This window comes from Artemia franciscana, chromosome 21 (assembly GCF_032884065.1).
Source record: "Artemia franciscana chromosome 21, ASM3288406v1, whole genome shotgun sequence".
NCBI classification, from domain to species: Eukaryota; Metazoa; Arthropoda; class Branchiopoda; order Anostraca; family Artemiidae; genus Artemia; species Artemia franciscana.
The window spans coordinates 32716860-32832831 of NC_088883.1; the positions used below are offsets into that span (position 1 = coordinate 32716860).

The 115972-nt window shown below is 34.5% G+C and overlaps 2 protein-coding genes across 5 annotated transcripts; both read left to right on the forward strand.

Moving 5' to 3' along the window:
* Positions 1–499: 499 nt before the first annotated feature.
* LOC136040937 (large ribosomal subunit protein uL15m-like) lies at positions 500–82979 on the forward strand. 4 transcript variants are annotated; one of them, XM_065725369.1, is made up of 7 exons: positions 768–999; positions 13634–13820; positions 25855–26012; positions 27513–27670; positions 34437–34602; positions 40747–40906; positions 48529–48881. In XM_065725369.1, exons 3-7 carry the CDS (start codon positions 25917–25919, stop codon positions 48645–48647), a joined length of 699 nt encoding a protein of 232 aa, XP_065581441.1. In that variant the 5' UTR covers positions 768–999; positions 13634–13820; positions 25855–25916; the 3' UTR covers positions 48648–48881. The 4 variants fall into 4 exon arrangements, with proteins under 4 accessions (XP_065581438.1, XP_065581441.1, XP_065581439.1 ...); XM_065725366.1 differs by lacking the exons at positions 25855–26012; positions 27513–27670; positions 34437–34602; positions 40747–40906; positions 48529–48881 and adding an exon at positions 82051–82979 and having other exon boundaries at positions 500–779; XM_065725367.1 differs by lacking the exons at positions 768–999; positions 13634–13820; positions 25855–26012; ... (2 more) ...; positions 40747–40906; positions 48529–48881 and adding exons at positions 62103–62194; positions 74278–74464; positions 82051–82979.
* Positions 82980–82994: 15 nt separating this feature from the next.
* Positions 82995–107906, forward strand: LOC136040936 (probable inactive protein kinase DDB_G0270444). Its single transcript, XM_065725365.1, has 3 exons — positions 82995–83207; positions 99210–99612; positions 107008–107906. Exons 1-3 carry the CDS (start codon positions 83142–83144, stop codon positions 107817–107819), a joined length of 1281 nt encoding a protein of 426 aa, XP_065581437.1. The 5' UTR covers positions 82995–83141; the 3' UTR covers positions 107820–107906.
* Positions 107907–115972: the final 8066 nt, after the last annotated feature.

A 115972-nucleotide genomic window follows, 5' to 3' on the forward strand; every position in this document is an offset into this window, starting at 1 on the left:
CATTCGTTTGTTCGCACATGGGATTGCAGTAGAAAAATGGTATCGGATGTGCCTCTAAAACTTTAAAAGTTCTCTCATTGCTAAAGAAATTAGAGTTTATCCTTTGCTCCTTTCTAAGTGATGACGTTAAGAAACTTGGCCTACAGCAAAAAGTCAACTTTTGAACTAAGACAGATAGCTTTTTTTCGACGGCAGTCGATAGCTCTTGATGTGCTGATCAAAGTATATGTCATCCATTTTTTGGTAGAAAAATTGCTTCATGAGATATACCAGTTTGAAAGTTTAAAGGAGTTGACAACTTCAGTAGTAAGGTACACACTGAAACCAAAAACAGGCTGATACCAATTGTAAGACATATTGGGAAGTTTTAAGCAACATTCAGCTGTTACCTCATAATCGTTTTCGGCAATGGTTTGCAACTTTTGCTACTACTGAAAATTCGTCACGTAATTCCCACAAACTGGCTTGATTCTGTAGCGGCTTGATCACACGGGTCTTTCATGGCACTTGCATTTATTAAATTAGATTATATTAAATTAGACTGACCTGCATGATGGTGCTAGTTGCCAGGTTGAAACCTCTCAATTCTTCAAGTACCACACCAGACCAGTGAGCGTCTGGCCATCCAAGAACATTCCCAATCCCTTAGCTGATTCCCAGGAGACTATGGACCCCCTACTGCAGAACCTTTGATATCAAAGCAAGGTGTCACAGACAAAGAGGTGGAGACCACTGATATGGCTCAGGCAGAGCGGATTAAACACAGAAGAAGCATGATGGTAACTTGTTCTGGTTGTCAGGTGAAACCCCTAGCAAAGTTGAATTTGAGCATATACAAAACCATTGTTGAATCACACAAAGAAAAGAAGGAAGATGAAATGAACTTAATGTTTGCTTTGTTTAAGAAGTTGTTGTTTATTTATATTTTTTGTTTTAGGTGCTTGAGTCAATATACATATTAACTGAATAGTCCATCAAAGAAATCATTACACTTAACAGGTAGCCAATTCGACCTAGGCCTATAAAAATTTTGACAAAACAATATTTTATGTTAATTTTTAGTTGCCAGTTTTTTCTCTGGTTCTAGCTATGAAATCCAATTCTGGTTATTTGAGTAAAATTTTAAGCCAGATCAATGGGTCTTATACAATATTTAGAAAATGTAGGCCTATTTGTAGATCTTTGAAACCTTAGAAATTGTGATTAGGCAAAGTTGTGAAGTTAAAAACAGCTTTGTTGTAATTTATTCAAGTAGAAGATATTCTATTTTGCAAGAATTCACTTTTATAACACAGATTTTTGAGGGTCATCAAAGGTCAGGGCCCCAAGAAGGGTGAACGATTATAGGTAGTTACTTTAAAAATACCTTCACATGACATAATTTAGTCTGTAGATCCATCCCTGAAAGTTCCCTTTTCATAACCTAGGCATAACCGCTTTCCAAGATAGCCAAAAATAGAATTTTACCCTCAAACCGAAATTAAGGCCAGGCTAAGCTTATTTAATTTTTATTGATTTGAAGAGAAAGTGGGTCTATTATTTAAAACTCACCTTTTATTGGATCTTTCATGTTTTCAAGTTTCAAATTATACTGCAGCCAGCTACGTGACCTCAGAGTTGACATTCCAAAACATATAATTACTGAACCCTTCAAAAATGCTGAAAAAAATTGACACCTCAACACTTTGTTTTATGTTTGTTTTGGGAAAAGATGGGAATTGGGGGGGGGGGGGAGTGAGTTGCTCTTAAATCACTTTGACTCTTAAAAAGGGCATTAACTTCCAGTTTCAAATCAAACAAGATGAATATAAATTATATATGGCTGCCCATTTCTTAAGAACCTTAAATGCCCCTAGGGCCTAACTGAAGGCCCTTGCCTCAGGGCTCTGGAGGGTTGAGTCAACCCAGGAGACATTGTTATGTGTTCTTTGGACTATTTTAAACAAAATGACCATTGTACAATTTCAATCAGATGTGTTTGGTGGAGATATTTTTTTTTGGGGGGGGGGCTTATTGACCTCCATCACTTTTGACTCTTAAAAAGGAACTAAAACTTCCAATTTCTACCAAATGAGCAACCTCTAAAGTTTGAACAACACTCCACTCCATAAGAACCTTAAATGCCCCAGGAGTATAACTTACAATAATTGCCCCCAAGCTCTGTTGGTTTGTATCAAACCCAAAATCAATGTTACATGATCTTTGGGCCATTTTGAATAAAAGGACTCGCTCAAAATTTATATTGGACACATCTTGGGGAAACAGTGTGTGTGTGTGTGTGGGGGGGGGGGGGGTAGCTGGACTCTGATCACTTTGACTTAAAAATGGCACTAGAACTTCTGATTACCAACGAATGAGTCCCCTTCAAAACATATACAACTACCCTTTCTATAAGAAACCTTATATACCTCCAGGACATAACCTGCAACCCTTACCCTGAGAGCTGTGGGGGGGGGGTCTTCCTCATAGACATAATTTCCCTTAGACTATGAATGAACAAAATTGCTATCTCTTATGTTTGATTGGAGATGTTTGGGAAATGATGGGAGGGGGGCTGGCTGCCCTCAAATCACTTTTGATGCTTAAAAAGGGCACTATAATTTCCAATTTCAAATCAAATGAGCCTCATCTGAAGTTTGTACAACAGCCCATTCCATGATAATCATATATACCCTCAGGGCATAACTTAAAACCCTGTCCCCAGGGTGCTGGGGGGTTGTGTCAACCATAGAGGCATTGTTATATGTTCTTTGAACTATTAAAAAAAGTTCTATCAGATGTATTCTCAATTTCAATCACATGTGTTTGGCAAAGAGAGGTTGTCGGGGGGGGGGGGCTAGATACCCTCCATCACTTTTGACTCTTAAAAGGGAACTAAAACTTCCAATTTTCATGAGCCTCCTCTAAAGTCAAACAACCATCCCTTCAATAAAAACCTTCATTGCCCCTGGGGCATAAGTTAAAACCCTTGTCTTCAGGCTCTTGTGTTTGCAGCAACCCCAAAAGCCTTTTTATATGATCTTTTGATTATTTTAAATAAAATGACTCTCAAAGTTTCTACTGGATGCATTTCAGGAAAACATGATGTGTAGGGGGGAGATAGCTCCCCTCTGATCACTTTTACTCTTAAAAAGGGTACTATAAATTATGATTACCACTCCAATGAATACCCTTCAAAGTATATACAACCAGCCTTTCTATAAAAAAAATCTTATATACCCCCAGGGCATAACTTGCAGCCCTTCCCCTGAGAGCTGTGTGGTTAGTGGTGTTTTTTCAAAGACATAATTTCCATACCTTCCAGCATCTAGCGGTGTCATTTCATTCTGAGCTGGGGGGGGGGGGCTGTGCAACCTCTGTGGGCCCCCCAAATTGGCCAGCTCACAGTTGTTGAAGAGCAATATTTCCTCACAGTGGTTAGCACAGGCCTTTCCCAAAATCAACTAATAATAGTAAGAAGCAATTAAAAAGTGTTTAATGAATACAGAAAGAACTTAAGTTGGAAAGTAATTTACAGTTTTATTGCAACACAGGTAACCAACAAGTCTCATTTTTTCCAAAAATATCAACCAAAGCATTGAAATACAGCAATTTCACAAGTGCCTTTTCACTAAACATCAACACCAGATCACAGAGCCTTTCACCACCCACTTTCAATCTGAAATAAGATTTTAATCAGGCTTAGTGTAGAAAAGAATCTCTCATTACTAGCCATTTTGAAAGACAAGAATAATGAAGAATTGAATAATTTTTAAAACTTCAGAGTACTGTATTGACATTGCCTTAAGACTATTACAAAGATCAAAAAAATCTTTTAGCTCCTTGGCTTTGAGTCTATATATCTTCTCACAAGATCCATTGGCAAAGCCAAGAGAGTTGTGTCAATGTAAGCTTCTTTGTAATGCACTGCTGCACTAGCTAGTCAGCTAGTATTGAAATAGTGCAGCAAATCAACGTCTTGTGCAGACATTGACTCTAACAGTGGAAGAACGTTCATGAAGTGGGTTTCAAACTGAAAGCATAGTCTTTCTGTCAGAAGAAACTGAACCACTCTGAAAGTATTTTCAGTTGACTCTTTCAATTCAGCAAGATAGTTTTCCCCAAAGTCAACATGGTTACAAAATCACTTAAGTAGGATGTTACTTGCTTTGCCTGCTCTTGTCTTTTACATGAAGTGTCTGAATTCTGAAAATTTTGCAAAAGATCTTTAGTGTGGCTCCACTCACAAGAAAAATCTTTTGACTATGTTGAACAAATTGACCATCTAAAAATTCTGATTGAATAAATTTGGGGAAAGGAATGGCGTGGGAAGGGTTTTGTTGCCCTCCAATCTCTTTTTACTATTATAAAGGGCAAGCTTATTGAAGTTCTATGACAACTTTGATACAAAGTGCCCTGGTATAAAAAAAAAATATATATAGTACATTGTTGTTGTTGATTCCAACGTTTTTGGAGCATGAATCAGCTCCGTCACGTACGTATCAATCTTGTCCAGACAATGTGTATGGAGAATTTTTAAGAAACGATGACTACTTTCAGATTAGTGAATCACTTAGAATCGTTATTTGCAGATTCTTTATTGGTGGCAAACCATTTTTTCCACTAGTATAGCCACCTACGTCAGACCACCCTAATTAATTCTATAGTATTTACAGCCGTAAATTACAATTTACATTAAATTTCGTGGGAAACACATTAAACTTATACAATATATTGAATACATTAATAAACATTTGACTTGATACAACATGACCCAAGACTGTTAAAGCACATCGAATAAACTTGAAGTTCTAATAAAACAACCCAGTGCAGAAACAGACACCCTACGAGCCCACGGAGGGGCGGATGAATGACCCACCACCGCACGGAAAGTAAAGGCACCAAAGAGCTTTAGAACTTTTCTTTTTAATATTTCACGCTGGATATAATACTTTTTACACGACATTATAACATGGCGGACATCTTCATATACATTACATACAATGCAATTTGGGGAGTCAACCAAATTCCATTTAAAGAGAACAGAATTCACTTTAGCATGGCCAGATCTGATTCGAAATATTGTTGTGGCAATTTTCCTCTCACTGTGAATTAGGTCCAATGGAGGAGGCTTAAAATCATATAGATCCAAGATTGTATTAGTGGACTTTCTTGTGAAATCAGCTTTCTCATCAATTGCGGATTTGGCCTCATAACCCTGAATATATTCACTCAGGGACAAGTTTACATCCAACAATTCACCATTTCTGCAAGCCCATTTTGCCATTTTGTCAGCTGACTCGTTCCCAGGAATACCTGCATGTGCTGGGACCCATGTAAGTTGTAGATCATAACCATGTATTAGAAGGTCATCAACTATTTTTTCAATTTGTGCAGCAGTTTCTTTGGCATCATTTCGTTTCATAGCTAAGTAATTTAATACAGATAGAGAATCAGAACAAATCAAAAAGCTACCAACTATACCGTTTGACTTAATATAAAGAAGTGCTTGATAAATAGCAATCATTTCTGCAGAAAAAACAGTAAGCTTGTCAGGTAGCTTAAATCCGCAAGAAGTACCAGTTGACGGGACTACAAAAGCGCAGCCTACACCCATTTCCGACTTAGATCCGTCAGTATATATGTGAGTAAAGTCAGTCCATTGCAGAGTCAGCCTATACCACTCTAATTTTAAAATTATTGTTCCTGAATCATTAATTCTATTATCTAGAGCTAAATTAATTACATTACCTATTCCGTTGAAGCGTGAGGAAAGGTCATCTATATTTGGGGTTGGAACTAGGCCTGGAAGGCCAGCATTACTCATCAGACAAGAATATTTATAGACTGTAGGGGAAAACCTTGGTCTAAACTGGAGATCTTGATTCCATGTAGCAATGCATTCTTTATAAACAATATGATTTGTTGATCCCATTTTTTTTAGAAAGTAACGGGCTTGAAGATTATTTCTTCTCCTCTGAAGTGATGTGACGCCAAGCTCACAGTAGAGGGCTGGGGTGGGGGTGGTTTTTAAGCAGCCTAGAGCTCGTCGGAGAACTTGATTAAAAGCTGAATCAAGTTTCTGGAGGTTGTGCTTAGTTGCTTCCCTATAGAACATGCTACCATAGTCCAGTTTGCTGGTGATTGTTGCTCCAATTAGTTTTGAAACACAAGAATATGGGGCTCCTCTTTTAGAGAGGCAGATTGCATTGACAAAGTTTGCCCTACTTCTCAGGTTACCAACAAGATAGTCGATGTGGTTAGTCCATAGCAACTTTGAATCCAGTAAGACTCCTAGATAGCAAAATTTCTCTGCATGTTGGATGTCCACTCCTGCTAAAGACACAATGGGGGGTTGAGCATTTGTTCGATTTTTCCTTGAGAAAAGAACACTTACTGACTTCTCTGTTGAAAATGACATGTAGTTTTCCATTGTCCAATTTTCTAAGTAATACAGGGCTTTTTGGACTGAAGCCTTAAGGCATCCCCTATCTCGAGAGGAGGCAGCTACTGCAATGTCATCAGCATATAAGTATAGTTTACAACCCAGTATCGTATCTAAGTTTATATCGTGACAATATACTAAAAACAATAAAGGACTTAGTACCCCTCCTTGGGGGAGACCCACATTATTTGGAGCACTAAAAAAGCCAGACGAATGATTTTCTAAAGTTATTTCTATTTTCCTCTCAGTCAAGAAATTACCAATCCATTCCACGATTTGAGGGCTAATATTTAGCTTCTTTAGTTTTGCCATTAGAGTAGGGATATTCACTCTGTCAAATGCTGAAGTCATATCAAGGAAAACAGCTAGAGTTTCTTTTCCTAGGCGGAATCCCTGTTTTATTTGATTTTCAAGCCTCACAAGACAGTCTATTGTACTGCGTTGGGGCAGAAAGCCTAGTTGTTCTGGCTGAACTACTTTCTCAATTTCTGGTAGAACTTTCTTTTTTATCAGTCTCTCCATTAGCTTGCAGAGGCATGAAGTCAAGGCAATTGGGCGATATGATTTTGGGGATGTAGGGTCCTTTTGGGGTTTCAGGATTGGTATTATTGCAGCTTTTTTCCAAAGCGATGGGACATAACCTTCCTTGATGGACCTATTAAACAAAGTTAAGACAGAAGCCTTAAGCAGGGGGGACATGTTGGACAGCATCTCATTGTGAATCCTGTCTGGGCCCATAGCCCCTGGTTTTAATTTTTTAATAATCGTATCAATATCCTGTTCTACAAGTTCAATATCATTCTTAGGGAAGACCTGTGTAGGTAGCATAGTGGGTCGGTTTTGAGTAGAAAGTTGTGGAGGAATGTTTGCAATTAGATACTCTTTCAGAAGTTTTATTTTCTCGGGTGTTGTGGCGGCAGTGGTTCCGTTGTGTATCATGATGCCAGATATTGGGGAAGACCTTTGTCCAGTGTAGACTTTCCAGCTCCTCCACAACTCTTTGATTGATGTAGTCTTCGTAAACTTTGTCTCAATTAGAGTCTTCCATCCATTCTTGATTTCTTGGGGAACAATTTTCCTAAAGATGGCTTGTTTTGCATTCATTTCAATTTTGTTTGTAACTGTAGGATTTCTTCTAAACTTGTTTCTTGCCGTTTTTCGTTCCTTATAAGCTTTTTGGCATGCAGCATTCCACCCTGGTGTGGAGTTTCTAGATTTTCTTTTAAGTTTTACATACCCAAATACCCTTTCACTAGCATTCACCATAACTTGAGTTAACTTCTCATTAAGCTCCTCAACAGAGGTAGGTAGTTCAACATCCGTCAGATCCGAGTCTACCTCTCTCTGCCATTCAGGCCAGGACTCCTTGCGGAACTTCCAACTCACCGACTTCATTAACTGAAGTCTATAAGCAGAAAAATTAAGCACTGACATTACTGGGAAATGATCAGAGTCAAAGGGTGACGGTATAATAACCTCAAAGTCAACTGAAAGGTCTAAAGAAGCAATTGTTAAATCTATAGTAGAAGTCTTCCCATTTAAGGGGTTTAGCCTAGTACCTAGATCTATTGGAGTGATAAGACAAACCATATTTTGAGGATCAGTAATAAAATCTGCCAGTAAATTAGAATTATTATTTGGAGAAGATGTTGAGTCCCACATTGGGTTATGAAGGTTGAAGTCACCAGCAATTATTTTCCTCTCTTTACATTTCTGAAAAGCATCTTTGAACTGTTTAAAATCAAAGTCAGTTGCAGTCCTGTTATAATAGTTGATAACGGATATCCAGTTATCCGTTCCATCCTCTTTGACAGATATAATCCCAATTTCATTTTTTCCTGGGGTAAAATCATCTACTATTTTAAACGGGATATTATCCTTAACTAAAGTCATAAGTCCTCCCCCTGGTCCTGTCTTCCTATCCCATCTAGCCATGCTATAGCCTTTAAAATTTGGGGAAGTTTTCTGTTCATTCAATAAAGTTTCCTGAATTAGTACAATATCTGGCTTACTCCTCACTAGAAGGTTTTTCAATTCTACTACCTTTGATTTTCCCATTCCCCTAATGTTTAGTTGGATTACCCTTGTAGTCATTCTTTGATTTTTTGTTTATGAACACGCTTATTTAATGTCTTTTTCTCTGGAGAGGACAAAATTTTCTTTGGAACAAAGTTATCTTCATCCATACCATCCTCTGAGTCTGTTTCATTTCCAGAAACAAAGGATTCAGATTTCTTCAGTGAAGACAGGATCTTCTGTACCTCTGACTTCGAGCTTTTGCTTAACTTTACACTGGAAGCAATCAGTGAGCACAATGATGACACTACTGTGGTTAGTTGGTCTATTTTTTCTCTCAGTAAGACAACTTCCTTGTTAATTGGTTCCTGTATTTTTGCTTCTGGTGGGATTGAAGGGTGAACAAGGACTGGAAAATGTTCAAAGTTTAAAGCTGGTGGTGGTGTGTGCAGAGTCTTCCCTTTGGTGTCAGTGAAAGCTTGAACTGCATCTTTGAATGATATACCTTTTGTGACTGACGTTTTCAGAATTGCAGCTCTAAACTTGTAATCCTGGCACTCTTTACTGAGGGCAGTGTGCTGTCCATTACAGTTTGCACATCTTACTTTTTGTTCATTTCTGTTTTTGTTTAACTCAGGGCAAGCTGTCATGGGGTGATTATCTCCACAAATACCACAAGTATCTTTACCCCAACAGTTTAGAGAGTTATGGCCAAATTTCTGGCACTTGAAACATCTCAACGGTTTTGGTATGAACTGTTTCACCACAGTGAGGGCACTCCATATAGGAATTATTGTAGGAAAATCCATTTCTTGAGAGAAGTCAACATGTATAGTGTAGCTAGTGTATGGTTTACCATCTCTAGATGTGGGATGAGGGTTTAGTACAGTTGCCTTTGTAACCTGTTCTACTTGCTGAATCTCCTTACAGAGTTCTTCAGGAGTAGCTAAGTCCCTGGGAACGTATAGTACTCCTTTTCTGCTTGAGTATAGCATATTTTCTGGCTTCATTTCAAATTTGATCACTATATTATTCAATGTGAGATCCCTTATGCCTAAGATCTTATTAGCAATGTCTAGATTTTTTGGAACAACTTCAAGAGAGCCTCTAGGACCTATTCGTGGGAGTATTTTCCCATAATCATTTCCTAGAGCTACAGCCAATCTACGCCCTAGATATCCAGCAGAAGTCTTTGATAGAGGGACTAGCATACCCTTGTCATTAGTGTCAGTAATTTTTGTCATATCATGACCTTTAGCCAACAAATTTGGTACAGTGGGTCCACCTCTAACTCCCCCACAACCTCCACCCTTCCCAGGACTACCAGGAACCATTACTTCTTTCACGTGACAAGCTTACTTTGCAGAAAAAAAAAAAAAAAAAAAAAAAAAAAAAAAAAAAAAAAAAAAAAAAAAAAAAAAAAAAAAAAAAAAAAAAGTGAATGCACAAATACGATTAAACAGACCTCAATAAAGTAAAAAGAGAGGCAAAAATACAAGCAAATAAGGGCACTATATACAACACATACATACAAGTAAGCAATATTTCATATGGCACAAGATCTCAAGGAGATAAAAGAGCCTAAAAGGTGGTCTGAATATCAACCATACAGTCCCTTCACTGTTTTGCATTTACCAAAATTCAATAAAAACTTTTTCACCTTCACATTAATTTGTTATTTTTTTTTTCAACCATCAAAATCTTCAGGTATTACTATTTTCTACAACTTGAATTGTTGCCAAGCAGCGTTTTAACAGCACTTAAATTGATTATTTTGAACTTGTATCACTAATCCCAAGTTGAATAATTGCAGTTTAACCACAAAATGTTTTATTCAACCATGTTCTTATAGGCTACCAATTCCAATAGACTAGAGAACTTTATTATGACTTTTATATTCCTGTGTAATTCTTAAATTACTTTCTTCTATACTTAGACTTTTGGGCAATTCATTTTGAGCGTGTTCCAGCTGAGACAAAAAGTAACTCATCTGTGAGAATTTTTTCAAATATGCTATTAAAGAAAACCTCTATTTTCAATTCTTTTGGGGATTCTCTATCATATAGTACATTTTACCAACATTTTTTTTTACTGAGGCAGCACAGTGCTACCTATGATTTAAATTTTAACGGAAGGGGTGGCTGTATAGACTTTAGAGGAGGCTCATTGATTTAAAATTCAATGTTCTTGCTCCCTTTTTAAAAGTTAAGTCATCAGATGGCAACCAGTCCTTTCCCTGCTCAATTTTCCCCTATTGCTTCTGATAAAAATTTTGAGATAGCTGTTTTGTTTAGAGTAGTCCAAATGTCAAATAGTTGTGGGCAAGGCTGTAAATTCTGCAAGCTATCCATTCTTAACATTTAAGGTTTTCATGGAAGATTGGTTATATAGAATTTGGAGGAGGCTCATTTGATATAGAATTCAAAGTTCTAGACCCCTTTTTAAAAGTTAAGAGCTATTACCTATTTCCTCCCCCACCCACTTTTCCAAAATTGCTTTTAATCAAAAATTTGACATAGCCATTTTGTTCAAAGTAGTTCAAATGTCAAATAGCTATGGCTCCAGATTTGATAACCCCCATAACCCTGGGGGCATAGGCTGTAAGTTATGGTAGCTACCCATCATTTATATATATAAATTTTTAATGGGATGGGTGCTTGTATAAACTCGTGTAAAAAATCCAGATTTAGACTTATACAATTAATGAAGAGATAGTAGCTAAACCCTTGTTTGTAGAGATTTTTGTTTGTTTTATGCTTGATTTGTAAATTCTTTGGGCAAGGTTGTAAGTTGTGCCAGCTCTCCACTCAACATTTAAGGTTTTTATGGAAGGGTTGGTTGTATAAAATTTGGAGGTGACTGGTTTGATTTGGAATACAAAGTTCTAGCTCTTTTTTAAAAGTAAATAGTGATTAGATGGCAACCAGTCCTCTCCCCCACCTAATTTTTCCCAATTGCATTAGATCAAAGCTTTGAGATGGCAATTTTGTTCAAAGTGGTACAAATACCAAATAGCTATGGCTCTAGATTTGATAAACTCCACAACCCTCAGGGCAAGGGCTATAAGTTATGATAGTTGCCCATCATCTGCATATAAAGTATGAACTTTTGAAGAAAGCCCTAATTTAGACTTATACAGTTAAAGAAGGGTTAGTAGCCAAACTCATGTTTGTAGTGATTTTTGTCTGTTTTAAACTTGATTTGCATTTTTGTTTTGAGATTTGCTTATTCATTTATTAAGTACCTTTGTATGTTTGTTTGTTTAAGTTCTGTTTGCTCTGGTTTTCATTTATTCTTTAGTAGTAACTTCTGGTCATTTCCAGTTTGAATTATTATAGGCTTCTATTTCAGCTGATCTTAAGTTTAATATGGCCTTTAATTTTCTTTGAAAAACTTCTTTTCCAGAAAGTTTTTTAATTGACTAGTAAAAGAAAGGTGATTGATTTTTCATCATAATATTGCTAAAAACCTACTTTCAGTTTCAGTAGGAATTATAGTTTCGTGTCTGTTTTCAGCTCAAACAGAACCTTTGAGAGAATATCTGTGATGACCTTGAATTGGTAATTTGAAATTTATTAATAGATGGAGTTAGCAGTAGGTGGTTTATGGAATTGCAATGAAATTACGTGTGTAATCTTGAATATCAGTGTAATGTTATTCAGTATAGTGCAAACAAATATATTTACTGGGAATTCTATTCAAAAGAATTCTTCAGCAAAAACAAAAATTTTCATGAGACTTGTAGTGACAACGTTTTGTTGAATATGATATGCAGAGACTGATTTTGATGCTTTTGGAATAATAATCCTTAGATTGAAGAGTATTCTGGTGCACTAAAAAAGTTTGAAGACTAAATATTGCTTTAACCCATGTCTGATGCTACCAGATTTTAAAATATCACAAACAAATGAGCATAGTTTTAAAATATTGTAAGTATTAGTAATGATCCAGAAGGTTACTCTATGAGTTGAAATTTGTTGGTTGCTATGTGAGTGAAGGCATTTATTTTGTAAAAAAAAATAGCATAAACAAGTAGGCTATTAAAACCACAACAATCAAATATAAAACAAAAAGATTACTTATAAGTAAAGAGTTACAACATGAAAAGTTACAACCACCAATCACATTTAATTTTGAAGTGGATAGAGTGTTACTACTAAAATCCATGCTCCCACTAAAAAGTTGATCGGAAACTGTTCATCCCTGTGCTTAGAGTACTGTTTCCAAATAAACCACTGAGGATTTGAGCCATAAATAATTGAATTCAGTAGCGAATTGTCATCCTTTTGCATATAGCAATTGGAGGAGAGTACAAAAGAGCAGCAGCCCTCATCAGTATCATGTCCTTTGCCTATTTAAGGCTATTTGAATATATTTAAAGAAGTTGTCTTGAAGACACAATATTCTCTCATATGGTAAAGGTAGAACAAATGAAAAATTATTTTTTGAATCCACATTTGTCTGTAATACAATTTTAGTAACCAAATATTTTAGGATTTTGTCAAAAATTTACAAGCATGAAACTTAAGAAAACTGAAACTTAAAGAGTTTATTTAAAATGAATATTTTTTTAAGGCCCAGGACTACTTCTCACTCCTCCTTAAGACTTACCTGTTTGACATATCATCAATAGAAACATGTGTTTACCAACGTTATCGTTTGTTTGCCTCATGTATTTGTTGATTAAATCTGGTTGCATCATCAAGTTGTTTAATCTAAAAAACTGTTTAAATTGACTTCATAGATTCGAAATTGCTTTCAAAAGTTTATTTTAACCTCCTGTGTCTTAATACACTAGCTGATTAGTAGGATAGTTTTTAGGGAAATAAAATATAAATTGTGTTTTTGTGTCTTCCTGCTATTGAAAACGAAAAATTATTTTTCCAAATCTTGTTATGCCAACAAAATTAGACATCATGCAGATGCAGTGTTTAGCCAATTGGTCACAACTGCTTTTGTTGCCTTCATCTAATATAACAAGTGGGCATCCAATTCACTGTGTTAAGTCCAGGGTATAAACTGGTTTACACAATTGTACAAAATAATCTTTCATGAAAAGGTAAAAATACAATTTCGAAAAACTAATGTCACCAAAGAGAATCAGGTAGTGAGAAAAAAATGAATTTGTATGTACAGTCTCTCTTGGGTATATGCTTTGTAAATGAGATCTTAAACTTATCATATTTTTTCTAGTTGCTGTTTATTAAGATGGAAGATATATGCATATCTTATATACCCCAACTCCATCATTCTGAGCGTTTTCTTACTTTTTATGGAATCAATATTGAAGCAAAGAACCATCTCTTGCAGTTGGCTAGCTTTTTTTCGAATTATTCGAATATATTTCTCAAGGTCCCAAAAGTTGGAAACATTGTGGCAGGTAATATCTTTTGTTTGTTTGGTATTACATTTCAAGGGAGGTTCAAAGGAAGTCACCCCAGGAAAAAAAAATTGTGACCTAAAAGTGTGTTTTTGGTGCCCTTCATAGGAAAATTTCTTTTAACTTCTTGCTTAAGGATTGGGCCTATCACTTAAGAGAGGTAATACCTGAAGATTTTCAAGTGGGTACTCAAAGGGCAAAAAATTATATTTTTTTGCAACAATCTTTTAGTTTCCCACAAGCGAGGGGAGGGGTGCTTAAAGCAAGCTTAAGGGGAGTTTGTTCAAGAAGAAATTGAAAAATAGTGGCCTTAAGCACACTTTTTGACAATTTTATGCTCTGTGGCCTGCATGTCTGGCCAGAATCTTTCTTTGATTAGAAAAAGAAATAGTTTTTCACTTTGTCTTGAGTTTTATCATATGTTAATTTCAGTAGATTGTGTAACCCTGAGGATAATGCCCCTACTTGAATTAGTAGATTTTTTAATCCTCTTTTACTATAGAACTAGCACAGTAAATTTACACTAAAAAGAAATAGAAAATGCATAAAATATACACACAAAAACCATATAATAGGATAAAATGGATCTAATCATTAGTAAGCTTTTTCTTTCAACTTTGAACGCAGCTTACAGAGTCTTTATATCTTTTGTATTCAACTTCCAAATAATCTTTCTGTTTCTATACCACCAATGTAGATGGCATAAATATATATGGGAACAAAAAATTCTTATATTGTGCATATCAAGAGCATTCTATAATAGTCACAAATTCACAGAAAAAGAATGGAATGATCAGAATACGTAGGATAAAGTCTTGCCAAGGTTGTATGAGAAATTGGTTTTGGACTACTTTTGCATAACCTGCTTTAAGATTATTCTTTACATTAGCTAGCACGCTAGGACAAATAGTAGAAACAGAAGGGAAAATATTAATAAGTAGCCAATGTAACAAACCTTAACTGAAAAGATTCCCTTAACCTGAAAAGGTTTGAATTAAAATGGAATAGTTGTGGGCATCAAGTCATGGCTAATTGTAGAAAAAGCCAAGACAGATAGTTCAATTGAGTGAGAAGCAAACCTGGCATTAATTTTGCCCTTATTAGGATTGTATAAAAAGGAGGATTTGTTAATAGATATGTCTATCTATTATCCGTCCATGCATCATTGCTAGGGCAGTAGAACCAAGATAGATAGTCATAGATCTAATATAGTGATAGAACCTATAGTGTTCCAAGTGTTTGATTAATTTGGCTTGGGTAAACGGTGGAAGTATGCGGGTGCCTCTCTTGTTAGACCAATACAGAGTTTGTTATTTTCTAGCAAGTCACGCCTGCCAAGAGTCTCAGGCAGGTTGACCAAGAATTTAAAATTGACAAAGGACCATAAGATTGCACGGAATGGGAGGTAAACAAGGGACGCTTACCTATGGTCTTAGGCAGGTTGAACCAAGAATTTAGGATTGAAACATGCGACCGTTAATTTTGCCTAAAATCAGAGGCAAACAAGCGTCTAAAGTCAAAATGGGGCGATTCTGCAATGAGCATCAGGCAAGGCAATTGATTCAATTTATAAACTCTGACATTTGCTAGACTTATAAAAATTTTTAATTGAATGTTAGTTGAGCAACAAGTTGCCTGAAATTGCAAAGGGGAATAAGAGTCCAAAGCCTACAAGTGCCTCCTATCTGCCTCGAATGTTATGCAAGTGAACTTAAAATGAAGAGGCGAAAATCATCATTGCTTCCCCCTGTAGAATAACCGATGCCCATTGACCATCTGGATGTGGACCCCCTCTTGCCCCCTCCCCCTTCTCAATAAAAGATCTTGAGCTACGACCCTGTCTAAGGCTGATGGCACCCAGAATAGAATTAACTCTTGCTTCCGTTATTAGTTGAATAATGAAGAAATATCCAAAAGTTAGGTCTTTGCAGCAGCCCCCTCCCTCCACCTGGTTTTGCCCTCATGATAGCCTTCCCTGGCTTATTGAATGTCTTAGATTTGCTGCTGTGTTGCTCGTCGTGAAGCTACTAAAATATAAAATGGTACAGGTTTCCTTGTTAAACATTAAATCCAGGGTTTGGTTTACAATCTCATCAAGTGTTTTAGCTATAATGAAATCTCACTGTTTTCAATTTTAAAGTCATTTTTTATTTTGAGTCTTTCTGTATTTAGATTAGTCTCTACTAAAAAATAAAGTGGGTCCAAGAAATCCGATCTTAATGGCAAAATTTAATTTTTATTTTGTCTTTAATGGTTTTACTAAAATATTGCCAGTAATATCTCGTTGTTGATAAATTCGTTTTCGATCATTTTTGGCAAATCTTAGCGTTTTTATGCTGATGATAAAACAAAAATAGGATCTATTAACAGGATAACAGCAACAGCAACGCTTTAAGAAATTTATAATAAAAGTTCTTGTGATATTTACCTAGATTTATCAGCAGTCAGTTGAACCAATCTTATACCAAACCATCTTCTAGACAACACTATAGTGTTTTTTTGTGGATGGTGAAGTCCTCCCTTTGAAAGAGTGGCAGACAGTCTGGTTTTATATTATCAATTTTTCCCTTCTTCTTTTTGATTGTATTAAAGCTTATTCCAATAGGCAATGCATAGAACACCACCCAAAAAAATCCCCCCTGACCCTACCCCAAGTACCACTGAAAACATTCAACCCCTTGGCTGGTCAAGTCAACTTTCTCAAAGCTCACATGAGGGGTCATTGAATAATACAATGGTGGAAGTCGGGGCGTATGTCACAATACAGGATGAGACTGAAAATGAATTTCAAGAGGTCCTATCAAGAAACTCAAAAAAAAGGAAAAAGATTTCACCAATCAAAAGTAATACCCCTTCCCATAATCCAACATTCCCCTCACAAAACCTTGGAATTTACTTAAAAATCACTCCAGATACCCCATTTGAGATAAAAAAGGTAGCTCTTTTGAGGGTTGCAATCTTTAAAATGTTAAAATCAATGTTTTCATTGAACATTAACCGTGATGGATCTCTGCTAATAGCCCTTCAAGATTCTAAATCAGCAGACATATTACAGAATTCAAAATCTCTTCTTAACATACCAATAAAATCTGTTCTCTGGACCCCAAACCAAAACCCAACTAAAATAGTAGTGTATAACATCCCTCCAGAAATTCCTATTCAGGATCTAAAAGAAGGACTCTCTGACAGAACTGGTAACCCAATCCCAGTAGCTGATGTAACCCAATTGGGTAAACCAGATGCCAATGGCCAAAAGTTAAGCAAGTCTTTCTTATTCACACTAAGAGAAGAAAATAATAACCTGGATCAGATATTTCTATTTGGACAAAGGAAACCCCACAAGCCCTACAAGCCAAAACCTATCCAATGCCAAAAATGTCTAAGACTAGGACACACAAAAAACACATGCAGTGAAACATTACATGAATGCAATTCTTGTAAAAACTCCCACCCCACTGGAATGATAAATTGTAAAAACAATCAGCCAAAATGTATCAACTGCAATGGTCCCCACGATTCTACTAATAAAACTTTATGCCCTGTATATAAAAAACGAGCACTAACACTCCAAATAGCAACAGAAAAAAACATACCTTACCCTTTTGCAGCAATGGAAGCAAATGCAGCTCAATCACACCTGACCAAAAACTTTATGAAACCACCCAACCCTCTCACCCACAGACCAACCATTCTACCAAAAGCATCAAGCACCCCCAATAAGACTCCTTCCTCAAAGCAACCAAGCTCACATTCCTATAAGAGAGGTTCACCCTGGACAAACCTTCCAGCCTCTACAAGTAATGATAGAATATCAGAATTGCCACCTCTCCCGAGTAGAAATGATTCAGAAGTATTAACGGGTATTAATCAAATTATCAACAAAAAGCCAGATGAATATCCAAATGAATTAACACCTAACATGTGCCTATTTATACTAAATTCTAATGCAGTACAGTCAATGAACCTAAAACAACCACAAAAAACAAAAATAATAAGCGAATTGGCAAAGTTGTACCTACCCAATCACATGCATATCCAAGCAAAAAAAGATCTCGCTCTGCTCCTAGCAAAGCTAAAGATTGATACACAGCAAAATGAAAATTAAAACAACAAAGCAGCATATCTCAATACTTCAGTGGAATGTAAGATCACTTTCAGAAAATAAGTTAAATGAACTTTTATCTTTTATGAATAAAAATTCCATTGATATTGCTTGCCTTCAAGAAACCCATTTGACTAACAACCAACAAACAAAGTTTCCAGGATATACTATCCTGAGAAAGGATAGGTCTTCTCAGAGAAAAGGAGGTGGTGTAGCTATAATTTTAAATAATAATATTAAATTTTGCGGTATTAATTTCCCAGATTTTTCAAATGATGTTGATGTTATTGGCATCAATGTCTGGATAAATAATACAAAAACATACATATTAAGTCTTTATAACCCCAATGGCCAGACTACAGATGCAATGGATTTTTTCACTTATATTACTAATTCTAATATGCTAAAAAACATAATCATCTGCGGGGATTTTAATGCCCACAGTCTTCTGTGGGGGGATAAGCCAGCAAATAAAGCTGGTAAGCTCATTGAAAGATTGATTTCAAATAATGCCGATTTAGCAATTGCTACCCCTCCTAATCTAAATACATATTTTAACCCCAAAAGTGGTAAATTTTCAACTATTGACCTACAAATTGTTTCAATAAATATACTAAATAAAATTTATATTAAGAAAATTGAAAATCTATGCACTGACCATTTTGCAATAGTATCCTCTTTAAATGAACCAGCCAACATTCTCCCACATATCCCTAAATATGTCAACACCAAAGCAAATTGGACCATGTTTAGAAATAAGCTTAATGAAGAAGTCCTAAGTTTAACCCAGAAATCTCATACCTCAGTTGTAACTGCTGACACGTGTGCTGAAGCTATGACATCAATATTAACAAATGCAGCTAATCAAGCTATCCCCAGAACTTCACCTAGGAAAAACATCCCTAAACACACCCCTAAAGCATGGTGGACAAAAGATTGCCAAATTATGTGGAGAATAAAAAATGCAACTAGGAGAGCATACCTAAGAAAACCATCCCCTGACACATATTTAAGTAAATTACAAGCAGAGGCTAACCTCAAGAGAACAATAACTAATGCCAAATATAATTATTGGAATAATTTTGCAAATAATCTTTCCAGAGAAACATCTGAGCCAAGAATTCATAGACTTATAAGCAAAATCTGTGGGAAAAAAACATCCTCCAACCCTCTTATGTATGAACTAATACATGAGAATTCCCACTATGATAATGACATTGATAAGACAAAATTATTTGCATCCCTTTTCTCAAAAAAGCTAACATCAAAAAACCAAAATATCACCTTACAAATCATGACAAATCCTATTTACCAGCCCCGACCAGGTTCAGAATATATAAACCATCCCTTCTCAATACATGAATTGAATAATGCAATTCAGCATATCAAGGCCAATGCTACAAGTAGCTATGATAATATACACCCTATATGGATAAAGAATCTTTCCCCTTTGTACAAACAGGAGCTCCTAAATTGCTATAACCATGCATGGGCTACATCCACATTCCCTAATAACTGGAAATGTTCATCTCTCATACCAATTTTAAAGAAAAATAAACCTAAACATGACCCTCAGTCATATAGACCCATAATGATTACCCCAGTGCTGGGAAAATTAATGGAGAAAATGATTTACCATCGGCTGCTTTGGTTTGTTGAGAAGAATAATCTGATACCTCATACTCAAACTGGCTTCAGGAAACACCACTCATCAACAGATGCTTTCATAGTGCTAACAAATGCAATAAATGAATCCTTATCAAAAAATAATGTCTTAACTGCTGCATTCCTAGATTTTGAAGGAGCTTATGATAATGTTGACCACCAGATTCTATTAGTTAAACTTACAAACCTTGGACTACCCCCCAAACTTGTATCCTTCATAAAATCCTTCATAGAAAACCGAAGTTTCATTGTTTGTGTAGGTTCAGCCTCTTCACCCAAAACTTCAATAACCAAAGGCCTTCCACAGGGTGCAGTCCTGAGCTGCCTCCTATTTTCACTTTTTCTGTGGGACATGAACCTCCCACATACCAATCTACAGTACGCTGACGATCTGGTATTATGGGCAACTGGCAATACCTTCGAGATTACGCATTCAAAGTTGCAAAATGCACTTTTCCAATTTGAAAAGTTCTCCCAAAAGTCCATTTTACCTACTGCACCCACAAAGTCAAAAATTATCCAATTCCACCATAAGCGAAATCATTATGATGCTAGGCTAACATTAAATGGAATACTTATCCCAGAGGACAATCAAATTAATTACCTAGGGCTCATACTTGACCAAAAACTAAATTTCCACCTCCACATCACAAATACAATAAAAAAGTGCTATAGAAAAATAAGAATAATTAAAAGACTACTAGCCACACCTTGGGGCTGTAATGAGAAAACTCTAATCCAATTTTATAAATCATATATAAGACCCCATATTGATTATGTCCTCATAGTGTATGGTGCTTGTGCTAAGACCCACATGCAAAAAATCGAAACGACACAAAATGATATAATTCGTCTTATATTTGGTCTTAGGAAACCAACAAAAACTAAGTTTCTGCTTACTGAGAGTGGACTATCACCAATAAATGAAAGGAGAAGATCTCTACTAATTAAGTACCTTACAAAAATTGAAGCCAATGATTCTCATACCCTGCATAACTGGTTAAGAAATCCATCTATGTTTAGAGGCGTTGCAAATGAATATGCAAATATCCAGAAGAAGTTCCCAGTACCAGTAAAATCTATTGCACCCACATTCCCCCAAACCCCCCCTTGGAGTTGGTCAACCCCCATAATAAAGACTGACTTCTCAAAGTGGACCAAAGAACTTACTCCCATTTCTTTTATTCAGAAAAAATTTGCCGAACTAAATAATGTTGCTTATAAAAACTATTTCCAAATTTTTGTAGATGGGTCCAAAATGAATGAGAAAGTGGCAAGCGGAGCTTTCTTCCCAACCCATAATATCGCTTTAGGAGAGAGATTACAAGATAATTCATCTGTAATGTCTGCCGAGCTAAATGCCATAATCATGGCATTAGATTTCCTCATGGTTAATGAATATATGAATGTTAATATTAAAAATATTATAATATATTCTGATTCTTTGTCAAGCCTTGAGCTTCTTTCGTCAGCTTCTCAAAATAAGATGGATATTGACACATTTCTTTGTCTTAGGATTATTGATATTTTTGCTTCAAAAGGTATTTTAACTCATATACAGTATATTCCAAGCCACTCAGGTATAATAGGTAACCATAAGGCAGATGAAATAGCCAAAAATGCTTTAAATATTGACCAGCCAAGTGGGAGACCAATCCCCATTAGAGATATTTACCGCTGGAGATTTACAGAGGTACTGATAAATAATAAGAATCCTACCCCATCACCTTTCCCAAGTAAGCACCTTTCCAAGATTTATCATAGGATTCGGTCAGGTTCAAATGGGCTAAATTTTCAGGCATTTTCATATCAGATTCCTAATTCAAGTGGCGAAATTCCCTCGTCCCCCCTTTGCAGGTCATGTAATCTTAAGAATGAAACAATAGATCACTGCCTATTTGAATGTAATATGCTGACGTCTGCACAGTATACCCTGCGATGTAAAATGTTAGAATGCTTCAAACACCACAAAATTCCACTAACAGCCAAGAGTCTTGCTGACCATACTCTCCCGCAGAGCACAGAGATCAATATATACTCTCTTATAATTCAACTGCTGGTATCAAAAGATATACTTCAAGAAATCTGAGCAGATACAAATCATATAAGACAAACCAGCTCCATAGCTCTGTCGATCTCACAGAGTGAGCCAAAAGGAAAAGGGCTAAATAGTATCAACTGAAAAGCCCGTCTGCTGAATAAGAAGAAGAAGGATCTGTCTATGGCGTTTGGTTGTTACATGCCACCAGCGTATAAGTTGTTACCGTGTATAAATAGGAATAGGCTATATTGAGTTCTGGAAACCGATAAAAATGTTTCCCGGCCGCTGAATCATCGACACAGAAACCTGAGGCCAAAAACAGATGAAATATGCCAGATGACGAAAAATGCTGTTTTTTTCGTGAAAGCAGAGCAGGGCAAACAAAGGTTAGGCAAGCAAGGTAAAAGTGGAGTTAAATTAGGGGCAAAACTTTGTCTTGCTCATTTTAGGCTTGTTTTTCTTCTAGGGCTCACGATTTATTTATTGTTTATTTCTCGCTTACTAGGGCAAAACATTGTCTTGCTTGAGTTTTCAAAGGTTCTGGTGTATTTTTGGCGTGTTAAGGAGAAACAACTTTTTTGTATGCTGATAGGTCAAATGAGAATCATGGAAATCTGACTAACTTAATGCTCTTGCATTAAAACTAGGCTGCACTTTCGTAAGACAAATATTCCTCATCATTGTTTTCAAAATTTACATTATAATAATGAATGAATGAACTTTATTACCCGTAAAGTATAAAAAACACAAAGTACGGAGTATTATGAATAAATAGACATTATAATAATGTCTCCTTATTTGCCAGGGATCATTGCTCCCTGATGGTGTCAATGGTTTCAACCAAAATTAGGCTAGGCCTTTTGTCACCTATTTTAATTGTATTTTGGAAGCTAAAGGCTTGAGGGTAAAATTTTAGTCTAGCGACTTTTTGCTGTCTTGGAAAGGGGCAAGTCTAGGAAAATGAAACTCAGGGATGAATCTATGGACTAAATTGCGCCCTGAGAAGTTATTTTGAATTACCTACCTCCACTCCTTCTCCCTCTAGAGGACAATGACCTAAGATAACCTTTGAAAATCATTGTGTTATAAAAATGAAACTTAGCAAAATAGATCTGCTGCTTAAATAAATTATAACAAAACTGTTTTCAGCTTCACAACTTTGCTCAATCCCAATTTATGAATTTTCGAAATCTAGAAATACATTTCCTAAAATTTGAGATTTAGAAATCAGGATAAAGTTAACATAGAAGTTTGACAATACCTTCCCTGAGTATGCTTTCGGATTGGTTACTGAAAGTTTTATTTCCCTATCTTACCCCCTTTCCAAGATAGCAAAAAGTGGCTAAACTGGAATTTTACTAACTTGAGTAAAATTCTACAGAAGCTACTTTTTTCTATCTTGGGAAAAGTGCTAGCCTATGTTAGGAAAATTAAACTTTCAGTAATAAATCCAAGGCCAAAAATATAATCTTAGAAGGTATTACCAAGTTACTGTGTTAATTGTCTTCTAATTAATAAGTCTTAGAGAATTTCCTATTTGACAATTCAATACCTAGCCCATTAGAATTTGACAAAATAGCATTATACAATAAATTATATAAATTTAGATTGAGTAAAGCTGTGAGGCTGATGATACATTTCTTGTGCCCCTTTTCAGGATGGCCAAAAGTGGCTTTTGTAGAATTTTGTCAAGGCTTGAAACAATCTTGATCTGAGTATTTATGTTGCTATTTGCATATTTTGTGCACATTTTCAATGTTGCATAGTTAAACCAAGCTTGAATAAAAAAAAAAAAAACCTTTAATATCCTTGTCTAAAAAAAATCTCCCAATTAGGATATTTTCAAAATATCAGGTTTGAAACTAGCTTGGAACAAAGATCATCCTTGCTATTTGCTTGTTTTAAGCCTTGAATAAAACTGGCAACAAGGCAGAAATAATATTATACATTAATATTCTGCATGTTTGTCAAGTCAGGGAGCCTTTTAGCCCCGAGACACACTTGGCGTTTTCTATAAACCGTTTATTAGAGAAAGCAACATAAAACAAGGTTTTATGTTGCTATGTTAACAAGAGTGTCACTTTCTGGTACAAATCTACAGATGGCAGCACCGATAATACGTTGAAATTCCTTATGTACACCTTCTCTCTTTGCGCTGAAAAGATAAATGAAGTGACTACAGTGAAGTAAATAGCCAGGCGTTTAATTTCAATAGTTTTAAGTTAGATTCCAAAATTATTAAATTGAAATATTTATAAGCATAAAGTTACTACAAATTTCATAGTACAACGGAACCTCCATAAAAAAAACCTTGATATATTAAGGTTTTTCATTTTCCCTTGAATTTACCAAATCTCTACACTCAAGGACGTATCCAGGATTTATTTTATGTGGGGGAATTTACAAAAAAGATCTTTACAGAAATTATAAAATTTGTTTATTTTTTACAGGTCGGAGGGGTTTAAACGAGAGGAAGAGGGATATGAAACGGATCCCAAAGAGAACGGATCCGTTCCAATTATTTCAATCACTTATCTATAACTTGTGCTTATTCTTCCCATCAAGTTTCATCCCGATCTCTCCACTTTAAGCGTTTTCCAAGATTCCTCCAACCCCCTGTGTCTCTGGATCCGATTCGAATTGAAAATGGAGCATCTGAGACATAAGATCCTTCTATATATCAAGTTTCATTAAGATCTAATCACCCATTCCTAAGATAAAGATGCCTCAATTTTCACGTTTTCTAAGAATTCCGGTTTTCCCCTCCAACTCCCCCCAATTTCACCGGATCTGGTAGGGATTTAAAATGAGAGTTTTAAAGCACAAGGTCATTCTAAATACCAAATTTCATTATGATTTGATCACACGTTTGTAAGTTACAAATACCTCTTTTTTTTCTAATTTTTCTGAATTACTCTTTCCTCCCCGCAAATCCACCAAAGAGAGTGGATCCGGTCCGGTTATGTCAGTCACGTATCTTGGACTTGTGCTTATTCTTCCCACCAAGTTTCATCCTGATCTCTCTGCTTTAAGCGTTTTCCATGATTCCTGGTTCCCCCAACTCCCCCCCCCCCAGTGACGCTGGATCCGGTCAGGATTTAAATCAAGAGATCTAAGTTACGAGGTCCTTCTAAATATGAAAATTCATTACGATTCGATCACTCCTTTGTAAGTTAAAAATACCTCATTTTTCTAATTTTCATTAGAAAAATTAGGCACCTGGGAGTGCCTAAACTAGCAAAACCAGAACAGACAGACCAACAGAGTTTGCAATTGCTATATGTCACTTGGTAGATACCAAGTGCCATAAAAAGGATATTGTTGATTAATGTTGTAATTGTCTACTCTTTTGCAGTGGATATTCTGACAGAAAAAATACACACTGTTTGAAAAGCCTATCTTTTTCAGTAGTGTGAAATGGCACTGGTATTTTAAAAGGTTTGAGGGGATGTTGGTCCACTTCTACTTATCATGGCTCTTATTTTTAAATATTTATAGCTAGTGATTTTTATTATTTTTTATTGTTGCTGATGCAGAAAATGCAAATTATACTATTTATAATTTAAAGGGATTTTAGTAAAGCGCAAATGATACTCCTGCCTTTGGAGGGTTTAAGGGAGGAGTAGCCTAACTTCTAATTGAAGTAGCCTAATTTCTGTTTTTTTTTCAAGTTAGACTTGATTATATCTATTTTTTTAAATATTTGTTCCTTTTAGTCAAATTTACTCCTTCATATTAACTTCTGTTTGTTTTAAGGTGGAATTATCATAGGTCTCTTTCTGTTCGTTTTGTTTTGATTGTCACTCTTTATTTTTATTTTTTCCGAAACTTTCCTTCGAAAATATTTTATTATTAATTTTTTGTCTGAGCTACATGGTGAAATACAAAAATATCTTTGGTGATAAATGTAATATATCCCATGAAGATTTTGTAAATTAATTTGCACTTAGAAACAGGAATAAAGAAACGGAATTCCCCCACTCCATTTGATCAGTTTGAGTCAAAATCAAGAAAAAAAACATTTGTTTCTAGAAATGGGCTTTTTGTCTGACCAGATCGTGTAACCATCAAGACCCTACCTCATCCTCTCTCTTACTAAATATGTTGGCAGTTGTAAATGCCCATATAAAAATAAGTAATGTTTGATGAATTTTTAGTTTCTTAAAGTATATTGTTTTATTTTTAAAATATTTTGCTTTAATGATAAAGAGAGCTTTATATTTCAGGTTATTAAAGTTGTGTCATCTGGTTTTTTTTTCTGTGATAGCTCTTCTTATTTGTTGATATCATGACTTCATCTGGTGTAGATAAGGCTCTAAGCTTGGTTCGTAATCTACCTAGGATATCGTTTAACAACTTAAGAGATAGTGTTGGAAAGAGGAAGGTTTGTTTGTTTTGTACTTTTGTTTGTTTTTCTTGTTTTGTTATTGTTTTATTTGTTTAAGTGAGAGTGTTGGAGAAAGGAATGATGTTTGTTTTTGTTTTGTTTTTTTCTAACTTTTTTTTCTTTGTTTTACAACTTAAGGAATAGTTCTGTAAAGAGCAATGGTTGTTTTGTGCTCTTTTTTTTCTAGAACTCATATTTCTTTAAGAGAGATTCTTTGTGAAAGGAATATTTGTTTGTTTTCTGCTCTTATTTGTTATTCTCTTTTATTTGTTGCGTTTTTTTAGTTTTTAAAGAGGAAGGTTCGTTTGTTCTCTGATTTTATTTGCTTTTCTTTATTGATTTGTTTTCTTATTTTCGCTTTTCTAGATACTTAAGAAGATAGTTTTGGAAATAAGAAGGTTTGCTTGTTTGTGATTTATTTCCCCCTTTTCTTTTTATTCGTTTTAACAACTTTTAAGATAGAGTTGGAAAGAAGAATGTTTGCTTGTTTTGTGTTGTTTTTTTATGTACATCATTTGATTTGTTTTCTTATTTTCACTTTTCTAGATACTTAAGAAGATAGTTTTGGAAATAAGAAGGTTTGCTTGTTTGTGATTTATTTCCCCCTTTTCTTTTTATTCGTTTTAACAACTTTTAAGATAGAGTTGGAAAGAAGAATGTTTGCATGTTTTGTGTTGTTTTTTTATGTACATCATTATATCTTAAAGCTTCAGTTTGGGGTTGAATTTCTGAAGCTAATGGTTATTAATTATAAGTATTCATTTGTTACTGAATATTCAAGGTATTACGTCGAAAATAAATAGTATTTCAATAAAACCCGAACCTATTTACGTCAAGAAAATTTCTATTTTAGAAAATCTAAATCTTTAAAAATTTTCGTCAAGAGCAGAAAAAAAAAAAAAAATGTTCAACTGGTCTTCTTACTACAGAGCAATTCTAAAACAACATTTTAACCTATATTTCCAAGGGAGGACCTAATTTCACCAATTTTATTGACCAGGTTTTTTATTTTACAACAATTCTACAATCGTAGCTTTAAGAAAAAAAAAACACATTTTCGTGAAAACTGAAAACTAGATATATATGTGGATATGATTTGTTTTTAAACTAGAATATTTTATAGACTAATAATTTCATCATCACTACAAAATGGCCAAAACCAAAACAATCAGCCTGTTTATAGGAATTTGAAATTGAATCCAAGAATTAACTTTCAGTTTTAAGTCCAAATTTTAATAAAACAGCATTTCGCTGGTTTTGAATTTCTCTGATTCTTTTTGGCAACGATCCACTACCAGTGTTGGGAATGGTTTTAATTTCTTTTAAACCAAAGTACTAGCTCCAGCATCTCCCTTTATTGTCCCCTTATTATCAATGTCTAATTGTCTAGGCCTTGTATCTTTGATTGTTGGCATCTATTTCTAGAACCGTTTTAGTCTGATTTCTTGGATATGTTGATTGACCTGTTAATTAAGAAGTTTTTATTTTTACTTGTAGCCACGAGAAAGATGCAGGGGAAGATATGGTGGAAAAACTCATGGATGTGGCCAAAAAGGAAGTGAGCAAAGACAGGCTTACATGAGGCTAGGTCATGGAGGAGGGCAAAATCCATTTTATATGAGATTTTCCAAGGAACCTTATTACAAGGGATGGCAGTGAGTACATGTCGAAAATTTTTCACTTTACGCTTGATCACTTACGGCTTAATCTCTACCACCAAGAACTATTTTTTTAAAGAAATTGTCTATAAGAAATTAGGAAAACATTTTGATTTTTGTTTAATAAGACAAAGAAGGAGATCTTCAGAAAACATTAGGTCTATGGCGAGTAAGAGTAAGAAGAAAAGAAACAATCACAGAGATATTTCGCTTGAATCAAAGTAGGTGTCTTATGCGCTGAGACAGGAATAATATAAAAAATACTTATTAAAAAGAAAAAATCACATAAAGATCTTACATAAAAGATCTAGTGCACTTCGGACACAGCAGTATGACACATTACATCTCGCTAATTGTGAATATCATCTTCTGTTATGTCTGACATTGTTTAACAGTGTATATATATATATACATATATATATATATATATATATATATATATATATATATATATATATATATATATATATGTATATATATATATACATACATTGTATATATATATATATATACATTGTATATATATATATATATACATTGTATATATATATATATATATATATATATATATATATATATATATATATCATGAAAAGAGAAATCACCAATGCTACAGCACAAACACAAAAAAAAAAAAAAAAAAAAAAAAAAAAAAAGATACAGAAGGAGAAAAGGAAGACTGTTTTCCTAAATTAGTGATTAATATAGACCAGCACTTGAATGAGGCCTTAACCCTACTCATCCATACAATCACATAGGTCAAACAGCATAGCCACACACAATCAACCATAAAGAATAATCCATGGACAGGCAGTCATGTCGTCAATAAGTATAAGTCGTCATTTACCGAACAATAGAAAAAATAATATAGACAAATAATTCAGAGGCAACACCCAACATAAGGGCTCATCAGGAGAATACACTGGCCTATATAGGGTTTCGCCACTCTAAATTCTCTACCCAGCACAGTGTTGTGGCTACCACAGAATATCCATGGCATCCCCGCGTCAGGTATCACCCCCAAAATACATGCCTATGAGAAAAAAAAAAACAGCAAATGTAAAACAACCAAGTAAAACCAAAACAAGCTTATCTTGTTAACATATCCCTCCCTTTAGCAACAATAGGTAAACTAAATATTATAAATTTTACCAAATCACAAATATTAACACATTGCAAAAAACCTGAATGAACTAAACAGTTATAGAATTCATCTTTACCATGTGGCTAATTTTTAAAAAAAATCCGCTCAATTAGAAACACAATTCAAAATAAATAGCGCTGTGACAACATTTCTCGAACCTCCGAAATTAGTTAAAAATTTCTTTAAGTATTTCTAGATAATTCTTCTGATATTTATTTAAAAGTTCGTTATAATGAAAACTAAATTTTTTAAATTGCCAAGTTAATTTATTTGCAGAAAACCTCTTGATATCAATTCTTGGCTTAAGATTTTACATCTATTTTTAAAATCAATATAATTACTACAAATCCTTGCATAACGAAGTAACTGTGAGAAAAACGCTGAATATGTGATATTTGAGTGTATATTACTTTCAGGGAATGGGAAACTAATCACTTCAAAATCAAAATCATCCGTTTTATTATACATTTTAAAACTTAATTTATTATTATCACAAATATTAATATTTAAATCTAAGAAATGATCTTCATGACCAGCGCCATGACTAGGCTCAAGAATAAGCTCTGATGGATATATATTTTTAGAAATATCAATGAAATCCTTACAATTTAAGACCAAAATATCATCTAAATATCTTTTATTATTTGACAAAGCATGTTTTAAATTAATTGGATTATTCTTATCCATCATATATTTATATTCTAGTTGACTTAAAAACAAGTCAGCTATAAATGGGCTGGCATTCCCCCCCCATGGGAATTCCCATAATTTGCTTGTACAAATCACCCCCAAATCTTATATAAGTATTGTATAAAACAAATTCCAATAACTCAAAAATCATATCCAAGCTGTAACATCTCAAGTTAACTATAGTATTAAAGCAGTTTGTCCATATGGCTTCTTTATTATAACTGTCTATTTTTAAGAACCTTTTACTAGATAAGAGGAAAGATTTCTTTATAACAGTTTTTAAATTATCAAACACTAAATTAAGTGATAAATTAGTATACATTGTCGCAAAATCGAAAGACTCAATTCTTTTAGCTGAAACCATTGTTAAAGAATCTATCACCTGCAGTGAATTATTAACACTCCAATATGGATTAAAATTCGAAAATTTTTTAATACCAGAACAATAGGTTTTAAGTTTATTTACAATTTCCTTTAAAATTAAAGAGAGGTCAGTAGCAGCAATGCGGGTTGGACATTTAGCTGCTCCAGCAATAAACCGTGGTTTAGGGGGATTCTTATGAAATTTTACAGTCCAATATAGGAAAGGGAACTTTTTATCATTGTCATTTATTTTAATATTAAAATTTTTAAAAAGTATTTCTTCAGTCTTTTCAATTAAATTCTCATGCTCTATATTTACCTTTTCATAAACATTAGTTGTGCATAACTCCCTTTTTAAGATATCACAATACAGCTTCTGACAAATATATATATATATATATATATATGTATGTATATATATATGTATGTATATATATATATATATATATATATATATATATATATATATATATATATATATATATATATATATATATATATATATATATATATATATATATATATATATATATATAAATATATATATATTTATTTCTACGTGAACATATATGTCTTAAATATCTTTAAGCATGTCACCGTCATAGCAAAAATGACGACAACTAACTTCATGACGTCAGTCGACACAGAAACATGACGTCACCTGACAGACAGACACACAGACAGACAACTTATTTTTATATATATAGATATATATATATATATATGTATATATATATATATATATATATATATATATATATATATATATATATATATATTGTTTTCATTTTGTTTTTTATTTTATTCGTTCCTTTTTTGTTTGTTCCTTTTTAGTTCCATTTTGTTCCTTTTTTTCGTTTAATTATGTTTTGGGTTATTTTTGTTTCAAGACTAAAGATTGCTTGTTTCATATGGGTGAAATCTTTTTATGATTGTTCTCTCTTCATTTTCTCCTTACTTGCCATAGATCTGTTGTTTTCTTAAAAAAACAACAAAAGTTGAAGTTGTTTGTTGGAAAAACTTAAAACTGTTTGCTTTCTTAAAAAGATCTGTTGTTTGTTCAATATTAAGATTACTGACTTTTTCTTGTCATGATTCGGATTTAGTTCTTTTTAAGTTTAACTTAATTATTTTCTTTCACGCACGAATAAATTGTTCTAAAACAAGTAGAAAATACAGAAGGGGGCTCAAGGCTAGCTCAAATGTGGAAGTCTTTCGCTTTTAGTCTAGTAATATCCGAGTGATCCTAGTTACTATCCAGATCTTCATAACTAAGGAAATCTGATGAACTCTGATATATTGTTTCTGTACCCTAGTTAGCTATCAAGATCTCCAGAACTGATGAATGCTAATGAGCATACTGTTATGAAGAAAATACTCTGATGTATTCTTGCAGTACCTTAGTTAGCTATCATGATTTCCAGAACTAATGAATTCTCGGAAACCTACTCTATTAACTGAACATATTCTGTTGAACATGCTCTAACATATTCTTTGCAGTACCCTAGTTAGTTTTCAAGATCTCCAGAGCTGAAACATAAAAAAATAGAGTTCAAATACTACCTAACTCTAATGATGATGAGTGTCTCTTGGAAACTGTTAATGCTTACCTTTTTGTATTGCTAGCAAATTTAAAAAAGCTTCCAATGGGAAAAGAAGTCATTTGATATAAAATTCAGTCTGTATATATTTTTATGTTTTTTTGCAAGCCTTAGGTATTTTAACCTGAAGGTAGCTGTTAGGACGCTAAAGTTCGTTGATAGAGATTGAAAACATGAACTTGAGGCCGAAAGAAGTATAACCCATTTTGTATACAAAGGTAGCAGCAAGAGGGCCGCGCGGATATCCTTGCCGTAGCTCAATTGAAAAACGTAACTTCCTTTACTTTAGTTTTCCATTGAAATAGCTAGGTGAATTCTAGATTCTAAAATCAGGTGAATCTAGCATGAATGTGAAATACTCGGGAATATTTGTTGATGAAACCCTTAGCTTTAATAAACATTTTGAATAGGTATCCCAGGCTCTTTCACGAAACCTGTGCATCCTGAGAAAACAGACATTGGTAAGGGGAAATCCTTTTCTTAGACAGTGAACCACAACCTGAGACATTATATACCGGACACTTCTCAGGCTATTGTATTTCCCAATGATTTACTCCCTACTGCTAGATATATTCTCTACTGCTCCTCGATGGGGCTTGGAACTTTCCCGTCTGTCTATGACTGGATAAGAATACTACAGAATTAAGCGATTCGAATGCTACACGAAAAAGAACCACGTGATTCAGTATGCCAGCAGTATATTCAAAACAAATTTTATCTGCCACTGGATTTTGAGATTTTTAAAACCCTTTTATTTGTGTATCGACATGCTAGACGTCTTTTGTAAAGTTGTTTTGGAAATATTTTCCAAATGAATTCAGATTTTCAATGTCACGACACTTAGTGAAGAGTAAGTTCCCCTAGTTTGTCCAAGTCAAAACATACTTTTTGCGCAGAGGTATTAGTTTGTGGAATGAGGCGGATATTGATGTTAAGAATAATTTAGATTTGAATAATTTTAAGCATTGAATAAAGGATAAATTATATGATATATATAGTTTTTAAATTGCACAAGAGGACAAAAACTATAAAATATATATAAATCTATAATCTTTTCTGTAGTTTAGGAATTGAAGGATGATGATGGATTGGTATTTGGTGGTTTGTGTTGTAGGTCCAATGGGTGTCTTTACTTTAACTTGATAGGTTAATTAGTGAAATTTGGATTGAGTCAAACTTTGGATGGGGTTATGTTTGTTTTTCAATGTTTACTGGACTACCCCTTTAGACAGCCTTGTCTCAGGCTCTTGAGCAGTCTAGAGTTGTATTATGATGTTATTTCCGATGTAAATATGTGTTCAATAAATAAATAAACACAGTTAATTCGGAGAAATTAGAAAAAATGGGGTATTTTTAACTTGCGAACGGGTGATCGGATTTTAGTGAAATTGGATATTTAGAGGGATATCGTGTCTCAGAGCTGTTATTTTAAATCCCGACAGGATCTAGTGGCATTGGGGGAGTTGGAGGGGGAAACTAAAATCTTGGAAAACGCTTAGGTATCTTTATCTTACGAATGGGTGATCGGATCTTAATGAAACTTCATACATAGAAAGATTTTATGTCTTAGATGCTCTATTTTCAATTTGAATCAGATCCAGGGACATAGGGGGCTGGAGGAAGGAAACAGAAATCATGGAAACTGGAAATATTGGAAAATTGCTTAGAGTGAAGGGATCGGGATGAAACTTCATGGGAAGAATAAGAACTAGTTCTAGATACTTGATTGAAATAATTGGAACGGATCCAATCTATTTGGGGGAGTTTGGGGGGGGGGAGGTAACCCAGAAAAATTAAAAAAAAAATGAGGTATTTTTAACTTAAGAACGGGTGACCGGATCTTAATGAAATTTGATATTTCGAAGGAACTCATGTCTCATAGCTCTTATTTTAAATCCCGCTTAGATCTGGTGACATTGGGGGAGTTGGAGGGGGAAATCGGAAATCTTGGAAAACGCTTAGAGTGGAGAAATCGGGATGTAGGTAGAATAAGCAAATGTCGTAGATACGCGATTGACTTGACCGGACAGGATCCGCTCTTTTTGGGGGGTTAGGGGGTGGGGGGTCCAGTGCTTTGGCAAGTTTGGTGCTTCTGGACGTGCTAGGACGATGAAAATTGGTAAGCGTGTCAGGTAACTGCACTAATGGACTTGATAAAGTTGTTTTCCCCGATTCGACCATATGGGGGGCTGGGAAGAGGAAAAATTTGAAAAAGTGAGGTATTTTTAACTTACGAGTGGGTGATCGGATTTTAATGAATTTTGATATTTTTCTTAGAGCTCTTATTTTAAATTCCGACATGCATTAAGCCTCTGATTTTTCTTTTAAATCAATCTGTTGATTCTTAGAATTTTGCTCAAGCTCATGTCATATGAGCTCTTGGCTCTTCTGGCCTCGTCACAAGTGCCATATGAGCTCTTAGCTCTCGTTATTCCAGCCAAGCTGTTGCAGAAAGACAAGGTTGATGTGTTTGAGGTGTGAAATCTTTCTCTGCCTGACACGAAACTTTAATGACTTTAAAAATTTCACGAATAGTGACGTGTTTGTTTTGCAAATCTTTCTTAATATGAATTCCATAGTTTGCCTCGGTAGGGATCCATTATCTACACAAGTGGACTTATTCAAGAGGGTTGGACTAGTGACCAGATTGTCACATTTCTTAATAGAATTTTCCTAATCTTTTAATTTTTTAATCTTTTAATCTAAACATATATTTTGCTTTTTTGTATCAATAGCGAATAAATATGCGAAATCTTGAAATTTTTCTGTGCAGATCTCAGGCGAATATGTTCGTTATTTTAACCTGAACTTATGCTAAATGTGTACTTTGTTTGTTTGTAGTGTGGGAGATTTTGGTTGTAATTTGCAGTATTTTCTAACTTTCATCCTCCTCCAGCTTTGAGTCCAAATTTGCGTAAACGTTTTTTCTAATTTTCATTGTCTTGATTTTATTTTTCCTTTTCAGCCTTCAGAGGGAGTATTTGCCTATATCCTTGCATAGAATTCAGATGTTAATAGACACAGGACGTCTTAACCCAGAAGAACCGATTGATGTGACACAAATTTGCAATACCAAACTTTTCAAGCTAGATCCAAGAAAGAAACAGTATGGTTTTCAAATTACTGATGAGGTAAGTTTTTGGGAAGTCAATTATAACTACTGTTTCTGATATTATCATAAACAATTGGTATAATAAATGTAATAAACAAATAAATATTCTGATCTAGCCTAGTGTCTGTTATAATAATAAATACTAAAATAAACATCACGAAAAATCAGACGGTAAAGCAAATCAATGGAAAGAATAGTTTTTTTTCCAATTATTGTTTGAACTATGTTACAGTTGTTTAATTCGCTAAGTATTTTGATAATTATAATAGAAACGAAGATGAAGATGGAAAGACAAAGATGAAAAATGGATGATTGAAGATGGGAAAAAAAGGAACTTAAGGAAAAGAAAATAAAAGAAAAGAAAGGAAGATGAAGATGGAAAGACGAAGATGAAAGATGGCTGATTGAAGATGGAAAATGAAGGAATTTCTTTCCTTCCTTTTCTTGCAGTAAAATTCTAGTTGATCGTAAATTTGAGCAATACTAAATGTGAACATCACAACTGGATGCCAAGAAATTCATAAAAATCTTCATAAACTCGTCAATATACAATAAATATTTTGACATAATATGTTTATTTTTTAAATATATATTTATATAAATTTTACATTCGTGTGCTAACCTTTACACAGGGCGGGGGGGGGCTTGATAACCCCATTAAAACAACATTTGTTCAAGGACTCGCCCTGTAAATTGTACGAAGTATGACCCGAATTTTCATTTTTGTAGTTACTTCATTTAAACACGAAATAATAAATCTGTAACGACTGTCTTGCAAATATGAAGTGCATACTTTTTGTCTTTGTTTTTTAATACAGAATTCAAAGCAACATTTTTCGATTCACATTCTATTTAAAATTTGCTGTTTAATTATTTTAGTCACCTTTTTTTCTTTTTTGAGGGGGGGGGGGGTGGGGGAGCAGGTAAGGGGATAAATGTAAAACAAATTTATTCTTTACAAATGTCTAGGCAGAAGTTCAATTTATGTAAACAATTTAGTATATGAAAGTTTAAACAACATGGGTTATTTAGAGGATTTGACGGGTGAACCTAAGCTGTCCTCTTTGGGGTTGTAAGTTTGCTCTTTATTTTTCATTTAAAACCTGTGTATTTCAGAAATTTCATTTTAACTAAACTAGATTCTACTTCAATCCTGAGGATTGGGGTTCAATCCTGGTGTTGCTGGTTATTTGGCTTGGAGGTCAATGATGTAATTGTAAGCTCAGCCAGAATCAATCCAGCACTACATGGGTACCTGGAGAAATCCAAGGGAGAAACACAGGAAGCGTTGCATGATTTATCCCAAACCATTCATTGCACTCAAGGCCGGAGGCAGAAAATCAGGAGGTCGATATCTGCGCTACGCAGACCGTTGTTGAGCATGTGGGTTTTTATTTATTTATTTTTTTAAACTAGATTTTAGTGTTATTCGGACACAAGTTCATTAATATCGTCTATAAAACCTTCAAATAACTGATAGTTGGAACAAATGCGTAAATGTTTACTTGCTTTTGTTGATATCATCAATAACTTCCAGCATATAAATTTTATTCCTATTAAGTATTAAAATTTTTCCTCAATTAAGTATTAAAATTTGTCCCTCAATTTAAAAATTTTCCTCAAGAAAAAAAATTACTCCTTCCTTTGTGTAATACTATGTACTGTACTAATCCTTTGCTGTAAATATATGCTCTTAAAAATGATTTTTAAAACGCTGCCATTTTAAATGTGATGTTATTTTATACAATGACTTAAACTGATATTCTGTGTACTAATCTCATTTACTGATGTACTGTATAGTGACGTACCGATGGCTTTACTGATATATACTGATTTATTACTATCACCTTATCGCCCGCAGTTCAAAATTTTGTAATAGGCGGTGATAAAGCATCAAGATATTCAATATCGAACCATCATTAGATGCTCTTTTGATTACACCATTTTATATACTGATGTACTGTATACCATATCCTATAGTGTACTAACCTATCATAATAATGATAATAATTTATTTCTTACCCACAAAACACAATAAAAGTATTAAAATATGGAGTAAAAACAATGAAATACACACAAAAAATGCAAAACATACAAAAAAAGTGACTATAGAAAAAAAATTTACGCATTAAATTAACACATACACAAAAAAAACGAACTATAGAGAAATAAAAAAACAACATTAAGTACAAACAAAAAATGAAATTCGCAAAAAAAGGTCAACCAACGAAAGATAAACGAAAGATTATGAACTATGTAAACAGATATAATATACAATGTTATGATCATATACTGTATATTCTGAAGATAATCGCACACTTAGAAATGATTTTTCAAGGCTTCCTTGACATCATAGAGTAACTTGTTTGGAGAAAGTTAGTATTTTTTTTTTCTACCAAAATTACAGGTGTTGGCCTTCTAAAAACGGGTTAGAGGATCAATTACTATCAGCTCATTTGTGTTTTGATGGAACATGTTTAAGTTCAAATGTTTGTGAAGCTGCCGTATATTACACATTAGTTAGGATTTTGTAGTTGGTCGAAAATATTAAGAAATTACGTAGCTTCTGTAATCGACTGAAAGATAATAATTCATCATGTCTATCTTTTTTCTTTTGAAAAGCATTTGTTTTTCCTTAAGTTCTCGTTTTGGAACATCCAATTTTTCTAAAACATCTTATTCTTCTTTCATGTATATTTTGATGGAATTATAACGAGGGAAGGGGGCAAGAAGGTATGAGCTCTTCTGTTGGTGTTTGTATTAAAACACAAACTTCCTGGGCTTTGACAACGAGATGCTGTTGTTATTTAAAGGTTGCATAACATGCATTGGGGGGTGAGAAGGGAACTAGGTAATTTGTAAGTTTTACAATCCAAATATATATTTTAATCAACATTTTATCTCCCTTACAACGATGGAGCTAAATGAAATGAAGAAAGAAAATGAAGTAACTACAAAAATAAAAATTCGGGCCATATTTCACATTATTTACAGGGCGATTTCTTGAACAAATGTTGTTTTTTGGGGTTTGGTCCCCAATAAATCTTATAACGAGTGGAACTTCTCCTGATCCTTGGAATATTTCAAGCTTCATTGCTATCTAAAAATTTGAATCAGATGTATTTTGGGAAAAGAGGACGTAGGGGGGGAGGGGATGGCCTCCGATCAATTTTGATGACTCTTAAAACGAAACTAGAACTTTCAATTTCCAACTATAAAGCCATCTTTGAAGTTCATACGACTAGCTCTTACATTAAACCTTATATGCCCCATGGTAATAATTTACAATAATTTGCCCCTGGACAATGGAGGGTTGTGTCGACCCTGTAGCTTTCGTTATTTGATCTTTAAAGTATTTAAACTAAATGGCTATATCAAAATTTTGATCGGATGTATTTGGGGGAAAAAAGGCTTCGGGGCCAGTGTAGTTACTAGCCAAAATGTTGGGGGGGGGGGCAATAAGTTCTATCGACTGGCTGGTCATTTTTACCGAATGTTTTTGTCAGTGATTAGCATAGTTTTTGCTCCGAATACAATACGTAAAATCACTGCACGAGTCAGTAAAACCACTGTATTTACCAACCGATTTTAGATTTTGGTAAATATCATGTCACTATTATAATGCTGCTTATTTAACCAAATGGAAAGTTGTGACACCATCTGTAAAATCACGGCAGGAGTGGGTAAAACTGCTGTGTTCACCGACCAAGTTCGAAATTTCTATAGGTGACATATTAGTATTTTCGTGGTCTTTATTGAACCGAACAAAGAATGTTTGCGACGTCCGGAAAATCGTGGTGCAAAGTGGCACGGTTTTACCCGCTTATTTTTTTTACCGAGTGACGAAAAATATGGGGGGTATCCCCCCTTCCCCTTTATTTGAGGGTCCTGTTTGAGGAGTTGCCCTTCGGCCACTTTTGACTCTTATTAATGGCGCTAGAATTCTGATTTACAATCTAATAAGCCCCCTCCGAAGTTTATAGGACCATCCCTTCCATAAATGCCTTTTATGCCCCTGGAGCACATTTATTCACAACACTTTCTCTGAGCTCTTGGGGGATGTGTTATCCTTGGAGTTTTTGTTATATGATCTTCTGTCTATCTTGAACAAATGACTATATAAATATTGATAGAACGTATTTGGGGAAAAAAGAGGGGGAGGGCGTAGTTGCCTTCGGATCACTTTTGATTCTTAAAAACAAAATTATAACTTTCAATTTTCTAATTCTTTGAGTCCCCTCAGAAGTTGTACAACCACCTCTTCCTTAAAATTATGCCCCAGGACATAAGTTACAACATTTCCCCCAGGATTTGGAGGGAGGTTATGTTGACCTCGAAGTTTTGCAACTGATAGTTAGATTATTTCAAACAAACTGGCTATCTCAAAAATTCGATCAGATGCATTTGGGGAAAACAGGGTGTGTGTGGGAGGGATAGATGCCCTCTGTTCCTTTATGACTCATAAAAATATAACTAGAACTCTCAATTTCCGATCAAATGAGCCCCTTCTGAAGCTTAAACGTCCATTCCTTTTGTGGAAACTTATATGCCCCCGGGACATAGCATAAAACACTTGCTCCAGGCCTTTGGGGGTGGGGGGGGGTATCGACCCAAGATTTTTCGTTATCTGACTTTTGAACTATTTTTAACAAAATGGCTTTCTCAAATTTTTGTCGGATGAGTTTGGGGAAAAGGGAAGCGAGAGGGGGGGGGGGGGCTAATTTCCCTCTGATCTTTTTTTTACTCTTAAAACGTGAACAAGAATTTTTAATTTTTTATCAAATGAGCCCCCACCTGATTAAAACGCCTGCCCCGGGGGGGGGGGGGTTGTCACTGGAGTTTTGTTTTCTGATCTTTAAACTATTTTTAACAAAATGACTAAATTTTTATCGGATGGGTTTGGGAAAAAAAAGGGTGTGGGGAGGGGGCTAGTTGCCTTCAGATCTCTTTTGACTTAAAAAATTGAACCAAAACCTTCAATTTTCAATCAAATGAGCCCTCTCTGAATTTTATACTGGCATCCTTTCCATAAGAACCATATATGTCCCAGGGCATAACTTACAACGCTTGACCCTGGGCCTTGGAAGGCTGTGTCGACACCGGAGTTTTTATTACCTGACCTCTGAACTATTTTTAACAAAATGGCTATCTCATAATTTTTATTTGATGCATTTGGGGAAAAGGTGTAGGAGGGGGGGATATTTGCCCTCCGATCTCTTTTACTCTTTTAAAGTGAACAAGAACTTTCAACTTATATCCAAATGAACCCTCTCTGAAGCTAATACGAGTATCCCTTCCATAAGAATCATATATGGCTCCAGAGCATAAATTATAGCGCTTGTGCCGGGTTCTGGAGGGTTTTGTTCTCACCGGAGTTTTTGTTATCTGACTTTTGAACTGTTTTAACAAAATGGCTATCATAAAAAAATTTATCTGATGTATGTGGGGGAGAAAGGGCGTGGAGAGGGGGGCTAGTTGCCCCCGATCACTTTTGAGTCTTAAAAATGGCACTAGAACTTCCGATATCCTATTGAATGAATCCTCTCCGAAGTTTATACGACCACCCATTCCATATGAAATGCCTCTGGGGAAAAAATAGTAAAAACAAAACATGGTAGCCGTATGGCCTTTGCTATAGGCAACGCTATAGCTTTGCCTCTGACCTATACTTCAACTTACCTTCTACACAAATCCCAATTTTAAGCTAAACTGTCCAGTAACTCTTCTAGTTAAAACAGGAAAAACCGAAATTATTTAAAAATTCAGTCCTTGAAAGTGAAATCTTTGATAAAAAGATTTTTTAAGTTTGATGAAAAAAAGAAACTTCCTCAAAGTAAAAGTTTCGAAAAAAAAATCTATACTGTCATCTAAATTTGGTGTCTAACTTTATTGTTCTCTTTTTTAAAAAATACTTACTTCATTGAGAGTTTGTTGGATAAACTATCATCCAGCTTTAATAACCTTAACATAGGCTTGTTTTCTGTGGTGACGACTGAACTATCAGATCGTAGTTGGGGAGATCTTAATCACGAATGCTGCAGTATATGCACCAGGCAGCTTGACGGGTGAAATTTTATTCGAATGGGACTTTCTAAAAACTTCCATGTCAGATTTTTTCTTCTTAGCTTGATGAAATCCCTTAAATCTTGGCTATTTTTTCTAGGGAGCTGATTGCTTCGATGCCAAAATCAATTTGGAAGTACAGTATGCTCCTGAGCATGTTATCGCTGCAGTTGAGAAAAACGGTGGTATTATCACGACTGCATTTTATGATGCGATGAGTTTACAAGCGGCCGTAGATCCAGAAGCCTTTTTTAATAGAGGTATTTATTTTTTTATCTTTTTATTTTATTTTTTTTTTATTTTTTTTAGTATTTTAAAATGGGAGACTATTAATGATTTGTAAATTACCGTCTTAAAGATGATTCTCCCTTAAGTGCATTGTACTAAAGTAAATTTGGTTTCGGGCATTGCTTAAAACACTGAGAATAAAGAAATTTAATCTAATTATCTGAATAAGATTGATTATCAGGGAAAACAGTCGTTCAATTTTTAGTGAAAATGATCCTCATATTACGTTATTCAGTTTGGTTTTACCGGGGGCTATTATACAAAAAAAAAGTGTTGGAAAAATTAGGTAAAAACATATGGTACCAAACAACTTTAAGATGGTATTGCCTTACTTTTAAGGTGTATTTAGGGGCTTATCCAGGGGGATGGTTTTACCGACAGGTGCCTCTCTCCCCCAGAAGGTTGAGAATTTTACCAACTACAAAGTAGAGGGGTGAAAACCACAAACGTGGAAGCTTAAGTTTTGTTGGTGCACATCCTTGCCCAAGCACCAATTCTGTATCTGACCTTAGTTGAAGTTGTCTCTCGGAAACAATATATTGTTAATCTTGAATATTTACACATGAAAAGTGTTGTCGAGCTTGAGTGATAGGTTTTGGTGATTCGTTTGCAACGTTCAGCGCGGCAACGCTGTCGGAAAATGCCGTAAAAACTTCTTAATTTTACATCACCCAAAAGAATAATTTAATACAAAATCGCTGTTTTCAGGTATGAATAGACCTAAGATGAGTGAAGGGGAAAACATTTTTATTTTCACATTTTCAAAAAAAATTCTTTTTTATTTTTAAATAAAAGATCGGTATTTTGATGGTCTTTGTTCTCAAAATTCGTGCAAATTTAAGAGAAAAATGTAAGGTAATTGGTTTTCCGTGTATCCCACACCTGGGTCCACTACTTCATTCTTTTGATTGACTTATAAAATTAGTTTTACTGATTCGTTTGCAGGATTCAGCGCGGCAACGCTGTTGGAAAATACCTTAAAAACCTCTTAATTTTATATCAACTAAAAGAATAATTAAAAAACGAAAATCGCTGTTTTCAGGTATGAATAGACCTAAGATGGGTGAAGGGGAAAACATTTTTATTTTCGAATTTTCAAATTCGTTTTCGTATTTATATTGTAAAATAAAATATCTTTATTTTGGTGGTCTTAGCACTCTAAAATTTGTATAAATATAAGGGAAAAGTGTAAGGTAGTTGGTTCCCTTGTATCCCACACCTGGATCCACTAATACATTTTCTTGATTGACTTATAAAATTAGTTTTGGTGATTCGTTTGCAGGGTTCAGCGCGGCAACGCTGTCGGAAAATGTCTTAAAAACCTCTTAGTTTGATAACAACTAAAAGAATAATTTAATACAAAATCGCTGTTTTCATGTATGAATAGACCTAAGATGAGTGAAGGGGCAAAATTTTATTTTTGAATTTTAAATATTTTTTTTGTTTTTTAAATTTAAGGTCTGTATTTTGATGGTCCTAGCACTTACAATCCGTATAAATGTAAGGGGAAAATGTAAGGTAGTTGGTTCCCTTGTATCCCACCCCTGGATCGACTACTTCATTATCTTGATTGACTTATAAATTTAGTTTTGCAGATTCGTTTGCAGGGTTCAGCGCGGCAGTGCTGTCGGAAAAAGCCTTAAAAACCTCTTAGTTTTATATCACCTAAAAGAATAATATATTAAGAAATATCGCTGTTTTCAGGCGTGAAAAGACCTAAGATGAATGAAGGGGCAAACAAATTTTATTTTTGAATTTTCCTTTTTTTTTAAGTCTTTAGTTTGATGGTCTTAGCACTTAAAATCTGTATAAATGTAAGGGGGAAATGTAATATGTAAAGGGGGAAATGTAATGTAAAGGCGGATATCCCTGAATCTCACACATGGATTCACTACTAAATTATCTTGATTGACTTATAAAATCAGTTTTGCTGATTTATTTGCAGGGTTCAGTGTAGTAATAATAGCGGGAAATGCCTTAAAAACTCTTTATTTTATACCAACTGAAAGAATAATTTAATACAAAATTACTGTTTCAGGTATGAATAGACCTAAGATGAGTGAAGGGGCAAAAAATTTTATTTTCGAATTTTCAAATTTATTTTGTATTTTATTTTTAAACAAAAGATCTTTATTTTGATGGTCTTAGACCTTTAAATTCTTATAAATGTAGGGTAATTGGTTTTCCCTGTATCCCACACCTGGATCCACTACTATATTCCCTTGATTGACTTATAAAATTAGTTTTGCTGATTCGCTTGCAGGAATTTTTTTTTATAATTTTCAAATAAAAGATCTTTATTTTGATACTCTTAGCAGTCTAGAATTCGTATAAATGTAAAGAGAAAACGTAAGATAGTTGGTTTTCCCTCTGTCCAAACCTGGATCTACAACTACATTCTCTTGATTAACTTATAAAAATACGCCATAGACATAAAACAAGGAAAATAAAGACACTTTTCATCGCAGAAAAGTAGTTAGTGCTTCTTTTACTTATTCAGGGCATAATTAAAATAGGATCATAAAATTATTGACTTAATTTAACTATCAGTCAAGTACTTTATTAATACCTTAATTAATTCTCATTGGTATTTTAATCTATATCTTCCAATTATCATTGTTGTGGGAAAAAAAACAATAAATTGGGGGAGTTTTTAAGCAGTGTAAGCTTACACGGAATTGCAAGAGGTGTCTGTATTGGCTGCAATTCTCCGTTAAACGTACGATTTTCTGACAAAACTAAAACCGTAACTTGCACCAATAGGACAAGATACTTATATAATTTTTTATTAGTTTCATGTCTATCCCTTAGCAGAGTCACAACTATGATATTTCTTAGAATTTTCCTTGGAGAATAATCTCAGCTTGCTAGAAAAATGAAACATTTTCTAATTTGTTTATTTTGTATATTTTTTCAACATATTTTTCAACCTAAGAAAAATCAAAGCACATTTCAGAAATGTCATTCGGTAAGTGGATAAGGCTAAATATCAGCTATCAAATGATGACATAGTATTATCTTAAGCTGAGACATATAAACGTATAAGTAGGATTGCTGAAAAACAAACTTCCAAAAACTTGTGCATGGAAAATGAACTTACCAAGGTAAAAAAAGAGGGGGTGGAAGAATGCAGGACTGGGCTTATAGTCCCTACAGGTGGTGCCGATATCCGTTTCATGATCCTTCGGCTAGGAAGTGCAATGGGGGAGGGGGCATCCAGGGCATGAAAATAAATACTTTTCTTGTCTCCTAGACCCATTGTAGGTCTATGCATACCTTAAAAACCGCAATTTTTTAAGAGGTTTCTTTGGTTGTTTCAAAATAATGAAGTTTCAAGGGTAGCATCTAATTTTAAACAGTGTTGCTGCCATCAACTATCAAATAATTAAGTGAAATTAGTTAGTTAAATTTGGTAATCTTGTTCGGCCGTTAAAATTTCCAAATTATCATCTGTTGATTTCCGAAGACAAATAAACCTTCAAAAGAAACCTTCACCTTCTAAAGCTGTCCGGTGCCATATATTCTGTCACTTATTTTTGCTGGTTTTTTACCAAGGTTTCTTCTCTTGCCAAAAACGGCATAAGTGCATATCAGTCTTTTTCGTTATTCAGATTCATTTATTTTCCAATCATATATACTTAACATACTAAATATAGAATTATCTTGGAGAGAGACAAGCTCGTTTTGCGCAGATATAAAAAGAGAAGTGATAGATGGATCTTCAATAATAATGAAAGACTTTACAAGCAAAAATATTAGAGAAAGTCTATGAACGTCAGGCTAACTGCTCACCTCGCCACAGCAGACATCCCACCTGACAATTCATCAAGAAAAAAGGTTCAACCAGCAATCAGACCAGAAGAGGGATGTCAAGACCCGAGAGAAACGCCAATAAATAAAATGAAAATAATATTTGACCCATAATTATCCAAAAGGAATGATTTTATGTTACTTATTGAAATTCTAAACAACCCGCCAAAATTGAAACTAGGCTCATATTGGTTTGTTACAGCAGCCACACTATTTCGCACAGAGCTGAGTTGAAGCGGACTATACATGTCAATTTGGCACTGATTGTTGCATGTCGCATTTTGGTTTCCTAAATCGTGTTAACAGCAGTAGCAGTAGCACCACAGGGTGGGTGCCACTTTAAGATACGTTACGCGTCCTGTTCTTTTAATTTGATGCTCATATCCTAAAACAATCCCATACACTATCTGGCAGAGAGACAAGTTCGGTTTGCATAGGTATAAAAAGCAGCCGCAATATTTCTTAGAGAGTTGAGCTGAAACGGACTATGAATCTCAGTTTGGCATAAAATGTATTTTGCCGTATTTTTGTTTTCCTCGATTGTGTTAAAAGTGGATGTGGTATCGTCACAGGTCGGCTGCCATTTTTAAGTACGTTGCCTGTCCTATTTTTTGAAACTGAGGCTCATATCCCAGACCTCTACATATATCTTGCAGAGAGACCAGTTCCAGTTCTAAAAATTTGTATACAGAGTATATGAACTACTAATTAGTCCTTTTATCCCTTTGACTCTCCAAAAATTATCATCAGATATTCAGAAATCCATCATCCTCGTATGCAACTAAGTCCTTGTAATAAGCAAATCATCTTGTCCGTTAATAACCAATAACCCCAAGTAAAGCCCTTAATTCTATTGATGGGCTGTGGGAAGTGTGGGTACTTGAGTTATCTCCAGCAGTTTAAGGCCTATAGGCTGGTCGGTACCAACACGGTTCTTCACACTCACTCCCGCTCTCTAAATAACACTTTTTTATTGTCTTCATTGTGCATTAGTAATCACTAATCAATTTGTCTCTTCTTTAAGATTTCGATAGATGCCTTAAAAATCTTTCTATCAATGAACCAAGGCAGGTTAGAATTCAGGATTGCAGTGTAGGCATTTGGTATATTAGCCATGTGGCAGAGGTGTTTAAGGGAAATAATCTCCACACTCAGTGGCTGACAATCGAATAAGACATGCTGGATAGTTTCATCGGTTGAGAAGCAGTCGTGACTTAGAAGGGAGTGATGTAACTTCCAATTAAATAAAAAACTATTAATAAGAAGGGCACCTGATTTCAGACGGTAATATAGCACTGTGTGTAATCTAGTATGAAAAGGAGGTAAAGAAATTTACTTTGATTAACGTTAAATCTTTGTCTAATAATGTTTCGTAAATTGAGTTTAGAGGGAGGACTTGGTTTTAACAAAGAAGCTTTGGCTGCTAGTAAATCAGCAGTACAATTATATTTGATGCCTTTATGGCTTTGAACATGTCGAAAATAAATCATATTGTCTTTAGCCGGAAGGTTCAAAAGCTGTCTTCTAAAGTTGAATAAGTCCTTATCATTGGTAATTCTGTTAATTTTTTTGAGCAACAGTATTGCTGATTTGGAGTAGGAAAGACAGAACATTGTCGTCTACGGTGCTATAATTTATGAGAACATCTGAGGCCAGGCGACTGGCACATAATTCAGCGGACAAAATGAAAAATCTCAAAAGAAGGGGAGAAAAAAGGTTAATGGCCAATGATGGAATACATGTTCCTGCTCCAACTTTCTCAACCTGGATAGACCCATCTGATTAGATTTTCCTGTGATTAGGGTACAACTTCGAAATCTGTTTAGCCAGTAAAGTCTGGATCTCATAATTGGGAATTTGGTTTTTATTTATTGGAATAGGTTTTGCTTGACAAATAGGTAGACTCATTTCCCAAGGAAGAGTGTCAGTAAAGGGGTACGCATAAGGGGAATACTGACTCCAATTTGGGACCTCCAGTTAAGGTTTAGGTCCTAATGAATGCAAGGTAAATAGCGAATACTCCTTTGTGGTAGGAGTGATGGAAACTTTGGCCAAGTTTTTACATTCGTTTCTTGCTGTAACCCTTATTCATTCAATTGGCTGGGTTAAAAAACAAATAAAATATAACGCTTTACCCGGACCCCCTCTTACTCCATCAAAGTCTCCAGGAAGTTCCCGTTTCCTTTAAATCTTTCTTTATGATATTCTCCCACTCCAGACGAGGACAACCTTAAAGCATTCATTAGATGAAATTGTATTATTGGATATTTTACTATTTTTATTCTTTCACTGTCATGTAAGTGTAGACCAGCATAGAATAGTAAAGGCGACTGTAGGACTGAGATCTACCAGCCAAAAAAGGGATAGAGTATAATAAATCTTAGGGGAAAACCACCTTAGCGAAATTTCACAGAAACATTTCTTGAGATACGGAACATGAAAGTGTAACCACTGTGAACAACATTGCCATTGTTCGAAAAATGTTTTTTTAAGTGTTCGCTACAGTAGGAATGGTACAACCCATAGCTGACAAACGAGCACTTGAGAGAGATGAATCGGTGCTTAAGCTAAAAACGTGTCATTGACAAAGGGGGCCTCCAAGTCCATGAGTTTTGCCAAAATTGCGAACCAGTTGTGATTCTATTGTTTTAGTTCTTGAGCACTTAAAGAAACAGAATTAGGACAAAATATTAAATTAAAATAATTAAGTTCTAAGCACAGCATTGTTTGCTTTTAGTATGCTTTAATGCTTCTGTTTAGGCACAATTCAAGCTCAAAACAAAAACTCTTATTGAAAAGAAACAAAAGAAATAAATCAATCTGATTTATTGTCAAATAAATTTCAAAGTCAAATAAATTTGAGTAGTTTATGCATTTTTGGGCAAAGTTATGTAGCATTAGCTTGTATACTTACTGAGTTTACTTATGTGGCAAACGCGTATTTAAATGTGTTAGTATCAAATTAGATTAAAGTTTAGATTAAATTAATTAGATTAAATTAAATGTGTTAGTATAAAGCAAATCAGTATGCATCTTTCGCCTCGAATAGAATATGAACACTGGTTCTGTCGAAATATCTGCTTTATTGCTGTTATTCAGTGGCTTTTTTTTTGTGAATCCAGCACTTTTGTCGACTGAAGCGACAAAAATTGCTGCAACACTTCGCTTCGCTCAAGCAATGTAATTATGCGTTTTCTCGTACCAACTTTTATTGCTCTTGGTTTAATTTGGTTTTTCATCTGCTATATCCAAGCAAACTTTTATATACTGTTTTTTTTTCTTTTTTTCGAAAGTGTAATTTTTTCTTGCCAGTCGTGTAGCTAGGAGGGTAAGGGCAACGGTTCTTTCCGGAAAAAGCCTCTGATGGGGTACCAAACTGAGTTTTTTTCGTTAATACTGTGACCCGTTTATGTTTTGGTAGTGATTGTGCGGGTGGGGTGCGAAACCAACATTAATCGTTGTTGCTGAAAACCCCAGCTAAGTGTCTGGCTCTAGCTTGAAATATGCCAATCGTTTATATTTCTAGCAGCTTTGCAGTAGCACACAAATAAACTGATTGGCCCCAGGGTTGTGAGAACATTGTGGAATACCACTAATTGCAAATTTTAAGAGCCATACTATGGTAGTTAAAAACATTTGCGAAAATATTTGCGTGAGACTTGGTACAATAGCTAACCGCCATGATATCGTTGGAATAGGAATTTTTTGAATCGATAACAGTCAATATTGCAAAATTTATTTAAAAAATAATATTGTAGTATTTGACATTATTTGGTATTTTCAGGTGTTCCCATACCCAAGCGTATGCTTCCACCCCATGATGCACTAGTCCAATATAGCGACCCGAAGCAGCGTGGGTATTTAGCAGATCCTGACAAGATTGCCGAAGAAAGATTTATTTAATCCCAGAAATATGGATATGAATTGCCAAAATTAAGTCAAGATCCCCTAAAGGATATGTTGTTGAGACGGAAAGATCCTAGACAAGTTTTCTATGGCTTGATGCCCGGTTGCTTTGTCAGTCTTCGAGATAAGAAAGTATTTGCTCCAAAAGATGAAGAGTTGAAGCGATTCTATGAAATAAACTAATAGTATTGTATTAAAATAATGGATTTTAGTAAAACTTATTTAATTAGATGATTACCTGTGGCACATGGCATTAGATGATTCTAGGGTTGGTGGAAATTAGATGGCAGCATCTGCACACGAAAAGCGCCTGATTTTTGCTTAAAAAAGTTTCGGGAAAATTTGGGCCTAAATAATACCTTAACCTCTTGATCATTCTCTCCTATGAAGCTTAGACCTATGGCAGGCATGTAGACAGGATTCTTGGGGGGGGTGGAGGTGATTAAACAAAAACTTTGGTATTTCATTATTTGAGAAAAACAAGCTTGTGAAACCTGAAAAATTTGGAACTTTTTGGGCCCTGGGTGCATCACTAACTGGAACCATGTTTTCGTTGTGTTCGAAATGTTCAATATTTGATTTTAAAATGATGTAAAATAAACTGAAAATGACATAAATTGAATGGATGAGATAGGTGGGGCAGAACCGGCAACTACTATACTATTCTTAGAGCTCTACTCTTTGTGTCTTTTTAAGGAACACAGATGCATAATTGGAGCTTCGTTCATTAGTATCTTAAGGGTGCTTTACGTTTATGACCTCAAATTCGATGGGTGAAAAGGTGTACTTTTCTTTATTCATTTGTCTTGTTTGTTTTCTACAAGAGTGTGTTTTTTATTTTTAAATTGATACATATTTTTGACAAATGGCTCATTCATGTCAGAGGTTATTTACAAGTTATTGACCTACTTTAGAATCACTGGTCTCAAATCACTTTTGAATTTGTTGAAGCTAGGAGGCATATACCTCCTGTCTGTTTAAAGAAAATGGATGGGCATAGGCAAGTTTTTTTTCTCTAGCACCCTAGGGCCATGATAATACAAAACAAACATAACATTAACTTTTAAATACCTGACATTGCATGAACGTAACAGAAAAAAGAACAAAATTACAAAATTTTACTTCGTGCTCCATTACCAACCTGAACAATTGTCCTAAATTTCAAATTCTGCAAAACATTCATCCCTCATCACACTCACCTGTCACTTCTCAACAAACCTACACTTTTCATACTCTTCATTTCCATGCACACATATATCTCATGACCAACACTCTTCTATACGTCCACACATCAGGCTAAGGTAAGGATCAACTTACTTACAATTCGATCTTACATTTAATAGTTTAAAAGAAGCCTTCTGTGGCTAAGTCAGTACTTAAATATTTTTTTGCATTTTTGAACAACCTAAAGTTGTTAAAATAGGGAAGCTTGAGACTCTAACCGGCCAAGACTTATAGGCTTAGGTCATATTTTTTGCCTGTGAGTCCAAGCCAATTCAGTCCACCATTTTGCATACATGACCAGTGGACATTATCCGTATGAGTCAACCCAAAAATCTTGATCCTCCCTTAGTTTTATGACTATCTACCTTAGATCTGCTTTAGGATGGATTGATGAATGATATACTGTCTGTAAAAAGTGGAAAGACATAATTTTTATGCAATCCTGAAAAAGGCTTATGCCAAATTTGCCTCTCACTTAGAGTATCTGTATTGGCTTTTTCTCCAATTAGCCATGGCTTGATGGCAACTAGATTTTAATTCAAGCTTGTATTAGGGTCTCACAAATCATTTGTGACAGCAGTACGCCTAGATTGGCTTAGCTTCTTTCTAAAATGCTTTAAAAAAGCAGGGATTTTAAAGCCATTTTACTTATCAGCAAGAAGAATATTTAGACGATTTTCTAAACTTTGTACATTTTTAAGACAAATTTCAGAAAAAAATTCACAGCTTTGATACGGTTCTATGCCAGCTTTAATGAATTCCACAGCAGCAATTGCTAAACGTAACTTTGAGGTTCCTGATGTGACACCCTTTGCTTCAGCTTTTAGCTGGAGTCGAAGAATTAAGAGTCACTTTTCTCCTCTAGCAATGCTTGTCTTGCTGCATCCAGAAGTCTCCTTTCCATTTTCGTTGTGGTTGAAATTCTATATTGCTGATTTAAATTCTATTTGTGGTTTGAAATTTTATCTGACCAAGGAAAACTCTTATAAACTGTTTTTCAGTCAAAAGGACATTTTTAGAATGACAAAACAAAACATATTATAAGAGTAAAACCAAGAATATCTTTGTAGATCTAAGAACGATAAATGGCGAGAACGAAAACAGCTAATGTCTAAGATAGATACCTAAATTTTCCCCAATTTAAAACGTTGAGGATAAACAACCTGACCGTTCACATTGGGCTTGGTCGTAGTCTTAGTCATAACTATGACTATTACTAGGCAAAAACTTCTTGCTCACATGGGTCTCAAAGTCCCAGGCGCAATAATATTTCAATTTGGATCAACTCACCAGCATCTAAGACTAGGTTTCGACCAAAAATATCAATGATTAGTTGCAAGAAATTTGACAGGAATGGAGGTTTAGCAAGTAGCACAGAAATGGAGTGGCATAACATATTTTCTTGAAGAACTTATTGTGCATTCGGAGAACAGAAGATATCTGTATGATAAAACCGAGAAAAATTACAAGAATACTTCGATGAAGTAAAACTCATTGATCTTTGAAAATTACCTTTGTGCATATCCTTCTTTTGTTTTGGTAGCTTGTCTTACCATAAGCATGTATAGTCCGAATCAAGACAAAACTTTACTTAAAACACCCAGTCCCGAACCTCCTCATCACTATTTTTCAACTTTCAATTCTTGTGACAAATTCATAAGCCGTGATTAGTCGGTTTCATAGAACCAGGCTAAAGAAAGAACGCTCCATCTGAACAGGGAAGCTTGTAAACTAGGGGCAAGGACGACTATATCTAAGCCCCATTTGACTGGCCTCTAATAGATGATCATATCTTACTCTGTTAAATAAAACCTGATTCTCAATCATGTGGTAAAGACCATTTTTGATCAACGCATTTCAGAATATAGTCCTAATCATAGGAAAATTTATCTACAAAGATTTTTTCATGGTGATAAAGCTGGAGCAACTACTTTCCTCTATTATATAGGTCATTGGTATTGCCAATTTTAATAATATTTTGTAGCAAAAGTCTTGCAGATTTATAGTCAGCTAATATTTTTCAGAATTTAAGTGATAAACTTATGAGAATATGGTCAAGGAATCAAGGAATTAGCTTTGTTTTTGATCACCGTTCAAACGCATCGAATTTGAGGTCAGAAACATAAGGCACCCTTAAGATACTAATGAACAAAGCTTCAATTATACATATGTGTTCCTTAAAAAGACAGAAGGAGTAAAGCTCTAAGAATAGTATAGTAGTTCCGGTTCTGCCCCATCTATCTCATTCATTCAATTTATATCATTCTCAGTTTATTTAACATCAAATATTGAACATTTTCCATCACTACATACAACATGAAAACAAAGTCTGGTCTCATTTGTGTACTTTTTCACGATATGAACACGGGTTTTAGGCCCAACTTCGATCACCTTATCAATTTACTCCCTTTTCAATTGAATTCAAACCATTTTAAATGAAAATTTCGACATTTATATAATTTCTCATCAGGAGCTTTAAGATCAAAACAGGTCTTGTGAAAATAGAATTTGTGAAATAAGACTTTAATTATATTCCATTTTTCCTCTACTACTGATAAAATGTAATAACTTAATATGAATTAATGTTTATTGAATAGTTCAATATCAGTATCTAAATAATTGTTATAATCTTTTTCTTTTCTTTCTATAACCTTTAAAATCATACCTTTATCTATTTCATTAGATTTCTTTTCATGATCTGGTGCTTTAGAATCACAACGCTTAGGTGCAAATAGATCAGCTATTTTACCGTTAAAATCAACACTGACAACGCTTCTCTTTCCATATTTAGTTTGTAACACGTTTCATTGCTTTAATCGTGTATTCCATTCTAATGTCTAAATCTTCTCTCCTAATAGTTCGATTTTTATTTTCCATTGTCATTTCGCTTAAAAGTTTCTCCATTTATTATTAAATAATTTTATTAAACAAATTTCCAAATCAAAAATAATTTATATATTAACATATAATTTACTATCAGTGACTTCAATGTTCGCTTTCTAGATCTTCTTGTGAATATTTATATTCATTTACTCTCGTTTCAATTCTATTAGTGTTCGTATGGTCAAATATCATCTTGTTTTGCGTATAATTGTCATATTTTTTTCAGATTTCTCTAACACAAAAGCAATTTTAGTTGTATTATAGCGTTCACTGACTACCCTCCATGTTTTTTTTGTTAAAGTAGTCGATTATTTGTTAAAGTAGCTTCATCAGTATTTCGTATATTTGTTCCATCCATTCGGGTTATTTTCACTTTTACATAAAGATAATCATCATTTAGCATAAATGAAATATTTCCCAATAAGAAGAAATCACTTGATTGACTGCCATTTATATACGGAAAAAATTACAAAATAAACTTTAAAAGGTTTTCAAACAAAGGAGGCAGATCTATGATTGTCCCTGAGGTTGTCATCAAGAGCATCACCGGGGGTGTAGTTTAAGTCCCTTTCCCAAACTCATTGCATCAAATAAGCCTTTCCCTCGGTTCATCAAGATGTTTCTTGAAGTATCTCTTATTAATTGAAATTATATCAATTAGAGATCTCATATCATTTAACTCTCTTTTATTATAATTTATCCAATATGCTCCGTATTTAATCGCTCTATTTTTAAATAGTTCAAGTCGATGTTTAATCATAGTCATACACATGGAACATACTTCATCTTTTGTATTTTTATGAAAATCTTGAATAGTTGAGAATTGGTGATATTTTAAAGATATAACCAATCCCGCTACCACACTGTTATATAATAATTGTTTCTTATTGACCAGTTTTGTTAAATAATTTCATGAAACTTTTTTCAAATCCAAACATATTCAATATTCATATTCTCTCCATTCAGGTCAATTAATCTACCTAAAAGATCGGTTATAGCCATTTTTAGAGCAAGATATATTCCTTTTGATTGATTGGAAGATAGGTCTATAGGAGCCTAACAGAGTAGCGTTCCAGGTTCTGTTTTTGAAGGGAAACTCCATATCACATCAGAGATTGTATTCCAATTCACAATGGAACTATCCACTAATGAGCAGTGAATAAGTATTTCATCAAAATTCCTTGTAGTATTGGTAATTTTAGTACCTTTACTATATTTACTACTAGTTCAGCTTCATTTTCAAATCCTAGAATAATACATAAATCACTATTAAAGAAAAAAGTACAATTCTCTCAAAATATTAACAAATTTCAATACTGCTAGATTGTATGATATACTGATTGGGCATCGATCCAGGGATAAATTGAAATAACCAGTTAAGAAATAATTTAAAACATCTTCGTCATACAACCCATTGGGTATAACAACGTCAACCCATTCGTCCTTAGTTTTTCCAACGTATTGTTTTTGAATACCGTAGCGTAAATTGAGTAAACGCTATTTCGTAATCAGAGTTTAAATTTAACTTGATCGGATTACTTGTACAAGATTGTTCGATTTCTCTTTTGTTACCACTAATGATAATAAAAACCATTTATTAGAAAAGTATTTTTCTTCATAAAATTCAAATTCTGAGATAGCTGTTATAAATAGTATTATAGTCATTTTTCTTATTTATTTTAGAAAAATCAGTCGAGCAGGTCAAGAGCTTCATTTTCACTTTATTAGATGTATTTCCAGTAACTCTGCTGCCTAGAAAACTGTATAAATTTTCAATCAAATCATTTCCAGTGATGTAAATCCCAGTTCCTTGCTGAAGTTGTAAGCTATCTTTAATAGCTTTTAACCTTCTTCTGTAGATTTTTACGAACTGAGACTCTTTTCCCAATTCACTAGATTTCACACCTTTCATCTTTCCTTCATATCTTTGATGAAGTGTTCCTGATTCATGTTTGGCCTCTTTTAAATACTGATTTTTTTAAAAATAAAAACTAGGCATTTCAAAATAGAATCCCTTAGAATCCCATAGTCCTTATTGATTTCCCTCAAAAGTTGTTTATATATCCCTGAATCAACATTGCAATTAAATTTGGTTAATTTGGAGGTAAAATAGCTTGACTGCAGTCAGCTTGATTACGTGCTTGAAAACTTGCTTTGTTGCTCAAGGATTGATCCAGTCGTTTAAGTCATCTTCTTAAGTTAGTGTCAATTTCATGTAGTTTATCAGTAATCATATTTGTAATGTTATCTTTAGCTTCAACGACTAGAGCACTCAACTTTTCAGCATAGTCACGAAATCCAGCTCGCTCTAAGGAAAGTTCTTGAGCTATATTTAATTGTGTTTCTCTACTTTTCAGCATACTCGCTAATAATTTTTTCCACTTTATAGGATTCATTCATAAAAAGAAAGTTTTTATTCAATAACTTTCAAGAGTCCTTTTTTATAAAAACCACCAGTAATTTCATCAGTTTTCTGACAGTTTTTACGTTATAGGGGTTGTATGTTGCGTATTGTGTAATGTGTATTGCGTAATGTGCTGCTATTTGAAGCACTGCAATTGTGTAATTTGGTAGGTAACCTTTATCAAAAATACCCTTCCTTATATTGATTAAAACCAAATCTCAAAAATTGAATTTCTTTTGGGATGGTTTCTGAACTTCGCCATCAAGAAGTAAATTAGTGTGCAGCTTGTTTTCATTTCCTTTTTGACTCACTTTTCCTCGTTGGTTTCATTTTGATGGATTGATGATAAGAATTGTTATAATGGTCAACAAAAGAGAGTAATACATATATCCAACGTTTTGTGTTGTTATGAATAAAATATTTCCATAGTTTCTCTTTGATTGTTCTATTAAACCATTCAACAGTTTGAGCTTCAAATTCACTTTCAGATGAGAATCAATGAATTTCATGACTCTTAACAATATTTGTACGTTTTTCACAGCAAATTCTTTACCTTTATCTGTTTGTATTTTTTTGATTTTCTATTTTTTGTATAAATCCGAGAAAATATTACTCATTTCCTTACCTGTTTTATGCTTTAATGAAATACACGAAGCATATTTACTAAAACAGTCTATGACTAAGAATATTATTATTCGTATCATTTCCACTTTTATACTGCTGCATTTCAGTCAAATCTGCTAGCCAGTGGTCATCGACACTATGAATGTAAACACGTCTTCTTTTAAATGAATTATAAGCTGGAATGTGTCACCAATCTCTGATAATTTTAAATAATAGAGTTCTACCAGTGTGTTCTCTATTTATTACATTTTAAATTATTAAACCAATCTAATTTATTAAATATATTAATAAACACTAACAGAACTCTACGTTCTCAAGAAAATTTCAAGAATAGTAAATATCGAGCAATAAATTCCTCAGGCTTAACTATTTATAATATTTGGAATTTTATTTCGTAAAATCAGCTCCTAATAATTGGCTGACATTGCAGAAGAGATTAAAAGTTGCTTTCATCGAGAATTAAACTTCGCCAAGATAAAAAATAAACTGTCTCATCACACAATTCATTAATTATGTGCAGCAGCGAAACTATTTGATATAAAAGCTATTGGTCGAAAAGATAAAGTTTTAAATAAAATAAATAATCATCTTAATAATAAGAAATTGCTTGAAAATAATCTAATTGAGTTAGAGCGTAATGCAAAGCGTCAAGATGATAAGAAACCCTACAATTTTAATATTATTCTAGATGTATTAACAGGGTTCGAAAATAAAATAATGAAAAATAACTAACCATTTCAGATTTACAAAATCATTTCTACACTATAAAAATAAAGATATTATTAAATTTAAAAATAAAATAAAATAAAAACATTCTAACTGCTGGAAATAATGACGAAGTGAAGAATAAAGCAAAAGCATATTTCGACAAACAACTTGAGATTAAGAAGAAAATGAAATAGGATACTCAAAACTCATTAGAGACTTAAGCAGTATAAAACTGCTAAAAAGATAGGAAAATTTACATTATGAATTCATTTATAAATAAGAAATAACCAGAGAAGCTTCAGATATCCCAGAGTACATGTTTAAAGAAGAGGAAAACAATATCTAAGCATTCAACGGATGAGAGAAAATTCCCTTTAAGTAGATATTTCAATGAAAGCAAATGGAGCTAGTTTGGACCACTGTTTGACTCTTTTGTTAGGGATTTGAAAAATAGAATTAATGATAGAGATAGTTATGGAGTTCAATTTACAGCCCATGGAATGTTTTATTCTCAGAATTATAATGAAGAATTAGAACTTATCCATTTTCATAGCTATTCCTGGATTTATAATAAAAATAGCGACATCGAGCAAAGCCATCCAAATAGTAATCACAGGAATAAACACACTAGTCATGGTGAATACACCCAGATCAGGTTTAAAATCAGTCAATGGAATTGATTACCGAATGACAAGATTGCCAAATTATGTTGGAAGTACTTATAAAGATACATATGATTAATTTACACTAATTTGATAATCATTATGTTTAAATTAAAGATTTAAGTAGGTTACTTGCATCTCAAATAGCTGAGAATGAGCATAAAATTCTTCTATCTAAATTCTGTGGAAGACAATTTAATGAACAAAAAAAAATTTTTAAACATAATAAAAAAGAAAATTCTGAAGATCCAGACATAATTATACCCGAACCAGGATCTAACATTGAATTTAAAAATAGAGCTAAACAAATGAAAGTACCCCGCTATATTATAGCCGATTTTGAATCGTAACTCAGAATTTAATGAAAAGAAAGGTAAAAAGACAATTAAAGAAGCATATCAAAAGCCATTTGTTTATGGATTCCTAGTTTGTTGTTCTTTTGGCACAGCACGAAATAACTATTATGAATAATTCGGTGAAGATGCGAGCGGGCATTTTGTAGCTATCAGAACAGAAGTGTGTACCGAAATAGACAGTGAGTATAAGAATAACCAGAGAGATCATGGTTATACACATGAACAAGTAACAGAAAATGGAATAATATGACTAATAAAAGCCGTCATATTTGTGAAAAAGAAATAGTAGATAATGATTTTCTTTTGAGGCTACGACCATATCACTGTTAATATAAATGGATTTACTCATGCAGAATCTAATAGATACTTTAGAATTCGTAGATACATCCCTATTGCAATGCATAATCGCTCAATATATGACACTCGTTTATTTCTTAGAGACTTAGTACTTGATAACTGTATTTTTGATACAACCGAAGATTTTATATCGTTTTAAATAAAACCCAATGCATTGTTAATAAAACCCAATACAAAATGTGTTTCATAGATTTACTCCGTCTTATGGCTTCTTCTTTAGATAGGCCTTCTGAAAATTTTTCTAAATGTGAATGTAAAGTAATTTGTAATTGTTTAAGAAATTATAAAGAATTCAAAGAAATAATAAAGAAAGGGATTTATCCCTATGAACAGATTGATAGCTATAAAAAAAATAAATGATACAAATTTACCTTCAATAGACAAGTTTTATCCTAGATTAACACGGAAAAATATTTCTGAAGAAGAATATATCAGAGCAAAATCTATTTGGAAATTATTTTAATATAAAACACTATTATATTACACATAATATACCTCAAAAGTAATGCTTTAATTTTATCAGATGTCGTCGAAAATTTTTGAAATGTATTTTTAAATAACTAAGAAATAGATCGAGTAGATTTCTTTTCAGCAGCATTACTAAAATGGGTAGCTTTTCTCAAACACTCTAAAGCTGAAATTCCCTTATTTTCTGACGAAGATATGTATAAATTTATAGAAAGAGGAACAAGAGGCGGTGTGTCTCAATGTATGAAAAGAAATGCTAGAGCTAATAATAAATATATGGAAATATTTGATAAAACGTGACCTTAAAACTATTTACTGTAGTTAGATTCTAATAGCTTTTACGTTAGGCAATGTCTCAAAATTCACCTGAAAAATATTTTATATTTATTAATATACCAGTCCATATAAGCATTGAAGAAAAGAACTTTTGTTTTAGATTTGTTGATGGAGAGTCCGATATGATTGTATGCCGCTGCAAGTGAGTCGTAATTTCGTTGAAATAAAGATATCGAACGAGAAGCATGAAGAATGTCATCAGCGAAGTTCAGCAGCGATAGATTGATCCCACGGAAAAAGTACGACGACTTTATTACTTGTTGTGCTTCGATGATAGCGTTATCAAACAGTGATGGTGAAGTTTTGCCACCTTGACGTACGCCTTTCTTGACACTCAGCATTTCTTTAGAAGGAAAAGTGCCGGGCGGTGTGGGGATCAGGAAAACAGCCGAAGGCTTGTTGTACATACTGTAAACAGGGGAAATAATACAAAAGGAAACACCTCGCTGAAAGGCATTGATCAAGATATGGCCATGGATGCCAGAATCGAAGGCTCTACTAACATCAAGTGCTCCAAAGACGAGAAGATCACCATTTTTATCTGCATCAACAAGAAGATTTACAAGAATGCTGTGAAGGTGTTCCTGTCCTGTTCTTTTTGAACCCGAACTGGTCGTCTGGAGTAGTGCATCGAAGTGCAATTTCATCAAAAATAAGGTATTCGAATAGCTTACAAAAAGTAGTTGAAACAGTGATCGGACGATATGAAGCGCACTTGTCAGCTGGCTTACCTTTTTTGAGAGTAGGATGGACTAATCCAATACAAAAGTTGTCTGGAACGATGCAAGTAATGAAAATCATTTGAAATAGCAAAAAAAGGTTCTCTAGGAGAAGATTGCGGGGAAAGCTGAAATGGGTGCCAGATATACCATCGATGCCCTTAGATTAATTTTTTTTTTTAGCTTAACAATTTTGGAATTCATCAAAACGGAGTGACCAGGAAGCCAATATCCTTAACTGCAAACTGGAGCTCCTTATCGTGGGCCTGGCAAAAGTGTTATCTAGGTAGGAATTATGGGCTGAAAATTGTTCTCTGAAGTAGTCGCACCAGTCTTTTTCTGGCATGCAGGGTGGGCCATTGCTAGATTTTTTCTTTGCTCGAAGACGCCATAAAGCAGGAGGCAAATTATCGACAATCATGCTGGTACCGCCAATTTCGTTAGCTTTATGCTGTGCGATGAATTTGGAAAATTTACGTTTCGTGTGAACACGAGCAGCATTGACTACTCCAGAGCGCGGCTTCCTACAATCTGTCCATAGTTGTAGTCAGAATTTTGCTGGATCACATGCGGCTAGGAGATTAGGATTATTTCGCCAGTTACGCACTTCCATGCCGTGGCGAACTTTGCGGACAGGAACTGCAGCTTTCTCAGCTGTGTGGATAGCATACGTTATCTCAGAACAGTAGATGTTTAGTAGGATAGTTTTTTCCGAGTCTACTGTCATGTTTGGACAACCCAGAAGTGCGAAAGGAATTTTAATCTTCGACAGGATGGAGTCACATGAACTCTGGTACGAATCATTGTTAGCTGCTTCCTAGTTGAGTCTGTTCAACCATTTAGGTAGAGAATTTGTGGGTGAAGTTTACGGCAAGGGCTTTATTTGTTTAGAAATACTGATCGGCATGTGGTCGGGATGGAGTAATCAAGAAGAACCAAAGTAGCAGAGGAGGGTTTAATCATAGAAGAACAATAGAAATAGTCCAACCGATACACAGAGCCAGATTGATGGATTTACGTAAAATCGGGATCATTTCCAACACAGGTGAGACTTGGACAAGCATGGAATAAGATATGAGATCTATTGTTTTCAGGGTCAGACAGTTCACAGTTAAAGTTATCAAACAGGAGACAACTTAGGCCTTCATCATGAAAGAGAACTTCCTCTCAAATGTATCATTACGGTTGTTAGTAGGAAAATAAACTACGAATTTGACCACATTCAAAACTTTAACTGCAAGGAAACTGTCAGATTTAGCAACCAGATTACCTAGTAGATCTTTCCGTATCATCAGGGCCAAACCGCCTGAAGGTCTACCACGAGTGGACTAAGAATGGTGGAAAAACAGATTATGTGTAGACGTGAACTCCAGCAGTTGTCGACTGTTGCTTGACAAGAAGTGTTCCTGGAGACCCATCACGTCGAACAGCAAGCAAAGTTCAGACAGTAGGTGATGTTCCGATATAGAACTTTCCCATTGATGTTCCACGATACAATTTTTAAGGTTTCTTCATTCATTGCAACTTTTTAGAAGAAATTGAGCAACAGGACACTTAAAACTGTAACATGGGTTGTCGGAGGAGATGCAAAGAGAAAACTTATGTACCTTGATATAAGGATTACCTTTGGTTGTGGAAACACCAGCCTCACCACGCCTGGAATATTTTCGGGTACCTGAGCACGCAGATGCAAAATCACCATGAGACTGGCAAGAGAAGTGTTGGGGTGGCAAGCCTTGAAATACACTAATGGGGAGTCTTTCGTACTCTATGATGGGTGGAGAACGAATAGAAGACTCGAGGTCCTCTTTAGACTCAAAAACAAGCTTAAGCGAACGGGTGTTTCGGATTTGAGTTGCTTTCGTACAATTGGCAATCAGATCACATAGATTATTTTCGTTCAGGTCTTCAGGGACATAACGGATAATGCCGAAAAATGAGAGGCATTGTAGTTTAGGCTCGACTTCATGGTTATTCCCGGTTATGCGTGACCTTATAGATTCGGCACCGCTTTTATCCTTCGTGACTACTTTCCAGGCGTCTATACTGGGACGAAAGTCGATAATATTCACACTAGCTCCTCCACATACATGCTACAGATAAACTTTACGGGAGTGAGGCTTTTTAAGGTCTAAGGGGGCCTCTTGAGAAGAACTGCATAGGAAGGCATAACCGGTGGAGTGACTGATTGATTCATGGATGTAGCAAGTTTTTCAGCTGCACGGGCTTTTTTCTCACTTTCAATGAAGTCCTTCAAATTGCTGGAGTCTTCTGTTACTTTTTGAGTAACAATAGCACTCAACTCACCAGGCGTAGTTGGGACCTCTGTAAGATCAAAAATTACGAATTTCGGCAATTTGATCCAGTTTTCAGCATAAATTAAAATTACCAATTCTATTGATAGCTTGTGGGAACTATGGGTACTTGAGTTATATATCTCCGGTAATTTAAGACCTATAGGGAGGCCTGTAGGAGTTTTTCTGTCATGTCTGTTTATTTTAATGTTTGGTTTTCAAAAGAAAAACTAAATAGTGAAAGGAGCGCGAGGCTAAGTTCGTTGTTCTAAGAACAACGCAATGAGAACGAAGAACGGCATTTCAATGGACGAATTGTAAGTACAAAGTATAAACCAAACGGCTTATTAGTAAACCGAGATTTGATTTCGGTAGAATGGCCAAAGCGAACGGAGCTAGTTATCGTTGATTGTTTTCGTCGTTTTCATCGACAAATTTCAACGATATATGAATTTTGACTCAAAGGATGCCTTTGCTTTCACTAACTTAAAACTAGTGAATTTCCTAGGGTACTATTTTACAGCAGCTAGGTTTAAAGTTGGTCTGGCTAACCTTGACTTAGTTTAGTTTGTAAAGGTTATTAGTTTTGTAGCCTATTCCGACTCTCCATAAGCAAATGTTATAAAATTGTGGAAACTTCTTTTAAACATTCTACAATGTTTACTTAGCTTTTAAAGGGCAAATCAATAAATACAGACTGCTCTGCTTTAGCAGCTTACTTAGAAAGTCAATCACAAGACTACATTTCACAGTTAAATCACTAATATATCACCTATAAAATAGATTTGGTAAATAATTTGCTGTTCATATTTTTGATTTATGAATGAAGTTAATATAGGCTACTACCTGATGTTTTTTTTTCATGCTCTTTCCAAATATATTGATCACTTGCCGCAAATGAATACCCAACCCTCTAGCCTATATACCAATTCAGGGTAGGCCCTAGGCCTTTCCTATTTGCACATTAGGGGTGATGGTAAAGTTTCTGATGCAAATGAGAGGTGAAATTTTAAATTTCACTGCTACCACCTCTAATATGCAAATATATACCCTGAATTAATATAGGCCTATGTAGGCATGGGGTTAATTTCATTTACAGTAGAAGTGATTATTGTATTTGGATTGAACATAAAAAAGGCATCAAATGGTAAATTTAGTTTTTTTCTAAGTCAATAATTTAAACAGCAAAATATTTACCATAGATTATTTCACCACTGAACTTTCTTTAACCAGTAAAATTTTAGTTTAGCTAGGCCACTTATTGCTATTTTGGAAAGTGGTTAGGTTAGGAAAAATGAAACTTTCAGAGACTGATCTGCCCTGCAAAGGTATTTAGAGTAGCCTACCTGCCTCCATTCCTTCTCTCTCTAGAGGACATTGACTTTTGGTAACTTCTAAATATCTTTTTGCTATGAAATTGAAACCTTGTAGGCCAAAATTGATCTTCTGCTTAAATGAAGCACAAGAAATTGTTTTCAGTTCCTCAACTTTGCTCAATCTCAATTTATAAGGTTTCAAAGATCTATATATTGTCTACATTTTGTAAATTTACAAAAAAGAAATATTAATATAGCTTAAAATTCTACTCAAATAACAGGAGTTGTATTTCTAGACCTAAAACCAGGGAAAAAGAAGCTGATGGTAAAATTCTAGTTTAGTGACTGTTGGCTATCTTGGAAAGGGGTTAGATTAGGAAAATGAAACTTTTGGGGATAGATCTACAGGCTAAAGTATATCCTAGGAAGGACCCACCTCCACTCCTTTGCCCACTAGAGGGCCCTGAAATTTGCCAACATGACAGGTCATCTATTGAAATTTTGACAAAACAACATTTTAGCTTAATTTTCTGTTACCAGTTCCTTTTTCTCTGCCTTTAGTTCTGAAAATTGAATTCCTCTTATTTGAGTAGAATTTTAAGCCATATCAATGTTGTTTTTTTTTCAAAATTTAGGAAATGTATTTGAATATTTTTAAAACCTTATAAATTTGGATTGAGCAAAGTTGTGAAGCTAAAAACAATTTGTTTTACTTGATTCAAGTAGAAGATCTATTTTGCAAGGTTTCACTTTTGTAACACACATATTTTAAAGGTCAGGACCCTCTAGAGGAAGAGAGAGTAGAGTACTTCAAAATTCCTTCTTGTGAAGTTTCATTTTTCTCACTTAACCCCTTTCTGAGATGGCCATACAACTCAGGGGTATATAAAGTTTTTATGGAAGGGGTGGCTGTATGAACTTTGGAGGTGGCTCATTTGATTGGAAAGTTTGGAGGGGCTCATGTGAACCCCTTTGAATGGTTGCTCTCATTATAATTATTCTCAATAAAATATAGGAAGAATTGTTTTCTTTTTACTGTGTTTCCTAATCAATGTCCCCTTACCTAAGACTTTATTCAGCATTTTCCAAGATGACACTTAAATTTTAAATGTGTACCCAAAACTATTAGCCTTGACTCTAGGCCAATTGTTAACTATTAATAGGCTACATTTAAAATCCTGAGAGTTGTATCAGGTTAAAATATTCAAGCTGGATCACAAAGGCTACTTATTTAGACCGTTTTAGGGTAAACTTCTTTCAGTAATGAATCCAGGGCCTTTAACATTTTCTGGGAAGGTATCGTCCAGTTTCTATGTTAACTGTCTTCTAATTTCTAAGTCTTAGAAATCTGACTACCTAACAAGTCTATACCTATTGAAATTTTGATAAAACAAAATTTTGCCTTAATTTGTAGTTATCAGCTTTGGTAAAATTCTAGTTTAGTGACTTTTGGCCACCTCAGAAAGGGGTTAGGTTAAAAAAATGAAACTTTCAGGGATGGGTCTAAAGTCTAAAGTATATCACAAGAAGATATTTTGAAGTACCTACCTCTACTCCCTTTAAAGGCTCTGGACCTTTGATGACCTTTAAAAATATGTGGGTTATAAAAGTGAAACCTTGCAAATAGATCTTCTAGAATAAAGTACAACAAAAAAATTTTCAGCTTCATAACTTTGCTCAACCCCAATTTATAAGGTTTTAAAGATATGCAAATACATTTCCTAAATTTTGGAAAAAAAACATTGATATGGCCTAGAATTCTACTCAAATAAGATGAATTCAATTTTCAGAACTAAAGACAGAGAAAAAGCAACTGGTAACTGAAAATTAAGGTAAAATGTTGTTTTGTCAAAATTTCAATATGTGACCTGTCATGTCAGCAAATTCCAGGGCCCTCTAGAGGGAGAAGGAGTGGATGTGGGTACTTTAAATACCTTCCCAGGATATACTTTAGCCTGTAGACCTATCCCCAAAAGTTTCATTTTCTTAACCTAACCTCTTTCCAAGATAGCCAAAAGTCACTAAACTAGAATTTTATCCTTAGCTTCTTTTTCTCTGGTTTTAGTTCTAAAAATGCAATGTCATTTGAGTAGAATTTTAAGCTAAATCAAGGTTTTTTTTTGTAAATTTACAAATGTAGGCAATGTATAGATCTTTGAAACTTCATAAATTGAGATTGAGCAAAGTTGTGAAACTGAAAACAGTTTTTTGTACTTTGTTTATGTATAAGATCTATTTTAGCGTACAAGGTTTCAATTTTATAGCAGAAAGATATTTAAACGTTACCAAAAGTCAATGTCCTTTTATGGAAGTGGTGGTTGAACTTTCTCTCTGAACTTAGAAGTACCCTTTCCATAAGAGCCTTATGTACCCACTGGGGCATAACTTACAACAGAGGGATGTGTTAACCCCAGAGCACTGTTATCTGATCTTTGAACTATTTTTAACAAAATTGCTATCTCAAAATTCTGTTGGGTGCATTTTGGGAAAAAAAAGTTATACTGGGAGGCTAATTACCAATGGATCACTTTTACCTTTTAAAAAGTAAACTAGAACTTTTCATTTCTAGTCAAATGAGTCCCCCATAAGTTTATATGAGCACTGCTTCCATAAAAACCTTATATACCCCTTGGACATAACCTACAACATCTATAGGTTGTATTGACCCTGGAATTTTTGTTACATGATCATTGAACTATTTTTGACAAAATGGTTATCTCAATACTTTGAATGCATTTGGGCATCGATGGGGAGGGGGTGGCGAATGGGATTGCCATCCAATCACTTTTGACTCTTAAAAAGTACACTAAAACTTACAGTTGAATGACCCCTTCCAAAGTTTATACCACCACCCCTGCCAAATGGAAGCCTCCATGGAAAAAAAATAATGATAAAATGTTGAAACTTTATGGCCTTGACTATAGGCAATGCTATAATGCTAGTTCTGAAAGGGTGGCTGTATAAAGTTTGAAGGAGATCCATTTGATTAGAAATTGAAAGTTCTAGTTTCCTTTTTAAGAGCCACAAGTGATTGAAGGGCAACAGGTCCACCACACCTCTTTTTTCCAAGCACATCAGATTGAAAATTTTGAGTCAGCCATTTTGTCCAAAATTGTCCAAAAACCTTATAACCCCATCTCCAGGCTTGGCCAAACCCCAAGATCCTGGGGGTATGGTTTGTAAGGTACAACTCAGGGGTATACAAAATGTTTTATGGAAGGAGTGGCTGTATGAACTTTGGAGGTGGCTTATTTGATTGGAAATTAAAAGTTCTAATTCCCCATTTTAAGGTTCAAGAGTGATCAGAGGGCAACAGGCCCTCCCTCATGCCCTCTTCCCCCAAATGGATAAATATGAATTTTGAGAAAGCCATTTTGCTCAAAACAGTCTAAAAATTATATATAATGATGTTTTCAGAGTTGACATAAATTTCAGGGTTCACAATTTTAAATAATTGCAACTTTTTTACCATATTGCTATAACTATCTCTTTAGCACAGACAAGCTAGATATATAAAGTTTTCCTTTTACAGAAGTTTTGACAAATTGTAATTTATAGAAAACTAAAAATGGATAAAATGTATTTTTTGGTAGTGGGAGGGGGCTAAAATAAGGTTTTAGTTCAAATTCCCCCTCAATATTCCATCAAATTTTCAGCTTCATATATGTAGCCCTAATTGCACTAGTATCATAGTAGTAGTAGGAACAGTAGTAGCAGTAATAATGCATTATTATTAGTTGTAATAGTAGTAGTAGCAGTATTAATAGGAGCAGTAGCAGGTACATTTGCCTTTTGATCAACTGAACATCTTACTCATGATGCCCCTGAAGTTTCCTCTTGATACAACAAGCCATTAAAAAAAAATTTGTTGATGCATATGTATCAGCAATCAGTATATGTGCAGCATGTTATGATTTGGTTCAATTTTCCCACCAATGTTTCCTCAAATATTTTTCAATGTCCCTAGTTATAGTAGTACTTGCTACAGAACTAGTAATTTAGCGATAGTAGTAATTGTAGTGGTGGTAGAAGAAGAAGCAGCAGCAGTTGTAGTAGTGAACAAATATGGCGTTTTTGATTGATTGATCATTTCCTTTAAGTTCCAAATTAATCTGCTCACTCTTTGTGAGTTATGCCCTTTTGACAACCCATGTACACATAACGTGTTTTGATTTAGTTCAAGACTCCCCTCAACATTCCCTGAAAGATGCATCTTAATGCCCTTCATATTATGGGAAAGTAGAAGTCAAATATGCATATGTTTTCTTGCTAACATATACTATATGTAAACAATGAAAGAATTGTCTAACTTACAGCATTTCCCCTGAGGCCTCAGGAGAGTTGACATTCCAAAACATATAATTACTGAACCCTTCAAAAATGCTGAAAAAAATCGACACCTCAACACTTTGTTTTATGTTTGTTTTGGGAAAAGATGGGAATTGGGGGGGGGGAGTGAGTTGCTCTTAAATCACTTTGACTCTTGAAAAGGGCATTAACTTCCAGTTTCAAATCAAACAAGATGAATATAAATTATATATGGCTGCCCATTTCTTAAGAACCTTAAATGCCCCTAGGGCCTAACTGAAGGCCCTTGCCTCAGGGCTCTGGAGGGTTGAGTCAACCCAGGAGACATTGTTATGTGTTCTTTGGACTATTTTAAACAAAATGACCATTGTACAATTTCAATCAGATGTGTTTGGTGGAGATAGTTGGGGGGGGGGGCTTATTGACCTCCATCACTTTTGACTCTTAAAAAGGAACTAAAACTTCCAATTTCTACCAAATGAGCAACCTCTAAAGTTTGAACAACACTCCATTCCATAAGAACCTTAAATGCCCCAGGAGTATAACTTACAATAATTGCCCCCAAGCTCTGTTGGTTTATATCAACCTCTGTGGGCCCCCTAAATTGGTCAGCTCACAGTTGTTGAAGAGCAATATTTCCTCACAGTGGTTAGCACAGGCCTTTTCCAAAATCAACTAATAATAGTAAGATGCAATTAAAAAATGTTTAATGAATACAGAAAGAACTTAAGTTGGAAAGTAATTTACAGTTTTATTGCATCACAGGTAACCAACAAGGCTCATTTTTTCCAAAAATATCAACCAAAGCATTGAAATACAGCAATTTCACAAGTGCCTTTTCACTAAACATCAACACCAGATCACAGAGCCTTTCACCACCCACTTTCAATCTGAAAATAAGATTTTAATCAGGCTTAGTGTAGAAAAGAATCTCTCATTACTAGCCATTTTGAAAGACAAGAATAATGAAGAATTGAATAATTTTATTTGATTGGAAATTAAAAGTTCTAATTCCCCATTTTAAGGTTCAAGAGTGATCAGAGGGCAACAGGCCTTCCCTCATGCCCTCTTCCCCCAAATGGATAAATATGAATTTTGAGAAAGCCATTTTGCTCAAAACAGTCTAAAAATTATATATAATGATGGATTGATTGATCATTTCCTTAAAGTTCCAAATTAATCTGCTCACTCTTTGTGAGTTATGCCCTTTTGACAACCCATGTACACATAACGTGTTTTGATTTAGTTCAAGACTCCCCTCAACATTCCCTGAAAGATGCATCTTAATGCCCTTCATATTATGGGAAAGTAGAAGTCAAATATGCATATGTTTTCTTGCTAACATATACTATATGTAAACAATGAAAGAATTGTCTAACTTACAGCATTTCCCCTGAGGCCTCAGGAGAGTTGACATTCCAAAACATATAATTACTGAACCCTTCAAAAATGCTGAAAAAAATTGACACCTCAACACTTTGTTTTATGTTTGTTTTGGGAAAAGATGGGAATTGGGGGGGGGGGGGAGTGAGTTGCTCTTAAATCACTTTGACTCTTAAAAAGGAACTAAAACTTCCAATTTCTACCAAATGAGCAACCTCTAAAGTTTGGACAACACTCCATTCCATAAGAACCTTAAATACCCCAGGGGTATAACTTACAATAATTGCCCCCAAGCTCTGTTGGTTTGTATCAAACCCAAAATCAATGTTACATGATCTTTGGGCCATTTTGAATAAAAGGACTCCCTCAAAATTTATATTGGACACATCTTGGGGAAACAATGTGTTTGTGTGTGTGGGGGGGGGTAGCTGGACTCTGATCACTTTGACTTAAAAATGGCACTAGAACTTGTGATTACCAACCAATGAGTCCCCTTCAAAATATATACAACTACCCTTTCTATAAGAAACCTTATATACCTCCAGGACATAATCTGCAACCCTTACCCTGAGAGCTGTGGGGGAGGGGGGTCTTCCTCATAGACATAATTTCCCTTAGACTATGAATGAACAAAATTGCTATCTCTTATGTTTGATTGGAGATGTTTGGGAAATGATGGGAGGGGGGCTGGCTGCCCTCAAATCACTTTTGATGCTTAAAAAGGGCACTATAATTTCCAATTTCAAATCAAATGAGCCTCATCTGAAGTTTGTACAACAGCCCATTCCATGAAAATCGTATATACCCTCAGGGCATAACTTACAACCCTGTCCCCAGGGTGCTGGGGGGTTGTGTCAACCATAGAGACATTGTTATATGTTCTTTGAACTATTAAAAAAAATTCTATCAGATGTATTCTCAATTTCAATCACATGTGTTTGGCAAAGAGAGGTTGTCGGGGGGGGGGTTAGATACCCTCCATCACTTTTGACTCTAAAAAGGGAACTAAAACTTCCAATTTTCATGAGCCTCCTCTAAAGTCGAACAACCATCCCTTCAATAAAAACCTTCATTGCCCCTGGGGCATAAGTTACAACCCTTGTCTTCAGGCTCTTGTGTTTGCAGCAACCCCAAAAGCCTTTTTATATGATCTTTTGATTATTTTAAATAAAATGACTGTCTCAAAGTTTCTACTGGATGCATTTCAGGAAAACATGATGTGTAGGGGGGAGATAGCTCCCCTCTGATCACTTTTACTCTTAAAAAGGGTACTATAAATTATGATTACCACTCCAATGAATACCCTTCAAAGTATATACAACCAGCCTTTCTATAAAAAAAAATCTTATATACCCCCAGGGCATAACTTGCAGCCCTTCCCCTGAGAGCTGTGTGGTTAGTGGTGTTTTTTCAAAGACATAATTTCCATACCTTCCAGCATCTAGCGGTGTCATTTCATTCTGAGCTGGGGGGGGGCTGTGCAACCTCTGTGGGCCCCCTAAATTGGCCAGCTCACAGTTGTTGAAGAGCAATATTTCCTCACAGTGGTTAGCACAGGCCTTTCCCAAAATCAACTAATAATAGTAAGAAGCAATTAAAAAGTGTTTAATGAATACAGAAAGAACTTAAGTTGGAAAGTAATTTACAGTTTTATTGCAACACAGGTAACCAACAAGGCTCATTTTTTCCAAAAATATCAACCAAAGCATTGAAATACAACAATTTCACAAGTGCCTTTTCACTAAACATCAACACCAGATCACAGAGCCTTTCACCACCCACTTTCAATCTGAAATAAGATTTTAATCAGGCTTAGTGTAGAAAAGAATCTCTCATTACTAGCCATTTTGAAAGACAAGAATAATGAAGAATTGAATAATTTTTAAAACTTCAGAGTACTGTATTGACATTGCCTTAAGACTATTACAAAGATCAAAAAAATCTTTTAGCTCCTTGGCTTTGAGTCTATATATCTTCTCACAAGATCCATTGGCAAAGCCAAGAGAGTTGTGTCAATGTAAGCTTCTTTGTAATGCACTGCTGCACTAGCTAGTCAGCTAGTATTGAAATAGTGCAGCAAATCAACGTCTAGTGCAGACATTGACTCTAACAGTAGAAGAACGTTCATGAAGTGGGTTTCAAACTGAAAGCATAGTCTTTCTGTCAGAAGAAACTGAACCACTCTGAAAGTATTTTCAGTTGACTCTTTCAATTCAGCAAGATAGTTTTCCCCAAAGTCGACATGGTTACAAAATCACTTAAGTAGGATGTTACTTGCTTTGCCTGCTCTTGTCTTTTACATGAAGTGTCTGAATTCTGAAAATTTTGCAAAAGATCTTTATGTGTGGCTCCACTCATAAGAAAAATCTTTTGACTATGTTGAACAAAATGACCATCTAAAAATTCTGATTGAATAAATTTGGGGAAAGGATTGGCGTGGGAAGGGTTTTGTTGCCCTCCAATCTCTTTTTACTATTATAAAGGGCAAGCTTATTGAAGTTCTATGACAACTTTGATACAAAGTGCCCTGGTATAAAAAAAAATATATATATAGTACATTTTACCAACATTTTTTTTACTGAGGCAGCACAGTGCTACCTATGATTTAAATTTTAACAGAAGGGGTGGCTGTATAGACTTTAGAGGAGACTCATTGATTTAAAATTCAAAGTTCTTGCTCCCTTTTTAAAAGTTAAGTCATCAGATGGCAACCAGTCCTTTCCCTGCTCAATTTTCCCCTATTGCTTCTGATAAAAATTTTGAGATAGCTGTTTTGTTCAGAGTAGTCCAAATGTCAAATAGTTGTGGGCAAGGCTGTAAATTCTGCAAGCTATCCATTCTTAACATTTAAGGTTTTCATGGAAGGTTGGTTATATAGAATTTGGAGGAGGCTCATTTGATATAGAATTCAAAGTTCTAGACCCCTTTTTAAAAGTTAAGAGCTATTACCTATTTCCTCCCCCACCTACTTTTCCAAAATTGCTTTTAATCAAAATTTTGACATTGCCATTTTGTTCAAAGTAGTTCAAATGTCAAATAGCTATGGCTCCAGATTTGATAACCCCCATAACCCTGGGGGCATAGGCTGTAAGTTATGGTAGCTACCCATCATTTATATATATAAATTTTTAATGGGATGGGTGCTTGTATAAACTCGTGTAAAAAATCCAGATTTAGACTTATACAATTAATGAAGAGATAGTAGCTAAACCCTTGTTTGTAGAGATTTTTGTTTGTTTTATGCTTGAATTGTAAATTCTTTGGGCAAGGTTGTAAGTTGTGCAAGCTCTCCACTCAGCATTTAAGGTTTTTATGGAAGGGTTGGTTGTATAAAATTTGGAGGTGACTTGTTTGATTTGGAATACAAAGTTCTAGCTCTTTTTTAAAAGCAAATAGTGATTAGATGGCAACCAGTCCTCTCCCCCACCTAATTTTTCCCAATTGCATTAGATCAAAGCTTTGAGATGGCAATTTTGTTCAAAGTGGTACAAATACCAGATAGCTATGGCTCTAGATTTGATAAACTCCACAACCCTCAGGGCAAGGGCTATAAGTTATGATAGTTGCCCATCATCTGCATATAAAGTTTCTATGGAAGGGGCGCTTGTATGAACTTTTGAAGAAAGCCCTAATTTAGACTTATACAGTTAAAGAAGGGTTAGTAGCATGTTTGTAGTGATTTTTGTCTGTTTTAAACTTGATTTGCATTTTTGTTTTAAGATTTGCTTATTCATTTATTAAGTACCTTTTGTATGTTTGTTTGTTTAAGTTCTGTTTGCTTTGGTTTTCATTTATTCTTTAGTAGTAACTTCTGGTCATTTCCAGTTTGAATTATTATAGGCTTCTATTTCAGCTGATCTTAAGTTTACTATGGCCTTTAATTTTCTTTGAAAAACTTCTTTTCCAGAAAGTTTTTTAATTGACTAGTAAAAGAAAGGTGATTGATTTTTCATCATAATATTGCTAAAAACCTACTTTCAGTTTCAGTAGGAATTATAGTTTCGTGTCTGTTTTCAGCTCAAACAGAACCTTTGAGAGAATATCTGTGATGACCTTGAATTGGTAATTTGAAATTTATTAATAGATGGAATTAGCAGTAGGTGGTTTAAACCACCAAAAATTTTCATGAGACTTGTAGTGACAACGTTTTGTTGAATATGATATGCAGAGACTGATTTTGATGCTTTTGGAATAATAATCCTTAGATTGAAGAGTATTCTGGTGCACTAAAAAAGTTTGAAGACTAAATATTGCTTTAACCCATGTCTGATGCTACCAGATTTTAAAATATCACAAACAAATGAGCATAGTTTTAAAATATTGTAAGTATTAGTAATGATCCAGAAGGTTACTCTATGAGTTGAAATTTGTTGGTTGCTATGTGAGTGAAGGCATTTATTTTGTAAAAAAAATAGCATAAACAAGTAGGCTATTAAAACCACAACAATCAAATATAAAACAAAAAGATTACTTATAAGTAAAGAGTTACAACATGAAAAGTTACAACCACCAATCACATTTAATTTTGAAGTGGATAGAGTGTTACTACTAAAGTCCATGCTCCCACTAAAAAGTTGATCGGAAACTGTTCATCCCTGTGCTTAGAGTACTGTTTCCAAATAAACCACTGAGGATTTGAGCCATAAATAATTGAATTCAGTAGCGAATTGTCATCCTTTTGCATATAGCAATTGGAGGAGAGTACAAAAGAGCAGCAACCCTCATCAGTATAATGTCCTTCGCCTATTTAAGGCTATTGGAGTATATTTAAAGAAGTTGTCTTGAAGACACAATATTCTCTCATATGGTAAAGGTAGAACAAATGAAAAATTATTTTTTGAATCCACATTTGTCTGTAATACAATTTTAGTAACCAAATATTTTAGGATTTTGTCAAAAATTTACAAGCATGAAACTTAAGAAAACTGAAACTTAAAGAGTTTATTTAAAATGAAAATTTTTTTAAGGCCCAGGACTACTTCTCACTCCTCCTTAAGACTTACCTGTTTGACATATCATCAATAGAAACATATGTTTACCAACGTTATCGTTTGTTTGCCTCATGTATTTGTTGATTAAATCTGGTTGCATCATCAAGTTGTTTAATCTAAAAAACTGTTTATTTTGACTTCATAGATTCGAAATTGCTTTCAATAGTTTATTTTAACCTCCTGTGTCTTAATACACTATCTGATTAGTGGGATAGTTTTTAGGGAAATAAAATATAAATTGTGTTTTTGTGTCTTCCTGCTATTGAAAACGAAAAATTATTTTTCCAAATCTTGTTATGCCAACAAAATTAGACATCATGCAGATGCAGTGTTTAGCCAATTGGTCACAACTGCTTTTGTTGCCTTCATCTAATATAACAAGTGGGCATCCAATTCACTGTGTTAAGTCCAGGGTATAAACTGGTTTACACAATAGTACAAAATAATCTTTCATGAAAAGGTAAAAATACAATTTCGAAAAACTAATGTCACCAAAGAGAATCGGGTAGTGAGAAAAAAATGAATTTGTATGTACAGTCTCTCTTGGGTATATGCTTTGTAAATGAGATCTTAAACTTATCATATTTTTTCTAGTTGCTGTTTATTAAGATGGAAGATATATGCATATCTTATATACCCCAACTCCATCATTCTGAGCGTTTACTTACTTTTTATGGAATCAATATTGAAGCAAAGAAACATCTCTTGCATTTGGCTAGCTTTTTTTCTAATTATTCGAATATATTTCTCAAGGTTCCGAAAGTTGGAAACATTGTGGCAGGTAATATCTTTTGTTTGTTTGGTATTACATTTCAAGGGAGGTTCAAAGGAAGTCGCCCCAGGAAAAAAAATTGTGACCTAAAAGTGTGTTTTTGGTGCCCTTCATAGGAAAATTTCTTTTAACTTCTTGCTTAAGGATTGGGCCTATCACTTAAGAGAGGTAATACCTGAAGATTTTCAAGTGGGTACTCAAAGGGCAAAAAATTATATTTTTTTGCCACAATCTTTTAGTTTCCCACAGGCGAGGGGAGGGGTGCTTAAAGCAAGCTTAAGGGGAGTTTGTTCAAGAAGAAATTGAAAAATAGTGGCCTTAAGCCCACTTTTTGACAATTTTATGCTCTGTGGCATGCATGTCTGGCCAGAATCTTTCTTTGATTAGAAAAAGAAATAGTTTTTCACTTTGTCTTGAGTTTTATCATATGTTAATTTCAGTAGATTGTGTAACCCTGAGGATAATGCCCCTACTTGAATTAGTAGATTTTTTAATCCTCTTTTACTATAGAACTAGCACAGTAAATTTACGCTAAAAAGAAATAGAAAATGCATAAAATATACACACAAAAACCATATAATAGGATAAAATGGATCTAATCATTAGTAAGCTTTTTCTTTCAACTTTGAACGCAGCTTACAGAGTCTTTATATCTTTTGTATTCAACTTCCAAATAATCTTTCTGTTTCTATACCACCAATGTAGATGGCATAAATATATATGGGAACAAAAAATTCTTATATTGTGCATATCAAGAGCATTCTATAATAGTCACAAATTCACAGAAAAAGAATGGAATGATCAGAATACGTAGGATAAAGTCTTGCCAAGGTTGTATGAGAAATAGGTTTTGGACTACTTTTGCATAACCTGCTTTAAGATTATTCTTTACATTAGCTAGCACGCTAGGACAAATAGTAGAAACAGAAGGGAAAATATTAGTAAGTAGCCAATGTAACAAACCTTAACCGAAAAGATTCCCTTAACCTGAAAAGGTTTGAATTAAAATGGAATAGTTGTGGGCATCAAGTCATGGCTAATTGCAGAAAAAGCCAAGACAGATAGTTCAATTGAGTGAGAAGCAAACCTGGCATTAATTTTGCCCTTATTAGGATTGTATAAAAAGGAGGATTTGTTAATAGATATGTCTATCTATTATCCGTCCATGCATCATTGCTAGGGCAGTAGAACCAAGATAGATAGTCATAGATCTAATATAGTGATAGAACCTATAGTGTTCCAAGTGTTGGATTAATTTGGCTTGGGTAAACGGTGGAAGTATGCGGGTGCCTCTCTTGTTAGACCAATACAGAGTTTGTTATTTTCTAGCAAGTCAGGCCTGCCAAGAGTCTCAGGCAGGTTGACCAAGAACTTAAAATTGACAAAGGACCATAAGATTGCACGGAATGGGAGGTAAACAAGGGACGCTTACCTATGGTCTTAGGCAGGTTGAACCAAGAATTTAGGATTGAAACATGCGACCGTTAATTTTGCCTAGAATCAGAGGCAAACAAGCGTCTAAAGTCAAAATGGGGCGATTCTGCAATGAGCATCAGGCAAGGCAATTGATTCAATTATAAACTCTGACATTTGCTAGATTAATAAAAATTTTTAATTGAATGTTAGTTGAGCAACAAGTTGACTGAAATTGTAAAGGGGAATAAGAGTCCAAAGCCTACAAGTGCCTCCTATCTGCCTTGAATGTTATGCAAGTGGACTTGCAATTATAAACTAAGACAGTTGGGCTCACAAAAAATTTAACTGTCTGTGCTTGGTTCTTGGGTTTAACTGTCTAGGCTTTTTCACAAGCTCAGGTAGTTTTACGAACAAAAATGCCCAGATAGTCAGTAAATGGTATTATCCCAGAATAATTAGGCGAGGGAAAAAAAAAGCAAAAATTTAATTAACTATAATTAAAAATTTGCAACCGGAACCCCTGCCGATAATCTACAGACCTTATATGAGGGGGTCACTAGATGAAAAAATGGTGAAAAATGAAATTGGCTGAGAAAGATGGACTGAGCTGAGGCAATAAATAGATACTATTTGGAAAGTGATTGGAGACAACGGGCACCCCTCCCCGCCTATCCCGAAGAGAGCGAGAAGCTTGAATGCTAAACAGTAGACATGGGCTAGATAGGATCTCATATGAAAAAAGGAATATATTGTTGGTGTGTGTGTGTAGCGCATGGTTATCATTTGAGCAACGGTCTAACTAGCCACGGCTTTAAGCATCCGTGCTTTAAAAAGTGAACATGGGCATGAAAAAGGAATATGAAATTGTAAATTTTTGCGTTTGGGATCACCAAATAAATGTTCACACTTTACAGCGTTCAGTTTCAGGCGCAACTCTTTAAACGCTTGGAAATAAGCTGGGATGATTTTTCTAGGCAAAAAATAGTATGACTAATAAGCAATACATCAACTGAATTGAAAATATAAGATAATTTGCTATTTTTTTGTCAGACATGAGAAAGTAATGACGATCGGATGCAATACTAAATGGGTAATGAGCTGTGTTCATTTTTGCTTTTCATATATGTGTGGAATATGTTGTTGGTAAAACATAGTATGGCTAAAAAGCAATACATCAACTCAATTGACTATAAATCAATTGAATAAAATGACAGATAAATTTGCTATGTTTGTCAGACACGAGGGAGTAATGGTGGTCGAACGTAACACTAAATGGGTAATGAGCTGTGTTCATTTTTGCTTTTCATATATGTGTGGAAATAAATTGTTGGTAAAACATAAAAGATAAATACATACGCACATTCAATGTATATATATATATATATATATATATATATATATATATGTAAAATTTATTAAGTTTACAGCTGCCCATCAAAAGATATGATCTGAGTAGATTCTGCCTGATTATGAAAAAAAAGATCATAATACCCCAAAAATCATAATGTTAAACTCGTCCTATTAAAGAACCGTGTAGTTGAGGTTTCCACAAAGTGAAAAAAAAAAATCCGCAACATTTGTCGGATAGGAACTTCTTATCCGTAAAAATATGGACTTGAATTTTCGCCAATGATATCCTTTCAAACAGTTCGTGGTAACGAACTGTAGTAAGGAGCGACCCGGCTCAATAGTAACCAAAACTCTAAAAAATTGAATTTTGATATCAATAGCTACATCAAAAGAATCGCATTTTAATGCTGATTTTAAATATATAAGTTTCATCAAGTTTAGTCTTACCCATCAAAAGTTACGAGCCTGAGAAAATTTGCATTATTTAGGAAAATAGGGGGAAACACCCCCTAAAAGTCGTAGGATCTTAGCGAAAATGACACCATCAGATTCAGCGTATCAGAGAACCCTACTGTAGAAGTTTTAAGCTCCTATCGACAAAAATGTGGAATTTTGTATTTTTTGCCAGAAGACAAATCACGGGTGCGTGTTTTTTTTTTTTTTTTTTTTTTTTTTTTTTTTTTTTTTTTTTTGTCAGGGGTCATCGTATCGACCAAATGGTCCTAGAATGTCGCAAGAGGGCTCATTCTAACGGAAATGAAAAGTTCTAGTGTCCTTTTTAAGTGACCAGAAAAATTGGAGGGCATCTAGGCCCCCGCCCACGCTCATTTTTTCCCAAAGTCAACGGATCAAAATTTTGAGATAGCCATTTTGTTCAGCATAGTCGAAAACCATAATAACTATGTCTTTGGGGATGACTTACTCCCCCAAAATCCCTGGGGGAGGGGCTGCAAGTTACAAACTTTGACCAGTGTTTACATATAGTAATGGTTATTGGGAAGTGTACAGACGTTTTCAGGGGGATTTTATTTTGTTTGGGGGTGGGACTGAGGAGAGGGGGCTAAGTTGGAGGATCTTTCCTTGGAGGAATCTGTCATGGGGGAAGAAAAATTCAATGAAAAGGGCGCAGGATTCTCTAGCATTACTATAAGAAAACAATGAAAAATAAACATGAAAAAGTTTTTTCAAATGAAAGGAAGAAGTAGCATTGAAACTTAAAACGAACAGAGATTATTACGCATATGAGGGGTTCTAAAAATACTTAAGCATAAAGAGCGAGGTATCTAGGAGGAGATAAATACCTTGCTCTTTATGCTAAAGCATTTTTAGTAATTTCAACTATTTATTCTACGGCCTTTCTGATTCAGGGGTCATTCTTAAAGAATTGGGACAAAACTTACGATTTAGTGTAAAGAAGGAGGTACTAACGAGGGTACAAAACCCCCTCATATACATAATAAAAATTAAAGAATATAAAAGTTTGTTACGTAAGTTAATTCAAAAGTTACGTATATTTTTTGCTAATAAAAAAATTCGTTAAAATTAAAATTAATAATTGCCTTTTTATGTAACCGAAAAATTGCATGGCAACTAGGCCTCCTTCCCCATCCCATATTTCTCAAAATTGTATGATCAAAACTAAGAGAAAGCCATTTAGCCAAAAAAGGAATTAATATGCAAATTTCATTTGAATAGTTTACGTGTGGAGAGTCAAAATCAATCATGCATTAATTTAAAAACGTTCAGAAATTATATAAAAAAAACTAGTTTTTTTTAACTGAAAGTAAGGAGCGACATTAAAACTTAAAACGAACAGAAATTACTCCGTATATGAAATGAATTGTCCCCTCCGCAATCCCTCGCTCTTTATGCTAAAGTTTGACTCTTTGCCACAATTCTGCTTTTTAAAACAATTAAAAGCTTTAGCGTAAAGAGCGAGGGATTGCGGAGGGGACAATCCATTTCATATACGGAGTAATTTCTGTTCGTTTTAAGTTTTAATGTCGCTCCTTACTTTCAGTTAAAAAAACTAGTCTTTTTTATGTAATTTTTTCAGGGTTGATTCTATAAAATGAATGGTTATAGAAAAACGAGAGATAGCTTATTTGAGCGGAAATTAAAAGTTCTATGTGCCCTTTTACAGTAGCCTAAGATTATGACATGGGAAAGTGACAGTTTCTGTTATTTTGTAGCACCAAATTGCGATTTTGCTCCAAAGAGGGTAAAAATGCAATCGATTGAAAATTCTGAGATAGCCAATGGGTTTTAAAAGGTCAAAATACTATGTATTGAGTTATTTAAAGCTTCATTCAACTAAACTGACTAACTTGATGGCTCATAAAACATTTTACAGTGATTTATACTTGCGCATTAGCTGTTTGTTCTGGATTCCCTATTCTTTTATGTTTTGGAAAATAAAAGGACAGATATCCTCAAGCCATTTTTGGCTTTTTTTAAGAGTAAAAAATCATACACGAATTTCATCATCTTTCTTGCTATAAATCGTCAACTTCGCTTTAGAGATTTGATTTTCGAACAAACTCTGGCTTTTGTTATCTGTAACTATTACAGTAAGATTCATTGCTCCAGCAGGAATCAATTGAAAAAAAAAAAATCCAAAAAACAGTTCCGTAAATGGCTAACACTTGTTTTGATATTGTTTCCTGTTTAAAAGCGTAGATTTGTTGCCCATTACGGAACAAGGCTAATAATTACAAACTATCTCTGATTACCCAGGTTTTACTAATATTTCGTACTTTCCATCTAATGTCTTCAAGTCCGAATCCAGAATTCTTTTCGGGGGGTGGGTACAAAAGGATTTTTTCAGGGGAGTTTTACAAAAAAACAACTCAAAACGCTACAACATTTGCTAGATTCATTTTTGTTACATTTTGCGAGTGGGAAAAATATTTTGGGGATGGGGAAAACGGTACCCCCCTGGATACGGCCTTGTGTGGCTTCTTTAAGATTCGTTCAATCTCTTTAAAAAGTTCAGCGCGAATACTATTGGGAATTCATTTCAACAGTTTTTTTTGTTGCGCTTTTTATGTACAATTCAAAATGCTATCAGTTCTTGTCGGCATATCTTTGCTTTTTTAAAATTTAAGATAAAACGAACCTCTGAAACTTTTTACTTAAAATCTACGAGCTCTGCAGGTATTTTACTCAACGTTGCTTGATTCGGTTCTCCCGTCTTCCTTGACTCAGGCACAAGTTCTACACGTTTCTGTTGATGCTGTAATTGCATCTTTTAAAATATTGAAATCAAGCTCTGTTGATATTGACAGAATTAGTGTTTATCATCTTAAAGAAAATTGCCCGTCTTTGTTTTTTCATTTAAACATTTGCTTTTCCAAATGTTTGTTTGCTGTTCTCTTGTTCCTCTTAGCTTTTTGTGTGGAACTGTCACTTCCGTTCTTAAGCGAGGTAAGAGTCCATTGGACTGTTCATCTTGCAGGCCAATCACGGTTGCTTGTAATCTTAGTAAAATCCTTGAATATATCCTACTTCCTTTCGTCAATTTGAATGCTAATTTTGGGGAGAACCAGCTCACCTCTCGGTCTGGCATCGGTTGTCAGCACGCTCACCGTGCTCTGGCTTGCCTTTTTAAAGATGCTTCTGCTAAATGGGTATGGTCTTCACATTCGTGCCCTTGATCTTTCTAAAGCTTTCGATAATATCGTACACAGTCAGGCTCTTTATTCTCTTCATAGTCATGGCATTAACCTTTCGCTGATTTTTATTCTTAAGTTTTGGAATGGTAAATCCTATCTTCGAATTAAAACTAATGGTACCCTTTCTTCTTTTATTGTCCCTACTCGTCGGGGGATGCGGCAGGGCGGAGTATTATCTCCAAGTATTTTTAAATTTTGTCTTTCTAATATTCTTGAGATTATATCTTCTATGTGTTTTGTTAGGCTAACTGATATTTCATACCTTGCTTATGCTGATGATATTCTTCTAATTAGCCGGTCTAAGCTCTAACTATCGCAGATGGTTTATAAAGTTTCTCATTCTTTTGCTAAAATCGGTATTGCCCTTGGAACGCTGTATTCTACTTTTTCAGATCATTCTGTTCTTTACCTCTCTGGGATTTATCCTATACTTTAGAATAAGGATTTTAGTGATATTCGGGTGGCTTCTTTCCATTTTTGTAAATATCTTCTTTATCTTCCTCTTTGGTATAGGAATAGAAAATAATAAATAAGTTTCGCCTCCCGAATATTATTGAAAAGCTGACTCGTTTACACAAAAAGATTTCGGAAACTGTGTATCGGCGTTTGTCGCCTCACCATGGTTTAATTCGTTTGTTTCATTAATTCTATTTATTTAATGTTATTGTTGCTTAATTGTTTTTAGGGATTTATGATTAAGTGGGTAATAAATATATATATATATATAATATATATATATATATATATATATATATATATATATATATATATATATATATATATATATAACTATATATATATATATATATATATATATATATATATATATATATATATATAACTATATATATATATATATATATATATATATATATTATGTATATATATAGGGAAATGGATGAGTCAATAGCCAGATTAGGTTTGTAATTGTTAAATGGAACCCATTGCATGTCATCATCGGGGTTGTTTCGAATTATTCAATTTTATGCCAATACAATTCATCTACAAAAATCTAAGGAAATTCTATCCACAAAAATTGCAATCCATAATTAAAATAAGCCTAAGCATTACTATCACCATGACACATAATACAGCTAAATTATTAAGAATTGATCGAAACTGAACCATGTTCATAGACTAATTATTTTTTTTTAGGCGAACTTGTTCTTGTATATCTCAGACAACAATGGTTCCGTGGCGAAATTGTAGCGTTTCCAGCAAATTATGACTGTACTGTGAAGCTTATTGATTATGGAAATGAAGAAACTGTTCCACTGACGTGTGTCACGCCTCTGTCAGCGTTGGATCCTGTTCTGTCTAATCCCTTGTACTTTCCACCTCTTGCTGTAAAATATTTACTGTCTGGGCTTTTACTACCTTCTGAACACCTATCAGACCATAGTCATACTATAATTGTAAGCGTTCTCCTAAACCAAATTTTCTCAATAAGAAAACTGGGGAAGACAGGAGGTATAGACTCAGTAATAATGGCTAACGAACACGGAAATGTTGCAGACGCTCTTGCTAAGTTACAAGTAGGGCTTCTTGTACCACCTCTTGACCAGCCTCCACCAGTTTTGAAAGCACCACTACCTGCCCCAATTCAGAGTACCACTAAAACATCTTACGAACCCCTTGTTTTGGATATGGGTGTAATTCATAAAGTGAGGGTATCTTCTGTAGATACAGGACCTTTGAAATTTAGTATCCAATTGGCAGATGAATTGCAAGAAATAGAGAATCTCAGCGCAAGAATTGCCCAGAATCATAGGTTACAGCCTTTGACAGAAGCTCGTCAAACGCTCCCATGTATAGCCCTATCATCTTCAGATAGAAAATATTACCGTGCTGTTATATCTAAAGTCAAATCGCCTGAATCTGTACATTTGTACTATGTAGATTACGGACATAAAGAAGTATTGCCTATTAAAAATCTATATAAGATACCAAATGAAATTCTAAACCCAAAGACTTATTCCGTTCGATGTTCACTTATTGATTTCAATTCAGAAGCAATTTTTTCGGAGAAATTTGAAGCTTATACAAAAGGAAAAATATTTGACTGCAAAGTTGGGAAAACCTAGCCCCCTGAAGTTCATTTGTACTATGAATCAAGGAATGTTTCACATATATTGGGGGATTGGATTGCACCCAAATCCATTTGTGACCTGGCTCCTGGGAATCCAACTTCTTATAAGAAACTGAATGTCCAAAGCAATTTTGAAGCAAATGTGGTAGTCACAAACATGGAATCTCCTTCCAATTTCTATGTTGTTCAAGAGAAGGCTCAAAGCGGTATTCAAGCATTTGAAGTAAGATTTCTTTTAAATATTTTTTTACTTTAAAAGTAATTGTACTCTAATGTTTAGGTCAGGTTAGTTTAGGACTCAATGAAAATATGTCGATTTTATTATCCACAAAGGAAAATTCTGAGGAATATAATTCAATTTTGTAAAAATCTAGATGTTTGGCTCCAAAAAAGTTCTCTTATTTAAAAAATTGGGAAATTTAAGGGTTAGTTCTTCTTTAATCTATATCTTGTCAATTGATTTAATTTTTTATTTTTTTTACAGCTCCCAAACACAAACATTGGTGGTTCTGGCTTCTCTTGCGCCTGGGCAAAATTTTTATTAGCCTACCCCTATCTCCCACAACATTTTAGCAAATTTTTATTTATCAACAAAATTATTTTAATTTTTATCATCCAATTATTTTTTTGCTATTTTCATTTATTAATTATTGATTTATTAATTTTTTTTCATTTATTAACTGTATTCCCTATTTTATTTGAAAAAAAAAAATCAGAAATTGCCAAATGATTGTAATCGGTAGATTATTGTTTGAAATTTTGTGCCCCTAAAATATCGGGGTCCATGACCGTCTCTGTGCACTAATTTAAGCCTATGGAACTATAGGAATATAGAAATCTCATATCTAAAACTTTTTCGAAATAAGCGCTATTCTTATCTTTTTCAACTCAAATATATATATATATATATGTATATATATATATATATATATAGTGTAAATATATTATATTTATGTAATGTTTTAGAGGTAATTACTTGGCAAAAAAAAAGGAGAGCAAAGAAGAAAAAAGCTATCATCCTAATCCAGCAATTAAGATAAATGTGCACTTGAACGAGGTTTTAACCTTACTTATCTATTCAATTGCCTAGGACAAAACAGTATAACCAAACCGTCAACCAAGTCGAAATCCATGCAAAGTCGTCATTAATAAATGTAAGCCATTGTAAATTTACAAGCAGAAGTACTTTAAATCTGGCGAAATATTTCCATGTAGTTATCTTCCATAAGGGATCATCAGAGGAATACCAGGTGCCTAAATATGTTTCGAAGCTTTACTTTCCTTACCTGGCAAGGTGGAGCGTCTACCATAAAGCTCTTTTATGCTATCCCTATGTTAGGTAAAACTAGTAAAATACATGCATATTAGTCAAATTATTCAAAAAATATATACAAAATAAGATTAGTTCTATCCATATTGGAATGCCATTGGTCAGTGAAACTTGAATACAAATTTGGAACAATTACAGACTCTATGGGCCATAGTTGGGTTATAAAATAGAGTGCTTTATTGGTTCCTGGAACCAATTGTAGGTTTAAAGTCCTTCAAGCTGGTACGGAAACCTTTTATAAATACGAAAATCCTAAAGGACAAATAAAAAGAGAAATTACATTAAAATATTCTTCAGTATTTCTTGAAAATTTTTGTTTATTTTCCTAAAAGTTCATTACACAGAAAACTAAATTTTTTAAATTGCCATCAAATTGTTTTTCAGAAAAACCGCTTAAGATCAATTTTTAGCTAAGCGTTTGACATTTATTTTTTAACATCTGTGTAATTACTGCAAATTCTTGCATACCTAAATAGTAGGGAATAAAATGCTTAATAAGTGATACTTGAATGTATATTACTTTCGAGGAATGGGAAATTGATTACTTCAAAATTAAAATCATCAACTTTATTACATATTTTAAAAACTAATTTATTATTATCTGAAATATTAATATTTAAATCTAAAAAATGGTCAGAGTATTCCGTCCCATAGCTATCCTCCAGAATCAACTCTAGTGGATGAATATTTTTTGGAACCTCTCATGAACTCCGCGAAATTTATTACCTACAGATCATCCAGATATCTTTTATTATTTGAAAGGTAATATTTGACATTATTTTGGCTATTTTTACTTAACGTATATTCATATTCTAATTGACTTAAAAATAAGTTTGTTGTAAATGGACAGGTATTTCCACCCATAGGAATGCCAATAATTTGTTTATATAAATTACCATTAAACCTTATAAAAGTATTGATCAAAACCAAATTCCAGTAAATCATATATCATGTCCAAGCTATAACATCTAGAACTAATAGTCCTTCTAAAGAAATTTTTCTTATTTTCTAAGAAATTTTGCTTTTTCTTATTAAAAGCATCAGTTTTCAAAAATCCCATATTAGACCAAATAAAAGATTTCTTAATGACCATTTTCAATTTTTCGAATATTAAATTAAGTGACAGATTTGTATGCAGTGTAGTAAAATCAAATGAATCGACTCTTTTTGTTGAAACCATAGCCAAAGAGTCTATCTCATGGATTAAAGTTAGAAAAATTTTAATTCAAGAGCAATATGCTGTAAATTTATTTCTAATGTTCCCTAAATTAAAGTTAGGTCAGGGGCCACAATTCTGGTTAGACACCTTGCTGCCTAAGCAGTAAAACGTTGTTTGGGCGGATTTTCATGAAATTATAGGCCAGGGGGCCACAATTCTGGCTATACACCTTGTTGTCCTGCAATAAAACGTTTTTAGGCGGAATTTCATGAAATTATAGGTCAGGGGGCCACAATTCTGGTTGGACTAAAGTTATGGATTAAAGTTAGAAAAATTTTAATTCAAGAGTAATATGCTGTAAATTTATTTCTAATGTTCCCTAAATTAAAGTTAGGTCAGGGGCCACAATTCTGGTTAGACACCTTGCTGCCCCAGCAATAAAACGTTGTTTAGGCGGATTTTCATGAAACTACAGGTCAGGGAGCCACAATTCTGGTTGGACACCTTGCTGCCCCAGCAATAAAACGTTGTTTAGGCGGATTTTCATGAAACTACAGGTCAGGGAGCCACAATTCTGGTTGGACACCTTGGTGCCCCAGCAATAAAACATTGTTTAGGCGGATTTTCATGAAATCTTGCCGTCCAATATAAGCAAGGAAACTTTTTATCATTGTCATTAATTTTAATATTGAATTTTTCCAAAATTTTTCTTCTATATTTTCAATTAAACTATTATCCTCTAGAAAAGCCTTTTCGTATTTATTTGCTGTACCTAACTCTTAACAAAATACCACTAAAGAATTTCTAACAAATTATGGCAAAATTATTACTAGCTCTATCAACTGATACAATTACAAACTCATTCTGTATATTAGCTATTGGTTGTTTCGTATTAGCATTATAAAATATTGAAATTTCTTAGAATTATTTGAATTAATACTATATATGTTATTTCGTGCACTAGTCAAAATCGAATTCATCCAATTTTGAAAACTTTCCTTAGTAGTTTTCCCTTCTTACACATTTTATTAATGTATAAATTTAAATCATTCTTTAATCCATTAAGAATGCTTGATGGCTTTATGTGGTAGGAAGGACGGAATTTAGACCCCGTCTTCATTATATTTTGAAGATCAAGATGCTTTATAATGGACAAATCCCCTGTTACAACATGTTCGTAAGTTTGATTCACATATGGTAAAAATTTACTTTTTTTTTACATATGGTAAAAATTGTTACATATTATAAAATGTTTTACATATGGTAAGAATTACAAACCGGTTTCCAATTACTCTCCTTGTCAAGTTTTTTAAGTATTAAATTATAGTTAAAAATCTCTTGACCTATTGTTTTTGAGAATATATACATTGTACATATATATATATATATATATATATATATATATATATATATATATATATATATATATATATATATATATATATATATATATATATATATATATATATATACATTGAATATATTTAATATATTGAATATTAACATTGAATATAGAGAATATATACATTGAAATGGCACTGTTCTTATGCATCAAATTAATTGGGGAAATTTCACTCTCCACTGGTTTAAGTTTCCTGGCAAATTAATATCTTATATTCGTTTAGTGCTAAAATTTTATTAAAACCGAAAATTTTTTTATAAAACAGATTTATTATAATTTGAAATAAATTTTGTTTTAGCTAAAATACAAACTGCGTCATAAATTAATTTAATTGTAGAATCACATAGTTGTATTATTTTTTGCAATCCAGAATAAGTTATTCCTTGATAAGTTATTTAAAGATTTTCTTATACTAGCCATACTATTAGTCTCAAATATCTGACATAAATCGATTAAAAATACTTTTAAATCCAAATGATTCTTTCTAGTATTTTTCCGATGTCCTCTTGATCGGTTTTTATGTTTAATGGTATAATTAAAACAAGGGTGCTCAATTAAACCATTAATACAATTAGCAACTACTCCGGACATATTTCTATATTTAGCTACTCGATCATTTAGCCCAAAAGGATAAGCCGTACCGAGAGCATGGATCCAATAACCTTCTCGTCTGCGTAATTTATTATTTTTTTTCTTCTTTAATAAAGTTCTTTAGGTCCAGGTTTTCTAAAATTGTAATAGTCAGATTAGATAAAGAGCAAGTACCATTATTGTGAACTAGAACTAGAACCAGGTGAACAAGGTAATTATTAGTTTTTTCCCTGTAATTGTAGTTTTATGTCCTGAAAATCTCTTATATATAATGTTAATAGTTTGCCTCACATATTGTAAATGACAATTTTTACATTCTATTAACTAAATAATATTAATTGCTTTACAATTTATATGACCAGGTAATAAACATTGAAGCTTTATATAAAGTGCTTTTATTAAAACTTCGCAGGATGAAGAAATCTCGGCAGACCAATTTGAATATTAATATTCCCAGTCTTATTCATCATAAAATCAAAAATAAAACCAAAACGACAAGCAAAACGAAGTCCAAAACATCTCCAGCAGCCAAGCCAAAAGTCCGCAAATAATAAAATTATTCTAACCCTAAATCACAAACATATATATATATATATATATATATATATATATATATATATATATATATATATATATATATATATATATATATATATATATATATATATATATATATATATATATATATATATATATATATATATATGTATATATATATATATATATATATCATGAAAAGAGAAATCACCAATGCAACAGCACAAACACAAATGTATATATATATATATATATATATATATATATATATATATATATATATATATATATATATATATATATATATATATATGTATATATATATATATATATATATCATGAAAAGAGAAATCACCAATGCAACAGCACAAACACAAATGTATATATATATATATATATATATATATATATATATATATATATATATATATATATATATATATATATACTATCTCTTTAAACGAGTAATAATTTTGTCTATAACGGCTCCATATTTTTTGGGGAAAATTGGCATCATGGGATTTTGTGGCCTAAAAAAGACGAGAGTGACATCATATTTGCCTCAAATGTGGTTATACCGGTTTTAGTGTTTATAATGCAGACAAAATCACTCAAGAAACACATGATTGACGTCGTATTGAGTATATTTCAGAGAATAAATTACATCATTCCCCCCCCCCTCCCAGGAGTGAACGTCTCGTTTTATACCTAAGACGCGATAGCGAGTATCAGAACGTGTAAAAAATGGAGTGAAGAAGAAAGAATGTCCCCCTAACAGCACAAGTAATGTCTAGAAGACGCAAATGTCTTCTAATAGCACAACTGTTAGACGACAAGTGACAGTAAAAATCATAACGATTAAAAATGGAAGTGAAATGTTACGTTTGAAGAAAAAACTCCATCATAATCTTCGACCCCAACAAAATGTGGCATAAAACCCAGTACAAACCTACAAAAATCCCATAAACTACGCAACTACGCAAACTCTGGATATGGCGTAAAAGTAAGTAGTAAGTAACTCTCGGATTTAGATTTCGCGGATGATCTACTCTTGCTAGAAGATTCTGAGGTTACAACAGCTACTTGACGCAATTATGGAAAATTCAGAAAAAGTTGCGCTGACCATTAACGTTGACAAATCAAAGAGCATGTCCATCATGTCCATCATAAGCTCATCACTTGTTCTGAATAACATGAATAAAACTTGAGAACAGGTGAAGGATATCAAATACCTAGGTAGCTGGATCGATTGTGATAGTGGAATAATGGCCAAGATTAAACCAGAATTGGTTAGTCAACCGGAGCTTTTAATAGACTAAATCTCATTTGAAGGAGCAGCAAATATTCTTTGCGATTTAAGTAACGTCTCTTCAATAGCTATTTACTCTCCATACTCCTCTACGCGAGTGAGTGCTGGAAAATGAATCAACAGCTCGGAAAGAGAATTCTTGGGTTCGAAAATATGTGCCTAAGGAGAATTTTGACTATAAGCTGGCAACAGAGAGTTAGTAACTCTTAAATTAGTAATAGAACTTGCCAGCCTCTCATTCCTGCTGTTTTAAGGAAGAAGAGGTGAACATATTTAGGATATGTACTCCTTATGAAAGAAGGCCGCCTTCCTCGGACAGCTTACGACTAGAAACTAGGCAACAGAAGAAGACAAGGTCTTGCGAAGAATACTTGGTGGTGAACTTTTGACCGAGATCTGAGGATGACTGCGACTTCGTTAGTATCTTAATGGGAAGATGTCACTGCTGTAGCATCGCTCCGGGACGAGTGGAAAGGCTTTGTTGACGCCCTATGCGCCACAAATTATACCAGATGAACTAATATATATATATATATATATATATATATATATATATATATATATATATATATATATATATATATATATATATATATATATATATATATATATATATATATATACACGGCACAAGAGAGGCCACAACCACAGCTGGTACTCCTGCCTCCTGGTAAATTAAGCTTCTGTCAGACAGGAAACAATTTTGTAGCATTTGTGTTCGTTTATCTAAGCATTCTATTACAACTGATTGTGGCCATACATTGCTAGAAATAAACATTCTGAGATCCAGTTGCCTCTAATCAGGGAAGTGAGATTGCATTTTGAGGATGATGCTATGAGATGCGAGCCCTCACTCCCCTTAGGTCTTTTTGTTTTGCAACAATAAAATTTATAATACGCAGCAACTCTTAATATGTATTTATCAAATTGTTTAAAGAACTATCTAAAACGACATAATAAAACAGAATAACGAAAGAAGTATTTACATAAAAAAAAATAATCGTAACATTTAACTATAACCTAATGAGAAGGAAATTTTGTGTACGTTTTTCCAAAAAGAAAAGAAATTTGAAAAAAAATGACCGAAATTTCTGGATCGGGAAATCTAAAATGATCAGAAATAACATCATCTTGTGCTTTGAATGAATAAATGCAGCCTAAAAACAGAGGTCAAACTGAATAATCGGATTAAAATTTACAACAAGCATAAACTACCACAAGTACCAGTAGGGCTAGCTCCCCCTAAACCCTATAAATGACAGAACGTTATTTGCACTCTACTAAATACAAATTATATTTTAAAGAGTTTCTCTTTTATCGCTAGAATATCTAGAGTTATTATGGCACTTTTTATTTACTAAGTGACCTATAGTGGTCGCAAATTCTGTCAGTCTGTCGGTCTTTCTGTCCCGGTTTTGCTAGTTTAGGCACTTCCAGATAAGTTAGGAAGATGAGATTTGGCAGACGTATCAGGGACTAGACCAGATTAAATTATAAATAGTCTTTTCAGCGATTTGACCATCAGGGAAGGGGGGAGTGGGGGAGACTGTTAATTCGGAAAAATTAGAAAAAAAGAGGTGTTTTTAACTTGCAAACGGGTGATCGGATCTTAATTAAATTTGATATTTAGAATGATATCGTATCTCTGAGCTCTTATTTTAAATCCTTATTGGATCCGGTGACGCTGGGGAGAGTTGGAGGGGGAAAACTAAAATCTTAGAAAACGCTTAGAGTGGAGGGATCGGGATGAAACTTGGTGGGAAAATAAACACAAGTCCTAGATACGTGATTGACATAACCGGAATGGATTCGATCTCTTTGGAGGAGTTGTGGGGGAGGGTTAATTTTGAAAAATTAGAAAAATGAGGTATTTTTAACTTACGAAGGAGTGATCAGATCTTATGAAATTTCATATTTAGAAGGACCTCGTAACTCAGATCTCTTATTTTAAATCCCGACCGGTTCCAGTGTCATTGAGGGGATCTGGGGGGGACCGTAAAAAAATACCGAACGGATCCAGTGTTGTTGGGTCGGTTGGGGGGTCGGAAATCTTGGAAATAGAGAGATCAGCTTAGAGTGGAGAGATCAGGATGAAACTTGGTGGGAAGAATAAACAAAAGTCTAAGATACGTGACTGACATAACCGGACCGGATCCGTTCTCTTTGGGGGAGTTGGGGGAGGGGGTAATTCGGAAAAATTAGACTTTCGAACTTACGAACGGGTGATCAGATCTTAATGAAATTTTATATTTAGAAGGATCTTGTGCTTTATAGCTCTTATTTTGAATCCTGACCAGATCTGGTGACACTGGGGGGAGTTGGAGGGGGAAACCGAAAATCTTGGAAAACGTGAAAATTGAGGTGTCTTTATCTTACGAATGGGTGATTGGATCATAATGAAACTTGATATATAGAAATATTTTATGTCTCAGATGCTCCATTTTCCATTCGAATCGGATCCGGGGACATAGGGGTTGGAGGGGGAAACAGAAATCTTGGGAATTGGAAATCTTGGAAAAAGCTTAGAGTGGAGAGATCGGGATGAAACTTGATGGGAAGAATAAGAACAAGTTATGGTTACGTGATTGACATAATTGGAACGGATCTGTTCTCTTTGGGGGAGCTGGGGGGTGTTAATTTGGAAAATTAGAAAAATTGAGGTATTTTTAACTTAAGATCGGGTGACCAGTTCTTAATGAAATTTGATATTTAGAAAGAACTCATGTCTCAGAGCTCTTATTTCAAGTCCCGATCAGATCTGTTGATATTGGGGGGAGTTTGAGGGGGAAACCGGAAATTTTGGAAAACGCTTAGAGTGGAGAGATCGGGATGAAACTTGGTGGGTAGAATTAGCAAATATCGTAGATACCTGATTGACGTAATGAGATTGGATCCGCTCTCTTTGGGGGAGCTAGGGGGTGGTGGTCAGTGCTTTGGTGAGTTTGGTGCTTCTGGACGTGATAGGACGATGAAAAACGGCAGGCGCGTCATGGAGCTTCACAAATTGACTTGATAAAATCGTTTTTCCCGATTCGACCATCTAGGGGGCTGAAGGGAGAGGAAGAATTAGAAAAAATGAGGTATTTTGAACTTACGAGTGGGTGATCGGATCTTAATGAATTTCGATATTTAAAAGGACCTCGTGACTCATGACCGGCATTAAGCCTCTGATTTTCCTTTTAAATCAATCTATTAATTCTTAGAATTTCACTAGAGCTCATGCCATATGAGCTCTTTGCTGTTCCGGCCTCTTCACAAGTGCCATATGAGGAGCTCTTAGCTTTTTTTTTTTTTTTTTTTTTTTTTTTTTTTTTTTTTTTTTTTTTTTTTTTTTTTTTTTTTTTTTTTTAATAGAGTCGTCATATGAACCAGTGACCCGAGAAGATCGGGAAAGCGCTCATTCTATCGAAATCGAAAGTTCGAGTGCCCTTTTTAAGTGACCAAAAATATCCAAGAGCAACTAGCACCCCTCCCGCGTCCCTTTTCCCCCAAAGTTGTACGATCAAAATTTTGAGATAGCCATTCTGTTCAGCATAGTCGAAAGATCTAATAACTATGTCTTTGAGAATAATTCCCCCCCCCTGAGGGAAGGGCTGCAAGCTATGAACTTAGCCCATTGTTTACGTATAGTATTTATTGGAAAATATACAGACATCTTTGGGGGGGGGAGATTAACATAGGAGGCTCTTTCCGTGGAAGTATTTGTCGTGGGGTAAGGGAATTTCACATGGATGGAGAGGTGGATTTCCCATTATTATTCGAAATAACGATATGAAATTAAATAAAAAAAAACAAGGTTTTTCAACTGAAAGTAAGTAGCAGCATTAAAGCGAACAGCAATTACTAGGTGTGTTAGTGGGGTAATCCCCTCCTCAATACCTCGGTCTTTACGATAAAGTTTTTCAAGAACTTTTAAAACAACTCTTTCTTATTAAACAGCTTTTGTGTTCCAGGAGTCATTCTTAAATTATTGGAACAAAGAGTCAAACTTTAGTGAAAAGGGCAAGGTTTTCGAGGAGGGGGCCACTCTCCACATCATAATTTCTACTTGTTTTAACTTTTAATGTTGCTCCTTACTTTCGGTTGATTTTTGTTTTATCCGTGACAAAAAGTCACACTTTAGCGTGAAGGTATAAGAAGGGGCAGTCCCTTCACATACGTTTAATTTCTGTCCTTTTTAATGTTGCTCCTTACTTTCACTTAAAAGCACTTTTTTTTTATTTCTAGCCATTTTTTCAAACGTGCCTGAAACCCCCCAACCCTCCCTGTGTAAAATTTCTCCTGGAAAATGCCCCCCAAAATCTCTTCTCAGCGGGAAATTCTTTTTATGGACCCACCCTCCTCCAAGAAAAGTTCTATATATTTCCCAATAACAGATACTATATGTCGCTACACTAAAATGAAACTATCCTACCTCCAAATGGGCGTCGATTCAAACTATCCTACGTCCAAAACCGCTACTTTTCAGGAGAGCTATTTGAAGTTTTTAAGATTATTTTTCCAGTACTTCAAAAAGAGGTTTTAGGGGAACACCCGGACTGTAGAGTTTATTTCGTATTGGCTATGTATTAGTGAAGATATTTTTGACCTACTTAGGTCAGAACGTCGAAAAAACTGGATATAGGATGGTAGTTATATTATCTACATCGGAACGAGACAATCCTAAGTCTAATTTTCGGACATAGGATAGTTACAGATCTGAGAAGCCCTGCTGAAGGAAGGCACAGTCAATCCTATGTCCGTATTATATCAAATATTTCACCATATATTATTTTAATCATATTCAAAGTATGACAAAATGAAAATTACTATTCGAAGTATCAAAAGAGAAAAATAAAACAAAGTTAATCAGAATCATCCGACTCCGCAGAACCTTCTTTTAAACAATCGAACGGAAGGTTTCTGAAAAACTGGTGATAAGCTTCAGGAATCAAATTTTTTTTACAAAGATCTTGAATATCGCGGTACACTCTTTCGCGAATTGGAACTGGACCAGAATACAGCTTTTGCAAATTGCACGACCCAGCTGACTTCTTCACTGAAGCTTTCCCCCTTCTTGACCTCCTGATTGTTTCAATCATCTTGATGTCTTTAGCTGCCCAGCTGGTCCGAACAATAATCATGTCAGGCAATGTGTAATCAACTTTCAACATTTGGATTTCTGTGAAGTTCACTTTAACCCCGTTAATATCGACGTTAAAATTATCACTGGTCTCTCTACATAGCATATCAAGATCATAGAAATCAGACATTCCCATTTCCTTTACTTTGTAAGGACTCTTCAAACATGCACTTTTTGCAATCTGAAACCACTGAGAAGGCACATACACTGTTTGGTTCTTAGCAAATCTCTCGATGACAGCACGGACCGAATCGTTTTGATTTTGCGTGTGCCCGGTTTCAATATACATGTGAGTAATTACTATCTTAAATTTACTGGCACAGTATAAATAAAGGGAAACAAGATTCTTGTTCTTGTTTTGTCCTCCGCAATTATCACTTATGAAAACGAATTCTTTTGCTCCTTTTTCTACCTTACTCACAATAAAGCTGTAAACACAACTCCCGATTTCTGACGAGCCTCTTAGCAGTGCCTGCATGCCACATGTAGCAGTTTCCTTCGCGAGTATTGCAGTTATAGATACTGAGATTGTAACAGTCAAGTTTCGACTTATAGTAATAAGAAGAAACTTCTCCACGCGGACACTGTAGGACCTTTTGTAAGTCAAAGCACGCTATGATAATCCTTTCAGGGTCCAACTTTCCTCTCTCTTGTTCCTCTGCCATAAACTTTCTACTTTCTTCCTTGTTTCTGATGTGCTCACTGTGCTGTATAGTCAACTGTTCTTTCATCTGAGGGCTTGCATTTTCCATCGCAACACACTTGTCACATTGGTCTTTTTTGGGACGGAAAAGCTGAGATCGAACTCATGCTGAAAAATCTCTTTGTATTTGTCGGATCTTGCAGCTTGTCTATTGTTTTCCAGGCACCACTCTCGATAAAGTCTATAAAGGTGAGCATGACTCTTGATCCCATCTTCCAAATAGGACTACTGAGATTTAGATCTAGCTCTGCAGTAATGGCTTGGGGCTTTTTTCAAAAGTTTTATATGCTCCCTGCATGATTTAAGTTCTCTTATATTGGTGAATCTGCGGGATTCCTCTTTTCGACCTCTTTCATCCCTTTTCGAAGCTCCCGTACCAGGCACTTTTTTCTTCAACGCAGTTTTCACCATCTGTTCAGAAATTCCTAGCGTATTTACGAAAAACAGTCGACAGACTTTCTCAGGTTCCTCATTAATGCACAAGGAATACGCTATTGAAAACACCCTCCTCTCTGCTTTCTCAGTGTCATTGTTCTGTCCCTCTGTTCCTTCTTCATGATTATCATTATCGCTTTTATGTATCCTAGAATGTTTTTTTTTTGGCTTGACTAACTTGCTGAAGTATGTAGTCTCTTTGTCTATTAATATCACCCAATTCCCAGTAAGACCTGAAAATGCTTATTTGAGTCTCTTCCGGAATTCTTTCATAACACTTCATCCTGCACTTACAAGGCCCTTTCATAGTCCTTTCTGGCACAGTCTTTCCTTTGCTACTAATGTGTTTAATGCCACCATTCAACATCTTCTTTGCTATGTGTCTTTTCCAGCTGGAAGGTCTTCTCTTCCTCTTCTTTCCCTGGGCAGTAGGACTTCCTTCTGTTACACTAAGTTCACCAGCAGACGCACTGTCATTTTCCTCTACTCCACTAAGTTTATTAGCAGAGGTATTCCCATTCTCTTTTATTCCACTAAGTTCAAAAGCAGATGCAGCACCAGTAATGCCTAGCTCACAAAAGTTCTCGGATTCATCCTGAATGGTAGTTTCGCTTGCACCTAGGGCAGAATCGTTATGCACAGAAAGATCTGCTCTAGAGCCTTGCTCATTAATTTGAAAGAACACGTCAAGATTCAGAATAGGAGTGTCTGACACATGAGGAGTGTCAGGAATGCACTGCATCATTTCTAGGTCAAGACTAGTCTTTACCGTCAAATGTGAATCTGCACGGGTTTCATTCGTTTCAAACGACCTGCCAGCTTCTGTGGTCATGGCCCATAGCATTCTTCCCAACTCCCCTGAGTAAATTACTGAGGTTTCTGGGGGACTCAAATAATTTGCGTTAGAGTTGCAGTCAGATTTGTTGCCAGTAGTTGTTGTCACTGCCGAACCTGGAAAAAAAGAAATTGTTACGTCAATGTCATACATAAGTACTGTTTTTTAGGGCAGTCAAATCTTATGTTGAAGCCCCGATAACTGCAGCAGCAGTGAGTTAAATAAAATAAGCTTTTTATGTTGTTTAAATTGTTGCCAGATTTAAAGGTTGCCACGTTAGATGTTTAGAGAAAATCTGATGTCACTGAATCACAGATGTTGACAATACTGTATGGCTTTATGTTTACTATTTATATGCTCCAAATATTCAGCCTATTCAGTTCAGTTCACTTAATGCTACCAAACTCTATAAAATAAACGGGCAGTATCCAGGAAGTATAGAAGACTTATATCCAGGAAGTCTAGAAAACTTGTAAACTACTAATGGACTTGTAAACCTATAAATCCTACTCTAAAAAAATATTTAGACTGAAGTTTTTACAGCTACAAGCAACAATCTCACTCTCTTTTACAACATCCGAGCAATCATGGCTCATTTGAACCTATTAACGCCACTGTCCACCAGTAATACAGGTTGTCCGGCACATTTTAGTAGTCACATCGACCATTTCATATTCCCCACTGTAGAGCTAGTGAACAGGCAGAAGGGATGATGTTAAGTTTGACCTAAGAGATGGTGTGTAACCAGTAAGACTTTATCAGTATTAGTGGAAAGGTCAGATAATACTGTAATAGTAGATCAGATGTTGTAAAATCGAATCCCTCAGTTCTAGTGGGCACAGTGCCAGTAGTGGGTATAGCTCAGGGATGGCAGCAACCATACATTTAGGAACTCTACCCCAGTCTGCCACAAATCCCAGATTTTTGGATACTCTTTGCAAAACGTTGGATATACCCAGCATTTGGCATAGATACCATATGCCAGACGCTCGCCTATTCCTAACGCTGGATACCCTATGCCAAACAGTGGATATCTGTTGCCAATAAAGTATTGATGATGTGACTGAAGCTCAAAAATGAACCAATCAGATTTCACCCATAGTGAGATAGGTCAGGTTTAGAGTGCCAACAGGTATCCAACGTTTTGCATAGGGTATCCAAAAATCAGGGTTTGTGGTTGACTGATCTACCTAGGAATGAGCTGACGTGACTGGCCAGAGTCGCCAGAGGGGACCTGAAGAAATCCACAATATCTAAGGAAAGCACAATACCTAAATGGTCTACTGTCTAATGTTATAATAACACTGAAAAGGCAAAAAAAGGGACAAGAATAAGAATCAGGCAATTTTCTCTTACCTTTCCTGACCTTCTCTCTAGCTAGTTCCATTAGCATTCTTCCTCTATTCATTTTGCAACTTCACCCTTCCTTTATAATTGCAAATTTTTACTATAAATATTGATGATGGTGAAGGCAAACGTTGCCATCAAACTATCCCATGTCCAAAAAGACGTATCGATACTTTAGAATGGCAATATCCTAAGTCCAAACAAACTATCCTATGTCCTGCAACTCATCAAAATTTACTGCTTGAAACTAGCCCAAGTCCAAATAAGGACATAGAATAATTTCAAGGTGTGAGAAAAGCAAATTTGCAACATAATATAAGAAAGAAAAAGCCTTTCTAGGGGCGTAGGACCAATTCTGACTGCAAATTTGGATTCAGCACACAATTTAGCACTAGATAGATTGAAAATCGATTTTTTCCATTTTTGGACATAGGATAGTTTGATTCGTAGCACATTTGGAGGTAGGATAGTTTCATTCCAATGTAGCGATGTGAACAATGCACAAATTACGTAATTTGCAACCCTTTTCCCAGGAACTGGGGAAAGGGCTGTAAGTTACAATGGTATCATCCCTAAAGGCACAGTTTTGTAGATAGGAACTTGAAATCTATATAGTTAAGTTCTCTGATAAGCTAAATTTAATGCCATGATTTTTATCAGAATCTCTTGACTTTTTTGAGGTGTTTTCTCCCTTTTTCAATAATCAGGAAATTATTCTCGTGCTTGTAATTTTAATAGGTAAGACTAAAATTCAAACTATATATATCTGGAATCAGCATTAAATTCCGATTCTTTTGTGCATCCAAGGTTGTCAGCATTTCTTTTTTTTTTAGTTTTTACAAGTATTGGGCTGAGTCACTCTCTACTTGCAGTTTGTTGCCACGAACTGTTTGATTAGGTACTCTGTTCCATTTGTTAATGCGGACAAAATAACTAAGTCAGTGGTGGTTGAATACGTCCAAAGTGCTCGCATCTTTAGTTTTTATTGGCTATGTCTCACAAGCATAGAACAGCATAACTTGGACAATTGCGTTCAAAGCTCTGACTTTTTTTTATAAGGATCTCTAGCCTACTTCTTAGGTAGTTGCTTTTTTTTAGAGAGGAGTAAAGATTTCCCGAGCATTTAGTGTGCGAGTATAAACTGACTTCTCAGTTCCATCAGCCGGTGTCTTAAGAAAGCCAAGACTTCTTAATTTCGTGGTGTTTATTATTGGCTCGGGTCCAAAATTGTTAGGATTTGATTAGTTGAGAGCCATTACTCAAGCTTTTTGGTCTCTGCTGGCCAGTTTGAAGTCTTGGAAGCACTTCAATCATTTAGTGCATTTCCCCTACCTTATTTATGCCTTGTGGCAAGTTGACTAAAGTTAGTTCTGGTTCTTAGCCATATGTTTGCACTTTAGTCAAACAAAAATACTGCTTATTATAATGACTTATTTCCTGATTGCTCTCTTGCAGACGTTTTTAAAATCGCCGAATTATACAAGCAGCCTTGAGCAGATGCCGGTTAGTCAAATGTCTGCAATGAAACCGTGTTTGGGTGCTGTTGGACCAAACTCACAATATCAGCGTTGTCTTATCCTTACAGAGCCGACAGAGCCTAAAGTTTACCTGAAATCTGTTGACACAGGGATCATGAGCTACGTGCCAATTGATAAAGTTATGCCAATACGCACAGAGACAGTGACAATTATGCCTGCTCAAGCCTTAAACTGCACACTTGATGGCTTTGAAGGGCGAAGTGTCCCAAAGTCGATTTTGGATGAATTTAAGTTTTTGGTGTCTGATAAACTGTTGAAGATGACAGTGTTGAAAATATGTGGAGAAAAGCTAGTCGTTAACCTGCTAGATTTGGAATCCGGTTAGTTTTCTGATTTGTTTCTTTTTCAGGCTTTTAATAATACGCTCTAAGCAACCAGTGACTGAAATAGATGGTTTTCTAGATTCTGATGGAAGCTAGAAAAAAATGTAAAAAAAAAACTTTTTTATGTCCGTTTGTAAAATGTTTTTTTTTTTCAATATTGTCTATTTTAAGCTGGTGTACTCCTTGAGCAAAATCATTAAATTTCTAATCCCATATTCATCATGCTCTAATGTTTTCAGCATTATTTGCAATCTGGTTTGAGTCTTTCCAGATTAGAAATTTACAACTCCCTAGTTTACTCCTATTTAGATTTTATTTACTTTCTTTTTTTATCCACTGTTTTGGAAAACTTCTTTACAGAAATCGCCTTTTCTCAAATGATGTAATTTTGTCCTAAAATTACGCTCTTTGAGTTATGAGACATTTAATCCCTATTGAGGTGTCACCCTTTTAGGGAATAAATGCTTCCCCAAAAATCTAGAGTCTTATGTCGATGCCGATTTTGATGTCTTCTTATTTTTTAATGCTTTTATTTTTATTGGGAATATTATTTGATTTTGGGGAATTTTAAAATTTTAAACTAATTATCATCGGACTGAATCGGAACCTATATTTATTTTTTTCTTATATATATAATTTTCTCTTGTTTAGTTGCTGATTTTTGGGTAAAATCTAAAATTTTTAGAAAAGGAAATGTTTCTAATTTAAAATAATAATACATGAAGTACTACTTGGAATTAAAAAGCAGAATAAAAAAAGTATATTTTTGTTTCTAATTTCATAACTAGATTTGATCTATGGCTCATAAGTAGGTTGTCTGTGAAATTATGAAATTGACATCTTGAATTTATTTTTATTTTTGTATTTATTATGACAGTTCTGCCTTAAATTTTTATTTTATCAAAGTTTGAGGCATTGGCACTTTTCCACGAAAGTTATTATTTTTTTTAATTTTTAGTAAGGTGAAAACACGTAGGTGACACCAATCAAAAATAAATGTTAAAATAATAGTATATTGATTTTTCAAAATTCGCTAGTTCTGGTAAAAAATCCACAAATTCTGGAATTAAAAACCAAAAATATTTTTCTGTTTATTTGTATCAGGAAAAACGATATTGTCAACAAACTTGATGAAATGGCAATTTTGATCTAAATCTAAAACACGACAATTAGGTTTATTTAAGTGGTCGATAATGCTCACTTAACGTTCTACTCCTAACGTCTCATCGCAGCACTAGGCCGCCTGAATGTCTTAGAAGATGTGCTTAATCCCTCCCTACTGCATTTTTTTCAGAACATCATTTTATGTTCCATCAATAGAAATTTTCACTTTCTCTAAATCTGTTCTTATAGCCCGCTCCCGTTTTTATGATGTCTAACTTTTATAGTTTGGTAGCAGTTGGATTTCTGAAACGCACCATTTTGGCAACCTCTTAAACTTCACTCGTGAAATGTGACCTAACTGGCACAACATTTATTTTATTATTAATTACAAAAGAAGTGTTTTGAAGTTTTTCGAATAAAAATAAAGAACAGTATTCAAAACTTAAAATAAGCAGAATTAAATTTTTTTTTATGTTAGACTTAAAATGATCAGAAATTGAAATGAATTATTAAGTCAAATGTACCACGAAGCGAAATTTATATGAATGAATAGATGAAGCCTAAAATGGAGAGAGATTAAAGTAAGTAATCAAGTTGAACCTAAAAACTTTTAAACCTTTTGGTCGTTTCACAGTGGTAAGAACAATTCAAGCTCTTTTAAATATGAAATTATCATTTGACGATTCCAAAAAGCTCAACAACAAGTCTAGTCTGTTTTATACAGTGCAAAACAGAAGGGAAAAGTTGGCCCAGAGCTTAACTATCAAGTCAACTGTCTTGTCAGCAAAGGCATCCTGCTAAAACTTGTCTAAGTGCTTTGTCACCTGTGGCATATGCGCTGGTGGACACTCCTCTGTCATCATACCATATTTTTATCCTACTATCTTTTCATCCTACCTCTGCCCAGTCTATCCCCCCCCAAAAAAAAAAAATCCCCAAGAAACTATAATTTCTTTAATCTTTGTGAAATGTAGGACATCCGTTCTTTATATTACTACCCTTTGGGTATTGTAAAACCTTAAGAGGGTTGTGGTCTTTTTGCATCATGAGGATATTTTCAAACACCGAATCTGTTATTTCTAGGTACACATACTGAGTGGGTTCGAAGCGGTTGATTCATAAATGCCAGGTTTCTGCCTCTTACCACTGAGTTTTAAGTTCTTTATTTAACAATAAATTTCATAAACAAAAAACTACTTCAACACAATCTCCCCCATAAGGCTCCATGGCCGGGAAAGAACAGAAAAAAAATACCAACACAAAAAAAAAAAAATTCAGTCGCCCACCTTAATAATCCCCAAAATGACAACCTAGGCAGGGTGTAGTGCATGATTTCATCAAATCAATTAAATATCCAACTCAATTCAGAGATATCAACTCCAAGGGAAACTGGAAAAAACGTATTTACTAGATAGAAATTCCCTAACATAATTTGTGAACATACCAAACGAGTGGCAACTTCGTGCAGACTCTGAGAGCGTGTTCCAGATTCTGTTGCAAGGTGTCAGATGGTTGAAGCCATACCCCAACCCTCTGTAAATAACGTCATGAATTGAATGTAAATAATTCAAGAGAGTTACACATGCATGCTCAGTTGAATGCATCGCCCTAAAACCAAACTAAAAATCATGAAAAAAGTGTTTAGAATTAAGAAAATCAAGAAGTCGAGAAAGTATAGCTTTTTTCAAAAATTTTACTAAACAGTGATATGGAACGATAATCAGCAGGATCGTTCCTTGATCCACCTTTAAAAAAAATAACACGAGCACGTTTTAAAGCACTTGCGAAGACACCATTTTCAAAAGAAAGATTGACAAGTCTCTTGAGGGCAGAAACGATGACTAGAAGAATGAACTTGACAACCTTAGTCGAAATACAGTCTGGGCCAGAAGATGAAGAATCCCTCAAACTATTGACAATTCTGGCTATTTTAGCTTCAGAGACAGGTTCCAATCCCATTGATTTAGGACAAGGTGGACCTAAAATCAGATAGAAAAGAAGAAGGACTTGCAGAAGAGACTGTAGTTTTGTCGATATTAGCAAAATAGGAAGTAAACGCATCTTGAACTTTTAGCTTACCCTCTACATTTTCGCCGTCAATCACAATACTTAAAGGACAGGAGGCAGAGAAGATGGCCATATAACAGATTTGATTTCTTGCCATGTCTTCCTATTGTCTTTACCGCACGCAGAGAATTTTTTATAATAAACAACAATTTAGCCTTTCGGCAAAGCGAATTGTAAACTCTTGTATAAGCCTTGAAGTCGAAAAGTTGAAGCCGAGGATCACGTAATAATAAATTAGAGGACCTGTAAGCCTTCCAAAGATTATTTTTCTTCCTCCAACTTTTAAGGAGTCCAGGAGTCATCCAAGGATTCATAGGGACTTTTCTTTTCGATGCCGGATTCGACTGGGGCGCATCACATGTATCCAAGGTAACTTTTTTCAACGACTCATAAAACGAATTTGAAATTAAAAGACAGATCTCTCAATTTCAATTCTGTATTATTTATACCTACTACTACTACTAACAATTCACCACACCACCAAGCTGTCTCAGGCCAACACTGCTACGTACGCTCTTCCTTCATCCCAATCTATTCAAAGCCTCCATCTTTACACCTTTCCAAGAAGTTCCCATTTCCTTTAAATCTTTCCTTATGACATTCTCCCACCCCAGACGAGGACGACCTGCTGTCTGTTTAGCCCTATATTGGCCGAAAAGGACAATCATTGGTAATCTGTCTTCCGTCATCCGCAGAACGTGCCCTAACCATCTTAACTTTTTTTTCATTATAGCCCTAGAAAGCGGGATTGAACCACACTTTGCGTACAGTCTACTGTTAGAAATACGATCAGTCAGCCGGGTACCCAGGACAATCTGTAGGCAATTTCTCTTGAAAACATCTAGTAAATATTCATCCGCTTTTCGGAGCGCCCATGCTTCAGAGCCATACTTGACCCCCGTCATCTCTGTACCTTCCAATATTCTAATCTTGGTTTGCAGACTTATCGTTCTATTCGTTTAAACTTTATTTTAACTGTGAAAAACAGCCTAAGCCTTGGCTATTATACTTTTAACATCTCCACTGCTCCCGCCTTCTTTACTAATAATACTAGCAAGGTAAGTGAAGCAGCCCACCTGATCAACTTTTTTGCGTCCCAACGTCATGTTTTCATCTCCACTTATTCCTAGCCTTAGTGACTTAGTCTTCTTAACATTAATTTTCAAACCTATTCCAGCACCCTGAACTCGCAAAACCTCTAAAAGTTTATTCATTTTGCTCACACTTTCATCTAGGATGCTTAAATCATCAGCATAATCTAAGTCCGGGTGAGTTTTTCCTCCCCATTTGATTCTGTAGTCTCACATTGCCTTCCCTGTGCTCCTTTAGACAAAGTCCATCAAAATAATCCATATAAAGGGGGATAGAACACAACCCTGCTTAACTCCTGATTTAATACAAAACCAGCTACCAACCTCATTTCCTACCTTAACTGCCGCAGTATTATGCTCGTACACAGCAATAATCACTCTAATGTATTTGTCCGGTACACCATGTAAGGATAAGACCTTTGCTTAAGTTCTTCTATCAATAGAATCGAACGTTTGCTCATAATCTATGAAACTGAGGACCAAAGGTGTTTGACAACTAAGGCACTTCTCAATTGTTATCCTAAGAGTAAAACTTGGTCGACACATCCTCTGCCTTTTCTAAAACCACACTGTTCTTCTCTTAGAATTTTGTCTACAGCATCCCTCAGTCTAAAAATTATCATAATACTAAGTAATTTGCTACCTCCAGGGACCAGACTAATGCCTCGATAATTACGACACTCACTCTTATCACCTTTCTTATACAGTGGTTTAATTAAGGTTTTCCTAAAATCTTTAGGTACTTCCCCTTTTTCAAAAATCATATTCATAATCTTCAGTAACTCATTTCTAACTTCGGTGCCACCATATTTAAGAAACTCATTTACCACACTATCAGCACCTGGAGCCTTATTATTTTTTAATCCTTTTAGTACTGTCGCTAATTCTTCTTCACAAAACAAATCTTGCTCCACATCCAAGGTTTCAAACTTTTTCATTTTCCTCTACATATTTTCCTGCAACTGTATCTCGGTTTAGCACATTCTCGAAATGTTCAGCCCATCTCTCTTTAACTCTTTCCTTATCACTAATTGTGGCCCCGTTCCCATCTTAAACTAGGACAAGTCCGGATTGACTGCTGCCTCTCAATTTATTAACATACCAGTACAATATTTTACTATTACGCCGTCTAGCTGTATCTTGCAGATCCTCAGCAATTTTATCCATTGCTTCCACTTCAAACCTCGTTAGTTCATATTTTCATGCTTTCTCCACTTTCTTTACATTCCTTTTGTTTTCATATGATCTATCACTAAGATAATTTTTGTACAAACCCCTTCTCTCTATTAAACATAAAGCTTTTTCACTAATATTCCTAGCTGCAGTCTTAACTTTTTTTCCCTAAGACACCATCAGCAACTTCACAAATGTATTTTTCAAAATTATTCCAACCATCTTCCACATTGTCAAATTTTAAACTCTTAAGTCTAGTATTCGACTGTTCCTGGAAAGTTTCCCTCAAATTCTCATCCTGGAATCTACCAACATCATAACTTCCCGGGAGGTAGTTGCCCTTCCGAAATTTCAGGTTTAAATTAACCCTAGCCACTACTAGATGGTGATCTTTGCTTCTAATATCAATAACAGCACTCCTATATGCCCTAGTATCTTGTATTGTTCCTGCCAGTCTTCAGTATACTATAACATAATCAATAAAGTTTGTTGTCTTACCATCACGTGAGTACGTGTCAACTTATGGGCCATTTTATGACCAAACACCGTATTGGTTATAACTAGATGGTTATACCTACAAAATTGCAAAAGTCTGTATCCATTACTGTTTTCTTTTCCTACACCTAATTTATATAGGCTAGGATACCATCTATACCTATTTCAATCGACCCGGGTGTAGAAATCTCCTAGTAAAAACACCAGATTTTTACCTGGAACCCTGTCTATTTGCTCCTGTAACTGTAAGTGAAATTCATCTGAGTCACTAATATCCCCGTCAGTTAGTCATAAAAGTCATAAAATGAGCAATTAGTATTCTATTATTAATACCTTCCCGGCCTAAACAAGACTTATCAGTCTTTTCACGGGAAGGGAGTTGTCAGTCTTACTCATGCGAGTCTGCTCGTTTTGAGTTCGACTAGGTAATATATTGAAATTTCTGTTCGTTTTGGGTTTTATTGATTTATCGACGGCGATTTGCGGTTATTTTACGCTTGGAAGATTGTTTGACTCAATTTTTGCACTATTTTGATTTAATAGAGCTCTTCACTTTTCTTTGAAAAACTAATTTAGTGGGAAAAGATTTTTTTTAATACATTTCTTTTCGTTTGTTATTAACATAGTCTTTATCGTTGAGAAAGAAAATCATAATTTATATCTTTTCGGTTTTTTTCTATAAGAATCCTTAGTTGGCTTGCTATTTGTATATTGAAGGAATATATCCAACAATTTTTAACAACTTACATCCTTTTGAAAATCTACACACAAGTAGTAGCCTATTGTTTAATATAGTTTTATACCTCTTCAAGTTGATTTCAGGAATAAAACAATATCGTTCCCAAACAATCATCTCTGCTCGTTAAAAACCTGGATATGCTTACACTCATTATTTAGTTAAATTGTAAGAGCAGAAGTAGTGATAGTAGTAGCCCAGAAAATTTCAGCTTAATACCCTCAGTCATTTTTGTGATATTGTTGAGATGTCTCATTGGCAACCAGGATATACACAGTGTTTCATTTGATTTAGTTTTAAAGCATAATGGGCAACAGTAATTGTTGTAGGAAAAAACAAAAAAAAAATCTTAATTCTAGAATTTTCAGCTTGGGCTAGGGGTGGATCTAGAAAAAAAAATCTCAGAGGGGGGAGGCACCACACCACGGATGCCAATATGATTCAAGCGTAATGAAACATGGGAATGTAGATATCTCTTTCGTCAGACCAATTCGTTTGTGTGAATCTGGTCGGTGCTGATTAAAAATGACCAAGAAAACCTCTTTGAAAGCCAATACTGTTTTCCTATAGTAGTAAAATGCATATTAACAACAGAGTTGGGCGGATTTTTTGATGAATAAATTACTATGGCTTCATTGAGACTTTTTGAATGAGTAGGCCAGACTATTTTTTTTCCTTCAGAGCTTGATAAAAAAATTAATTAATGTGGAAATCTCTTATTTCTAGACAAGGACTTGTTTAAAGAAATCAAGGAAAGGTTCCAAATAGACAAGAAAAGCTTCGAAATAGACAAGGAAATGTTCAAAGAAGTCAGGGAAAGGTTCGAAAAAGACAAGAAAAGCTTTGAAATAGACAATGAAATGTTCGAAGAAGTCAGGAAAAGGTTCGAAATAGACAAGGAAAGCTTTGAAATAGACAAGGAAATGTTCGAAGAGGTTAAGGAAAGGTTCGAAATAGACAAGGAAAGCTTTGAAATAGACAAGGAAATGTTCGAAGAGGTTAAAGAAAGGTTCGAAATAGACAAGGAAAGCTTTGAAATAGACAAGGAAATGTTCGAAGAGGTTAAGGAAAGGTTCGAAATAGACAATGAAAGCTTTGAAATAGACAAGGAAATGTTCGAAGAGGTTAAGGAAAGGTTCGAAATAGACAAGGAAATGTTCGAAGAAGACAAGGAAATGTTCGAAGAGGTTAAGGAAAGGTTCGAAGAGGTTAAGGAAAGGTTCCAAGTAGACATGAAAAGCTTCAAAATAGCCTACAAAATGTACGAAGCAGTCAAGGAAAGGTTCATAAAAGACGTGGAAAGCTTCGAAATAGCCTGCGAAATGTTCGAAGCAGTCGAGGAAAGGTTCATAAAAGACGTGGAAAGCTTCGAAATAGCCTGCGAAATGTTCGAAGCAGTCGAGGAAAGGTTCATAAAAGACGTGGAAAGCTTCGAAATAGCCTGCGTCGAAGCAGTCGTGGAAAGGTTCGAAACAGACGAGGAAAGATTTGAAATAGTCAAGGAAATGTTCGAACAGTCTAGGAAAGGTTCGAAATAGACAAGAAAAGCTTTGAAGTGTGCTGAATGTTTTTGTATTTGCTGCACATTTAGTGGTTCGAGTTAATAAAGTTTGATATACATTCAAGTTTCAGCTACTTCTCATTGGATTAGGCTTACATTTTCGTAAGATAGCCCCTCAAGAAGCTCGCTTTTTGGGAATACTCCGTGAGATTTTACACAACTATTTGTATCGGGATGGAGGGTAGTTTCCAATATGTACATTTAACTGGAGCTTTCATAAGGTTTCATTTCACATTAGGCAGTAAATGAGTGTTTTATGCTAACGTTATACTTGCAATTTTTGTGTCGTGACCACTTTTTAAATGGGGCCATCATAGTTAACATTAAAAAAAAAATTAATCGTAGTTAAGTAAAAAAAATTGCTGATTTAAAAAATTTAAATTCTCACGAGGCCCATCTATTTTATCTGAAATGGGAGGTCTGAAATGGGTGTTTTTTTTTCTGGCCCTAGTAGGTTTTGTGGTAATCAAAGAAAACACACTCTCTATTATGTAACATTTGCACAACTAAACAAACCCTTTTACATAAAAACAAAAGAATCCTGATTTGGCCAGCTCTTGAACGTTTTTCCCTGGCCCTCATGTTTTTTTTTAAGTAATTAACACATGTATCGTTTAGAAAGAACCCTCCTTATTACGTAATTACTACCTGTATCGTTTAGAAAATATTCCCTATTACGTAGTAATCACCTGCATATTGTAGAAAAGATTCTCTATTACGTAACAGGCACCTGTGTCTTGTCCTTTGGGATCGCCGTTAAACCTCTTCGTCATCTTAAATCATTAAAGGAAGAAAAGAGTAGTGGGTATTGGTTTGCCTAAATCCCTAACCCCCTTACTAGTATCTTTGTAGAAAGGGCCTTGAAAACTCTGAAAAAGGAGTGTCTGATGTATTTAATTTAATCATGTAATTTTAATCAAAATCTTCAATCTACTTGGGACTCTGTTCTTTTTTGAAAATCAGAAAATTTTCGTTAGGCTATTAACTTTTCCAGGTATAAATTAACTTTAACGAATCGTACACATTTAGAATGAACATGAGAAACTGATTCTTTTTATGCAGGAAAACTTTAAAGAGGAAAACTCTTTTTTTTTTAATTCTGGTTACTATTATCGTGAGTCGCTCGATCTCTGCAGTTTGTCACCACGAACTTTTTGAAAGTTCTCCTTTTACAACGAGGGTACGAGCTCCCCTCCTTAATGGGATAAGGTATGTTTGATTTAAGCTTTCAAGCTTTGATTATTATATTTGTTTTAATTTTATCTTTTTGACGCTATGTCTTACGAGTGTAAAATCTTTTTTATTTGAAAGTCTAAAGCAACTCATACACTCATCAGTGTATAGTTCATATAGTAATGTCGAGTTCACATTTAATCAGACCTTAGGGTATCAAAATATTTTTTTAAAAGAAGGGGCGTAAACAAATGGAAATTTAAATTTTTGTTAAAATTTTCAATATTTGGAGGGTCCTTTATTGCAATTACTATTGGAACTTTCCTTTACTCACCTATTTTCCTCCTCGTGAAACTGATTTTATTCAGTGAACTTAATATGTGTTGATTTTTTCGTTTTTTATTCTTCATCAGTCTGATTTTTTTCATTGAACTTGTTGAGTGCTAATTTTCTTTATGGAACTTCCTGATTTTTTTTGTTTTATCATCAGCATAAAAACCGCATAAAAATGCTAAAGATTTGCCAAAAATTATAAAAGACGAATTTATCAACTACGAGATATTACTGGCAACATTTTAGTAAAACCATTCAAGACAAAATAAAAATTAAAATTTTGCCATTAAGATCGGATTTTTTGGACCCACTTTATTTTTTTAGTAGAGACTAATCTAAATACAGAAAGACTCAAAATAAAAAATGACTTTAAAATTGTGATGATAAACAATTTACTACCCTGTGCTAATCCAAGAGGCATTCGGCGATTTATTTCTGTGCAATGTGCCCAGTTGTGCAATTTGCTCATTTGTGCAATTTGCCCATTATTTAAATGCAGGGTTTATCATTGCAAAAAGGGGTGTGTTCGAAAAAGCTAAAAGGATCAAGGTGAAACTTTGGGGAATGTTAAGAGGGCTACTGAAGTAAATCAAAAGGCACATTGTATATCTAGGCTAGCAAAAGGGGGAATCCATAATATCCTAAGAATGGTTCAGGATTGTAACTATATTTTCATATATTTCATGTTTACTCTTTTATTTGTTCCCACAAAGTAGATCCTCGTGGGGAGCTTAGGCGTATTAAAATCATGCTGCTGGGCATATTTTACTTTTGTGTAAAAATAAGCTAGGTCTCTCGTTTATGGTCTCAAAAGTTTCACGTCTACTTTCTAATATTGGTCTTTCTCTTTATGTTGAGAAATGTGAATTTCTAGTTTTTAATGGTCCGACTTCCTCTGATGCTCCCTTAGCTTGTCGCGGTTTTTCTATACCCTTTGTTTCCGCCTTTCTGTTTTTGGGTATTACTGTTACGTATTCAATTTCTTGCCTACGGCAGTGCACTGTTCGTGATGTTCAAAAGAAAATTCAAATGGTCTATTCTAAGATAGTTGCTAATCGAGGGAAGTATAATAGACGTGAACTCGGTAGACTAAATGCTACATTCTGTGATCATTATGTCCTTAATCTTTCTGGTCTTTATCCCCTTCTAGTCAAACTGTTCAGTGGAAGGGAGGTCTTAAAGAGCGTGATTTAATGCCCAAATATCTTAACTCAAATTAAGTCCAGATAAGTATAGAATGGGTTTCGAAGAAAGAGGGGAGGTAGAAATCGACATTTAACTTTTTTATTTCAGTGATATTTTGGTCTAAAGCTTTATTACTAGTGCTGGGTGAGGGGTAGCAGTTCCCCTTCCATTGTTACAGTCTTTTTCTATGTATCATAAAATATTACACTCTCAAACTTATCAACAAATAAGTGGAAAAAGTGAGGCGGGACATCAAGAGCCTTGCCGAGGAATTTCTTGGCGTTTGGACAGGAGGTTAGTAAGTACAACCAAGAGCTCTGTTTTAAGTGTGTTCAATAATAATATTCCTTTTTCCTATTTGTACACATTTTGAGTGTATTTAAACATATGTATGCATTATATTTATACATCAGAGAGCCTTATGGTATAGTTCACGCCACAATAGTGAAATATGGCGTCTCTTTGTTTTAATTTTTTTTGTTATTCTTTACTATAAATTTATTACTTTCTTTTTAATTTATTGAGATTGACAAGTTTCCTGCAAGTTTGACTATAGTTTGAAAAAGCGATCGTATTTGTAGTGAAATTTTTAAGTGTCACAAGGAGATTAGAAATATATTAAAGCATCAACTACAGTGAAAATGAAACCTGATCGTTTGGATTCATTAGGTGGAAATATACATAACCATAAACATCTTAAAAATTAGGGAAGATCAGTAATTTAATTTTTGAGGAAAAATACCATCAATATTTTAATGAAGATTAAGAAGGTGATGATTTACTCTAGTTTTACTTTCGTGTTTTAATATCCAATTTCGGGTTTTAATATCCAATAATTTGTCATCAACACTTTATGAAGTTCATTCAAAGTAGCAAATTTTAATTGCTTATCATGGAAACTTATTCGAGCGACTGAACGAGTTTACGGAACTTCATAAAGAAAAAATATGTGTTCTAAACCAAGAGTAAAAAATTTCATGGTTGACAAAAATAGAGCTTTGAGAGGATTTTTTTTTCAAGTTATTTTAATGTGAAAAAACGATCAAACTTGAAATGGAATTATATTTATGGTAAAAGAAGACCATTTTTATGCCAAATCTTTTTCTTACCTTACATTTTATGACATTTATTTATCCGCTACAAGAAAAATTAATGTTAATTCCGCCTAAAAAAGCTTTTTAAGCTGACAGGTGTTCCAGGGCGAAAATAAAGTGGATATCCTGTGCTTTGTGGCACTTAAATTTAGATTTAATGACTATAATTTAAAATTTTGACAGATGAATTAAAAATTTTTGAATTTAATATTTCTTTCGCCTTTGTTTTTATTTCTGAATTTTGTCCTTTTTATTTAACTTTTTTCAATGTCAATTGATCTTCTCGTCAGAGAAGTGTTTTGGTGGTTCAGCAAAAACGTACTTGTCAACTGCTATTGTCCAAATTGTATGGCAGTGGATTCTCTTGGGGAAAAATTTGGGGTAAATATGATGGATGACTTTCATATGCCCAGGTCCAGAAACGCCATCAATTTCGATCCCCCTGGAAAACTCCCTTTCACAAAATTCCTCCTCGAAAATCCTCCACCTATGTAAAACTGAGCAGCCCAAATGGAAAGTAAGACAAAGAAGATTGAAGAAAGGAAGGAATCCTGAAATATTCAACCTAGACTCCAAAATACAGATAGGGTGCACAATATCCCACACTCGGAGTATCCTGGTGTGGAAAGTCGCCCACGAGGAATACCCCCTACTTTGAATATACCTCCCAGTGGACAATTTTTCCCTGAAAAATTCTCTGCACTTGTAAAATTGAGCAGCTCAAAAGAAAACTCGAATTGTGCTTTTAGTGTACCGTGTGGGACTTCAGGACGGCCTTGTCAAGTCTACTATATGAAAAAAAACGATAAGATGTAAGAATTAGCTTTTAAACGTCCTTAAATAGCCCTCTATGATGCTCCTGTGTCTCAGTAGTGACGAAGAAAAATAAGAGGACATATCACTGCTGTCCGTGTAAAAATATAATTTTTTCTTGTGGTTCAATAAGGGGGGTGATAATTTTCCTATATAAAGTTTCAACAATTGCAATTTAAAGGGTATAGTTTTTTGATTTGCTAACATGTCATTTTCAAATCGCATACAACTGAGTGACGCAATGCATGGGCTCTGGGAATAGTGCGAAGTTCAACTGTGAAATTTAGTCTCCTACAATGGGCGTGGGAGTTGAAGGAAGTGGAAGGGGGATACGCACTTTAATATTAACGGTAAAGCTGGTAAAACAAAAAACCAAGCTTATTAAACTCACCATCATTCACCCAAAAGCTTGTTTACAGTACTCTAATGTCGTCTGCAGCAACTCATTGATGACAGGCTTAATAAAAGATGAGTCAACTACTTAATTTATGTTCGATTGATGCGTGCGAATTGTTTATTTATGTATTCTGTAATGTTTTTTTTAATTCATCCGAGTCATGTCTTTGCTAAACAGTAACTTTTCTTCGTTATAGCTTAAAGAAAAATGCCCTCTTGAAGACTTAGGGAAAAAATGGCTATCTTTACTTTTTAACCGCTTGGTACATTCCCCCCCCCCACCCCAACATGTGAAAGAGTGTATGCACAGGTGGTCCGCGGATTAGAACAGATAGATTACTATATATTCTGTAAATTACTGATTCCGAATAAGCTTGTCCATAGGCCCAACAATGTAAGACTGTCAAACTTTCGTTTCTTAACCAGTTCTACAAAAGCCAGCTTTGTCTAGTTCTAAATTTGATGTATTTTATAACGCTATGAAAATATAGTTTATATCAGTTTTAATTTGTTATAACAGGCTAACAAATCAATAAAGGGCAGAGCTACTTACTTTCTTTCTTTGGCTCAGAACCAACTTTAAAAAAAGTAACAGAAAGTGGAACAAGAAGAGGAAGGTATTGAAAAGGGATTTGATTTCTATCTACGTCTTCTTTTAGTAGGGCCATTACAAAAAGTGAAGACAATCTTAACAGTGAAAGCAGATCAAATCAATTAACAAACGTGATCCAGCTTCAACTTTGGCTCATTATTATGATGGCCCCTTTCAGCAAAGAGACTTGATTTTCCCTTAAAGTAACGGGGAGAAATTAGAACAGAACCATCAGAACTTTCTGGAATCTTTAATACACATTTAGGCATAGGCTCACAAGTTTTCTAACAACCCTTTCCCATAGGTAGTTTGAGAAGAGAGGACATTCACGCCGGGAGTAGAAATTTTATGGATCTAAATCTGAAATAAATTGACATTTATAATCATTTTTAGTTTTGAAATTTTATTTTTATTGAAATAAAATAGAGTTCGTAGTTTGCAGTAAGTAACTTACTTATTGTAACACTTATATAATAATACTTAATACTTACTTTAAGTATAAGTAAAATGAAGAGGCGAAAATCATCATTGCTTCCCCCTGTAGAATAACCGATGCCCATTGACCATCTGGATGAGGACCCCCTCTTCCCCCCCCCTTCTCAATAAAAGATCTTGAGCTACGACTCTGCCTAAGGCTGATGGCACCCAGAATAGAATTAACTCTTGCTTCCGTTATTAGTTGAATAATGAAGAAATATCCAAAATTTAGGTCTTTGCAGCAGCCCCCTCCCTCCACCTGGTTTTGCCCTCATGATAGCCTTCCCTGGCTTATTGAATGTCTTAGATTTGCTGCTGTGTTGCTCGTCGTGAAGCTACTAAAATATAAAATGGTACAGGTTTCCTTGTTAAACATTAAATCCAGGTTTGATTTACAATCTCATCAAGTGTTTTAGCTATAATGAAATCTCACTGTTTTCAATTTTAAAGTCATTTTTTATTTTGAGTCTTTCTGTATTTAGATTAGTCTCTACTAAAAAATAAAGTGGGTCCAAGAAATCCGATCTTAATGGCAAAATTTAATTTTTATTTTGTCTTTAATGGTTTTACTAAAATATTGCCAGTAATATCTCGTTGTTGATAAATTCGTTTTCGATCATTTTTGGCAAATCTTAGCGTTTTTATGCTGATGATAAAACAAAAATAGGATCTGTCTATGGCGTTTGGTTGTTACATGCCACTAGCGTATAAGTTGTTACCGGTGTATAAATAGGAATAGGCTATATTGAGTTCTAGAAACCGATAAAAATGTTTCCCGGCCGCTGAATCATCGACACAGAAACCTGAGGCCAAAAACAGATGAAATTTGCCAGATGACGAAAAATGCTGTTTTTTTCGTGAAAGCAGACTAGGGCAAACAAAGGTTAGGCAAGCAAGGTAAAAGTGGAGGTAAATTAGGGACAAAACTTTGTCTTGCTCATTTTGGGATTATTTTTCTTCTAGGGCTCACGATTTATTTATTGTTTATTTCTCGCTTACTAGGGCGAAACATTGTCTTGCTTGAGTTTCCAAAGGTTCTGGTGTATTTTTGGCGTGTTTATCAGAGGGTCTGGGCAATTTTTTCTATCACCTTCTGGCAAGATTGCAGCTGTAAAATCAAACGAATTGACGAAGAAGAAGAACTAACTTTTTTGTATGCTGATAGGTCAAATGAGAATCATGGAAATCTGACTAACTTAATGCTTTTACATTAAAACTAGGCTGCACTTTAGTAAGACAAATATTCCTCATCATTTTTTTATCAAAATTTGCATCATAATAATGTCTCCTTATTTGCCAGGAATCATTGCTCCCTGATGGTGTCAATGGTTTCAACCAAAATTAGGCTAGGCCTTTTGTCACCTATTTTAATTGTATTTTGGAAGCTAAAGGCTTGAGGGTAAAATTTTAGTCTAGCTACTTTTTGCTGTCTTGGAAAGGACCAAGTCTAGGAAAATGAAACTCAGGGATGAATCTGTGGACTAAATTGCGCCCTGAGAAGTTATTTTGAATTACCTACCTCCTCTCCTTCTCCCTCTAGAGGACAATGACCTAAGATAACCTTTGAAAATCATTGTGTTATAAAAATGAAACTTAGCAAAATAGATCTGCTGCTTAAATAAATCATAACAAAACTGTTTTCAGCTTCACAACTTTGCTCAATCCCAATTTATGAAGTTTCGAAATCTAGAAATACATTTCCTAAAATTTGAGATTTAGAAATCAGGATAAAGTTAACATAGAAGTTTGACAATACCTTCCCTGAGTATGCTTTCGGATTGGTTACTGAAAGTTTTATTTCCCTATCTTACCCCCTTTCCAAGATAGCAAAAAGTGGCTAAACTGGAATTTTACCAACTTGAGTAAAATTCTACAGAAGCTACTTTTTTCTATCTTGGGAAAAGGGCTAGCCTATGTTAGGAAAATTAAACTTTCAGTAATAAATCCAAGGCCAAAAATATAATCTTAGAAGGTATTACCAAGTTACTGTGTTAATTGTCTTCTAATTAATAAGTCTTAGAGAATTTCCTATTTGACAATTCAATACCTAGCCCATTAGAATTTGAC

Coding starts and splice junctions, on each gene's coding strand:
- LOC136040937 (XM_065725366.1), top strand. CDS start 738: ATGGCTCAGGCAGAGCGGATTAAACACAGAAGAAGCATGATG. Junction 780..13,633: donor AACACAGAAGAAGCATGATG/GTAACTTGTTCT, acceptor TATTTTTTCTAG/TTGCTGTTTATTAAGATGGA. Junction 13,821..82,050: donor AGTTGGAAACATTGTGGCAG/GTAATATCTTTT, acceptor ATTTTTTTTTAG/GCGAACTTGTTCTTGTATAT.
- LOC136040936 (XM_065725365.1), top strand. CDS start 83,142: ATGGAATCTCCTTCCAATTTCTATGTTGTTCAAGAGAAGGCTCAAAGC. Junction 83,208..99,209: donor GCGGTATTCAAGCATTTGAA/GTAAGATTTCTT, acceptor GCTCTCTTGCAG/ACGTTTTTAAAATCGCCGAA. Junction 99,613..107,007: donor CCTGCTAGATTTGGAATCCG/GTTAGTTTTCTG, acceptor TCTTATTTCTAG/ACAAGGACTTGTTTAAAGAA.